The 134,637-nt window shown below is 28.7% G+C and overlaps 10 protein-coding genes across 12 annotated transcripts in view; 5 read left to right on the forward strand and 5 right to left on the reverse strand.

Moving 5' to 3' along the window:
* The window catches only part of LOC112687004, a 4,719-nt gene extending 1,851 nt beyond the window's left edge, over positions 1 to 2,868 (forward strand). Inside the window, exons 3-7 of the mRNA XM_025559509.1 lie at positions 299 to 389; positions 482 to 567; positions 644 to 712; positions 2,108 to 2,182; positions 2,628 to 2,868. Coding sequence (XP_025415294.1) covers positions 299 to 389; positions 482 to 567; positions 644 to 712; positions 2,108 to 2,182; positions 2,628 to 2,821 — 515 coding nt within the window. The 3' untranslated portion in view covers positions 2,822 to 2,868. The remainder of the gene's footprint in view (positions 1 to 298; positions 390 to 481; positions 568 to 643; positions 713 to 2,107; positions 2,183 to 2,627) is intronic.
* Positions 2,869 to 6,677: 3,809 nt separating this feature from the next.
* Positions 6,678 to 9,724, forward strand: LOC112686945 (exosome complex component MTR3). Its single transcript, XM_025559444.1, has 4 exons — positions 6,678 to 7,006; positions 7,077 to 7,330; positions 7,859 to 8,005; positions 9,371 to 9,724. Exons 1-4 carry the CDS (start codon positions 6,847 to 6,849, stop codon positions 9,650 to 9,652), a joined length of 843 nt encoding a protein of 280 aa, XP_025415229.1. The 5' UTR covers positions 6,678 to 6,846; the 3' UTR covers positions 9,653 to 9,724.
* A 332-nt stretch (positions 9,725 to 10,056) lies between these two features.
* Positions 10,057 to 13,519, reverse strand: LOC112686946 (splicing factor 3B subunit 5). The gene is made up of 2 exons (XM_025559445.1): positions 13,395 to 13,519; positions 10,057 to 10,388 (listed from the first exon to the last, which is right to left on the reverse strand). Exon 2 carries the CDS (start codon positions 10,380 to 10,382, stop codon positions 10,125 to 10,127), a length of 258 nt encoding a protein of 85 aa, XP_025415230.1. The 5' UTR covers positions 10,383 to 10,388; positions 13,395 to 13,519; the 3' UTR covers positions 10,057 to 10,124.
* On the reverse strand, positions 10,421 to 13,388 carry LOC112686943 (RNA polymerase II-associated protein 1). The gene has a single exon (XM_025559443.1). The coding sequence runs from the start codon at positions 13,298 to 13,300 to the stop codon at positions 10,451 to 10,453; it is 2,850 nt and encodes a 949-aa protein (XP_025415228.1). The 5' UTR covers positions 13,301 to 13,388; the 3' UTR covers positions 10,421 to 10,450.
* Positions 13,520 to 14,060: 541 nt separating the features above from the next.
* LOC112686942 (DNA-directed RNA polymerase II subunit RPB1-like) lies at positions 14,061 to 26,533 on the forward strand. Its single transcript, XM_025559442.1, has 27 exons — positions 14,061 to 14,138; positions 17,453 to 17,585; positions 17,674 to 17,810; positions 17,876 to 18,031; positions 18,103 to 18,396; positions 18,462 to 18,622; positions 18,980 to 19,201; positions 19,293 to 19,550; positions 19,615 to 19,825; positions 20,005 to 20,214; positions 20,685 to 20,853; positions 20,916 to 21,214; positions 21,315 to 21,537; positions 21,599 to 22,060; positions 22,130 to 22,335; positions 22,400 to 22,534; positions 22,612 to 22,903; positions 22,978 to 23,213; positions 23,298 to 23,501; positions 23,567 to 23,751; positions 23,832 to 23,950; positions 24,012 to 24,200; positions 24,266 to 24,653; positions 24,714 to 24,818; positions 24,962 to 25,045; positions 26,040 to 26,360; positions 26,419 to 26,533. Exons 1-27 carry the CDS (start codon positions 14,061 to 14,063, stop codon positions 26,531 to 26,533), a joined length of 5,592 nt encoding a protein of 1,863 aa, XP_025415227.1.
* A 1,673-nt stretch (positions 26,534 to 28,206) lies between these two features.
* On the reverse strand, positions 28,207 to 65,994 carry LOC112686915 (patched domain-containing protein 3). 2 transcript variants are annotated; one of them, XM_025559406.1, is made up of 11 exons: positions 65,696 to 65,994; positions 63,689 to 63,886; positions 52,065 to 52,343; positions 51,059 to 51,458; positions 48,770 to 49,113; positions 46,488 to 46,688; positions 46,243 to 46,374; positions 38,503 to 38,816; positions 37,408 to 37,620; positions 37,125 to 37,334; positions 28,207 to 29,706 (listed from the first exon to the last, which is right to left on the reverse strand). In XM_025559406.1, exons 3-11 carry the CDS (start codon positions 52,339 to 52,341, stop codon positions 28,708 to 28,710), a joined length of 3,090 nt encoding a protein of 1,029 aa, XP_025415191.1. In that variant the 5' UTR covers positions 52,342 to 52,343; positions 63,689 to 63,886; positions 65,696 to 65,994; the 3' UTR covers positions 28,207 to 28,707. The 2 variants fall into 2 exon arrangements, with proteins under 2 accessions (XP_025415191.1, XP_025415190.1); XM_025559405.1 differs by lacking the exon at positions 63,689 to 63,886.
* A 9,539-nt stretch (positions 65,995 to 75,533) lies between these two features.
* On the reverse strand, positions 75,534 to 93,778 carry LOC112686925 (putative sodium-coupled neutral amino acid transporter 11). The gene is made up of 9 exons (XM_025559420.1): positions 93,653 to 93,778; positions 89,055 to 89,142; positions 84,853 to 85,062; positions 79,147 to 79,399; positions 78,958 to 79,043; positions 77,731 to 77,892; positions 77,391 to 77,653; positions 76,354 to 76,437; positions 75,534 to 75,881 (listed from the first exon to the last, which is right to left on the reverse strand). Exons 1-9 carry the CDS (start codon positions 93,776 to 93,778, stop codon positions 75,690 to 75,692), a joined length of 1,464 nt encoding a protein of 487 aa, XP_025415205.1. The 3' UTR covers positions 75,534 to 75,689.
* A 12,792-nt stretch (positions 93,779 to 106,570) lies between these two features.
* LOC112687042 lies at positions 106,571 to 110,779 on the forward strand. 2 transcript variants are annotated; one of them, XM_025559569.1, is made up of 5 exons: positions 106,571 to 107,272; positions 108,248 to 108,782; positions 108,957 to 109,059; positions 110,018 to 110,178; positions 110,258 to 110,779. In XM_025559569.1, the coding sequence occupies exons 1-5, from the start codon at positions 107,071 to 107,073 to the stop codon at positions 110,391 to 110,393; spliced, it is 1,137 nt and encodes a 378-aa protein (XP_025415354.1). In that variant the 5' UTR covers positions 106,571 to 107,070; the 3' UTR covers positions 110,394 to 110,779. The 2 variants fall into 2 exon arrangements, with proteins under 2 accessions (XP_025415354.1, XP_025415353.1); XM_025559568.1 differs by having other exon boundaries at positions 106,573 to 107,272; positions 108,248 to 108,791.
* A 1,866-nt stretch (positions 110,780 to 112,645) lies between these two features.
* On the reverse strand, positions 112,646 to 113,742 carry LOC112687003 (programmed cell death protein 5). Its single transcript, XM_025559508.1, has 5 exons — positions 113,636 to 113,742; positions 113,394 to 113,506; positions 113,209 to 113,326; positions 112,968 to 113,140; positions 112,646 to 112,867 (listed from the first exon to the last, which is right to left on the reverse strand). Exons 1-5 carry the CDS (start codon positions 113,739 to 113,741, stop codon positions 112,817 to 112,819), a joined length of 561 nt encoding a protein of 186 aa, XP_025415293.1. The 5' UTR covers position 113,742; the 3' UTR covers positions 112,646 to 112,816.
* Positions 113,743 to 121,491: 7,749 nt separating this feature from the next.
* LOC112686975 lies at positions 121,492 to 122,141 on the forward strand. Its single transcript, XM_025559471.1, has 2 exons — positions 121,492 to 121,607; positions 121,850 to 122,141. Exons 1-2 carry the CDS (start codon positions 121,492 to 121,494, stop codon positions 122,139 to 122,141), a joined length of 408 nt encoding a protein of 135 aa, XP_025415256.1.
* The last annotated feature ends 12,496 nt before the right edge of the window (positions 122,142 to 134,637 follow it).

Genomic DNA, 134,637 nt, shown 5'->3' on the forward strand with positions numbered 1-134,637 from the left:
TTAACTATGATATTTTAAGTAGATATATAAATATTTATTAAATCGTAAAGTTCAAGTCAAAGATATGTACCGAAAACGTTCATACCTACTTTAAGTTTCATTTATAGTTTATTATGCTAAAATTAATGTTAAAATAATATATTGAATGTAAATGTGTTTATAACACTATAAATCGAATAACTTAAAATAAATTTAGAATAATATACATACATATATATCAATAAATTTTGGTGGATGTTAGTAAATGTAATTATTTAAAGTGTATTTACCTATATATTTATTTTTATTTTCTAAATAGATAATTTAAGTCCATGTGAGTGTATGTCAGCATATATTGTTACTCTTCAATCTTATGGATTTTTGGTATACACAAATGCATTTGACAACCAGTAAGACGTTTTTGATAATTTAAATAAGAATTATGACGAATGGCACAGCAATATTATAATAAATTATTTGTTTATCGTGTAACATTATTTAGATCTTCACTATTAACAATCGATATGGGAGGTATATCGCAATCGCAATCGGAGGATAGTTCTTTAATAAACGGGTTTACATATAGTCGTAAATACAACTTATTTAATTTAGAACTTAAAGCAAGATCAATTTTATAATTTTTTTTTTTAAATGTATGTTTTAGGAGTCATAGTGCAATTAAGCGCACTAAAAGGAAAATATTATGTTTCTGAAAAAGTTAGTGGAACAGAAAGTTAGTATACTATGTACTTCTGTTTAGTATAATGATAAATATTTTGGTTTTAATAGGAATTTAGTATAATAAGTAACACATGGGCTCAAAAGTACCGGACCTAAAACATAGATAAAATTGAGGAATTCACCTCATTTTCAGTTGGTAGGAACTTACAGAAAACAGCTGTTAAAATTTCATGACAATATGTTCATTAGTGTTTGAGTTATTATTTAAAGTGGCGGTACTTTTGATTTTTTCAAAATAATGGATCAAAAACAATTTCGTGTATTAAGTTTACATTACTTCTTGATGAGAAAAAATACCATTCAAGCGAAGAAATAGCTTGAAAAGTGTTATGGGGACACTGCTCCATCAGAAACTACAATAAAACGTTGGTATCCTGATTTTAAACGTGATCATAGAGACACTGATGATGCAGAACGCAGTGGGCGTTCAAATGAGGCGGTAACATCAGAAAATATTAAAAAAATCCACAAAATTGTTTTAAAAGATCGTAAAGTGAAGTTGCATGAGTAAGCTGACATACTAAAAATATCAAAAGAACGTATTGGTTTTATATTGCATGAGCATTTGTCCATGAGAAAGCTCTGGTCAAAGTGGGTGCCGTGTTTGCTCACTGTTGAGCAAAAACAACATCGTGTCGATGATTAAATAGTGTTTGGCCATGTTCAAATGTAACAAACCAGAATTTTTGCTTCGATATGTTACAATGGATGAAACATGGATCCATCATTTTACTCCAGAGTCAAAACGATCGTCATCTGAGCGTCATCAAAGCGCCCGAAATCACAATAATCAGATGGAAAATTGACTACATTGAGAAGGAAAATACTATCAATAGTGAATATTATATAGCGTTATTGAGCGTTTAAAGGCCAAAATCTCAATAAAACGACCGCATATGGTAAAGAAAAAAATTTTGTTTCATCAAAACAACGCACCGTGTCACAAGTCAAAAAAAAAAAAATGGCAAAACTACACGAATTAAAGATTGAATTACTTCTGCATCCACCGTATTCTCCAGATTTGGCTCCCAGCTACTACTGGCTATTCGCAAACCTCAAAAAAATGCTAGCTGGTAAGAAATTTCGCTTAAATTAAGAGGTTATCAGTGAAACTGAGGCCAAAAGATAAATCGTTCTACAAGAATGGTACCTATTAAAATGTTAGAACGGTGTTGGAACGATTGTGTTGCTCTTGATGAAGATTATGTTGATGAATAAAGTTAATTTTTAATGAAAAAACCGTGTTTTCTTTGTTAGGTCCGGGACTTTTCAGTCCATGTGTTACTTACTTCTGTTAAGTATAATGATTAATATTTTGGTTTTAATTTGATAACAATTGAATTTAAACTAAAAACATTAACTTATTGATAAAATGCCTATATTTTAGATTTTATGAATTTGGAATTAGAGATTATGGCCTTGAATGAGAAAAACTTTTACATGATCACTCAAGTTACATTAAGTGCGTAAGAATGTTTTTTATACATATTTTTAATTAAATTATACACTGTACACATTACAAAATTAATATAATATTGTTACAATGTATCTATTAAAAAATAAATGTAACTGTCAGATCGTAAAACTTTGTGGCTTAATGCAAGAATGGTCGATGTTAAAAAAGAACATTTTAAAATATTAAAATTGGCCAAAATAACGGTACCTAATCCGGCTTAATTAATTCAAGTAAAAATAGTCAATATTTATACTTAGTTGGTCGCACTAGTTCATATACACAGGCTATTTTTTTAACAAAAACATAATCGAAAAAAATAATGTTGGTTTACGAATCTCAATTTTATTATTATGATATTGGCCCTTCTTGGATTAAGCCTCGTTAGTAAATCAAATATTTTAAACATATTTGAAAATGTTAAAAATGATTTCATATCTTTGATTTTCAAAAGGCTCTGCAAGCGATCCATTAATAATTGTTTGGAGTCGTAAGAAAACGCCTGGCAAATATTCTACGTGGAAACAAATCTTAAATCAGCTATATGAACTTAATATAAATCCACATGATTTGAAATTTATTAATCAAATTGGTTGCAAGTATCCTTCACCAAATCAATACAACGAAATGTTCTTTTGTGTTAATTAGATGGTACATTTATTTAATATTTATTAATTATATAAAAAATGCGTTGATTTAATAATGTTAAACAAATTTTTATAATTAAACATATATTTTATTATATATCTAACTAGTAAAATAATATTTTGTTGTTTTTATACGTGTAAATCATTTATATAATAATAAGCCTCAAACAATTAGCGATTGTTGGTAAAATCATTGATTATTACTATTTGTAATAAATGGTAAAATGTATGCATGCATATGACAACGCAATACTTATTTTCTGGATTCGTTTTTTTATGAACTTTACTAAATAAAAAAAATAACTGTTTTGAAAATAAAAGACCGGTCAAAACGAATTTACGAATTTTTTTCATTATCTACTCATTAATATTCTGATAAAATACTTATTAATTAATTTTTAGTTTGTCAAAAATATTAAGTAATTTAAAACCAATGAATCATATCATATTTTTTCTTTTAAAACTGCCAATTTTTTAATTCATCTTGTTTATAGAAGTAATTTTTTTTTTAGAAAAACCAATTGACCAATTATTGAATTTTAAATTGCGATGTTTTAAAATGTTCAAGATTACTTAATTTGTAAAACGGTTATTATGAATTTATAGAAAATTAAAAATCAAAAGTTATTTTTCCAAGCCGATTAAAGAATAAAAATTCAATTTTGATACTAGGTACATTTTTTCAGTGCTTGAAGAGTTCTTTTAATAAAGCAACTAGTTTACTTTCATGTTAATTTTGTTACAAAGGAATTAAATCCTTTTCCGTTACTAACTTTAAGAAAAAAAACTAGTTCCTTACCTCAGTTTTCAAATAATGACGATTTTTTTGTTCGTCAATAATTTTAAAATGTAATTAATATAATTTATAATTAGGCCGTCGTAGCTGACCAAACATTTTATAAGCCTTTATATATATCACTTATATGAGCGCTCTGATTTAATTGATGTAATTCTCATGTGCATTAACTTAATCATCAATTTAATTGAACATGAACTCAATTAACTTAACTGAGTTAAAAAATATCATTAACTTGACCAGCCTTATATAATATATTTACTACAAAGCACCCCCATGGTGGTGACCTTAGACCACGTGATTAATCTACGACACTTAACTTTGTAGTCCACACAACTTATCAATATACTACAGTTAAATATTTAATATGAATAATTTTAACAAAATTTTCAAAATAATAAAAACAAGACGATAAATGCTAATGTAAATAAACTGAAGTCATGGCACAATAACGATAGTAAAAGTAATCACTCAAGTTCGTCTAACTCCGAACAATCATCTCCAAATATGTTTTAACACATAAATAAAAAATTATTCGCAACTCGATATTGATTCGAATTACTAAAACCAACTGAAGCACCAGACGAAACCTTTGTAAAAGAAAGTCAATCAACTGCTGATCAAGCTCTCATTTCTTCTAAACCACCCACTCCGATTTTTATGTGAGGCGTAAAATATTTCGCTGGTACTTGTGCAGCAATAGCCGAACTGATTGGTGTCGACAATTTTATTTGCAAATTGAAAGTGGACCATTTAAAAATACAAACCTCAAACCTCGAAGCTTATTGATTACTAGTTCACTAGGTACTTAAGAAATTAACAAGCACAATTCCACACTTTTCAACTAAAAGAGGATAAGCCAATGCGTATAGTTATTCGTAACATACACCCAACTACTTCAACTGAAATAATCAAAAATGAATTTCAAAACCACCTGTATGAAGTCAGACAACTCATACAAATTATACATAGAATTAGTAAAATCGCCCTGCCATTGTTTTTTGTCGACCTCGAGCCGACAGATCATTAAAATTAAATTTTTAAATTCGAATCATTGCTCCACATAAACCTAAAGTCATCAGTCAATGTCAAAACTGCTAGGCATATGATCATACCAAAGCCTACTGTGGGTATAATCTTCAGGGCCGTATTAAGGGGGGGGGGGGTAGAGGTGCCTACGCCCCGAGTGCAATTCCTGGGAGAACGCAAAAATGAAAAATTTGTAATTTAATTGTTATAAGTAATAACTTATTATTTATAAGTAAATATAATATTATGTATTTATGTATTTACTTATATAAATATAATTATATTATACCCAGTGACGGCAGTGGCGGATTAAGGGGTAGGCTAAAAGGCTATAGCCTAGGGCGGCTTTTTTGGGAGGGCGATTTTTTACTTATACCACTTATTTTAATATATATATTTTTATTTGTAGTATAAACAGGAATAAAAATAATTTTTAAAAGTTATAATGATATATGTACAATGTAGGATGCGTACCTATACATTTGTAAGAATGTAGTACTGTAGTAAGAATATTACAATATTATTATTACAATTTGAAAAATGTGTAATAAAATAATCACAATATTACTTAATAGTTATTATTAATAACTTATTAATATGTACATATCGGGAACACCTGACTACCCGAAATTAGAGAATATTTAGACCATTTAGCATATTTTAGAATATTTGATTTTTTTTTAATAGTTGGAGATTATACAAACTGTTATCTGCAAACTAACCAATATACCTGGTGAAACGAGTAACATAATAAAAATACTAAAGAGTCTCAAGTTAAAAAAATAAAGGTTACCAAATGTTAGCAAAAGTTGGGAACATTTTATGTGGAAACAATGAAGATCTCCCAGAATATTTTACACCTAATGTAGTTGTTGACTTGAAGTTAACACCTCTAATGTCTGTTGATGTTGAACGTTCATTTAGTCTCTATAAACAAATTTTAAGCGATAGATGAATTAACATGAGTACAGATAATATGTAAAATATATTATTGTTAAATCAAATCATATAATACAATTTAAATAGTATTTCAACTTTCTTTTTTATTCTTCAGAAAGTAAATATTTACCATTGTATGCACCAATGAAATATTGTTTTTTTATACATTTATATATATATATATATATATATATATATATATATATATATATATATATATACCTATATTATTTTATATCTTGTATTAAATTATTATTATTTAAGGATTACCTTTTGTTAACCAATTTTTTTTTTGTTTTATTATATTTTAATATATATATGATTATTTTTTATTTTTAATATTGTGACAATAGTGTTAATACAACATTAATTAAAATATACCAAAGGAATATTGTTTTTAAATTCTAAAACTGTAGATCAGGGATCGTCAATCAGTCGATCGTTGTAAAATTGTAATTTTTAATTTTACCACTATCGGTCAATCGCGTAAAATAATCAGATTAATTGGATAATGGGAATATTAGATTTAAAGATTAAAGACCTAAATTTTCCTGTATGTCAATCACTAGGGACTTAAATGTCAAATGTAGCTCACTTATTTGAAAACGTTGGCGACCCCTGCTATAGACTATACTGTAATATTTTTACTAAATTCCCACTCTTACTGAAGTACAATAGTATTCTATTATAATACGCAACTACATATATACCTCATGATTAGAAGAATGTAAAAAAAATTTTTTTTTAAACATGCATATTAAACCATATATTGATGTTTGTTGATTATTTTTGAATAATTTCGAATATTTTTACATATTTTTAAGATTTTTAAGAGAATATTAGCATCATATTTAAGGTATTTTGAAAGAATATAAATCCGGTCTTTAGTTATATGTATACGTCTAAAAAATAAAAATAATAAAAATAAAATACTGATATGACAAAATATATCATAAAAAGTGTAAAAAAAATGTATGAAATATTCCGTGCTTTTCCATCTACTCGTAATAAAATATAAATACGCATTCTGTAATTCAGTATTGGATTTAGATTTGTGAGTAATCAAATAAGTCAAAATATAAACTGTATGTAAATAAATCAATGATAAGATAATTGTGTGATAAGAAATTCATATATTTTCTCCATGCGGTCAATAGACATAAAATGGATTGATGGACCAAACTGTTGAAATTCAAATATCTTTAGACTGGTTTTAGTGTGTTAATAAGTGTTATTGTTAGTGTTTTCTTGTTCTGAAAAAAATGCCTACAAATCTATATAGATTTCAAGGGCCTGAAGGGACCATACCTTACCAACATTACTTGATTGACAAAAACAACACAAAACTTACCAAAATAGCCACAGCATTAATGAAGAATGAACGATGTGATGGTAGAGATATTTCAGCTCATAGAAATTTATGTAATATAAAAGTTTTTTCGATATTATAAGTATTGCATTTTTTTAAACCATACTTTTTTTGTCAATTTAGGTATCAAGACTGGAATTGTTACACAAGCCAAAGGATCAGCCTATGTTGAGAAAGGTCATACAAAACTATTGTGTTCTGTTTTTGACCCAAAAGAAGTTCCTAATAAAGTTGAGTATGCAAAAACAGGAGAACTTCAGTGTGAATTTAAATTTGCTACTTTTTCATGTCGACAACGACGTAATTATACCAGAGATTCTGAAGAACGGCAATTGTGCAATGAGTTCCGTAGAGCCATAGAACCTGCAGTTTGTAGAGTGAGTCTTTGATAAAATATAGATTTAAAATATAAAATCAATTAATTATTGTTTAATCCTTTAATTTTAAATTAAATTAGTATTTAATTATTTCTTATTTTTAAATATTACTCAAACTTAAATGACCAATTATATTTCTTAATAGCTCAAAATCATTTACTTACATTTTTAGATTGAGGTAATTAGTTTTTTAAATTTATTTAATTTACCAACGATCTAAAATAAAAAAATATAAGTATTTAAATTTTTGAATTCACTTCAAATAGAAAAAAATATTTTATATTTGTTATTAAAAATTATTTTCTTCCAAATATTAATGAAATTTATATAATACAAAAATAAGACCAAATATGTGAAGTCAAATTTGCCATTGCATCAATTTCTTTACTTCTATTTCTATAAAATATAGCTCTTTTAGTTTCAAATAAACTTTTAGCGTGAATTTGATTACATTTTAATTGATGCTATTATTTAATAATAATGTAATGTATCCAGATTGAAGTTTAATTAAGTATAATTATTTTATAGGGTGAATTTGCAAATTTTGAAATTCAGGTCAATGTTTTAGTGTTAGAAAATGATGGATCAGTGTTGTCTACTGCTATAACAGCTGCAGGACTTGCATTAATGGATGGATGTATTCCTATGTATGATATGATTGTCGCATCTTCATTGGTTTGTTAATTTTTATATATTCTATAAATGTGCGGTGGCTGTTTATCCAGTTGAGCAATTATTCATACAATAATTTTCAATATGAATAATTTATATGATTAGTATCAATATTTTTTAATTATTAATTTTAATATTATTCATGCTAATTAATCATGAATGTTTAAAAAATAATTCTCGTTATCTGATTAATGACGTCACTGCTATCATGTACACACTATGATTTTGTGTAACTCTAGGTATATATTTGAATTAGAACATAATGTTTAATAATATCATAAAGAAAAATTCAAAATACCACACAAGGTATCATTTGAGTATTCATGCTAAGCACAAATTCATGGGTATGTTTTACACATAATCTAATTGAGTAAATTGTACTATTTCCCTAATGACAATTTGACTGTCATGGTAAATTCTTAGTATCAATTGTTCACCTTCTATGATAACCACATTTTGGTTTGGGTCAGGGGCGAACGCAAAAAAAAGTTTTGGGGGGGTTTTTGAAAAAATTTAAAATATTCATAAATATTATATAATCATATTGTATACATTAATATATAAACCACGGAAAATTTTTAAATAACTAATAATTTTTTAAATTTGTTTGTTAATAATACATTTGTAGGTCAGATAATTTATTTTTTTTCCTGATATTTCCTTGGGGGGTTTCCCCTGCATTCGCCTCCGGTTTGGGTAATGGTATATTTTACTTGTCTATACTTTTCACATAACATGTAGGATACATGTATATTCATACAATTTAAATGTTTCAAGCTTTGATGTGTTTAATATTTTCAACTATTCTACTGAAGTAACATCTTAGCAAAAATTAAAAAAACTTCATAATTTATTTAAATACTAGATTCTTCTTAGATAGTTGGAATACTTAGTAAAATATTTGAATTTGTATGATATTATTAAATTAATTTAATGTAAGTTTATTATATTAAATAATTTTTTAACTGGTCACTTACATTTTAAGAATGTGATATTTGCCATTCTAAATACTTAAAAACACATTAATAATAAGATTGTTGTGTGTATATTTTATTTTGCTTTTATCGTTGATCTATTTTTGTGTACTTGTATATTTAAAATTAACGAAATTTGAAAAAAATTGTATTTATATTTAATAAGTTTATTTATAATTGATGTAAATTATCCTTTTTTTAAAACTAAAGTTAAATTTAATAAAAAATTCTTTAATTATGTGATATTATAATATTGATTTACATAGTTATTATTCAGTGTATTTTTAAAATTGAATAGTTACAAAAATTAATCATTTTATTTTTTAACATATAATTAAATTAATTTTATTATTGTTGAAATCATAAACATTATTATTTATTTTTTACTTTACAGGGAATATTTAAGAATACAATTTTAGTAGATCCAACATATGATGAAGAAACTTTATGTTTGTCCTGGACAGAGGACGAAGAGAATAGAGGCACAGTTATGTTGGCTTATATGGTCAGTTTGGAGCAAATCACTGAATTTTCTCAAAATGGATCAATGGATATCAATATGTTCCCAGAATATGTACAATTACTAATTGATCAAAATTGTAAAATAAACAAATTGGTTCAATCTGCAGCTATTACAGATGTAATTGGTCATTTTGAAAGTCAAACCACAGATTAAAGGAAAATGTTTTTTTTATGTACATATATTTTATAAAATGTCCTTACCTCAAATAAAAATATATAGATTATACGTAAATTTGTTGAGATTATTTTAATTTTTATTAAACCTGCTTAAAGTTGTAATTATGTTCGAGAACTTTTTTTTTTTTTTTATAAATATTTAGTTAATCAGAAATTGCAAGCAATATTTGTATTTTTGTTTGTAATTGTTATTATTGATAACTAACATAATATAAAACACAATTCGCATTTTATATTATATAATTTTTTTTCTAATCATAGGTTATTTATCGTAAAAAAAATTAATAATATGATTTTTTTTTTATTGTTTTTTATTTTAAAATATTTATTACAGAAAGAAAAATTAAAAATTAAATACTTATAAAATTCTTACATCATTATAATTTTTAAGTATAAAATTAATCACTAATTTAGTTAACTCTGATATTTATAATTCATATTTAAAATAATTATTCATCAGGCTTTTCGGGTGGAGGACCACAAGGTTGTAACATTTTTTCCATTAAATTAAACCGTACTCTTGCTTTAGCTTCGTTCTCAGCGATGGCAAACCAATTCAATAAATCATAATGACCAAGATATGAAGCACATGAGTCGCGGTGTTGGTTTACTTGCCATTCAAATTTGGTAGTGTCCGCATGACCTGTACCAATATATTTTGACTGAAGGTGCTCCAATTGACTGTGAATATTGTAGCGGTCACCCATAATGATCTTTGAAATAAAACAATTAGGTTAATAAAACAAAGTAAATATATAAAAATTAACAAAAAAAATTAAAGTTGTTTTAAATGTGATATAGCAATTTTGTACATAATTAATTTCCGTCTTAAACTCCAAGCTCTAGAATACATCTTAAGAAGTTCTTCATTAGTTTCAACAGGTTCTATGTAATTGTTTAGTGGTATTTTAATAAGATGTTCTTCATCAATATTTATTGTTTCTGGCAAATCTATTTCTGACCATACTAGTTTCCTTAGTTCAACACTGTGTTTTCTTTGTAAAGGTAGCAGTATATAAGCTCCAAAAACCGGGTCAGAATATGATACACTCACATAATGTTCACAAAGTGTTTTGTAAAAATCATAGAATGATTCAATCCCTTGTATAGGATCTTTAAAATTTAAATTTCTATTATGTGAAGCATATATATGCCAAATTTGATTTAATACTGATTTAACCTCGTGAAAAATAGTACCACGACGACCACACATAAACGTACAAGCAACACGACAATAACGGGCAGCTAAAGGAGTTTGTTCACTAATTTCTGGATAATGTGTTTCCATAAACAATATATTAGCTAATGCTTCTTTAAGAAGAGTTTCACCTTCTTTTGAACTTTTAAAATATTCAGTCTCGTGAATTCTTATAATAGGTATAAATAACCAATCTTTAGGTAAAACCGGATTTAATTCAGTAATTAATATACTAGCACAAGTGCTTTTGGCAATGGGTATTAACATTTCATAGAATGATTTTAAAATTTCAAAATTGCTTTTAAACTTAATACGTTCTATATAAGAACTACTAAAAAACAAGTTCAAATCATAACACAAATCTTCAGCCATGAATTTTGGTATAAAAGACATTAGTGTTATGACAATTTTATGAGTTGATTCTAGTTCAAAATTATTGTTCATCAAAGTTTTAAGGAAGTATATTAAAAATATTATTTCATATCTGCTATACCAATGTGATACTTCTATCGATGACTTCATTAGTTTATTTAAATATGTCCAAAATTGAATTGGGACATCAAAATGCTTAGGATTTTTGTACATGAATTTCATAATTCCAATTAAAATGAACAAAGGTTCACCTTCATTTAATGTTAAATTTATATATCCAAGATTGGGATAACATTTTGGACTATTGTTAATATAATTGTTCATTAACCATGAATTATCACATAATATTTCACACATTTTTCCAAAATGTTTATCTAAATATGCAACTACTTTCATAGTGAGATCATTAAATTTTAAGTTTATAGAACTTAAAACAGAGAAACAATTACCAATAAGTTTTGATACTTCAAAATTTGGTAATTTTGAATTGAGCAATAATTTGGACAAAATAACCTCTGTAAGTTGATAAATAGGATCAATATATACTTGACCAAAATTTCTTAAGGCTGATTCAATTAAGCTTAAGCTTGCTGACATCAGAGCCAAATCAGTTTTTGTTAAATCACTACTTAACCCTATTGAACGATCAACAAACTTTAATACCAGATTGGCTACTTCAGTAATTGTTTGATCAGCCAATTTGTATTCAAAAAAAGTCTGCCATAAGTATAAGCATTCTAATAATAATGGTGTTTTTGTTGGAGTATGTATATACTTAAATATAGAATATAGAATTTTTAATTCCAAAATCTTTTTAGCACATTTTACTGATTTACTACTAATTACTCGTGTGAGATAAATGAAGCTTTCTGATAAATCATTTGATTGTAAGCTTGTAAATACTAAACTATATAAATGTTTATATAAATTAGTCTCAACAATTATAAATGCATATTTTTCTCCTCGAGAAGCAATGCCAGTTAAAATTTCAGATATATCTACAAGACTTTTTAATCCTATATTCATATTGAAAACAATGTATTGCAATCTTATAATTAAATCAGTTCTCAATGCTCCTTGTACAAGATCTAATACAACTAAATCATAATCTGATGATTTATCCAATTCACTTTGATCAATTTCTGCATCTGAGACTATGTAAACAGGTAAAGCAATGTCACAATTACAACCTGATAAACCATTCAACATTTTGCGGTCTGACTGTCTAGAAAATAAACTTCCTATAGCTTGTATTGCATTTGTAATAATTGCAATGTTGGTGTCATCTAAAGCCATTCTGAATAAAATAAATACACCAGAATCCATAATAGAACATAGAAGAGGTTTAGTTAAAACAGTATCATATGTAGAAGCATTGTTGATTAGTTTAGCTAATATGTCTAAGGATAGTATTCTTTGAGGAGCATGATTTTTACGAAGAAATGAATATAGCTCATCTAGAGTATAACCAGGACGATGTTGTTCTTCGCCGTGATGATGTAAACCATCAACTGTAGTTTTATTTTTAACTGCATAAGGTAATAGTTTTCCATCAAGCCCGAAACGAGCAGAATAGATTTCTTGGTTCTGATTTTCAATGTTTACATCACCAGTCCATCCAAGTTTATCTTCTTCAATTACATCCATATTTAGACCATTGTTAACAAGATTTTTTATATGAGGTAAATTTTTCATTTTATTTTCTATGTTTTTATCTTGTAGCTGAACTTTATCAGTATCTGCTGATTTTATATCATACTTCCCATGATTAAAATTATTATTACGTCTTGATTTAAAAAATTCTATTACTTTGCCATCTATGCTATTCATTAGTTCATGTTTTGCTTTTAAAACTTCCTCAACACTCATACTAGAGAGTTTTTGTATGTTTTCCTTATGTATATCAGTGGCTTCAGGGCCACTCAGTAAAACACTAGCAGTTCCAAAAGGGCTTTCGTTGAATTCGGACTCAATAGACATGCTATTTTGTTGATTTCTTTGTCGTTTTTGCATTTTTAATGCAAAAAGACTTGGTTTTCGTGAATTGTCTGTCATTTTGACCTGTTTATAAGGATATTAAATATTTCAAAAAAATACGAGTGTTGAGAAAAATTATAAGGTTAATTATCACAAGTTTATAATACTTTACCTGTTTGATTATTAAAAAAAATTACAAAAAGTTTGAAACAATCCAGGGCAGATAGTTAATAAACGAATTGAGATTATTACTAAATATGTAGTGTGAACGCCACACAATAGTTCTGTGATAACATTATCTTGTTGTTTGCATCTTGTAGTAACAATTTAGTATGGAACAACATTAATGTGCTTCAACCATGGTATATAAGATGGAGGGAAATTAACGATCATGGTTTTCGAACACAAAACTATACGCCCACGGTTGTGGTAACACTGAATTTACGCGGCAAGTCGCCAGAAGCCGCCGCTGCGACGCTGCGGTTGTTTAGACTTCAGCTGCTCTCCCGATCACTCTTCTATATCATCTCGCAATCGCATTCAGCGTTTGACTGCGCCAGCTACGATTCTCCATTATTTCTTTAACGATTTACTTATTGTTCATGCGTTTTATAATATATGTCTTATCTTAATTTATATTAATATTTTGTATCGAAGTGTCAGTCGTCAGTGTAAGCCGACTTCTCAGTCGGTTCGGTATCACTATTGAATTAAATGTCCGTGAACATTCCCTGTTCCATCTTAGAATGTTTGATTACGGACCAGTATTATTTTGACAAATTTGATTAAATTTTTCTGTGGTTGAAATTTAACTAAGTGCCCTCTAAACTAATCAAGAATGGCTGCCAGTGACTCAAAGGCTCCAATTCGAAGTGTCAAGCGGGTACAATTTGGTATATTGTCCGCGGACGAATGCGTTAGTATATCAATGTATTTACCAACGCGTAACAAGCGACCGATGTTTGCTGCCGTGTCGCGTACAATATTTTGTTTTTTTATATTCATTGTTATTACCTACGACAAAACATTTGAACCTTTTATGATATGATTAATAAAAATTTTGCATTCATGTCCTTAAAATAATAACAATAAGAAATATTTTTACGTCATCTTAGTTATATACCATTAATTATAATATTGTATGTTCTCTTATTTATTTAAAAACATATCTATATCAAATCTTATATGTTTGATATTATTTAAGTGTAAGATATCTCAAATTAGTATTTTCTTACAAATTGTTTTGGTGTTTTCTGAACCAGTGGTAAAGTGCAACAGTTTATTGACTAAGCACTATGAATTATTTTTACAGTCCTTAAGCATCTTATAATTTCTCTTTTAGATTGTAATGTACCTCATTTACAACTATTACAACAGATGATTATTAAAATTTTTAGTAGTGCAATAACAAAATATTATCCCACAAATTTGTAGTAGGTAGATAAAACTAGATAAAAGTTAGAATTTATATGATTAATTTATTCTAAATTAGCGTAGCTTCAAAGTGTAAATTCATAAATTAAAGCAATTAATATTGTACATTTCTTGTATATTATTTAAAATTATTCTCAGAATTTTTTAAACATTTTATCCTAATAATTTTCCTTTTTAAATACCAAAATAAATAATCGTTAACATTTATGTATTTTAGTGTTAAAAAGAATCACTAATAATTAGTTTTTACTTTAACTTCAAATTAGCAAATTTGTTATTGTTTTTATTTTAAATTGTTTCGAAAATTCTTAAAAAGATTTTAAATTTTGAATTCATTATTCATAGAAATGTTTTAAATACATCTTTTATCTAGCTTGAAAAAACTATTATCACTTAATGCTTGTGATTTTGTTTCGTAAAACTATTTGTTTCTTTTTCTTTTAATATGATGAAATATGAATAGATACTACTAGTGGTGTTCCCAAAGGTTATACATTGCATTTACTCAACATTATTTTTATTTTTTTATTTTTTTTTTTTATTGACAAAATAACATTTTCAATTTGTACATAATAAAATACAATAAGCAAATATGTTTATAATTATAATAGTGACTTTGGATACATAAGAAGGGAGGCTATCCAGTGATAGGACCCTTTTGAGTTGCGTCGTTTAGGACATGGAGTGGTGTTTCAGTTTAGGAGGTTGCGACATCAACATCTTTTGAGGCGACGAGGGGAGTTACCTGGAATTGTGGCTGTGTGTTGATTTGGATGATGAAGTAATTTGTAATGAAACTTTTTGTAGTGGGTTTTAACTAAGTTCTCAACAGTTTCAATTGTTAAGTCTTTATGGAGGGTGTGGTTAGAAACAAACCAAGGAGCTGACGTTATTGTGCGGAGGGAAATGGACTGAAATGCTTCAATTGTTTTGATTTGGGTTGGTTTAGCACAACCCCATATTTGGGCTCCATAAGACCAGATTGGTCTTAACAATGATTTGTAAATTTGTATTTTATTATGGATTGGGAGTTTGGATTTTAGCATAGGACGTAGTAAGTGAGATCTTGAATTGAGAGACTTTCTTTTGGATTTAAGGTGAGGACCCCAAGTTAGTCTTTTGTCTAAAACTATTCCTAGGTATTTTACTTGAGCCAAGGAGGGGATGGGAACTCCCTGAAATAAAATAATAGGTGTGTTTTTTTTATTGAGGGTGAAAGAGACAAGAATGGATTTATCGGCATTGATTTTAATTTTCCAGTCGGAGGACCATTTATCAATAAGGTCAAGGTGGAGTTGAAGAGCATTGAATGCTTCTTCGGAGCTATTATTTGGGGATAAGATGGAGGTATCATCGGCGTAGGTGGCTAAGAGCGTGTTTTGAGTTGTGGGGATATCTGAAACGAAGATGTTGTATAGGTCAGGAGAAAGATCGCTACTTTGGGGGACTCCAGCTTGGATTGAAAAAAAAGAAGAAAGAGAGTTACTGTGACGAACTTTGAAGGTACGATGTTCAAGGAAGGATCGAATTAATAGGTATAGTGGCGCGGGAAGAAATTGTTTAATTTTATATAGCAGACCGGTGTGCCAGACCCTATCAAATGCTTGCGCCACGTCAAGGAATATTCCTGGGCAGTATTTTTTATTCTCAAAAGAGGAAGAGATTGTGTCAACTAGCCTATGAACTTGTTGAATTGTGGAGTGTTTCGCACGAAATCCAAATTGGGCATTGGGAATTATTTTTTGTGTTTCTGTGATTGGTCTTAGCCTTTTCAAAACAACTTTCTCAAATAATTTACCTAAAGTTGGAAGTAGGCTTATGGGTCTATACGAAGTTGGTACATTGGGGGGTTTACCTGGTTTGGGTATGAGAATTATAATGGATAGTTTCCAGATGGTAGGAAAATAAGACAATCTTAACATAGAGTTGAATATATATGTAAGCAAGACAATTGTTTTTCTGGGGAGGTGTTTTAGGATTTTATTTGTTATCAAGTCATGCCCAGGGGATTTGTTGGGCTTTAACCTTTGTATAATATTAGAAATTTCATTCGGAGAGACATGATTGATGGGACGAGACATAGGTAATGATATTATTCTTGGGGTATACTTGAGTAGATACTCTTTTAAAGGTAATTTAATTAATAATAAAAAATAAAATAAAAATTAAGTATTATTAAATGCTAACACTCATAAATTCATATATATATATATATAAATAAATAAATAATTTGCTTGGAGAATTTTATATTTATAAAGTATGACAGTTTTCAAATTAAAAATATATTGTCAGATATATGTTCGTACTTTACAAATATAATGATACTTTAGACTAAGCATTTATTTATTTATCTATTTTTATGTATAAACTATTTGTTTACTTATATATTAATTTATTTATATAATTATTATTTATAATATTGAAAGGAATAGAAAAAGTATGCATTTAAATTTTTTTTTTATTAGTTTCTATTCCCCTCCCAGCTACTATCACTGTACGAACCATTAAAATTACCATATAAATACATTCGTCAGTGTATTATATCTCAATAATATTGATAGAGAATTCAGTAGATACTACAGCACTTTCATATACCTTCATAAACTAAATATGTTTTATGTAAATATAGATTAAAAGTTTCTTAATATGTAACTCGTGTAAAAGATAATAAAAAGTAATTTCACTTACATATATTATGTTATTTATAAATATACTTGGAAAATGATATGTATGTTAATAAAAAACTTTGAATACCGTTTACTATCATATTTGATTGATTGGTGTTAAATGTCATAGCGTCGTATGTCAGTCACAGAAGGAGGAATTCGTTTTGCAGAGACAATGGAAGGTGGACGTCCCAAACTTGGGGGACTCATGGATCCCCGACAAGGTGTTATTGATCGTTTTTCAAGATGTCAAACATGTGCAGGTTAGAAGTATTATTGATTATATTTATCATTTATTATCATCAATTTGACTGTTCATTAATTTTCATAATATTTATTAATTATTTACAGGTAACATGACTGAGTGCTGTGGACATTTTGGCCATATTGAACTAGCTAAGCCTGTGTTTCAAATAGGTTTTATTACTAAAGTCATAAAGATTTTACGCTGTGTGTGTTTTTATTGTTCCAAATTATTAGTTAGCCCTGTAAGTATTTATTTAAATAAATTACATACTAACATGTAGTTATATGTAATATATTTTTGAAACAGACTCATCCAAAAATAAAAGAAATTGTGATGAAATCAAAAGGACAGCAAAGAAAACGTTTAGCATTTGTTTATGATTTATGTAAAGGTAAACATATTTGTGAAGGTGGTGATGAACTTGACATTAATAAAGATAACGTCAATGATCCTAATATGCCTGTAAGTAAAAAAGCATTCAGTGTTATGTTTATTTCATCAGGTTATATAAATAACTTATTTTCTTTTTGTAGCCCAAAAAACAAGGTCATGGTGGTTGTGGTCGATATCAACCTACTATACGGCGGACTGGTTTGGATTTAACTGCTGAATGGAAGCATGTGAATGAAGATTCTCAAGAAAAAAAAATACCTCTGACTGCTGAGCGTGTGCTTGAAATTTTAAAACACATTACCGATGAAGAAGTCGTAATTTTGGGTATGGATCCTAGATTTGCGCGTCCTGATTGGATGATATTAACAGTATTACCTGTTCCTCCTTTACCTGTTCGTCCAGCTATCGTTATGTTTGGATCAATGAGAAATCAAGTAAATAAATTAATATTTTGAATATAAAGTGGTTTTATTTATTTAATCAACTTTTTTTTTTTTAGGATGATTTGACTCATAAATTGTCAGACATAATTAAATGTAATAATGAATTAATCCGTAATGAACAATCTGGTGCTGCTACTCATATTATAGTTGAGAATATTAGAATGTTACAATATCATGTTGCTACTTTAGTAGATAATGATATGCCTGGTTTACCAAGGTGAGATCATTTTCTCTATTATATCTAATTTTTTTTTATGGCTTATTAATAATATGCACTAATATGGTAATAAAAATATTTCATTTTTATTGCATTTTGAATAAAAATGTATTTTCATAATAATGTTAAAAACATTTATTTGTTTAATATTGATTTTGTGCCAATTATGAATATATCATAAATTTTAAACATTCATATAAGTATAAAATAATAAAAAATAAAATTATAAAATGGTTAATACTTATAATTATTTGTCTCCAATTTTGCTCTATTATTTTTATAACTAGCTTTAAATAAAGGTTAAGTTAATTTATTTATTATAAAAATTGTTAAAGAAATTATTTTTTATATTTCTAGGGCAATGCAAAAATCTGGTAAGCCACTGAAATCAATTAAAGCCCGGTTGAAAGGTAAGGAAGGTAGAATACGAGGAAATTTAATGGGAAAGCGTGTTGATTTCTCTGCTCGAACTGTTATCACTCCTGATCCAAATTTACGAATTGATGAAGTTGGTGTACCTCGTACTATTGCACAAAACATGACATTTCCTGAAATTGTTACTCCATTTAACATTGATCAGTAAATATAACTAAATACTATATACTTGTATAAATTTAATTTATAACATTGATTAAATGCATTTTGTTATTTAAACCAATTTTTTTAATAGTATGTTGGAATTGGTTCGCCGTGGTAACTCCCAATATCCTGGGGCTAAATATATTATACGTGATAATGGTGAAAGAATAGATTTACGGTTTCACCCAAAACCATCAGATTTACATTTACAATGTGGTTATAAAGTTGAAAGACATATCAAAGATGGTGATTTAGTAGTTTTTAACAGACAGCCCACTTTACACAAAATGAGTATGATGGGTCATAGAGTAAGAGTTTTACCATGGTCTACATTTCGTATGAATTTGAGGTATTTTTTTTATATTTTTGCCTAAAATAGATAAAGAAGTATAAATATTTTTTATATTTATTAGTTGTACATCTCCTTATAATGCTGATTTTGATGGCGATGAAATGAATCTTCATGTTCCACAATCAATGGAAACAAGAGCTGAAGTAGAAAATATTCATATTACTCCTAGACAAATCATTACTCCTCAAGCTAATAAACCTGTAATGGGAATAGTTCAAGATACTTTGACAGCTATAAGAAAAATGACTAAAAGGGATGTTTTTCTTGAGAAGGTAATTTTTAATTAGAGGATGTATTTGGTAATTGGTATATGTAAAAAACCAATGTATATTTACCCTTAATCAATATAAAGCTTAAAATTGTTATCAATTATACAATATTTTTCTATATTTTTTAAAAATAAATTTAAAAATATATATTTTTACATTGTTTTGTTTAAAATTATTTTTAGGAACAAATGATGAACTTATTGATGCATTTGCCAATTTGGGATGGAAAAATGCCTACTCCGTGTATTCTTAAACCTAAGCCATTATGGACAGGAAAACAACTTTTTTCATTGATTATTCCTGGAAATGTCAATTTGATACGTACCCATTCCACTCATCCGGATGATGAAGATAATGGACCTTATAAATGGATATCTCCTGGTGATACAAAAGTACAATTTATTTATTTAACATTTTTTTAAAAATTCTGTGTATACCTCTACATTAATGAAGATAATTATTTTAAAATAATTGTAACTAATTAAGTAAAATATTATAAAAAAAAAAAGACTAGATATTAACAGATCGTGCTTAAAAAAATAAAACAATTAAGTAGTTATAAAATAAAATAAAATAAATTAAAGTAAATAAATAAGTATTGTGTAAATTATATATTAAGTACAATTTTTGAAATAGAAAAAATAGATACATGTTAAACAAATTTAACTACTGGGTAAAATATTAGGTATTTTTAAAATAAAACTAAATTTATTATTATTTGATTAATCAAATAATTTCCATCACCAATTATGACTATTTTTTTCTTAGAATTTTTACTTTAACTAGTCCTTAGATCAGTATTTCATCTTATTGATCATCAATAATGTTTACATTTATATTAATTCATTATATTTATTTTCAGGTTATGGTCGAGCATGGTGAATTAGTGATGGGTATATTATGTAAAAAAACCTTAGGTACATCAGCTGGGTCTTTGCTTCACATTTGTATGTTAGAATTAGGACATGAAGTATGTGGACGGTTCTATGGTAATATTCAAACTGTGGTTAATAATTGGCTTTTATATGAAGGTAATTAAATTTAAATCTATGTAAAAAATTAATTTTAATGGCATTTTTAATTATTATTTTAGGTCATTCTATTGGTATTGGTGATACTATTGCCGATCCCCAAACCTATTTAGAAATTCAAAAAGCTATTAAAAAAGCCAAAGAAGACGTTATAGAAGTAATACAAAAAGCTCATAATATGGATCTTGAGCCAACACCAGGTAATACTCTTCGTCAGACTTTTGAAAATCAAGTAAACAGAATATTAAACGATGCTCGTGATAAGACTGGAGGTTCTGCTAAAAAATCATTGACAGAATACAATAATCTCAAGGCTATGGTTGTTGCTGGATCTAAAGGTTCCAATATTAATATTTCTCAGGTATTTAAATTGATTTAATTTAAGGGCTATTAGTTATTATTAATGAAGTTATTAATTTGTTTTTAATTTTGGTAAACTTAAACAATTTTATTGGCTTTAGGTAATTGCTTGTGTGGGACAACAAAATGTAGAAGGCAAACGTATACCATTTGGATTTCGTAAACGTACTCTTCCACATTTCATTAAGGATGATTATGGTCCGGAATCGAGAGGTTTTGTTGAAAATTCATATCTTGCCGGATTAACACCTTCAGAATTTTACTTTCATGCCATGGGTGGGCGTGAAGGTCTTATTGATACTGCTGTAAAAACTGCTGAAACTGGTGAGTTAAAATTGATATATTTTAATTATATTAGTTATTAAATATTAATGTATTTTGCTAGGTTATATTCAAAGACGTTTAATCAAAGCTATGGAATCTGTTATGGTTCACTATGATGGGACTGTCCGTAACTCTGTTGGTCAATTGATTCAGTTACGTTATGGAGAAGATGGTTTATGTGGAGAGACAGTAGAATTCCAAAATATTGCTACTATAGAACCATCGCACAAGAAATTTGAGGATGAATTTAAATTTGATGTTTCAAATGAAAGACAAATGAGAAAAATATTTACTGAGGATGTTTTAAAAGACTTAATGGGCAGTAATGATACTGTTGCTGAATTGGAAAAGGAATGGGAACAATTAAATAATGATAGAGATACTTTAAGAGAAATATTTCCTTCTGGTGAAAGCAAAGTGGTGTTACCTTGTAATTTAAAACGTATGATTTGGAATGTACAAAAAATTTTTCACATAAACAAACGAGGACAAACAGATTTGAATCCTATAAAAGTTCTACGAGGTATGCTGTATAACATAATATATTTATGTATTGTATTTTAAATTCTTAATTGTTTATTACCTATTAAAGGAGTTCGAGATCTGTTGGGAAAGTGTATTATTGTAGCAGGAGAAGACCAGTTAAGCAAGAAAGCCAATCAAGATGCTACATTATTATTTCAATGTTTGGTACGATCTACTCTGTGCACTAAGCTTGTATCTGAAAGATTTCGTTTATCTTCTGAAGCATTTGAATGGTTAATTGGTGAAATTGAAAATAGATTTAAACAAGCCCAGGTAAATTTATTTTTGCTGATAATCCTAGTACTATTTTAAAATTTTTTCTGGTTTTTTTTTCCAGGCACAACCTGGTGAGATGGTTGGAGCATTGGCTGCTCAAAGTTTGGGAGAACCTGCTACTCAAATGACATTGAATACTTTCCATTTTGCTGGTGTATCTTCAAAGAATGTAACTCTTGGAGTGCCTAGATTAAAGGTAAATTTTACTTTTCTTTGTTTAAGATATTTTTTGTTAATTATAAATATTAAATTATATTATACCTTAATACTTAGGAAATCATCAATATAAGTAAAAATCCAAAAGCACCTTCACTGACTGTATTTTTGACTGGAACAGCTGCTAGAGATGCAGAAAAAGCTAAAAATGTACTTTGTCGACTCGAACACACAACATTGAGAAAAGTTACCGCTAACACTGCTATTTATTATGATCCTGATCCTCAAAATACAGTTATTAGAGAAGATCAAGAGTTTGTAAATGTATATTATGAAATGCCTGACTTTGATCCTTCAAGAATTTCACCATGGTTGTTGCGAATTGAGTTGGATAGAAAAAGAATGACTGGTAATTAAGTATTCATATAATTATTTTAAATTGTATTAAATATAATTTGTATTTTTAAATATGTTTTATATTAGATAAAAAATTGACTATGGAAGCAATATCTGAAAAGATCAATGCTGGTTTTGGTGATGATCTCAATTGCATATTTAATGATGATAATGCTGATAAATTAATTTTACGTATTCGTATAATGAATGGTGAAGATGGAAAAATGAATGGCGGTGATGATGAAGACACTGTTGATAAAATGGAAGATGACATGTTTCTTAGATGTATTGAAGCTAACATGTTGTCTGATATGACACTACAAGTGAGTGAAAAACTGACTCAATTTTATTATTTTTTACTTTTTTTATTTGATTAATTTACTTCTTAATATTTTTCTTATTTATAGGGAATAGAAGCTATAGCTAAAGTTTACATGCATTTGCCTCAAACTGATTCCAAAAAAAGAATAATAATCACTGATGTTGGGGAATTTAAAGCAATTGCTGATTGGTTATTAGAAACTGATGGTACAAGTCTAATGAAAGTGTTGAGTGAAAGAGATGTTGATCCTGTGAGAACATTTTCAAATGACATTTGTGAAATATTTTCGGTAAAGCTTGTAATTAAAATTACTTATAAATCGAACATTTTGTGAAGTATATATTTGGATTTCAGGTTTTGGGTATTGAAGCTGTTCGTAAGTCAGTTGAAAAAGAAATGAATACTGTGTTGCAGTTTTATGGTTTATATGTAAACTATCGGCATTTGGCATTGTTGTGTGATGTAATGACTGCTAAAGGTCATTTGATGGCTATTACTCGACATGGTATCAACAGACAAGATACTGGAGCATTAATGAGGTAAATTTGACAAATAATCTATATTGTGTAGATATTCTAAATCATCTAGATTATAAATTATTAAATGTGTATGTGTTTAGATGTTCATTTGAAGAAACAGTTGATGTATTATTAGATGCTGCTTCACATGCGGAAGTTGATCCAATGAGAGGTGTATCAGAAAACATAATTATGGGACAGTTACCTAGAATGGGAACAGGTAAATTTTACACTAATTTTTGTTTAATAATTAGAAATATTACAACTATGTGTTTTATTAGGTTGTTTTGATTTACTTTTGGATGCTGAAAAGGCTAAGGATGGTATAGAAATACCAATGGATAATGGTTACATGGGTGTAGGTGGTGGTGGTATGTTCATGGCAGCTGGCACACCATCAATGTCACCTGCTATGACTCCATGGGATCAAACATCTACCCCAGTTTATCAAAATAGTAGCTGGCAATCAAGTAAAATCTTTAAAATTTTATCCAGTGTATTTTTAATATTTTCTATTGTTTATTATTTTATATAGATGTGGACGCTGGCATGACTCCTGGTGGTCCTGGATTTTCTCCTGCTGGATCAAGTGAAGCTAGTGGAACATCTCCATTCTGGATGACGAGTGGAGGAACTCCAGGCAGTCCTGGATCGCCAGGCATGGCAACTAGTCCTTATGTGCCTAGTCCTAGTTCTATGTCACCAAGCTACAATTATCCATCTAGTCCACAGTTTGGTTCTATGTCTCCATCTATGACTCCCACTAATTATTCACCAACAAGTCCACAATACTCAGCTACGCAACAAAATACTCCAAAATACTCTTCTATGTCTCCTAACTTCAACTATTCACCAACTAGTCCATCATATTCACCAACTAGTCCTTCGTACTCTCATACTTCGTATTCACCAACAAGTCCTTCGTATGTATTTCATATTTATTAATACAATTTTTGATTATTAATTTTCAACTTTATTTTTAGGTATAGCCCAACATCTCCATCATACAGTCCTACATCACCTTCTTATAGTCCAACTTCTCCATCGTATAGTCCAACATCGCCATCATATAGCCCTACATCTCCTTCGTAAGTTTATTTAAACTATATTCATATTACTAAAACTAATGTATGACTTAACATTATAACAGTATATTCAATTATACATTGATTTTACAATTTTCAATATAATAGAATGTAGTAGCTTAAAAATTTTATTTTTTAAATTACAGATACAGCCCAACCAGTCCTTCATATAGCCCTACATCTCCTTCATATAGTCCAACTTCTCCATCGTACAGCCCAACGTCTCCATCGTAAGTATTATTTTTAAATTATATAAAACAGAGGTTCCCAAACTTTCTGAGATATGATTAATTTTTAAATTGTTGCTACCTACATAGGTGGAAACCAAAATATCTTAAGTTGATATTCTTCATCTTGTTTTTAGTTTAATTTTATTATTTTTATGGTTTATATTCTTAAATAATGTATGATAGTATTATATTGTAAATATAAAAATGTATTTATATGATAATAATTATAAATATAATTTATTATTCTTGATTTAGGAGCTGTGCTTAGGAAGCATTCAAATATTAGGCCGGGGGAAGAGAGATTTGAAAAATTTGACTGCCTAACACGGGGAAGGGGGGCTAAATTTCAAATCTGATGTTAAAATCATATCTATCCAAATTCAAATTAACGCTAGAAAAAAACAAAAGTCGATAAGTTACTGACATCATCGAAGACGTGCCATCTTTTTATTTTTATTATTATCTTTATTTTTATAAATGAAAAAATACATTTTATTAATAAGAATAAATTTTAAAGGAAGCCTAAAGATATTCTCTTTCTAATGTTTGCTGACATGGAGGGAGGAGGGTCAAAAATGTGTTGATGTATATTTGAATCCTCTTTTATTTTAAATTATTTCTTGCAACTGTTTTGATATCCTTATACATTTTATTCAAGATTAAGGAATTTGACTATTGGAATTAGTCTGAATTTAGTTTTTTTTTTTTACTGTTTTTTATTATAATAGTTGCCATCTAAAATGAATATTAAACATGATAGATATTGTTATAATTGGATATATTTAGATGAAAGTTTTTGTAAATTTGCTATTAAAACAATTTTTGAGGTTTATTGAAAATGTTCTCATGAGTAATTTTTAAGTTCACAAATGGGAACCACTAGACTGTAATAATATTATAATAATTAGTACTTACAATTGATACTTATTTAAAATAAAAATTAATTATTTAATGTATTAAATTAATTAAATAGACATTTTATTAATTAATTTAGGTATAGCCCTACTTCACCATCTTATAGTCCAACTTCACCATCTTATAGTCCGAGTTCTCCACAATATACTGCATCATCACCATCATATACACCTAGTGCTACATCAGGTGTCAGTAATTACAAATACTCGCCTACTTCACCCTCTTTAGCGGTCAGCCCAACATATTCCCCAACCAGTCCAATGTATTCACCATCAAATGCTTCATATTCTCCATCTTCTGTGCAACATACACCAAATGCTGGAAATACGCAATACAACCAATCTTATAGCCCTAGTTCACCGGTTTATTCACCTACTAACTTTTCATTAGCAAGTCCCAGGTATGATACATTCTTTTTTTAATTTTTTTTATGATATTTAAAAACAATATTATTATAGGTATTCTCCAACTTCACCAACTTATTCTCCTGGTGTTGGAAGCCCAAATTATTCTCCGTCGTCACCAAATTATTCGCCGACGTCTCCAAATCCAAGTGGACCTGATGAAAATTAAAATTAATCTGATTTTATATATTTAATAAAATACATAAGTATTTTATATTTTTTTTAAAGTAGTTACTAATTTATGAGACTGTACTTTATTTTTTTAATAAATTGCATTATGTATATAATATGAAATAAGAGTTTTTTATTTTCAACTTAAGATCTATGGATATAATTTATATTTTAAACAGTTATAGAAGAACTCTTAAACTTGTTTAGGATTAATTAATATCTTGGTTAATTTTAATAATAATTTTTTTAATAATCTAAATATTTGAAATTTCAGCAAATAATTTATTTTTACCAGTAGTGTTCTCATTGGGTACATTACCTATATACCGTACGAGGTTTGATCAATAAATACCCGGACTGTGTTAATAATATTTATATCAATTAAAATAATCTGATTCTTCGTTCTCGCCCAACCTAAAAAACTCGGATAACCGTAATAATTCGACTGAAATTGAACACGATGTTGTAGCCTTTATTTATACTAAGAATTCAACAATTTTTTTGCATAAGGATTACCTATGCAAACGCCTTGTAAGTCAATTACGTTTCATCTTATTTTACATTCCAGAAATCGTATCAGTTATAATACAATAATAAATCATTTAATGAAAACCGACATTAGTTTCCACAAATTCCTTCCTCGTCATCTTCGTCCAAACAGAATTGTAATTAAAAATTTTGGTCATTCTACTCTGTGCACGGATATTTCTGCTACTTTATTAGAATAAGGACATTTTGCAAAACAAGTAGTGAATATGAAAAACAAAATCAAATGTGCTTTCCCAATGTTTTTCTAATCCCCAAGTTTAACAATATTACAAGGTATACAAAGTTACGTCTATATTAAATAAACACCGTTGTCACCATCGAGAAACCTCGTCAAATCTGTCGAGACCCTCCAATATGTCATTAATGTCAAGTATAGGGTTACATAAGGAATCATTTCCGCCATCATCCAAGATGCGTTAAATGTGGCGAAGACTACTTCCGAGGAATGCACAAAAGACCGAAATAGCCCTGCTAAATTTGTTTTCTGTGCAGAGGAGCATACGGCCAATTTCAAAAGTTGTTTGCCTTCAAGTTGGTGTTAAACCGTCATCAAAACCAGCGTTTCTAAACTCGAGAATATAAATTTGCAAAATAATAATACTAGTGGAAATTTTATCAACAAACTTTCATCATTATCTATATTTCTGTCCGAGTTATCTTTACACTTCACTAATTAATCCCCTCTTCACTCTTCTGACAGTAGTTTTACAAAAATTTAACACACCGTAAATTATATTAAATTTTTAATTTTATTATGTTTATAAATCATTATCATAAATAACATTTAATATTAATTGGCTATCCAGTATACATGTACTCTATTTCGTGCAATTTTATTATTATACATTTACATTATATTCATCTCATTTTTTTTTCTTTCTTCAATATTTTATCATGCAGCATATGATTAACGTTATAATATAAAGTTAATATATATAGTTAATGGCTTATATATTATATAAGACATTAAATATCCTCGATATTTTTTTTTCATTACAATAATTGTGTTTATTTTTCTTATTTTGTTATGTTTTTATATATTAATTGTGAAATTCAACATTATTTTAACTGTTGAACTTTAATAGCTTTTATTAAAAGTTCTAATAAAAAAAAAAAATTGAATTCAGCTAACATGGGTTTATTTTGCTTGTTTTTACAAGCGTTAAATTATACAAACCTATGTTTATAAAATTAGTGTAACAATAAAAATATTATCAACTTAAATTAAATGTAGGTAACGTCGATATACATATGCTTAAAATTAGTTTTAACAATTAATTATATTCATAGCAATACTAATTCTACCATTCAGTATCAACTCGATAATTTTCAATGATTTTAAACATTTTACATTTGAGCAATTAAATAATAACAACAGTTATAGAGTTATGCTAGTTTTTAAAGACGTCATCACTTTTAGGTAGATATACTCTTAGGCTAACCTGTAGAATATAATAATATCATTTCTCTCTCGTGGACAAATGAAAATACTGGCAACGTAATATTTACACAAATGTTATGAAATTCGTGTTCGTACTTTCGTATCAACGTGTTGTCTTCTTAGGAAGTGCTAAACACGTTTGTAAAACCACATATGCCATACGGGTATACGTTTACAGGTTCTCAATGGTACCGTCCATCGTTTCTGTACGGCCACTGTTGGTGCAGCCCTTGCTGATAGTGTGGCCTGGTCGGCCGACCGTACTTGTCGGGCACTTGTACGCGACGCACCGCTGTGGCAGTCCTATCTTCGTCGCTGAAATAACCGTTGTTAGGGTAACCACTGCCGTGCGGCGACTGCGGCATCGAATGGCCCGTGGCCTTCCTCCAGCCATTCATGTACTTCCTCCGTTGCGCCTCGTCCTCGGCTGCCTCTTTCCTCCTGCGCTGTTGCGACTTAGATGAGCTGCTCTCGCTGGACTCCTCGGACGTGCCCAGACCCATGTCCTTGTCCGACTTGGAGCTGGCTTTGTTGGTGAACTTCTTGGGCACGCCGTGGTACGGTTTACCATAGTCCGGTTGTGCTACGGCACCGCGCTGTTGTTGGTGGTGATGCAGCAGCAGCGATGGGTGCGGTATACTGTACGGGTGAGGTAACGACTTGTCGGCGGATGGACGGCGCCGCTTCGATGAGCACGCGCCCGGCCCGAACAGCGACAGCAGCACTGGCAGCAAGAACATGCCGTGCAGCGCGCCGAACACGATCACCAAGAATATCATTTTGAAGAACACCATGAATATGTAGCTGCCGGCCAGGATGAGCGCGGAGACTCCTAGCACTGTGCTGATCGCGCCCTGGATGATGGGCAGCCCGAGCGCGTACAGGCTCTCGCGCACTCGTCCCTCCGGGCTGTCCGCCTTCGACGACATGTACGCGTAGCATATGTGCGCGGTGAAGTCCACGGAGAACCCGATGCACATGATCAGATTCACCATGGATATCGAGTCCAAGTTCACGCTCCACAGAGCCATGTAGCCGACTACACCCAGTTCGATGGACACTATGGAGAACGCGACCCACAGCGAGCACAGCACGTTCGGTATGAACAGGAACGAGATCAGCATCATCGTCGCGCCGCCTACCAGCATCGATTGGATGGACGTGGGTCGAACGAGTTCAAACTGCGAGTACGAGAACATGGTAAAACAAAAACAAACACATCTTTATATGGTAACAATGATTGCCTAGGGCCTCGCACTTAATATACATTTGGGAGCTCAACATTTGGTCAAGTTAGAATAGTTAGATGTATTTTGGTGTAAGGAAATTTTACTGCTCTTGCCACATGCAAAAGGTTGCGATGGTACTGATCACAGTCAACAAGTAGAAGCCTATGTTAAGGGGATTCGATACCATTCGTTATTTTGACGAAAACATGCCTAACTTTTGTCCATTCTATCGACAAAACTACTTGTGCGATAAAAAATCTGAAAAAATATTTAATTAAATTCGTTATGAAGTTTACTTGAGATCGGTCAGAGCATTTTTTTAAATTTTGACTTTTATATTTCAATTAAGTATGATTTTAAAACTAAACATTTTAGAATTATTAAACAATGAATATATTATATATATATAATATAATATAATATAATATATATATAAAAAAAATCCAAAAAGTGGGATGACCGATCTCAAGAAAACTTCATAGCCAATTCAAATCTGCTTTCAGATTTCTTATCGCATTAGTAGTTTAATCGGTATGATGGACAAAAAGTACATGCTTTTTACCAAAAAATAATCGTCGTTCGTGAACGGTGCCGCGCCCGATTACAGATTGGTGACATTCTCGTGCACGTGCGTGAGCGAGCTTCCCCCTCCTTGATAGAAACTACCCCGGTACGATTACAATGCATCGTTATCGGTAATTGTGGCTTTTTGTAGAAGGTACATGTATGTAAAGTACACTGGTGCCTAATTATTATTTATAATATCTATTATACTACTAAAGTACGTAACATAATAATAAATTAGTTATGTTACAGATATCTATTATTTTTATTTTATAAGTCAACTAGATATTTTGAAGATTTATAATATTGTATATTTAATTTACAATGTAGCGATTCAGTCTCTAAAAAAAATAAAAGAAAGTCCCCACAAGATAAATAAGAACTGGTATAATAATAGCTATCTTTATCATGAACGGTTTGCAAATTAATAATGTATGGTTATTTTTCTGTTCAGTGAGCTTTGAGCTAAGGTTTAAGTTTACTAATATTTAAAACTTAATTTTTTAATTCATTTTCACTAAAAAAACGATCAGCTCGTGCGCAAAAAAAAAATATAGATTGTCTAAATTAAGAAAAAAACAAAGGCAATATTGAGTCAATCAATAAATGGCATTTAATATGCATACACAACACAGTAAGTTAAAATAGCTATACATATTTTTTATTTTTTATATTTTCCTATGCTTTTATTTGAGGCTGTACGGGAAAATGCTGGTCCTTCCACATCGCAGTATCATCCGAATATAAATGACCATGTAGATCAGACTAATACTACAATGTTCGTACTAACATTTTTTTTTTTTTTAGATTTTTCAATAAAAAATTAATTTCAATCGTAAAATACTCAAATGAATGTATTTTTATGTATTTATTAGGATAAATGACGAAATTATGTCTATGGATTTTGATCCACTATCACCAGGAACTTTAAATAATGTAGTAGATACTGAACTATTTAGTCTACGTACGAGTTCGGAAAACGATTCAGCTACAAAGTAAGAACAATAATTATTACAATGATGATTAGCCATTAAATGTTAACATTTTCGTGATTAAATTAGAATTTTTTTAACAATTAAATATTAAAATGGTTATAAAAAATGTATGCCTATAAATTTTTGAGATTTTTCATCGAAGTAAGGCCAACAGACACAAAACTATCTAACAATTTTTAGTACGAGAACCAAGAAATAAAAATATATTTTAATAATTAAAACAGGTAAACAATTGAAAAAAAATCGAAGTTAGAAAGTACTATTATTATCAAAAATGTTATTAAAAAGTTTCGAAAATTATAATTTACCCAAAAATTACTAATAAGTAGGGAACAGATTTATATGTAACAAAAAAAGAGAAATATGTACATATATATATATATATATATATATATTAGTATAATTTATAAAATATGTGCTAAAAATAACCAAATATGTGAGGAAGAAATGTAATAAAAAAAAAAAAATTATAATTATTAAATTCAGTTCGTGTTGGGACGTCGTGGATACCACACGTCATTTACGCGCACCGTTTTTATAGCTCTCGTTAGCAAACGTCAATTTACGCAGCGCCGCCGCAATTCGGTATGTACAATAATATCATTATCTTATCGTACAAAGTCCACTAACATTGCCGCTTTGCCGGCAGAGGCCCCAAGACCATCCACTATCGCAGTTTACATACTGCTACAGAAATAATCGCGTCGATACCATTACCTAACAAAACAATTTCTCCTTTAATTATAAAAAAAAAGAAAAATGATAATTCTTCATGCAATCCTTTGCCAACCAATTCTAATTTTGATATCTGGGAAACTGTCCATTCAAACAATAAACACTTAAGATCTCCTAATGCAACATCACCTCCCCCAAAGAAAACCGATAATAACATTTTTATTTCTCCGAACCGTTACTCTCTAATCGCACCAAACGACGAAGCGGAGCCGATGGAAGATACAAATGAAAACATTCCGAATACAAACCCAACACCTAAGCCACCCCCAATCTTCATACAAGCAATGTTTAATTTCAATAATTTTTGTAATAAAATTAAAGAATTAACTGATTCCACGGAATTTGATTGCAAAAGTTCTACTAACAAACTTAAACTTCAAACATACAGCGCTGAGTCGTATAGATCAGTGATTAATTATCTTAAAGAAAACAATGTTTCATTTCATTCGTATCAGTCAAAAGAATTAAAAACATTTCGTGTAGTTATTAGAAATCTACATCCTACCACCAATTTGTCTTTTATCAAAAATGAACTCATAAACAGCGGATTTAAAATCAGAAATATAATGCCTGTCACTCATAAATTAACAAAAACTCCCCTTCCAATTTTCTTTATTAACTTGGAACCCGGTCCAACCAATGCTGATATCTTCAAAATTACATCGCTGTGCTACACAAAAGTTAAAATTAAACCTGCCCATCCTAAAAGAGATATCGCTCAATGCCACCGCTGTCAGGCTTATGGACACACTCGCAGGTACTGTTATCACACTCCTCGCTGTGTTAGATGTGGTTTAGGCCATGAATCAATGCATTATACTAAGGATCGCAGTTCCCCTGCTAATTATGCTCTATGTAACGGCAGCCAACTATAAAGGTTGTAAAACACATACTGACCTAAAAAAAACTAGTTCGATCTAAAAACAATACGTGGAATAATAAAAACCAAAAACACCAAACCCTAAATGTTTTTAACTCTAATAACGCTCCTCCAACGGACTCACGGAATTTCCCTCCTCTTAATAGTGAATCAAATTCTCACTCTCAAACCAATAACCCAAATCAGAATCTAGACCTCACAATCCAACTGTCTTCATTGATAGATAAATGATCTTAAAACATTAATAAATCCGCTCGTATCACTGCTCACTACTGTCATTGATAAACTTATTAAAAATGGCAACTAATATTTTAAAACCACTCACCATATTTTTATGGAACGCCAACGGTATTCTTCAACACCTAAATGAACTCCAAATCGTTCTCAATGAGAAAAAAAATTGAAATTGCGCTTATTTCCGAAACTCACCTCGTTAAATCTTCTACACTAAAAATTTCCGGATATGAAATAATAAGAGCAGATCACCCCGACGGAACAGCACATGGTGGAGCCGCTCTAATAATCTCCAATCAAATTGAATACTCACCTCTTCCGCCACTTAGGAGCGTCAATATTCAATCAGCTTGCACAACGTTGAAGATAAACTCGGTTCCTATCTCCATAGCCTCTTGTTATTTCTCTCCTGGAATTTCATTCCCTACACCGGAACTTATCACTTTTTTCCAATCTCTAAGCCATAGCTATATTATAGGCGCGGACTTCAATGCCAAACATCAAACCTGGAGCCATTTCACTAACAATAGGGGTCGTGCGTTACATAACCTCATAACACAAAAGCACCTCAAATTTTTATCAGGCCCTTCTCCGACTTATTGGCCGTCGCATCTCAACCGTCACCTAGATTCGTTAGACTTCTTCATTACCAACTTACCCAATCGCTTCACCGCAGTCGCCACAAATCTTAATGACCCAGCTTCAGATCATACTCCTGTTCTACTATATATTGAAGCACAACCTCTAATGAAACCCAATCGACCAACTATCACTTCTGGTTTTACAAACTGGAATAAATTCAGAGACATACTTTCCAAAAAAAACAATACTTAATATCAAGTTAAAATCCCCTTCTAACATTGATAGTGCAATAAATAAACTAACCAATGATATTTAAGCTGCAGCTAAAGACTCATCAACCATGAGACCAAGCAACAATACATCATCAATCTAACACCAAAGCTCAGGAAACTTCTAGCTGACAAGCGTAGAGCAAGATCGATTTGGCAACGAACTCGCTACCCTGACGACAAGTCAAGGTACAATATGTTTTCAAATAAACTTAAATCTCTTCTAAAAATACACAAAAACGACTCCTACAAAAATTACCTACAAAATCTCTCACTTAAAAATGGCTCACTTTGGCGCAAAACAAAATAAATTCTTCGATTAAAGGAAATTACACCGCCTCTTCAACGACCAAATAACACTTAAGCAGTTACCGACAGTGAAAAAGCTGACACACTAGCGAACGATCTATCAACAGTATTCATACTACACTCAATTTCACCATCACCTCTACATCTTGAAATGGTCGCAGAGTCACTCCTTTCCCCACTACCTATGGCCCTACCTGCTAAACCTACGTCACTAGCTGAAATAAGAGGGATAATAAAAAAAATGGCCAACAAGAAATCTCCTGGCCACGATCTTATAACCAACAAAGTAGTCAAAAACCTACCGGCTAGAACAATAATTCATCTTTCTCATATATATATAACAATACCCTTCGACTTTCCTATTTTCCAACCACTTGGAAATCCTCGGTTATTGTAACAATACTTAAACCTGGCAAACCACCGGAAAACCCATCCTCATACCGATCCATTAGTCTTCTACCGGTTCTCGGTAAAATCCTGGAAAAAATATTACTAAAGCGTCTCACATTCATAACCAATGAAAACCAAAACTTGCCCAACTTCCAATTTGGTTTTCGCACAAATCATTCCACAACCCACCAGCTTCATCGAGTCGCCGACACAATCTCAACTGCTTTGGAAACAAAAAAATACTGTGTTGGAGTATTTTTAGATGTAGCCAAAGCTTTCGATACCGTTTGGCATGAAGGACTACTCTTCAAATTAAAAACTTTATTTCCAGCCCCTTATTATTTCCTTTTAAAATCATACTTGGAAAACCGCACATTCAAGGTTTGCTACAAATTACAACATTCTAAACAATTCCCCATTGCTGCAGGGGTCTCGCAAGGCAGCGACTTAGCACCTTTTCTGTACATTATTTACACGTCTGATCTACCTACCTCTGTTGAAACAACCATTGGAATTTACGCAGACGATACTGCACTTTTATCCACAGCTGCTGATCATATCACTGCAAGCCTTCAATTACAATCACACATTGACACACTTTCTCAATGGTTCTCAAAGTGGAAAATTAAAATCAACGAATCAAAGTCTTCCTTCGTCACATGTGCACTTAGGCCCCATAACTGCCCTCCCATAATAATAAATAACACCGTTATCCCTCACTCCAACGAAGTGAAATACCTGGCTTAATATTCGACAGACGTCTAACATGGTAATCTCACCTCAAAGACAAACGCAAAAAGCTTAACTCAAGACTTCACTATCTAAGGCCACTCCTCCGCTCAGATCTTGCATTGCACTTCAAACTTATATTATATAAAACTCTTCTACAACCACTCTGGGTGTATGGGGTAGTAATTTGGGACTCCGCGAAAAAATCAAACAAGAGAACTATCTAAGCCTTCCAGAATATCTGTTGTCGTCTAATTACTGGAGCACCCTGGTATGTCTCCAACAATGCATTAAACTCTGACCTAAGAATCTGTTCTGTCAACGAAACTGCTACTATATACTACAAACGCTTCCATGCTAAGCTTCAATCCAACCCCAACCTGCTCATCAGGGACCTCGCCATACACACACTACCTGGAAATCCAACAAGAAGACTCAAGCGGAACTGATGCCGAGACCTAAAAATTGTATAAATTGTAAAAACAAATAATTGTAAATTTTAATTGTTAATGTAAAGCCACTAGGTGTCTCTATTGTGAGATTTCCTACCATGTTATCTTAGTTCATAGTTTTTCACGCATCACAAATATTACCCATTGTACACCTTTGTATAGATTGTAATTTCTCAACAAAGTCATATTCTTTTTAAAAAAAAAAAATTATTTAATTAAATTATCGAATGTTAAATGTCGCCTATTAAGTCTCAAAATATTTTTAAAACGGCTAAATGATCGTTCCACATAAACCGATGTAATTGAAGCATATTTGAAGCTTATATTAGAAGTCAACATTTTTAGAAGGGTGTCTGTCTGCTACTCATTATGTCATTGGTTGTTTTAAAATCAATATAGCCTGGATTTTAATAAAATTATGATTAAAAATGTCGGTGGGGGTAAATAGGTGAAAAGTATATATTCTCATACCTACCAAAAATACAAAAAAAGTCATTAAAATCGGTCGAGCCGTAATCTGAAATTATTCTTTTTGTTTGAGTACTCGGAATTTGTAGTCGTTAACGCTGGACCCCGCCAGACCCCACTACACCATCACTAACACTAATGATCATTTACTACATACACACATGCACAGCTCGCACGCACGCACTAATATTATTACCTATATTAAACTCCTTAGAAATGGACGGTATGCAATCCCCTTAACTATACGAGAACCGAAACTCATCGTTAACTTAGTGGTATATTATTATTATGTTCAAGATGTTGGGATATTTAACGAACGAAATGTGCTATTGGGATGATTTATCACCCTCGGGGAGCTATTTGTTCCGTTTCGTGGATAACTTTTTTCCTTTAATAAAATACATAGCGGAACAATAACATTTTATAATGAGAAATGATCTCGCGAAGCGAAGTCTTAGGTTACCGTAGAAATCACTAAACAACCTAAACCAGTATCAATATTACAACATTTTAAGTGAAGTAACTTTTATAAAAAGAAGTTTCAAATAATCTCCATGAAATAATATAATATCCCAAAAGAACATTTCGTTTCGTTTGAGATTTTTTTTTTTTATTTCGCTAATGATTTTAATAAAACTATTGAAAAAGATCGAAATTTCCCCAAAGATTATAAAGGCACAGAGGAACTAAAATAAAGGAATCTGAATAATATTTAAGAAGTACAAAAAATTATATAAATCTGTCAAATTTGAATTATTGTTACCTGATCGAAAAATACGAAATAGGGGTGGAAAACGCTAACGTTCAATGGTGAGTCGTGAGCAATTTTTCGTAGTTCTCTGACCATGTCTTTTTCCATATTTCCGTCGCTGATGTTCACTGCCTGTATCATGAAACGGGAAGCTATGATTTTGGTCCCATCGTCGTTAAACTTGACGTCCAACGAGAACGGATTCGGTTTGAACAACCACAACTATAAGAAACCGGAAAACAAAAAAAAAACTTCTTTAATGCGCGACAGTTGGTTGTGATGTTTTCGATCTTACGTCGTTCAGTGTTTGTAGAAAAGATTCTCTGGTATCTATGGTCACGTTGAGTTCTTCTTGGTTGCGATTCACGTAGTTCACAAATGACCTTACCCAAGACTCCGTGTACAACGGAGTGGATATGAACGGCGAGCTTTCAAACGTTTTAGTCAGATTTTCTATTTGATCCTGAACATTCACATTCCAATAATCTAACTCCCCGCTAATTATTACCTTCATACAAACAGTACATAAGCATTTTTAAGTTCGACGATTTATATTAAAACAACAAAAATTTTAAATTGTAATATTACCACCTGTATGCAATAGCGTTATAATTTGTATTATTTAGTGTGAGTTTTGTTAGTTTTCATTATTGATGAACTTCATATAACTTTATCACATTTTTTATAGTATACATATAAATAGGTGATTAGATGTAAATTTAAAATTTGAATATATTCATTAAAAAATATAGGCGTAAACAATTGACATAATTATTAAAATATATTTATTTACATTTTATTAACATAAAATAAAACCATAAAAACCCTAAATCTGCGCTAGAATACCGTTTTCGTTGATTATACATTATACATCGTTTTGTATATTACCTAATTATTTTTGAAAAACATAAATTATAAATTGTAAGAAAATTAATTTTTATAATTTTATAATTTCTATCTAAATCGCTAGATCATTAATACTGTTATTTTATTCACGATTTGGCCACAATAATAAATTCAATATTTACATGAATATTATATTCACATTGCGGGCGCACGTATGGTATCTAGTAATCCTGCAAACTTGTAAGTTAGAAAATTAAATTATAGAACTTAAAAGTTTGGATTTTTAATCCGAACACTTATACTTAATACCAATACTACTTTGATTTTTGGATAACATTAAATTGTTCTAAATAAGTTGATATAGATAATAACAGACTTTATAATTATTGTTACTGTTTATCATCCGTCTTGTATTCTACATCGATCGAAGCCTTGAATTAGTTCATTACATATAAGGTTGGATTACATCCAGCCATGTATTACATGATCATTGTTAGTAATTTAAGTGAAAGTGTCTTACATACAAATTTAATACGTATATTACCTGTATTCTGTAAGGGAATTCTCTGAAGTAAAAATCGTCTCGGTCGTAGAATTCAATGGAATACGAGTCGGGTTTGGACAGTTTTCTTCTCTGCAATCCTTCTTGGATGGTCGTCGTACCGTACATCGCGCCAGCCAGATATCCGGCAAATACTAATAGCACCATGATCTTTATGTACCACTGGTTCAGAGCCCAACCCAAGCTGTTCCTGCACCAAACCATGATCGCATTGTCCGGGTTGTCGCGAGGGTTTCCGGGATCCTTGGGGTTCACTCCTCCCGAACAGAACACTCGGTACAACCATGACTCTTTATCTGGAAGAAAATACAGTTTAAATGTTTTTAGTAAACATATATATAAGTATTGGGGACGGATTATATAAACGTTTGAATCCTATTTCATTTGTCTTATATACATCGATCGTATTTCGTACTATTATTATGTATATTATATACTATATATTAAGTACTATTACGTATGAACGAGCACCGCAGTCGTACACGTATAAATATTTTTCCCCCGAAAGTACATAGTAAAGACAGTTTACCGTGTATGTATATATTGTCTGCATGTTTATTTTTCTTTTATTATGTAACGCTTATTTATACGTTAAATTGACAGCAAGCTCGAACGGGTCGTTCATTTATTTATTATTTATGATGTTCATTACCTCGGTTGAAAGTTCTTTCAATATTTTTAATGGTTTCATAATCTTTTAATATAATGTCCAATATTACGTTTGACTCTTTTTATTAGATTTTTAAATTCTGTTTTCCGATGCCTCAAAAATTATTGTTAAAACTTAACATAGGTATGATAGGTATTGTGAGATTCCTTAATAATATTGTGTTACTGTCTAGAATATAATAAAAAATTGGCGTCGTATTAAACACGTAGTAGTCATAACAGTTACACTACGGTATCTAATAATAATAATTTGTTTTGATTTTTTTTTTTTTTTTTTTACTTGCAAAGTTGTGATATTATAATTGTGAAAATGCAGTGTGGAAAAAACGGGATATCGGACTACGATGAGAAGACTGTGGTAATTTAATAGTCGAAGTGATCATGTTGCGGTTTTGGACTTCACACATACACGTGGAAAAATTGTGTGTTCACGAACATCGGGGTTTTTTTTTATAAACACCTTTAAGAGGACGTCACACACGCATGTGTTATCTCCGTCTGACATAAGTACAACATAGCATTTGCGTTCAGTGATTCATGTGCAGTGAAGTTAGCTTTAATATTAGAGTAAACTAACCTATAATCAAACTATCAGAACCAGTGGCGTATTTACGGGGGGGGGATATGGGGGATAGATCCCCCCCCTTGACCTTTTTTTTTTTCCTAGGTAGCTATAAGTTGTCTCATTTTCTCTAATATTCTTAATATGATATTACTTTCAAGCATGTATGTTTTCTGTTTTCTAAATGTTCTAGTCGTGGTAATTGTACCGCTCTGATAGTCTGATATACTAATCGCCACTAATCGTTTATCGTTGGCGGCATGTACGACTATCAGGCAACAAAAACTATACCTATATTATGGTGTACTGTATTTTGTACGTTTCTGCGAATTATTTTTCATGCAAGAGTGTTTATAATAAACCCGATAAGCAATCGGTAAACAAAACAAAATGACCATGAAGACCGTGGATTAACCATAGGGCGGCCGGGCGGGTTTATTTTTAGAAAATTTGTTACTAGTAGATTTATGGCTAATGTATAGCTATATATATATATATTTTATCGTATGATATCGTGATTCGTTAAAAGTAGATATGTACGGTCGTTGGACGTTGACGGATAGCGACAACGCGCCATTCCGAGTACTGACTTACTGCCGAATTGACTATTGTTCGACTTTATTTTTTGCGTCTTGTAAGTTGTAACTGTGAAGTTTTAAGACAATATGAGTAATACTCAAAAACAAAAAAAAACTTTATTTTCTTATTTTAGTACAAATAAAAAAATTTGTTTGGAAAATGATGAGGTAATTTTAAAGATTAATTCTTATTTTGCCTTGATCCACACTAACCTCAATTGGTAACAAGTTAGGGGATTTTAAAAATGTATATTATGTACGAATTTATGGGTGTTAGGATGTATTATTATATATTTCATCCCCCCCCTAGCAAAATTCCTAAATACGCCACTGATCAGAACATTATCAGTGTTTTGATTGTCGGGGTTTTCCGATATTTTAATTTTTAAGCGTATTTATTATGAGTATGTAAAATATAACATTTTAAAAAACATCATAATTCGCTTAAAAATCAAAAAAAAGGGAGACAACACATGCCGGTGTGACGTCCTCTTAATTAAAGATATGTGATGCATAGCGGCGTGGTTATTATGTATTTTTGTGTGCTCATATCATACAGATATATACATATTATACCTAGTAGGTACTACGTGTTGCGTGCAAACGTTTAACGGTAAATAATCTAAGAGAATTTCAATATTCAAACGGAATCTTCAAACGTTAATTCCTATTCCTCTATAAATATTATTTTCTATAAACTAAACTACTCGTACTTCCAAAAGAATAGTGTATTACATTGTTTCAGTAACCCATATACCCTTTCTTGTTCAAATGTACGTATTGTTTTATTAAAAAAAAAAAGTAATAATAATGAATATAATAATAATTGTTATACTGAATTTAACATAAGTATTTTTTGTTTTCCTTCATATGGGAAAGAACCGCTAACAAAATTGAAAAACAGCCGTCTTTATCTAAAATATACATGAAATATTAATTGTAGACTTACTGTTTAAAAGCTTGATCTACACCACGGCTTAAGATATATAATAATAATAGGTATATCTACATTTATTTTAGAAATAGGTATAAATATATACATGGATATATCTTGAACTGTGATCTGCGCGGAACGAATACGATATCATAAAACCAAAAACTACCTACATCATACTTAAACTTCAATTTACATAGAATTCGAAATGTATTTATAATAATATATAGTAACAATACAGCTTGCGCACAATAAAATTATATACTTATAGCGAAGTGTATTAATATTTGTTTATTATTCACTATTAGAGTTCACTCTGAGATTGAAGTGTGAGATATAATACTGTCCGACATATTTAAGGATCAATAGATAATGCTTATATGTTGTCTAGACCACATGACGTGATAATACTGTATTCAAGCCTACGCGTTAGTCGCAATGACGATTGCTTGTTATTAACTTTCGAAAATGTCTCACTATTGCGGTCTACATCATTTTTATTTATCTATTGTTGTTACAAAATATCAATAGTATATATATTTATTTAAACACTATAATTAATTTATTCCAAATATCACGTTGTAGTATAATACTTATGTTTAAAAAGTTAAAAAAATTATAGTTACAACTCATAATTCATAATCGTCACCGTATGCGAACAACCGAAATAACTATTACTTACAAGATAATCAATGTCCGATCCCCGATTATATACTTGTTGTGAATCATTAGAATCATTATTAACAATTAGACGTTGGTTCTGAAGTTTAAAAATAACCATCATCAGTGGGGTATAAGTGTCGTATAGCAAACTGCGGTGCTTATACAGGAGCGCAAAATTATATATTTATTGGTAAAAAAAATCGAGAGTTTTTACACGTCAGTGGCTATCTCATTGATAAATTTAAAACTCTTAATATAAACGTATGAAATTAGAATTATGCATGACCATTCGCTTGGTTTTAAGCAATTCATTTTATAACGATCATATTATTTTTGTGAGATTTACAGTAATTTATACTTTTATATTTTTACTTCTCTATATATAAATATATGCGTGTACGTTTATCGAAGCAATTCGCTTCCTTTTAGTATAATTTTCCTGATTATTATTTTTATTATATATTATTATTATTATTATAGAAATTATTATTATATATTATTATTTTTCCTAATCACCTATAATAGTCAATCCATTCCCGAAATTAACAAATCGTTTTTGGCGAATTGTCTGCCAATTTTCGTTGAGATCAATAATTTGATTCGATCGACTTCACGTGGATTTTATTGCAGTAATATTATTCGTGTTTTTTCGGCCACCCCTGATGATCATTATTTTTATTTTTATTATTACAATTTCATTATTATTACGATAATCATCGCAACCCAATAATACCATAACACTCGTTATGTTCCAGTAATTCAAGAGAAAATCAAAAATAATCTTAGCAACAAAAATTAACACGTTTGCATTGCATTGTTGGTACATCGACCCTAGTACATCTTATGCACACGATGTTATTCACTCATAATTATTCAGAATCAAATTAATCATAAACAGGGCTTAGACTCTACACAGTATTGGCTAATTGTTATGGAATACTAATAAAAATAACTGAGTAAGCTAATATATATTTCTTTTACGTAACAAGGATTTAAAATTTAAAATTGTACATAGCATATTCTTGCATATTTTTAAAATTTTAATTTCAAAGTATTATTTATCCAGTTTTCGTGTTATTGTTCTGCTTGTATGCATTACATTTTAATTATTTTCTCTTTTTCATAAATAACATGACTCTAATTACAATTGTAGAAAAAAGTGTTGCAACAAGAACAAAAAATCCTTATTTTTCCGTTTTATTTTTATATGTTTATTCGTTTACTTGTAGAATCATCGACCTCATCCAGAGGTATTTTATTATATTATATTAGAGAAATTACTATTTTGATAAAAAAAAAAAAAAAAAAAAAAACTAGCACATAACCGTCTTATGTGCTAATTATATTTATTTTTATTTATTTATATTAAATTAATTCATATAGTCTTTAATTGGTAATTATTAAAAACAACAAATTAAACAAAATAATTTCCTAAATAACTATAAAGTGAAATGTATACAGCCAGTCCAGATCCAAAAAATATGTTAAACTATACGTGTGATTTTTAATAAAAACTTACTTAGTGCACCTTTACATAGTAGGTAAATTCTATTAACATTTCAAATGGATCGATATGATAGTTTTGGTTGTATGTTGATCAGTCAGGGAGTGCATGGTATTTGAATTTGATACACTTATATAAACAAAAAATTATTTAATAAAAAAACATAAATTGTTTTAGCCATTTACAAATAGAAGAAAAAATTAAATACATTTTTTCGTGTCTATTTTTCATGTCTCGGGGCATATTTTTTAACTTAAAAAAAAAAAAAAGGTCATAAGATAGCGCATACTATTCGGTATTCTTATATTATAAATTCTGAGCCTTTATTATTATAATTTAATATAATTTTAAGACTATCCGATAATTGTTTGTTCATCATAAAGCGTTGTGGAAACAATTTTTTTATTATATTAATATTTTTTTTTCACTTTACGTAATCGCTTCATCGATAGAATCGGTCAGTACAGTTAATCCGCGCGCGATCCGTACATCGACTTTCTTCGGTCATCGCACTACGACAACACGACGATTGCCCCTTCCAAGGTCAACTATATGCGCACACGATGTAGATAATAATATGCATTGATACCGATTAAATACGGATTATTCGTTGGAGGTATTTAGCATTACACCTACGTTTTTTGCCGAAATTATGATAGTAATTTTAATCGGCTTCACCAGATCGTTGTATATGTGTGCGTATCCAATGCCCACCCTATCTAATTACCACGTATTAGATGGGTTTTATTTAACATGAAAATTCGCCTTTCGTAGTCGTTTTCAATATTTTTGAATGGGGGTTAGAGGGTTAGGGGGATATGAAAATGTAATGATAAATAAGCCGTGGTGACTAATGTCATATTTTATAATATATATATTATGTAAATGATATACGGTTCCGTATGGATCTATTTAGTCTAATTGGAACAAGCGGAGCTTTGATTATTCAGACACGTAATTTTGATTCGTCGACTCTCGTGTTATTAACACCATTGATTATGCATTAACAGCCAACGTTATTACACATATTAATAAATATTTATCTGCATTGATATTGGGTTTTTATAGAAACTTGAAAATATTAATTTATAAAACTATAAGAGCAGTGATCTAAGGTTAGTTAATGTACAATAGTTTTTAACATGTACAGGTACAATGTTCGTTTTAAAATGTAACAAGTAAACATATGGTTACTTCGATGGCTCGGACGTACTTCTGCAACCACACGAATTAGTGGCCTGGTCATATTTTAAGGATATCGGTTTAATCAGTGGCGTAGATACAATTTTTTTCTAAGGGGATGTTTAAGAGTCAATTCATAATATTCTTAGTATATCTTTATACGAGGTCCTATATAATAATATTACTTTTAAAATGGTATTATTACGAAAATTATTTTGTTACTTAATTTTTAATATATACCTAATCATAGTAAAATGAAAATAAAATTTTATTATAATATGTTAATATTAATAAATAATAATTAAATATCATCAAAAAAAAATCTGGAGGGAAACCCCTTACTCCCCTGGAACTACGTCACTTGGGTTTAATTTATTCATTTTCATAATTTGCATTGTATTTAATAAGCAGCTTTATATATTTTTAATATTTATATTTAATTTAAACGTAAATTATTGAATAATAGTATGTTTATACTCGTATGTTTGAAATATTTTAACGGATTTAGTTCATTTTGTTCTATTTATTTTCCAAAGCGAATAAAATATTAACGTGAATTTGATATTCTCTAATTTATTGAATCATCAAAACCAGTTAAGTATAGTTATAATAAGTTAGTGCACCTGAATCCGGGTTAAACTGTAAAAAATGAATCTTGTTTACGGAAAGAAGGTCAAAGTACACAAACATTTTTCCCAATTGCTAGGTAATCATTTACCATTTAAAATAAATTTAAACCAACCATGATTTCTGCAGAAACTAACTTTGTAATGGTTAATATAAAAGTTTTAATTTTAAGAACCACGACTGAAATATTTATTACTTGGTATGTTACTGTTTATACTATTGTATTAAAGATGTATTATAGTTTATATACAAATCATGTACTATAAAAAACATTAATTTAAATCTTACAAATGTAGAATTTATATTGATTCATTTTCTATAAAATAACGACCAGGTCTTCTGACATATTATGTTACATTTTTTTTTTTTTTGTTCACAGCACTTTTAAATAAAACCATTATTTATCCCAGCTCCAAGCCCATAAACATTTTTTTAATAAAGTTAAAAAGATTCGTATAATCATAAGTTTGGCTTCAGATGAGTTATTAAATCATTAGTTTTATATGTTAAATAATTAGTAGATTTTAGGCAAAAGACATAAATATAAATTATAGGGTGGAAAACGAAATGTGAATATTGGTATAATATAAAGAGAAAGGAGTTTTAAAATTCAAATTACAAGTAAAAGGAAAAGGCAAAAGAATCTTGATACATATGAGTGTATTAAAAACCATAACTTATAAAAAAAACCAAAAATGAACTCTAGAAACTATTGTTTTTAAATTTTAAATAATTAAATATTAATATAAAAATAAATAAATTGTTATTGTACTTTTCATTTAATAATTCATCTAATAATAATAATGCAAGTATTGTTTATCTAGCATTATTTGACGACTCGCTTGAACTATTAAAACATGTATTTAAACTTACAATTTAATTTTATGAAATTCGAATCTATTTTTAGTAAAATATTTTTGGATACTCAAGTATCCATCGAGAATCACAACCATGTACTCCCTTAATATTTATTTGTTATATTAAAATATTGGCGTTTAATTACCTGACATCGACACGGGTTTAACTTTAACGCATGTGATCGAATGACGGTTGTTGTGTTCTGCGTATCCAGCGAGAGCCATGCATGCGGAAAAGAACGTTAGGTGCCACACAAATATGAAACATACGGCGAATCCTAAAAAAAAAATTAAAAAAATGTTACGATGAACACATGCCGAGGATAAAAAAATTGTGGGATTTATTATTTAATCATAACTCATTTGATAGTGATGAATTATTGTCTCGTACCCGAATACAAGCAGAATATTTGTATGGCCGGAAACGGACTGAATTTCCCGATACAGAAGCTCACTATATCCGTGACCGAAGTAATCGTAATTGATACGGCAGCGTCGGATAGCGTTCTGGCCAATCGTTCCGGGACGTCCATGGTAACAGGCGTTCTTCTCCACGCAGCTAACATGACAAACGTATCGTCGATGCCTATGCCTAAAAAGTATACCAATCGATAAATTGCACGTAAGTAAGTAGGTTTAATACAGAAAAATCGTAAAGCAAAGTGTCAGCTACAAGTTATATAATGTTAGTACGATTTTGTTATCATATTTCGACGTCGGTCCGATAGGCGATTTTACTCTAATTATAAATTCAGTCACACGAGGAGATTTTAACTAATAGTTGTATAATATGGATTGAGATATTATTACGTGTGCACCCCGCTATTCTATATCAACTGCAGTTTTTTTTCAATGTTATTATAATTTACGAACACTTTGTAACGAAATTTTTTATTAAATGCGGTGTAGAACAAGTAATGCAACTAGAGGATTTTTGATGGAAAAGTGCGTGAATTGAGACGAAAACGCATAATATTTATTAAGATTATTTGGTTTAACTATAAACTGAATACCGTATAATCAAAGTTCTTTAATGTAAATAAATATTGGCTAATATTCATTCTGTAAAAAGTGAAAATTTTCTATCATCGTATGTACGTGAATGTCAGCGTATGTGTGTCAAATAAAATAGTGTCGCGAACGACAACGGAATGACTAATAATCGTCTATAGGATGGATTATTCCCAGTTATGTGTTTCTTTTTATTTTTATTTTTATTTATTTTATTTTTTTTGTTGGTTTTATATTGTTATAGGACCCAACAATTATTTCTATCGTTTATATAGTATTAAAATAGGACAATTGGTTATACGGATGTACATTACAATTTCGTGTGGGTAATAATGATTTTATTTTAATATTTGTTTGAAATGTATAGTATTTTTGTTTAATTATATTTTCACTTTCAAATAAATATATTCATATTTACTTTTTAGCTGTATCTACGTCTGATGAACACATAAAACCATAAAAACATGGATATTTTTCATATTTTATTAGGTTTTAACGGCTTATGTGTTTCTATAGCATACTATTATTTGATTATTTTCAGCTTACAATGTGTCCTTCAAAATATTTTAGGAACGAAATAGATATTTGGATAGTATCGGATAAATTATTAACATCTTATATATACAGCAATTAATATTTAATATAAATTATACAATATGTGACTTTGCGAGTAACAAAAGATTTCGTTGTACCAAAGTTAATCTTACTTTGAAAATACTTTCATCACTAAATCGTAAATAAGCCTATTTAGTTTCTTCACGTTAGAGAAGTATACCTAAAACAAATTATGAAGACTATTAAAATGCAAATAGAAATATTTAATTGCATTGCTAGCGATTATAAAATAAACATATATTAATTATGATGTGTTCCGTTATTTGAACTAAATGTTTTTAGGCGGCTGATAAATTCATTCAGTTGGTAAGTACTTATAATGAATGTAAATGTTCTAATTTAATAATATGGTTAAATACACTGTTTTAAATTCTATATAAAAAAAAAAATTAAAAATTTCATTGAAATAGCTTCATAACATATTTTTTTAATTATCTACTTCTGCTATAAAATATTTATGAATAATTATTTTTTGTGTGTAAATATGTATACGTATGAAAAAAAGTTTTATTCTTGTGTGTATCTATACGTTTACTATGAAGAATTGTGCTAAATCACTTAGACATAATTGAATATTTGAATATCTGGTTTTGGTTTACGTCTAAAAAAACTGGTAGAATTTCTATTTTTGTATAATTTCTCATCCCGGTTATATCGGTATTCTGGTATGTACAGTACCTACATTTTGTGAAAATACGTGCTGACCATATGAAGTGTGCTAGTTTTATAAAGGGGGTTTACATTTGCAAAAACCTTTTTTTGAAAAGAGTAAGTGCAAGAGTAAGTCTCGTCTTCATATATATAAATATACAACATGGTAAAGAGATTTTCGAATTATCGAAACAATATATGCTAGGGCTTTTTTTTTTTCATCGGTGTTCTATACAATAACAGTGAACCCATCTAACATAATTTACATAGATAATAGGTATTCTAATCATATCGCCGTGATATTTAAACGTAAGAAAAAAAAAATCGTTTTTTTTCAGCGATATATTGTGTTCAGATTTATTATATAAATAATATAATTAACGTTTTGATACTAACTGCACATGAGGAACGGTGACACAAAATTGATGCCGATGAATGGTATACCCATGTAAATGGCGAAACCGAAAGCAGCGACCGTGGCCATTGCGGCGGACACATTGCCCATGAGTCCGAGCATAGGTTTGCTGCGCACCCAGTCGGTCATCATACACGTGACTATGGAGAAAACGGCCATCAAGATAAATGCAGACGAGAAATACGGCACTACGGTTCTGGTGTTGTTCTCCAGCTCGATGTCCAGCGTCCTGGATCCGAAACGAGCTGTGGATATGTGCTGGAACCTTCCCGAGTCCTCAGCCTTGCCAACTGCGTTCAAAAACGCCTCTTCCCAAACCGAGCCCCTGTCACGCAATACATATATTAGATACTTGCTGATCAACAGGAATAATTTTGTTATATTATTATTGGTATCAATTCTAATACGAATAATATTTATATTTCATATCAATCAGCCATTTCGCGTCTTCAAGATAAACCATTTTTTTTCAACCATTTGTTTTTGTAAAGACCTTAGAAAAATGTTGGAAGGGGTTAAAATCCTCAAACCCCACCACTAGTTGCGCCACTGATTCTATGTCTAACTAATCTCATTGGATTGCTGTAATGTTTATGACAAAGATAAATTAAATAAAAAAAAAAAAAAACTTTTTAATTTAAGTATTTAAATACCTATTTGAAATACTTTTTAAAAGTATTTTTAACAACATTGGTACATTTCATATATGCATTATTATAAACTTTAATGCATCTAGTCTTTTTTTAGGATTTTTAGTTCAATGCTTAATCAGTCCTAGCAATAAATAATATCTAATTTTTAAGTAAATTTTTCGTTCGGTTTCATGTTTCTTTAGTCGTTAACCAGTATTTATAATAAGTTGTTTGTTGCATGTGGGAAACTTGTTTAAATCAGCATTCGTGTAGCAAGTACGTTTATTGTCAAGAATTTTCGTCTTTAAAAATCGCTAAACGGTAAATATCGTTAGTGTAACTATCGTTATATTCATCTGAAAAGTGTTATAACTGCCTCTCGGAAAAAAAGATTTGTATTACATTGTAATACGGATATAAAAAGAGTTTCCAAATACTTGTCACGGAGTCGTGGTGGATTTTAAGAAAATTCACATGTAAACTGCTCATTATTGTATTTAATTCGTCCAGACGATAGCAAAATAAATTATATTCAAACATTTATATATTTTAGCTGTATGTTATTTTTGAATTTAAAATGTACGGAAAACTAAGAGTATCAATGACTATTATTTAAATGTATAATTATTATATTTGATAGATCATGATGGATGTATATTAATATATAATATGTTTTTGTTTAATAATTTATATTACATTTTGTAATACATTTTCTGATAAAAAATTGCAAGTTTACAATTCGTATGGATCTTGGTTTGATAAAGTGTACTTTATAATTTTAAATAAATTAGAAAACATATATTTTTAAAATCATCAGATAAAATGCGAATGTAAAAATGTTGTAGGTAATTATACTTGCAGCAAGAGTTTTATACTTTTTATTTAGTAAAGATAATACCAAACTATTTTATTCGACAATCTGTCTAACAGATTTAAAGAATACCCTACTACAATATCTTTTATAATCTAACATTTTCTATGTATTCATTATTTTAAGGAAGTCTATTAAATGTCCATTAGTGAATAAAATAACATCACTGACAATTTTAAAAACTAAATAAATTAGAGGTTTAATATGTATATATTATAACAAATATTATAATACTATTGCTTATAAACGAATTTGAATTAAGCATTAATTTGCTTTTATTTTTTATTTTAAATTTAATCACCAAACATATTTGAAAAAAGTTAATAGAAAACATTCTATTTCAAGTGTAGTAAAATTAAATGATTTTATGGTTGTTAGATTGTAATAAATGTGAATGTTTTGTTAAATAAGAATATTTTCTCACAAACTAATGAAAATATGTAATTAAATTCACTCCATTATCTTTCAGTTATAATTAGATTTTGTGTTATTCAGATTTTTTTAAGCGTTAAAATTAATTTGATATTTTGTTATCCGAAAAAAAAAAAGTAATAAAACCAATAGTTTTCTCGTTCTGCTCATAATCAAAAATATGAAGATGTACACGTTTTGAAAGTTAGAATTTGCACATGTACTCTAGAATAATAAATTTAATCTAAATAATTCGAGAAACAGAAATACCATAAATATACTTTATTTTTAAATTTATTATTCTTATTTATTACTATGTTTATATTATTGATTCAATATAAAATTATTTATTTTACCTTTGATCTTGAGCTTTTGTGTCGGCTGTGACAAAGTAAACGAGTTGTAATGCGGGTACTCTTGTAATTAATCCATCCTCGTCTATTTCGGTTCCCCCGAAGTACACTGGAAACGTATGCGCGTCCCATGTTACTGGGTTGAACATGATGGGGAACGTGAGCTTTAAGGTGCCATTAGCCACATCTTCCATTACGTAATCAAGATTTAATATGTCATTTGGGAAACACTGATCTATCCACCGAGCGCATATATCGTCGTACTTGTATATAGTGTTCTCTGGACCCCAAGTGATGGTTGCGTTCCTGATGATATCGTCTAGTACTCGCAATTCTTTCCATATTTCCACGGATAACATTGTTCGACTATGTTTAGGTATAACGATAACTCGACCGAATCGACCTTAAATTAAAGTATTAAAATGATAAAAATCACTAAAGTTGTATTTCAATAAAAATTTAAATTATTTCAATAAAATTAACTTAATTTTGCATTATTTTTATAAATAAACAATACTACTATTACTGATCTAAAAATTTAATTGAGTATGATTGTATATAATAATGTTAGGATATTTTTATATACGTTTCAGATGCGGTAATTCAGATTATATTTGAGGTACTTTCTGAGATATTTTATTGTTTTAATATTAATTTGTTTTAAGCTCAATGTTGTTTTACTCTTTCGTCGTGTTTTCATAATTAAACTGTGATTATAATAAATGTGTGGTAAAACATAAATAATATATAAATATAGGCTGTTTTTGAAAAAAAATGACTAATAATATTTCCAATAGTAGCTTTAAGTTTGATAAATTATTTTATCAAACTAATTTGAAGGAAAAAATGAAATAATAATTTTTAGAAATTTTTTTTTAATAAATATACAATATCTTATGTATCTAAAATTAACGGTTATAATTATATAGTTCAATATTAAATTTACGAGATACCATTTGTTGAACTTTATAAACTAATTTATACCACAAATAATATTTTATTTTTGCACCTGGTCTAGTGATCCGGGTAGGGTTGAAAAGTGATGAATAGTTCATCTTAAAATGGCTTTCGACAATTGCTCGCTCAGTCTTTCCAGGTCCATGTTCAGGACTAAATAGATATTCAGGATCGATTTCGAATTGCACTCTTTGGAATCCGGTGATACAGATAATCGTCAAAAATACGGGTACTATGAGAAAATACCCAGGATGTTTGGCTACTACATGGCCAAGTCTATAAAAGGCTTTTGTCAGCCATTTATCGATGCATTCTATTCCGCAAGTCATGTCTGAAAAAAAAAACGATATTTTAATAAATCGTTATAACGAATAACTTGTGTAAGAAGTTCTTAATAATTTATTTTGTTTCATAGATAAAATGTAAAACATGATCACTGTATATATATACGAGTACTTATACGTAGCAACTAATTTAAAGCCATGATTTACTCGCGCAAAAAATAGCGGGAACCGGACATCGGTGTACACCTTTCTGACGTAGTGATGTCATTCCGCACGTTGCCGAACAACTGTTTAAACCGTTACATTGAACTGGTAATATGTGCACTTTAATCGCCGTCATTAAAACATAATGTTTATATGTTGTACTATTTTGTCGATAACATCGTACATAACACTAGGATTGAATCCATAAAGACATATAAATTTAATTTTAAAATTGTTAATCGTAGAATCTAGGTTTCGGAAACGAATGTAAGGATTTTTCTTTTGGAAATAACACTTAAAAGTAAAAATCTAGAAAAAAAATTATAATTATGCTGTAAATAATTGAAGTTAACCTGTAAGACGTAATCAATTGTTTATTAATTATAATACGTTACATTGTAATAAATATACATTTATATTGTTACAAAATAATTACGTATAGATGTAAATTTGTGAATTTCATAAATAAATTTACCAATATTTTACATTTTCGGTATATGGAGTTTATTAAAATCATTTGATTCTTTAACAAAAGTTAAATCTTATAAAAGTAAAATATGAAGATATTAATGTTAAATTAGGTAAAGTTTTGAAATGAAAAGAAAATCACAATCATTAGTATTTCTTTTTTTAATGTCATTGAATCAGAGACTACTGTTTTTTTTCTTTTTTTTTTTTTTAATATATTACCTTCAAGTTAAATGAAAGTTGATAGTTTTGTTCTTAATTTTTAAGTGTAGTAAATACAAAGGGAAATCACCTTTAAGGTTTGAAAATTGAATTTTAATGAATATAACTAATAAAAGCAAATATTCTAAGAAGAATTTTACAAAACTTCATTAGATTGAAATTAAATATGAGTAAATAAAAAAAAAAAGGAACAAACAACACTCAAGTAAATGATCACGTTATTTGCATTTTGTCTTTTTCTACCAGTATTAATGATAATTGAAGGTAAACTTTGATATAAATAATACGTATTTAACATAACATTTATAACAAAAACAATATCGATATAAGCACCACTGTTTAATAAAATGTTAACTAACCAAATTTAGCTTAAAAAGTATTTTTAAAAAACGAATAAGATAGTAAGTAAATATAACTAATCTTGTTATTTATATTTAAAATTAAGTCTTAGAATCAATGACTCAAAGTATTTCCAACTTATCACTAATAAAAATACTGCCATTTTATGACTATTAAAATACTGTTATATTAACTTGTATTTTAATATTATTTCTATTTCTTTTATGAATTCAATAATTTAATAATTTTTTTATAAATTTAATTATCATCTATAACATTTAACATATTATTGTGGTGTAATTTAAGAAATTTAGGTTTTACTGTTTTGAAATGTATTATTTACAAATTGCATTTAAATGTAACCTATACTTCGGAAATTTCATAAAAAATTATTAAAGGTATACATTTTAAATGTAAATGTAATAAATAATAAAATTAATATTATTTAAAATACCATAGTAGTTTCATCTATTTTTAAAATTATTTTTTATCTAATTTATTACTATCAAAATTGTTATTAGTATGGTTACATAAATACGTTTCTGTTTTTAGTCAACTTTAGACATTAATTGCAATTGTTTGTGGAGCGTGTGAAAAATCATAACATAACGTAAATTAAGAATAATTATGAGAATTATTCCAAGTGGATAGGTTTTGTATAAATGTTTTATGATTACTCCGATTAAGCTAGAAAAATAACTTAGGGAAAATGTGATACAATCATTATTTAAAAAAAAATTTCACGTAACATATTATGTATATAGTATGTACCTTTCCTTGATACGTGATATAAATAATATTATGATGACTAAGTAAATAATATAATTTTTAATGTCAAAATAATAATCTAATGCATGTTTGATGTTATGATAATTATTTAAAAGATTTTATCGTTTTATCTCTATAAAACTGATAAAACAATATTATATCATTGCAAAAGTATGTACCTATTATAAATAAATAGTGTTATAGGTTTATGACGTAATTAATCATTAATCGAAAATTGAGAAAATTAAATGAAAAAAAGAAGTATGTATAAAACATATACGTTCAACCGTATTTCCTTACATTATTATTAGTACCGGTCATTGTATACAAGTTACTGACGGATATATCGCTTCTCTGATATCTTATACCATTATATGATATTATATGTGTGGTGCTACATAAGATTCGTGGTACCTATCCACTGCGTACTTAGTTTGTATTGTTTTCGATCTCTGAATCTATGCCAGACACTCGGGAAAAAAGTATACCTACGTACCTGCACAATGTCTACTTATTTGTATTTTCGCCAATGGCCACCATGGGACGCAACTATTATAAGAGATTTTAATTGAATAATTATTATTGATACATCTGTTTAATTTATAATGTGACTTTGGGTCACCGATCTAATTTTTACAGCCGTGGGGAAGATGTCGAAAACCTATTACACAGTCGGAAACGGATTTCGCTGGGGACAAATGCTATGTGCGATAACACGCCTATATATATATACTTATTTACTTACCTACCTGCTGTACATAATGTGGTGCGTGCTGAGCGTTATTACATGCATTGTCTCTGCAGACGGGAGAATAATAATAATAATAAAAAAAAAAACTAAAACGTATGTACAAACTATATAAAATATAATAGGTAAGTCAAGTAATTTGTCTCGGTCTACATTCGTCGTCGTTTGTTGTGTACATCGTCTAGTGGACTAGTTGATTAATATTTTCGCAGACAATATATCGGGTGCGCGTGTAAAATTGTTCGACCACAGTTGAGCCCATACTATAATTGTGTGCGCAGACTTGTATTTCAGGGGGTGCTTACAATATTTTTGGGCCCTATCTTAATAAAACATTTAATAAATTATAAAGTATAAATAATTAAATAAACATAAAATAAATTTTATATTTAACATCGTGGTATATTAGTTCTAATGAATATGTTTTTCTAGAATCTTGTATATTTTTCTTAGATAGGTTTAATAATTTTTAATTTGTACTGTTTTAGTCAATTGTAGTTGTTATATTATCATAAAAAGTTTTTGCACGAAACTTTAAAAAATTTAGTTTTTTTACTATTATGAAATATAATTTATTTTTTATCAAATATTTTAGAATAAATAACATTTAATTTGAGAAACATTAGTTAAAAAATACGGGTCCTTTACTCGTAGATTTAAATTGTAAGGCCCCGTTTACAACATTTCTGGGGGTGCCTAGGGGTGTCTATGAGTATAACAATTATAATCTAAATAATTATTATGTAGATATTTGATATAATAGATCATATATTAAATGCATTATATTGTAATTAATATATTTATTATTTTATACATTTGTATAATTTTTTTCGGTTACGAAATGTTTAAAGTTAAAGTGGATGATTAATAGCAATTCAATATATTGGTCGGATGAAATAGTTTGGTTGTGTTGAATTATAACGGTATATTTATTTTTTATATTTGGTGACATACAATCAAAAAAAAATATTTTTAAATAGCAATAAGAGTATTGATTAGACACTTTATGTATTGGATGGATTAGATAGTGTAAAATTTATACTTTTAATACGATGAGATAGAAATGTACAAGTATTCACTGATAAAGTAATCACGGTGAGTATATTGAATATATCTTTAAAAATCGATATCTATAGATACGAAAAATGCTCGTCGTTATCACTGAAGAAGACAATGAGATATAAAAAAGTTTAGTTCCGCAAACTGTAGGGAGTGAATCAATAATAACATACAAAATGTAACAAGATATTTTTAAACTGAAGTTAGTCACTCTAGACTTCAATCGAACCTCGACAACTGATCCTGCTTGTATTTAACTTGCACCGATGCCATTGATTGGTAGGATGGACCTTTTCGAAGTTAATTGTAATCTATTGGCCAATTTTTTTGATATAAAATTTATCTTAGAGCCACTGTCTAACACAATGTGACAACTTTTAATCTACTTCCCGATTATCCTTAATTAATATAGAGGCTGTCGATAAAAACACATATCCGTTATTCACCTTTACTAAAATAGATATTTTCGAACCCTCATCAATTTCAGCCAATTTATCATTTTCCAAGTTTGTTGTTGCTAAAGTAATTGTTTTCTCGAAATGAAGCAATGAATTATGTCTTTTTTTACACTTGAAACAATTGTACTTAGAATTACATTTAACTGCCATACGCGCTGGTGAAAAACAAAGCATAATCTAGTATTTCGAATTACATCCACTCGATCGGAAATGGACAGTTTTTTAAATAATTCACAATAATAAATCTTATGTTAACCTGAGCAATGAGCACAACATTCGCGCTTATCATGTTCAAATATCAATGTTATCTTCTTCTGATCCGTGACCGCTAAGGTTACTTTTTTAGACAAGAAATTAGAATTATTAGGATTATTTTTTCTTTTGGTTTCACCCTTGCTAGTAGACCAAGATTCTGAAAACTTAAATGATGTACATCTACTCCCCAAGAACGACTTAAGTTCTTCATATTTTGGTAGCCTTGTATTCTTTTGACGTAGTTACCACTCATGCCCGGTTTCTTGATCTAACGTTCTTAAAATTTCAAAACAAAGTGTAACTTTCATGTGTAAACACGGAAGTAGCAAACGCGTTTCGTGACGACATTGAGGACGTTTGAAAGCACGTTAGAAAACCCGCACAAAACCTATGGTGTAACAAATTATATATGCACCGTTACTCCTAAACACGTGCATACCTATCGCTTGCAGTAATACTGTACTGGATACATGGTTTAAACATTTCATTCATGCCGGAGTCGACTACACACGTGAAATAAAACAATAACATATTATTATTTTGCGTACACGGTGATAATATGATGATGATGTAAATCTATTTCGATATTATTTACGTGCAGCGAGTACATTATGTGTATGTGACGTGTGTGCAGTTGTCGCGGCAGAAGGCAAGCGATAAGTAGAAGATTTGTAATTACGACAATGTACTTATAGAGCGTTTAGTATTATTTTTCATAATCATTTAATCAAACCGTTTTCGGCTGGTATATTATACGACTGTGATTTAAAACCTGACAGTGTACGCAAACTCGTGTGGTATGAATATTTGATGAAAAAACGATAAATGTATCTATATATAGACTTATACTGTTATAGTATTGTTTGAGAAGCAATTAATCAAAAACACAATTTAATGTCCAGTGATGTTTCAAATATGACTATCGATATTCAAAAAATATACTACCCACTGGCTTCAATATGAATGGAATATAAACTATACCAACGCAATTCTTTATACTCGTATACCTAAATTATTTTCATTTCATTATCATACTTATTATTATTACAATTCTTTCAACATTTGTTACCAATATAACTCCTGTGTATCCACACGAGTTACCACTCAGTGAGGCCCAGCAATTTTTTTTTGATGTAAAAAATAAAAATAAAAGTAAAATATTTATAAAATTGCTTCTGAATTTTTTGTAGGTAGATGGTTCGTTGATATTACAGCTAATATATTTTATTAATCAGCTACCTAAACTAAATTCAAATTTTTTGTAGTATAAAAATATGTGTATAACGTATAACCTCATTAATTAAGGAATTTATTATTCTACGTCATGAAATAGTACAATAGTCTATACTTTATATTATTCTAAAATTCTTCAAAACTATAGATAGGAGTTTTGGTCGACAGGTTGGTGGTTTAAATGTCAGTTGCCTCTCAGTAATTTTAAACTCAAAACGATATTGAGGATTAATAAAAACTTACTATAAATGTAACCGCATTTAACTTTTATAGAGAGAACCGTTCGCGTACGTGCCTCTATATTATTTTTTGTAGCGTAAAACTGTACACGTTCACAGTACGTACGTGTAGTAGGTTTACGACAAACACGCGATTTCGGAGACTTTAATGCATCTCTAGAAGTGTACATCTAAATTTGACCGGTCGCACTACTGTTTAGGTGACGAGGCTTTGACCTCAACACATAATATTAATTTTTTTCTTTTTTACGCAGCGGTGATACTATTATACTCGTATTATTTAAGGACTTTCGGCGCTTTCGTACATGATGTCCCCTTTCTCCCCCTCAGAGTAATATTATAATAACTGCTTCGTCTTGCAAGCGTGCGTTTTTCCCTCCGTGTACAAATATGATATCATACAGTATATATGTTTATGATTTAATGCATACCCCGTATTTATGTGTTTATAATACGCGCTCACACATTCAAACAGGTATGCAGATGATAATGACCGCATGACGGCGGCAATGATAAGCTTATTATCGGCCGCAGTGCTCGTCGGCTGACCTCCGTGGAAGAGCTGGTTAGAGGTGGTTTGCGTATGCACCTAGAGATACGACCTAAATAATTTGACGCGAGACCAGTTCTCGTCAAAGACCCGGCATCGTGTAGCTAGGCGACAGCGGTATACTATAATATAGAGGTATTACACTATACCACGTTGGTACAGAGAACTTAAGAGTATATGTACGTGTAAATATTATAATGGGAGACGACGACAGCGTGGCCGGTCGATAATTTATCATGATTATTATAGCTATATACACGCGTTATATTATGCATAATCTTGCGCGTTAAATTCTATTCACAATATTACCACAATCCGGTTTTCGCGCACTGATCGAAAAAATCATTCCACTCATTCCTAACGGAATTATGTACGTGTACGTCGCGCAGGAAATCGTATAACAATTATTTTACCTACTTCTATGTACCTACCTACTTATGTACATATTTTTATGAACGGAGATTCACGTTATATGTGGTGATTATATGAGACGTTATATGTATCAATTTCGAAAAATCGCATTATTAAATCGCATGTTACTTTGACTTTTGTACCAGTTCCTGTTTATTTGTTTTATTTATCATTCACACTCAGTTTCAGGTTAGAGGGAGGAGAAAAGGGGGCAGCTGCCTCGGGCGGAAAAATTTTAGGGGTGGACATTTTTTAACGGCGTCAACAAAAGTTTTGAAATTTTCTAATGTATATACTAGTTTTTAGGAAAAATTATTAATTTACTATTGAAAAATATTAATAACAATAATATAATATTATAATATTATAATATAATATATATATATTATAATTACAATAGTTATTTTACATTATATTAAACCGCTAAGTTATTTCGCCTGTGGACGTTAGGCATATATAAAGGGTAAAACCATATTATTATTTAGCGCTCGGACCTATGCATTTTTATTTTTGTTATACTGACATAAAATTGTGTTTATTGTATTTCTTATATATCTCTATGTGTGTACTATAATTTATAACCATCAGATTATTAAATTTGATATTAATAGTTTCAAATAATTTATTTACACACTACAAAGCAATTGTTTTTGTTCTCTTTCTCTCTCTCTCTCTCTTTCGAGTCTCGTGGTCATATTTGTCGTCGTTGTTGAGTTCGATTCACGAATCACGATTGACTGGAAAACAAACATGCCTAATATTTTATTTTCAATCAATATGAGTGGAAAGCGCATACAAATGCATATATTGAAATAAATGAGTTGTTTGGGTTTTTTTTAAATGTGGAAGGAATTGACGATGATATTTTACGAGAAAAATCAAAGCAATTAGTAAATATTTATAGTGTTTATAACAAGAACTTGAATATCAGATTATACAATTTAAAACAATAATGAAGTATTTTTCAGAAGATGAAAAATTATCTATGCACAGTTTTCTTGAAGTATTAACAGTATCAAAGTTAAACGATTAATTTCCTATTGTGGAAATAGCTTTACAACTTTTTATATTTATACCATGATCAAATGCTAGCGGAAAAATATCCTTTTCAGTTTTAAAAACAGTCAAGAACTACCAGAAAACACAATTATCTAATAAAAATATGTCATAGTTGTCTCTAATATCTATTGTAAATATTTTCCTAAAAAAATAGGTTGGAATGATATTATTAAAGAGTTTGCTGCACAGAAAGCTAAAAAATAGTTGTAAATGTCTTATATTGAATAAATTTGTATTAAAATGTTTATATTTAGTACCTAATAAGGTCTATAAATTTATAAATTACCGGTGTTACAATATATTTATAAATATAAATTAATTAAACAATTTTAACTATATTGTTACTTGTTGTATAGATATATAAATATATACATGTATTATACATATATATATATATATATATATATAATTTTTTGTTTGTGGAGGAGGTTGAAGGGCGGAATTTTAAAATCTGCCCCCATGCGGTAAATTGTTAATCCGGCTAATAATCATACACGCTTAATCACACTGTCACATATTGCTGACAATCTCATTTCGCTGTGTATATACTCCAAGAGTTGGTATATGATCAAAGTGGTGTGTACACCGTATAACTGTCGTCGACGCGTATTTGCTACACAGATCTTCATTATATTATGCACATAATTATGTCGGGATAAATATTTGTCATAATATGTCGATCGGCTGTTATTAAACTCATTACGTTTGTCGCGGAAATTATAACAATTAAATAAATGAAAACCATGATTCTTTAAATACCTACGTCATGTCTCAATATTGAAATACAAAAAAAAAAAAACACTTGTTGATAATGTTGAGTATATGTTCTAAGGGATGCATAAGTGATATATATATTATATATATATATCACTTATGCATCCCTTATATAAAGTAAATATCATAAATCTTATTCTTATGTATGAGTTCCTATATCCATATGTGGGTACCACAATTAAACATAATTATATCATTAAAACGTAAAAATTGAAATTGACATTAAAAGTCTGACTTAAACCCAAATACTACAAAGTTAGTAATAACAGAAATACTAAAATATATAATACATTAAATAATACGGAATATATATGCTTGTATTGGAAATCGACACAATTTTCTTACATCAGATGATAAATTTTCTAATATTTTTTTTGAGAAAATTAAGAAAAACAGTGAAATATCCGTGAAGAAATGAAAGTAAACAACCGGTTAGAATAACGTCCCCACCGCTTTTGAAAATTAAACCGAACTCCGTTCAGAATCGTTTTTCATATGGGTTAATAACTATCAAGATTAAATTTAAAATAATAATATATTTACCACTGTCTTGCGTGCACTCGTATGTGAGCAAGTTTATACCAATGTCTTCTACAAAATTCTTTCAAGTTCACTTTTTGAATAATGTTCTTGTATTTTTAAAATATATTATGAAAATTATAATTATTTCTAATTGCATTAATGTTTCAAAATACTATTTAGATGAACAGATATATTACTTAGTATTGCGTCGTTTATTTGATCAAACCCAAAAATTGAACTTATATATGAAGCTCCTGTATTTTTAAATATTTTATATGTATCTTGTATATTAAAAGTAAATATGATTTCAGAAATAATTGATTGGCCAGTGGATATATTTCTGTGTATAAAATCAAAATCGACCGTATGGATTTTCTGTCAATCAAACTTTACATGATAATTATACAAATTATATTTATACAAGCTATTGAAAACGTCAAAGTTGTTTAAATCTAACATATGTATAACCATAGAAAATTTACATAACCTTATGACCTGTAAAGTATAAGTAATTTGACTATAATATGATTTATGTAGTAATTATTACAATGTTAAAATAGAAACAGGTGTTCGTAAAATTCACATAAATAATTTGCATTCGTGAATAATCGAATAGAATATAATTTTAACGAGACTCGATTGCGGATCATAAGTTTTTTTCACATTCAAAAGTGAAATAGAAAAAAAATCAAATAATTGGTATGCAGACGGCTGGTTGAGTTATGTATTTTTTTTCCCCTGAATAAACCGTTCAGAGCTCTCACGATTACTGAATGCGGAGCGACGAATTTTTCTTCTTTTTTTTTTTAAATCTACTGACCACTGCGCGTGGTGGGCTACCTGATGACAATATCTCGAGTCCGTCCCGTCGCTGTGTGATAAAAATCATGACGTAAAATACGACGGACGTCAAGGAGATCGACGAAAAAAACGGATATCATATAATTGTATTATTATCGCAATTAATATTTAGTAGGTCATTTAATACGCGAACACTGGCCGTGTGTCACGAATCTGCATCGGTGGCGTATTTGAACAACACGACCTAGACATACTGCAGTTTCTGTTTTTCACATGTGTCAAACGATATTATCATGAATGTTTTTATTACATTTGCATGCACGCGTTCCTTAGAAGGTCAAAACAACGCGGTGACGACGATTCGGATGATCATGTGGCGACCGTGTGAAAATATGTGAGATTTTAGATTATAGATTACCTACGATGAGCGAAGAATAATCGAGCATGCGTACCCATGTTATAAAGCGATCACCATCATCATTATCATTGTGAAACGCATTGGTCAGATTTTCGACAAAAATAATGATCGAAATAATGTATACGACGCAGTAACTCGAATACAATATTACATGTTTGTATTGATGCACGCGCTTGGCTTTCATCACACCAAAAGACGAAAGCCATACACGCAGAATGCAATAAAAATTACTATAATAATACATAGTAGACGGATCGGGGCTATGGACCTCTTGTCGATCTCAACGTAGGTATACCTGGATATTATATATTATGAGTTTATGATGAATTCAGATTTCCAGCACGCGGCGGTTAATCGCCACAGTCGTTTTTACGGTCGATTTGGGTCGCCGCAGCCGTCAAGAGGTATTTTATTATATTGTAGTACTTGTTACCTGCACGCATAATACATATCTTGTGCACCACGCGATATAATATAATATTAATAGCAAAATAATAATACCGATTCGTATTTATTCACATCATTGACGGGCACGGAATCAACAACAAAAGTTATACATGTATATATACTATCCAATATTTTTATAATTCGTCTGTAATTGTGATTTATTATTATTAATTACTGTATATTGTATAGTAGCCGTTTTTATTTACATTCGCATGTCATGTCAGTCCACACAATGCATCTTAATTATCGATTGTAATAATCATCTCTGTCTCATAACCATTGCGCAATGCAGTGCTTAGGTTACTTAAAACACTGGCACCGACGAAAAACGTATCACAGTAAAAATGATACATATCAATTTTAAAAATACCTACTTATGAAATATGTCGAAATCCGATTATATTTTATATTACATACCCGTCGTCTTGGAATAAATTGTATTTTATTATTTTGTTTCCGTTTTCAAAAGTGAAATATTACACTGCTCCGGGCGAAAGTTTGCATTGATTGATTGAGATGACTGGGTTTTTTTTTTTGTATAATTCCGTTTATGTACATCCATAGATTATATTATACGTCATATATTCTTTTTCGTTGAGTACGAAAACAACATATCTTATTCCATTAAAAAAAAAAACGTGCGTTAAAATTACTTAGCATATTAAATATTTTAATGTCAATTTGAAAAATTATACAACATTTTAGCGAGAAATTAATTTATATTATCATCTAGTTTTAGTAGTTAATGTCAGCCCACAAAATGTTAGTTTATCAGTTATTGCAGTATACAAAAAGTACATAAAAGTTAGATATATTAATGTATAAAAAACTAAAACCTGCATATTTTATTAATATTAGGTAGTTAGATATTTATTGAAGGATCTATATTTTTTTATATTTATTTAAAACAATGTAAGTATACAGTGGTGTACATATGAATGGCGGGGGGGGGGGGGGGGTACGGGTTCAAACCCCCTCCCAGGGCCAAAAAAAAAGAAAATTGTTTTATTATTGATGACATGTAATATATTCCTGGTTTCATTATTATTCATTATACTAAGTAACGTACAGGTACAAATAGGTTCATCACTATAGTTAAATATAATTAGTGTTTAAGTTTCTAGTTTGATTTTAAATTAAAACAATTTTTCTAGTTTATTTTGTATTATATATTCTTTATTTAGAGATCTTATTCTATAGTAGAGATAAATTAAATTTAAGGATACGAGTGTTTCGGTAGTGAGCACCTATTTTTCCACTTCAGAAACTAAAAAAGTAAACAATAATAATATGAATCAATAGCTCAATAGGTGTTTTTTTTTTTAATTTAATTTTTGGTGACTGACAATATACTGTACAAGGTTAAAACAAAAAATGACATAGAATTTTTAAAAACTTCCTTAGTAAATTACTAAAAAAATACTCCCTGTAGGTAAGTTATTTGTACTACTTCCGAGTTATCAAAATTCCTACTCGTGCTATTTTGGTAAGTATTTATTAAATAAATCTTATTATGATTAAATTTAATAAAAATAGAATTCTCACTGTATGAAGAATATTAAAAAGAATTTGTTATTGTTAATCAAATGAAAAAAATATTAGAAAACAGCAAATGTAGAGGTGCGAGATAAGAGACAATAAGTTAATACCTATGGAATTGTGGTAGGGAAAATTCAAATCAAAATAAGCATTGATCAGGCTAGACGCCATTTGAAGGAGGCAAGATGGAGTATATAATCCACCTTAGAAAAACAAACTAATTATTAAGATACTATATTTTCATGAAAGAGTTATGTTATATAAACTGTCAAAATATCATTATATTTTTTGAAAGCAAAAATATATTGTTTACTCGACTAGATTTTATGTATTAGAATATTAGATGCCCATTGTTCGGCTTCTATTAGTATTTAGTTTATGGTAAAGGTTTAAGTATGTATACATGGATAGGAATACACCGATTTACTAATTACAAAATATATTGTACGGAAAAATATTAAAATGCAACCTATAGAGAATTTATGGTCAGTCTTAATAAGTTTAAATTAGAGATGAAAATATTTGGCAGGCAATACTATAGGTGGTAGTATGTAGGTAGTATAACTAGTATAATTTCGTTTAGATTTGAGATAATATTCAAAACAAACGTAAAGAAATTTGCCATTGAAATTGTCCGAGAAGAAATAACGGTTAAAAATATATCTTTGGGTCAAGTAAACACTGAAGTTCGTCACCGAATTGATCGTTTAAACACGAATAAACGTTTACTTTGGGTGTTCAAAGTTGAAACGAATAATTAGTTTAAAAAACTATCGCGTCGTGTTTCGACGTCTACATTATAAATACCGTCTGAGTTTATTACTACAGAAGTTATATATATATACTATAGAGTTTATTACTATAGAAAAAAAATGCTTTACATACTTCAAAAACGTGTCGTTAGTATCTTAATGTAGTGTGTATGTGATGTTGTCGCGATTTATATATGAATTTCGATTTTTAAGAGAATGCGTGGTCCGTATAACCTTTAATCGTATTTTACACGGCACGTTTTGTCCGACGGTTTTCTTGTGCTTCTAGTGCGACGATTTCGATCAGTTTTCGAAAAAAAAAAAACGCGTACCGGAAGAGAACTCGATTGTCGATTTACCACGGAAACGTCCGATGGTTTCGCACGTGTATACGACTGACGTGTTGAACTGACTGACCAAACGGTGCGCGCGCGACCGGCCAAGCGCATTCACGCGACATGTAACGGGTTTTCTCTTCCACCAACTTGCGTGTCGCACGCCGGTACGTGTTCGACGTCTAAACTTGTTGCTTTTACACTGGGCGAATCATGCATCTAAAATAGAAATAATATACACAAGGCACCAGTAAAACGACTATCGCAGGGCTTAAGATTTTTCAATTCCTTGAATTGCCTACTATAAATTTTTTTTCAATAAATGTTTGTCTCTTGGTGTAGTCCTTGCCGTACCTCTGCAATTAAAGATTGCTCTTGAGATTGAGTTTTGCAGTTGAAGATCCTAGTATATATCTTTTCAATCGATTTAAATACATCGGAGAATTGATGTAGATTTGTCCGTGCGCGTATAGTATAGACCAGCGGTCAACCAACTTTTTGAAACTCACGGACCACTAAATACATATTCTAAATTCTAAAGACCACTTTTAGCTTAAAATAGCTTTTTACATAAATACCGTTAAATAAATCGATGAGGTATTTTTTTTCGGTCATATTTAACTTGTTATTTTCATTGTTTACTGCAATGGATCTATTATCCACATAATACCATGTCTACGGTCTTATTTTTTTGGGAAATAACGACAAAAATATTCTGTAAGTACCTAACGTTCAAATTTTTCTGCGGACCATTTAAATTTTTTCGTGAACCACCGGTTGGCGATCGCTGGTATAGGCAATGGTCTACGATATTTGTTCACATGAGTACCTAATAGTTTTTGTGATCCCAACGAATACAAAGATTTGTTAACACATTTTTGAGTTTTGTTTAGTACACACTTTACTCATTGCATCACATTTTAAATGCATCGAATTACACTCGATTTTAGACCTTGGTCTCACGGCGGGTTGTAATTCAAAATCCGAAAATTTGTATTATCCTCTCAAAGCAGTATTCGATTACTGATCTCTCGCTTCGTAATAATTCGAGAAGACCACATCATCTTGTAGTATGTTGATGCATACATATCCTATGTTTTTGCATCACTCATAGACCGATGCTCAACACGGTTTTCGAATCTACCTGGGCAATCGCAGTACACTTGTTGGTAGATGAGTGGATAGTAATAAGCCATATTTTTTATGCTTTGTAAACTTTTTGAGATTATTTCATATTTTTATACTTATTTTTATTGATTGTTGCGGTCGATAAAAGTAAAAACAGAATACACATTATACGAAAACATTGTTGAAATAAACTGAAATGTGAAATTGGTTTAATTAGTTATAATATAATAGTTATCCCAGTATAACAGTGATTTATAATTAGGCACATGCGTATTATAATTTTAAGAAAACATTTTATTATTTTACACGATTCAACTAATATAAAATGTATTTCGTAAAAACCGAGAATTATAATATATCATGCAATATGTTTTATCCATAAATATTTAAATGTTGAATATACAAACTTAAAATCTATAAAAATTGTAAGTCAATGCTGTTTATATTTAATGTACGAGAAAAGTATAAACATTTAAGAAAAACACCCCAAAATTAAACATGATCAACTTGGTAACAACAGCATCAGGATACCTTGGGGGCTCTAACCGGTTTGAAGAAATGCGGGTGGTATATCATGGTAGGTCATCAAGACATCAGGAGAGGTCATAATGATGTTGGTCGTGTATTAAACGACCAGCCGATAGCTAAGACTTGTTCTACAAAGTAAACGACTTCAATAGATTGTAGGTACATATTTATACTCAGCTCACATAGCAACGCGTCACTAAATTATGGCATCATGAAAACAGGTTGTGAATAGGATATTTTAAGAAGTGTAGTCTTCAAATTAATATATCTATATTATTTTTGTTTTTACTGTTAGTTGAATTCGTATTTAAAAATTTCAGCCATACTCAATTTTTAACAATATTAACCTTTAAAAATCTCATTCATTATAATTTAATAAGTATGGCAGCAAAAATAATCAATTTCAAAATGATAACTTACATATTATTAACTAGAAAATACAATTTTAATTTAGAATTTGTTAGTAAATAATATATTTCTGACTTGAACAATCTATTCTAGAGAATGATTTTTTTTCATTATAAATGTATGTATTTAATTTGAGGTTTTACGTGTTTTATATAATTATTTTTAAATTTTTAATTTTCAATTTAAAAAGCGTTCCAATTTTTGTTTTCAGATTTTTTCATGTTTTAATTTATGTTTTTAATGTTTTTTTTTATCTTGATTTATATAAATTCGAATAAAGTTTAATTAAGTATAAAAATATAGTGCATGCTTCTTTTTTCTAAGATAACCTAAATATTATTATGATAATATAAGTCGTAATTATATCAGAATAAAATACATCAAGCTTCTCGTATGTTTAAATTACATAATAAGTAAAAGTAAGAATCGTGTTTGTAATTTTAAACCTTAAAATCGTTTTGATTATTTTAATACATAAGATAAGAATTCACTGGGACATCAGTGATGATGATATTTTTTGCAGAACGGAAGTGAAATAACCAAATATTCTCATTCTGTTTTGATACCGACATAATGCTGGTGACCAAGAAATTTAAAAGGTAATTTTTTCGGAAAAGCTTACACAATGTTTATTGTGCTGAATGGATGTACGTGTGGGACACAGAAGAGTTTAACGTTTCCAGAATAATCTTAAGCCTTTCCTACCGTAGAAATGAATACATAAGGCAATTAAAACATATTTTATATGTACCTATGCACATTTTTTTTTTTTTTTTATAGTCAGTCGGCTAAATGAACTTGGTTGCTCTACTATAAAAATTACTTCTCTATATCCCTGGTCCAACGAGATGTATGCAATGGATGGAAGACGAAACCTCCACATTCTTATTGATCTTTAGCCTTTTGGATTCAACCTCTATGCATTTGAATGATCTTATTTACTTTTACGGTCTATCGTGATTTCCTAGTGTGGTATAACCATATGACGTGTAAATACGTATATATCGCGACGGATGACGAGTGTTCGAACATAGCGTTCGAGATTAGACAATTTCCGAGGAAAATCTGTCGTTTTCCATTGCGCTTCGCAGGTAAAAAGCAAAAGAACGGGTTAAGAAACGTATATTAAACGTGGACGCGAAGAAATTTTTTTATCGAAATGAGTCTTAACATCTAACTTTTATTGAAATGTAAAATTAGAAATAAAAAATTTAGAAATTATTTTCTAAGTCGGTTAAGGAATTAAAATAAGAATATAGTATTACATTTTTCGTTATTCATTGTACGTTTGTGTATGCAAAATTAAATTTTATAAATATGATTATGAATTTTTGTTTCACTTTTTTTTACCTCTGAATGCAGATCATCGATTTGCAAACACACTAACCTTTAGTTGATGATAAAGATCAATGAATAAAAATTAACAGTTAATATTGATGTTGGTACGTGCTTGTAAAAAATGGTGGAATCGATTTTTTGCTCAAAAAATACTAGAAAAAAATCATGTTTTTTTTAGAAATTGCAAATATTATAAAAAAGTAATCTTATATACAAATCTGTATATCTATGATAGTTTGCATTTTTTTAAGATTTAAAACTATGTGTGAGAGTGATGAACTTTTAACGACAAAATACGAATAAAGAAATGTAATTTTATCAATAATTTGATTTAATATAAATCGCAGTGAATAATAATAATAGTACAACGTTTTGATGAGTATTTCAACTCATTGTCGAAATATTGCACGCAAATAAAGTAGTAAATTCCTAGCTTTCTAATTACGATTCCAGGTAAAATCTCGGCACTGGGTAACTCTTACGCCCACAAAATTACTAACTACAAAAAATATTATCTCAACGGAACAATAGCTAAACTAGTTTTTGAGGAGTAGAGGAGGTATAAGACGCTTATGACAACGGTTTTTCGTTCAAATGTTCGTGTAGTAGCGGTAGAAGTTATAATAGTAATTATTAGGGTACTCGTTACTGTATTCACGTGATGTAACACAAACGAACATGGCATGTCCACTGGACCATCCAACCAAATATTATATATATAGTTAAATTTATGTTAAAAAATATATTGAGACCGAAGTTCAATATATTTTACCTTCCAAAGACGACTTGATGTACGTTGGTTGATCCTCAAAATTATTTCGAGACATTTTATTTTTTTATGTTAATAAATCACAATAAAGTAAAAGATAATATAATGGAGAAATATGAATTCTGAGAAAATATATTTTTTTGTAGCGTATTGATTTCATGGTTAAAATTAAGATTAAAAGAAATCATTCGAATTAATTATCATTACACAGTTGCAGACATATAAGTACAATATATTATACAAAACCAATAAATTAAAAGTATAATAATAGCACTTGGCAAGATTAATTCTGTAATTAGTGCAACGCCGTGTCCACACATTGACGCCAATGTCGGTGCCAATCAAGGGCGCAACTAGAGCCCAAACATTGGGTGTGCTGAAATTTCTGAAAATGAAATAAAATGGTATTAAACTGTAATTACTATAGATTATATAGATCAGAAAAAAAAACAGAAGTGCTACTTTTGAACTCAGGAGTGTTAAAACCCTATTTCGCCCCCCCCTAATTGCACCTATGGTACCAATAGTGTTCGTTCAGTATGTGGATCGATCAAATAGTATTGTAGCCAATATTGGCAACAATGTTGAAACATATCAGTCCGCAAATAATCAGTTTATTTTCAGTTTTTTCAACTAAGAAGTGTACAATATTTTTATACTTAGAGAACACTGATTACGTTTATACGAATAAATTCTAAATAACGCGATAAATAAAAATGCTAAAAAAACAATTATATTTATCATTCTAGATACTCGATAATTCGTTAAAAAGTATAATTTACAACTCGTTTGGAATAAAAGTAGGTATACATAATTGATTTTATACCAATTCCTGAAACAATTACATTATTTTCCCACGTACGAGTACATGTACGTATCTAATGCAATCTTAACTTGCATCTAAATTCAATTGAAATAAACACTGTTTTATTTCGGTAAATAAACATTTTCAGCTATATTTTGCAGATTTTAATCCATCCTCACAATGAATCATTCGTCATACCCTATATATCTTTTTGAGTTTAACCCTAATAGTCTCTAAAATAAATCTATGTGTAAACTGTTAATTTATACCTATTCAAATTATACTTTTCAATAACAAGTTGGTAACTTATATTATTATTATACTTTAACAAGTAAAACAATGACGTATTTATGAATTATCGTTCAACTGACAAAATGAATATGAACTTTTGTAATTTTTTTTATTTTATTAAAAAAGACTTACAATCTGTATTTGAAAAAAAAAACACAATAATTAAATAAGAAATTTATACAATATTATTACATAACGGAATAGCTTGATGAGGGAGGCTATCCATTGATAGAACCCTTCGGAGCGTGATTTAAATTAATTTAAGAGGTCACGCCATCAACGTCTTTTCAGACGGCGATGAGGGTTTTCGGGTAGTGAGCGCATAGTGTTATAGTTTTGAATGAAATTTTGTATAGTATTTTTTGGCTAGTTGGTCTACTGTATATATTTTTTAGTCTTTATATAGTGCTTTATTAGTTATGTACCAAGGGGCTGAGGCAATAAAACGAAGTGAGATTGATTGGAAGGATTGAATGGATTGGGTATAGGTTGGTTGGCGCAGCCTCAGATTTGCATACCGTAAGCCCAAATAGATCTTAATAGAAATTTGTATAAAATTGTTTTAGTGTGGATTGATAATTTGGATTTAAATATGGGGCGAAGTATATGTAGACGGTTATTTAGTGTTTTGCGTTTTGCTTTTAAGTGGGGGCCTTTCTTATTTTAAACGTAATACATTATTAATTAATGTTTTTCAAAACCACTTATTATATTGAAATATTGCGTAGTGTTTACTATGTAACAAAAACATATTGTTATTCGATTAAAACATAACACGTTTGATTAATATTTGTATTCATATTGAGCATTTAAAAATTATGAAATTATATTAATTGTTGGCAAACAGTCAATTGGGTTAAAACGAAAAAATTGGTTGAGAATACAAATTTTTATATAGAGACTTAGTTATGATTTCTAAATTTTTGCAATAGTTAAATAATAATGTAGCATTTCGAACTTCGTATACTATGAAGTATTATTCAAAATCGCAATCTTACATTTTCTTGATTTTTTCATGTTTGGTGTATTTTTTGTAAATATTTTTTGACCACGGGATTTTATATAAGGTGTTTTTTCAATGAATAAAGAAACTAGTAAAAGCATAACAAGTGCAGTTATAGGTCTAATGGCAACATTTCGCAGATGAAAAAAACCTTTAAAAAATGTTGCAATTAAGTCCATCACTACACTTGTTACACTTTTACTAGTTTCTTTATTCATTTAAGAAACACTCTAAATAAAGTACACAGTGTAATAATTGTTAGTATATTAGTAAATCAAAAATTAAAACTATTTCTTATTTCAGAAAATATCATTTGTATTTTGCTCATCGAAAGACAAAAGATTAAAACATTTGAAAATTTTACAAAATTTAGTTTTTAGTAAGCATTTACCAATCAATACGAATAAATTCTAAGGTAAATTATAATATTAATTATTACCAAGGTTCACGCACTACCTCAACATAATAAAACCAAATTATGTTGAATACATGTATAAATTTACATATTTTAATATATATATAACATACCTTTAATTTTTGAATTAATATGATAATATGAAAATCAATGAAGTGTTTTTTAAGTACTTAATTTATTTATTTGTAAGGAAAAAAATATTATTATGATTTAAAATTACTAAAACCAATTATACTCGTATTATATTAATTTTCTTAAGTATTACATTTTTAATTTATTATTTAGTTAATACAAATTAACTAGAGGGTTGGAACACCGCTTACTTCCAATCAATTGTGACTTTAATTTCTCGATTTAATATCAAAATAATCAAAAATAACATTTTATTTTTGTGTTGCTTTTTAAAAATGTTCTTGCCACCTCTGAAATTTTATCACTCCTCTCAAGAGGAGTGTGCCCAAAGGTTGAAAACCGCTACTTCAAAGGATATGACGTATATTTTACCAATTTTCTTCAATGTATTTTTTAATTTATTTTTTTTATATTCAGTCACAAATTTTTTGGCTTAGTGAATTATTTGATGATGAACTTTTGATAAAAAAAAAAATTGTAAACTGCGATTTGTTAAAAAAATTATTTCGGAAACCTATTCTTGAATCATTTAGGTAATGAAAATAATAATAACAATGATGAAAACAATTTAAATAAATACAAGAACTGCATATCATTATCAGTATTGGGACTCATCTCGATAAATTCATCTAGATAAATTATCTAGATAGATTTTTTGCTATCTTTTATCTAATCTAGATAAATAATGCTAATTTATCTAATTACTTATCTAAGATAAAATTTTTACTTATCTAGATAAATTTCTGTATTCTTGTCAAGATTAGAGTTATTTTTATTCTTGTACGGAGACGAATCCAACAAATCAGAGATCATCAAAATTGGTCAAAATTGAATTAAAAATTCTGTAAATAACCTGACTTTCTTTTATACATATAGATTTTGTATTCATAATCATAACTCGTACATTGTTAATAAGTAATTATTATTTCTTGTTATGACATTTTTTTGTATTTTCACGTCGGGAAAATATTTTTGGTATTTTTAAACTTACTTTCTTATTTTTCCATGGAAGTTCCAAATATAGTAGGTATTTGATTTTAATATACACATGTAACTCATACGCTGAATAGTCATTATTTCACTCTTGGAACCCGTGAAGTCTTAACTACTTATAGAATAATGAAAATCATCAAATTAATATTATATGGAAAACAATATTATTAACTTAAAATCATTTTTTATGAATTCGATATTCATCCTGATATGTACAGAGCAATTTTTTTTTTTTTTTGTGTAACATTTTAATGACTAACTATCATTAAATATTGTATATTATATATAAATACTGCTTAATGGTACTCTACATTACTACAATAAACATTAAACACCTAGGTAACTATTGATAATAATGACTTTAATCGAGTCTTCATAGATATTATTAGAATATGAAATATTGACCAAAAAATAACATTTTTTGAAAATATATTTTTTTTTATCTAGATAAAAACGAAATTATCTATTATCTTTATTTAGATATTTTAATTTTTTTTTATCTTTTATCTTTATCTAGTTAAATTTTGCATTATCTATTCCCAACACTGATCATTATAGAACTGTAAAATAATTCTACCTGTTGTTATACACTGCTTATAAAACATATTCTTTATGGTAAAATTTACAGCATATTAATTTTGGCTTACACATTTTTACTTACTATGCTAAATACAAGTAAAATAATTTTCCCTAAAGATTTAATTATAAATATTATAAGATTATCCTTTTTATTTTTATATGTTGCATGTGAGAAATCATTCTCTATACTAAAATTTATTAAGACAATATTGAAAAGCACATCATCCGATTCATATGTAGATGTTATACTAATAGAGAAAAAGTAAAAGAAAAATTTATAAATTATATTTACAAAGAAAGAATTATTGGTAATTCAAAAAATAAAAGTGCATTACGCAATAAAGTACTTTCATATTAAATTGTCTTGTTGTATTATTAATGTGCCAATTTTATTTTAATTAATATAAAAGTTAGTTGATAATATTGTAATTTTTATAATTTTATATGGTATGCGGGAAAGGGTGAACCCATTAACTTAAAAAATCAACAATTATAATTATTTTTATAAATAATATTAAATATTATAATAAAGAGGGTAGGTCTAAATAATTTTCCCAAATCAAAAAATAATACCAATCCGTCCCTATACACAGCTCTCTGTTCACAAAATGTGATGCGTTTAATTATTATTGAAGTGTAGATATAATATTTCTAATATTGATAATATTAGTGTATAATATTAGAAATATTAAATCTACATAATATCGAATATTGTTGAACATAAAAGCGGTATTAAAATTCTAGTTTAAAAATTAAATACGATAAAATAAAATAAGAATTTCGTATTATATGGTAAACACTTTAGAAAGTTATAATATTATCAATAATTATTTTTGTACAAAATTTTTATTTTATTTTATCGTATTTAATTTTTAAACTAGAATTTTAATACCGCTTTTATGTTCAACAATATTCGATATTATTTTGGATAATAGGTATTAGTTTTTGAAATAAGTATTTGTGGGTTTTAACAATGAACCCAAAGATAAAGTGTCCATTTCGAATTTAAAATTGGGATTATTCCTTTTACAATACGAAGTTCAAGTTACCATTAAACTATAAAAAATATAATTAAACGTTTGCATCATATCTTTAAATTTGCAATATACATAGTTTTAAATATTAATATTTTAAATACATAATAATTGCATTATAATTGTTGTTAACAATTTGTCAATGCAGACTGTTGCCAAAACTAATTAGGTAATAAATACACTATACATTATTATATTGGAATCATAAACAAATTTGTATTTTGCATGTTCAATATTTTATATAATTTATATCAATTATTTATGTTATTGTATAGTTTTTTCTGTTGACACTAAAAATATGTCGACAAATACTATAGAGATCTTAAATATATAATAAAATAATTTAAAAGTTATTCATGTTTTTAGCTTTTAAATTAAATTGTAACTTAATGATGTCACAGGTTGAAAATTATGATGTGTTTCATTTATGTTGCAGTGGTCCATCATGCTGTCATTTTCACAAGAATCTGTGGTAGTCGAAGTTAATATCTCAATCGTAACCAATGTTAGGCCAGAAACTGCTATAATCATTCCAAACAAGGCCAAAAAAAATGCAGGTATCTAAAATTAACATAAATGTAACATATTAAACGTATTTTATCATTAAAATAAGAGTTATTTATACTAAAAACAGAAGTATATATTTCTCAATGTTAAAAATAATAATCGATATTCATACATATTTAAATCTATCTAATATATTGTAAATGTAATTTATTTTTATTTTTGAAATATCATAGCTAAATAAGAAAAAATATTATAGATGTTGTTATTAAATGAAAAACCATTTTTGTGAATGTTTAAGAAAATTAAACAATAATTATTATCCTATGTGTATAATCAAATTTAAAAAACTGTATAGTAGATTAATATTAACATATTGACAAACAGTTACAAAAAAACTGTGCTAAGTTAAAATGTTGTTAAAATTTTTATTTTAATTAACTATTGAAGAAATTAAAAATGGATTGCAAAAATAAGTATATCTATTAAATAATTAGCTCATTGAATTTATAAAAACACCATTTATTACCTTTTTTTTCCATGAATCATTGGAGATTTTAATATAAATAGCGGCTGGTAAAACAAATGCTAGTGGAATTGCTGCCATTACTCCCTAAAATATATAATATTCATTATTACAATATAATAACGTGGACGTTTATAACTATTATATATGTGTTTGATAAAACAACAGCATTAACAATTATGCAGCTTAATTAAATACAAATATTTATTTAATCTATAGAAGTAGCCAGTAATATATATCTTAAATAGAATATGTATATATTCTGTAATATATAATACATGGTTAGCTAAAAACAGAAAGGAACGAAGACCTCAAATCTGACTGCAAAACCAACCATAAGGATGAATACAAGAAGATATATATATTTAAATATATTTAACTTACTTATTAACTAATTCATGTAACTATAATAACAATTGATGAAATCTATAAGTATGATGACAAAACACTAAACTTATTTATTGCTGTGTTACAAGTTTCAACTTCTAACTTACAAATCATCCTTATTTACAAAAAAATGATAACAATTATTTGATTAATTTAATTATAGTGGGTTATAGTTGTAGCCAATTTATTATAAGTAACAAAGATAAATATTTATATTAATATAGAGTTTTTAATAACTTTCATTAAGATTAAAATAGGGAAAAAAAATATTCAATTATAATCCCACTTCATCTTTAACCTCACAAACTTCATTGTAAAAAATACTGTAGTACCAATAACATTCTTTAACTAGAGATTATTTAAAGGATTGAGGGAAAAAAATGAGATAGATTACATTTTCCTTCTTCTCTCCTTCTTCTTATAATAGGTTGTAGGTATATCAAATGTGAGTTTTAACAAAAATAAACATTTTTTAATTAATTACAAATTGAACTAACTTAAGGAAAATTAACAAAAAAAATTCAATATTAAATTGTAACATTAAATGATTACATTCATTAAAATATTCAGAAATGATTAAAATTAACTATAAATTACTTATTATGAGATTTATACGTAAATTATATATCAAATATTATTCAATAGGTACTTACATTTATTTCTAAGGCGATACCAAGACATCTAGTGGATATAGATATTAAGTAAGTTGCTACTAGGATCGATATAGTTATGATAGCATGTCTTTTTTTTGACATCGGATTGAGTATAGGGTTAGTGTCACCCCTGAGGGTCTGATCGACAACAGCTTTAATTACCATACACTCCAATGGAAATGTAAGCAATGTTATTAATGAGAACAGTAACCTTGATATGTTAATCAAATCGTCATTCCAGCAATAATTTTCCAATAAATCACCTAAGTTCAAAAATTATAAAATGTCATTATCAATAGGTTATTAGTAAATATTCCACAAAAAAAAAAACCATATTTGCCTTGAGTAAGATCACCAAATGTAGCATATCCGACTAGTCCAAAAGCAACCATTAGTAAAAATGATATAGTAACTGCAAAATGAGTTACATAGTTCCAAATAGTTTGACTAGCTCCTTCAATAGAATCATACAATAGAAACACGTTGTGATGACACATAAAACCTAAATAAATAAAATTATAAAATTAATTTTACTGATATTTTTTAAAATAGAATAAGAATATGCTAAAACATAAAATACAATTATTAATTGTAGACAAATAAATACATACTTACTAAATAATAAGTATTTATATTGATAAAATAAATATGTTGTCTATAATTTATAGAATAATTAATTTTTAATATACAAAATATGTTATATGAATTAAGTTGTAGATTCTGAGAATTTATGGCATCACAAACATTTTTAATATAGTATTTTATTCTGTCTTCACTTTTTTTAAACTTTAATTCTTTATTACTATCATTGATTAAATATACATGTTTATTATTAAATCAATGTTACTACCAAATTTATACAAATAATCCAATTGTACGTAACAGTAATAATAATATTGTACGTATAGTAAATGTAATCATGTGATCGATCATTTACTCAAATTTCAAATCAGATTCTGTACCCAACACATATATTTACCACTATTCAATTCAAAAATCAAAGCAACCAATTTTTTAAGGTACTGAGTAAAAACTAATACTAACATTAACACCAACTTTCAATAGTAATATTTATAATTAATTAGTATTTTAAATTAATAATTGAATTACACATGTTAACTATAAAACTCACGCTCTTCAGTTAGTATACATATATTCATTAGATTCATAAAATTTATTATAATTGAAATTCCAAAAAAAATTTCTTTGAATATCTTAAGGCTCATTAATTAAGAGGATTTTGAATACCATCTATAGTATATTTATACAATATTTGAAAACGACATTCTAGATACGTATATCACTCATTTTTTTTTTATATATAATAAGTTCGTCATCGTAAAAATAAATGGTCATATTTCATAACTTAGGTTTCAAGCATGTATAGATTTACAATGATTTTTTTTTCTTTCATTACTTTTTTGAACAAAATAACTATACAAATAATTGTATGCTGTTCCCATTGCCCATTATTTTTAACATTGTTTTCATAATCAGTCGATAACTTTGACTGTTAAATACTATTAATAACGGTTTTCGGTTAATGATAAAAACAAGAAAATTTTACCAAATGACATTATTCCAATAGCTTGAATCATACCAGGACGAGCAAAATCCCAGGTGTGTATGTCTCCAACTTCGGATGCTGTGGACCTGGGAAAATTGTAAGACAAAGCAAAAGATTTTTGAAATTTAATAACAATGTACATGTATTTGGTAAGTGTACCTACTGATAAAAGTTATTGTGTCTGCTTACATGGCATCGTGTAGAGATTTATATCTGACGACAATTGCTACAAAAATCACCAGTACCATGATAAATGACACTACAGATGCTTTGGCTAGTCTTGCAACGTTCCTTAACATGCATAAAGGGGTTGTAATAAAAATTGTAGCCATTGCTATGACAAAATACCGCTGGGCAAATATAGAGTCATGAGGCAACGAAAACAAACTAATTAAGACTTTGGTTGCAGTGTCCCCAACGATTATATTATAACTTATCATCGCTGAAAAAAAAAATGTTAAAAAAATTAATCGTATGTAAATATATGTATTGATGATAAATCAATAAATTCATACGTTAAATAGTAAACACTTTTATTCATTAATTAAATAATTATATTATGTTATAATTATTTTATACCAAATAAAATAATTCAAAATATTTCAATTAAAGTACAAACTGTTAAATAATAATTATTTTACACGCAAACAACAACCATAATATGTGTACTAAAATATTATCAAAATCCCGTTTAGTCGCCGTATTATATAATAGTTTATTTGAAGAAATTATACACTCATTTTATAAGAATGATCCAAATATTTTTTTAAAATATAAAATATTTTTCAATGTTGTCTTCTTAAAAAGACTAGATTATTTAAATATGGAGTATATTATAAAATCCGAAATTCGTCAAAACTAGTTTTAATAAATCATTAATAGTTTTCACAAATCAACTTCGTCAAAACTGATACTAACTAGTTAGAACTTTCAGTGTTGATATCACAGTTAAAAACTTAATTACATCAAAGCTAGTTAGGTTAGAATATAAGAATTAGGCTCTAAAGTTGATCAGAACATCAAAACTGATACTAATTTTAAAATACTCGTACAATTTTGTAACAAAAGTAAATTTGAAAGAAGTATAATTTTTTTTTGTATTGATAAAGCAAACTATGGTGGCATTTGGAGTTACATAAAACATTTTTTTTTACCTAGGATTGTCCCATATTACTTTTTCAAGTCCACTTTATAAAACCTTGTCTTAATCCCGTCGAAGCTTTAGGTGCGACTGCGTGACGAGTAATATTGCCTGAAACCTGACCGGTAGTAATAAAACAACTCTGTGCAACAATTAAATTTAGACCTGAATAATTTTATTGATTACTGCCGATTTCCTTATTCTACATTATTTATTGGAAGAAAAAGTGAAAATAGACGATTCAGCAATAAATAAGTGTATTAAAAATTCATTCTTCAAGTCAACATCTTGAAAACGAATCAGAATGTTAACACATAGATATGTACAACAGTCGGAAATTCTTTGTCCGATCGAATCGTCATGTAAATTTCCTGTTTTTTCAAATTTCCACGAGCTTCTATTCTAATTTAATTTATGTTTGGATTGACTGAAAGAGATTAAATATTCATACCTGAAAAGTATTTAAAAACATTTTTAATAACAAAGTATTATTAAATGTATGAAATAATTTAATAAAAAAATAAAAAAAATAAAGATCATATCTACCTGTAGTTTTCTGAGCAATCATCACTTTACACCCAATAATCGTAAGTTATCAAAATCATCCTCAATTTTAATCTTATCAATGACGTAATCGGACAGATTTGATGTTGTGACACAACTCTTGGGTTAACACCAAACATGGTTTTATAAAAAGTCATATTTATTTCTGCATGGTGTGCTCTCTTCTTTAAAAATTTGATAAACTTTAAGCCAATGGACCAATTACTTGATTTTTTTTATCCGTCAATCTTGAGTTGAGCATTCGTTCCACATCTTGGTGCGTTCTACTGAGCCTTGGCTTTGCGAATGCTATGGTTTTCCGTGCACTATTCTTAACTCTGTCCAAAGTGTTTTCAGATCAATGATCACGCTGTAAACATCTGTTAACTGTTCTATCGTAGTCTGAATGTGAAATAATCGATATATCAAAGGTCAGAAAATGTCTAGTTTGGCTTGCAACTTCTTGTGCAGGCTTAGTCTGCAAAAGGTGAAACTGAACGAATTTTATCATGTTATCTTGATAATTTATTACAAACTTATATTATTTAATATATTGCAGTTGCATTCCTATGAGATTGATTTGACATATACTGTTGAATTCATAGTGCAAAATACTTATATTAGACAATGCATTCAATAGGAGGCCTTTCATCAATACAAACTTAAAAATAATTTACAGTTCATTACCTACAGCTCATGTTCCTGTTATAATGATAACATATTATAATGTTAGACAAATAATTTATATTTTCAAAAATACATGAATGTATCTATATGTAAATGTCCCCCTCGTTCCCCCCTCAAATACGCTCTTGGTTCTGGTTAAAACTAGTTTTGACAAATTTCGAGTTTTAAATGTTATATATTATGTACATATTTTTTTTTTACAGACTAATCTAAACTTTAAATGATGCAATTATGTAAGTTATTTAGGTACAGCTGGGTTTAGGTATACTTATGTTATGATTGATCAAGTGATCATTGAGATGTTAAATTAAAATTTTTATTTATGGTTTTTTAGAAATATTATATAAAAAAAGGTAAAAAGTTATTTTTTGAAATGAGTTCAGCATCATTAATTATTATCATTTATTGGTTTTTATAACTTTATCAACTACAGTTCTTTGAAAAAAATATTTCATGTATTTTACAACAATAAAGTTACATTTGTACAAACATACAACTACAAAACCATACATACTATTTGAATTTTAAAAGTACGAAATTTGCAATATTTACACAGGTTTTACTCAAAGTTGTTAAACATTGACAGATCTGAGTAGTACATTGAAATATTGAATAATATCATATAGGAGCAAACGCAGAAAAAAATTTCCGGGGAGTTTTGAAAAAATATAAAATATAAATTATTAATAAATATCATACTTTATTATTCATTATATAATATATATATATTTTATTTGCGTAATCTCCTGGGAAACATTGAAATAACAATTCATTTTATAGGTTCAATTTTTTTTTTTTTTTTTGGAGGGGATTTAAATTCCTTTCGCCTGCGTTGGCGTCTGATATCAGATCTTCGAGTTCTTGACCATTGGAAAAATAATTCGTATGTATATAATTATTTGTTCAATCAATATTAATACATACACAAATACTTATTCTGATATAATAAAACTGTTTTAAGAGTATTATTGATGAGTGTTTTTTCTCCGTGAGGAAAAATTGCGGAGAAGTCACTCGCTAATAATCTGTGGGTTCCCATACATATTCGTTATAATACATCACTTATACTTATTGCTTTTACCTAATTTTTACAAATCGTATAATTAAAAAAAAATGCATATAGTTGTTGACAACAAAAATGTCAAAACTTAACAGATACAAAATAATATAATATAATAATATTGTATGAATATTTAATATACATATTAATAAATAGTACAGTGAATATCAATTAATAGTTGTATTACTGTTTCGACAAACAAAATATTTATTAGTAATTATCGATAAGTTTAAATTATTATATAATTATTATCTAAAGGTTTTGACACTGATTTTTTCGTTGTTCAATATTATATTTTTTTTAATTATTACTATTATTATTATCTCCACAGTTATACCTATTAAATAAAAGACTATTATAATTTATGGCAGTTACGGAAAAATTTCGCGTTGCACAGCTGAATTTATCGGACGCCAAATTGTTTCCTTTGACCTACCTATCAAAAGACAAATACGGCAAAAAAATGTTTTAAGAGACGTCTGATATTTTAATGTTACATTTTTAAATATGTATATGACTGCATATGTGTAAGTACAAGTGCTCTACATGCTCTACATTATTGAATCTTCGACTTGGTCCAGTTCAATAATTTTTAGGAGTAGTTCGGTCCAGTCCTCAAATCAAATGCATTATTTTCAGTCGGCCCGGTTTCAAAAAAAAAAAAAAATGAAAATCAGTGGGAACCGATGTCAGTCCAGTCCCAATCATGGTATTTAAAATCTAAATACAGATATTGTTATGTAAACAAGTAAAACGAAAAAAACCTACAACTTTGGTAAATATTTATTTATTAAGTCGGGTAGTACGGTCCAGTGTAATACTAAACGCATCATATGATACGGTCTGGGCTAATACAGACTGAACCTTACGGACCGGTCCATAAACAGTCCAAAATGTTTTAAGATCGGACCGACAGTCTGGTTTACGGTCTACTTTATAGAATGTTATTTAATTATTGGTTTGGTCCAATTTTGGTCTTTAATTAACATTTAATTGTGGTCCGGTCCGACTTCGGTCCCTTGGCAAAATTTGAAGTCCGGTCTGATCCTTAAAATAACGGACCTTGCCGAGCACTAGTAAGAACATATTATATAAGTAAAAACTTATTAGTTCTAACTTAATGGCACACAAACATGGACTGTAATGTAAATGTTAATTATCTTTAGATTTCATCTAACAAATTTTTCGTTAAAAAACTTATCTTATTGTTTTAATGATTGGTGCGACTCATTAAGAAATAAGGTGTGAATGATTTTAGGAAAGAAATGTATAGTGTTCATATTACGAGTATGCATAATATTATTTTCATACAGATACATAAATCAAATTGATTAAACCTGAACAATTAGCGTACCGTTATTTAGTAAACCTGGATATTAGACAAATATCCCCAAATCAGAACTGCCAAAGTGAAACCTACATTATGGATGACAATGAGATTTATATTTTACAAAGGGAATTTGGTACCTAGAACAATGGTTCCCAAAATTGTTTGGTTCATGCATCCCAAAATAAAAAAAAAAATTAATCGTGCCTCCCATGAATAAAAATAAAACAACATTTTTTTACAATTTTAATAAAAGTAAATTACTATCAATTTAAACATAAATATATGATAATGTAATATGCAATATTTGCCTTGCGTCACCGCCAATAAATACTTATGCCTCTCTAGGAAGACGCGCGCCTCACAGTTTGGGAACCACTGTAGTATAGTAGGTATATTTAATCTTATTTATGAAGTACTCAGACTATGGACTTAATGAACCTAAATTAAGTGGAGAAAAAGTAAGTACTTTGAGAGAAGAGAGTAAACTACTAAATAGTGAATATCTTTTAAGTAAAACTAAATAAAATACGAGAGTTACAAATAGTTGTTTTTTCGAAGTATTATTTCATTGTAAACTTCGATAATTTAATTTTTTTGAACTTAATTGACTAACATAAGTAACTTTTGGACTTAAGATACGTCAATAAATATAATAAGAATTATGGTAATAATCTATCAGACGATAACAGATTATTTCATTAGTATAATTTAAATGACTAAAAACAAATTATTAATCTAGTAAAAATAACAATTTAACAATTATTTGAAAAGAACTTCAATATAATAACTAATTACAATAGTTTTAAATGTTGTATCTAAATATAAGATTAAACATTCATATGAAAATATAAATTACATTTTTAAATTGTACTCTGTCTTTGATTATAAATATAGTTTAAATATCTATATTGATAGTTTTTTATATTAATAAAACGTATGTATAATATCATTATTTGTATTAGATTAAATATTAATTTATTTCTGGAATTTTATGAGTCTATATATATTAAATTATTGGCTACTTTTATTTATCACACGACACAATTCATTAAGTAATTTTATAATTAAATTAATTTTTTTAATATTGTATAAATAGAAACTTTATTTTATCTAGGTATACATTTTTTAACTTACCTATAAAAGGATAAATAAACTGTAGAAAGGATAATACAACAAACCCAGGTCTGCCAAAAGCTGATTTCATTAGAGATTGGTATGAAAAAGAGCCACTTATGTGTGCACTTCTTAACATGAGAACCAAAGAATAATCGGTAATAATAGCAACTAATGCCAATAATATTACTCCCATTCCAACGCCGGATAAATTAAACGCATATGGTATACCTGAAACAGAATAATATGACTCATATAATAATCTTACATTATTAGCAGGGGCGATTTTATGGGTGGAGGCCGAGGGGAGCCCGGGTCCTCTCCGAAATGAAAAACACCATTATTAAAGATTGTTACTTTTAATATGAATATATCTTAATGCTGGAGGTTCCCGAAAATTTGTCACGACACTCAGAATGATGCTTATGCGATAATTTAAAATTTTATATTTTTAAAATATGCTTATTCTTTTAATAGAATATGTAGTGAATTTTAAGTGACTCTAATAAAAAATTTGTTTATTACAATGTAGTTTTTATACTTTTAAAAAATAATAAATCATTAAAAAAAATTGAGTTTCTTATTTCTCTGATGGTGTAAAGACAGTCGAGAAGTCTTATATTGTTAAAGTAATTTTTTCGTAATAGTGTGCTTCTTCCTTCCCTTCCACCCAAAAATCAAATACATAATCGGCCCCCTTTGGAATCAAAACCTATATACGTCACTGGTTATTAGACTAGTCAAAATTTAAAGTAAACAGTATTCTACTCAAGGACACACGTGTAATAATATAAAATATAATTTATAAGTAAGCTGATTCAATTTGATTTTTTTAATTTAATCAATAATACTTCTAAATACATTATATAATATATTTATTATCAAATATAATGTATTGCTCATACTTTTATTTATAATTATATTTATTTATTTGTTACGATTAGTATGTCACAGGGGCGTAATTTGTCTTACTTCTAGGGGGAGGGACTCAAATTTTTTCTTTAATTCATACTTAATATTTACAAGTAAAATTTTTGGTAATATTTAAATCAAGTGAATCTTTAATATTTGTAGTTTTTTTTTTCAATCTAATTCCGGTGTGACCGGGATTATTTACCCCCGTGAAATTTTACCGGGGGAGTAAACTTTCACTAGTGAATTTTTACCGGGGGAGTAAAGTTTCACTAGTGAATTTTTACCAGAGGAGTAAAATTTCTCTAGTGAATTTTTATCGGGAGAGTAAAATTTTATGCGGTAAAAATTCTTAATATTTCCTAATATATTATCCCTAATGAAATTTTTTTACTCCCCAGTAATTATTATCTGGTGAAATGTTACCCCTAGGTAAAATATTTACGGCTAAAATTTCACTAGAGAATACTTACTGGGGAGGAAAAGGGAGCAAAATTTCGCGATGGTATTTTCTATTTTTTTCTAATTGTTTTAATAATAATAATAAAAATACGTCCAGTCGTCAAGGTTAAGATAACATAGCAATAACTTTTTAAAATTTATTTTATATACGACTCCAATATACATAATATAAAGAATAATAGGTAATTTAAATTAAAAATAAAATTGCTGTTAAAAAAAAGTTTACGAAGAAATTCGTTATTATAAGTATCGATGTGATAACATCCAAGTTCTCATTTTCTATAACTGTTTATAAATTATCTAGAAATAAATTAAATTTTAATTAAATGTGATAATTAATAATTCATTGTTAAGAAATTATTTAAAATGTAATTCTTTGTATCGATGCATTTAAATTACTTTGATTGGTTGAGGTTTGAAAAACTATATTTACCAACATTTTGCAAACTTGACGTATATATTTTTCTCATACTCATATATAATTGTGATGATTAAGAGGCACTTGAATTAATTTTCCTCAGGCCCTAAAAATCCTTTTACATAAGTCGAATTATATACATTTGATTTTTAATATTATACATAAATAATCATTTATTATTATATATCTAATGTTAATTTGAGCATATTTTACAAGTTTTATGGGAATATTTAGGGCATATTTTGAGAGTTTTTTTAATGAATATATTAAACTTTAAAGAACTTAAGAATCCGCTGTATATAACAATAACTGAACAATTTACCTAACATATATTTTATTGTAACTTGTTTACACTATGATCATACTGTTAAAAACAGAAAACAAAAACTTTTCGTACAATCATTAGATACTGTTGTCCAAGTGATCATCAGTTTTATAAGACTATGTGTTGATGTATAGTAGGGATGGGCAAAATTTTTTAAACATCGATATTCGATATATCGCTACATCGATTTTTAAAATATCAATGTGTTCGATGTATCGGTGAAAAACTATCGATGTTTAAAAACATCGAAAAAAATGTTTTCCCTCTAGAGTTTCTGTTGCACACCTTATTATCTGTTCAGTGTACTATTTTCTTGATTAAATAATAAATTTAATAGTTAAAATACTATTGTTTAACACATATCTTTTAAAAACATATTAAATACTTATAATCAATACTTATAATGTCACATAGACATTAGAACTCGTAAGTTCATGCATTTACATGTTTTCTTTGCTACATCGGAAAATATGGTAATTGAGATAAAAATCCGTTCCATAACAATAGTAATAAAAATCTTAAGTTTAATAGAGCATGTTATTATAGCACATATTATTTTATGTAAATTTAGCGAAATCATTTTTTGTGGAAGTCAAAAAAAAATTAGATCAATAAATGTTTGAATTCATTCTTATTTACTTTTCCGAATTTGTTTATAAAATCTTAGTATTTCATCAATAATTTTATTTTTTAATGACATTAAATTTTATAAATTAAAAGGAGTAACACGAAAACAATGTTATTGCGCACCAATACCACTCTCCTCCTATTGCAATCTATCTATTTTCGTAACAAAGTGTGTTCATTAATTATGATTTTAATAAAATGTAACCGAAGAAAAAATATAACTTTTAAAAATAAAAATGGATAATTCTTATTATTTTAAAAAATCCTTTTAACGTTTTTAACGTTTTTTTTTTTTTATGCATAGTTAAGGATTTTTAATGCATATTTGATCAAATGTTAGTGAATTATCCTATTGCATGCTTATTTATGCATTTTTAAGTGCATGAACTTACGAGCCCTGATTATAACTGTATAGTGTATACTGTATAACGATTTTTGTATATTACTTACTAAAATAATACAAACAAAAAAAAAGATTCGAACATTACAAACATCGATGTTTAATAGATTAATCGAAAATAAATCATCGATGTTGAAACATTGATATATCGATCTAAACATCGATGTTTTTTTGCCCATCCTTAATGTATGGAGTGCTCGAGTATCGGGTACGGAGAGGGTTCCTACGAATACGGACTGTATACGTATTAAATACATATTATCTATATGAACACTTGGGTATGATCTGTTTGTAAGTAGACACAGTATCTGTTAAATTAACCTACGATTACGAGAATATTTTATACTTATTTTTTACATATCACAATACATTATATAATTACAAATATTTTTTCTTTGAATTTTCAACTTTTTTTCCACTTATTCAAATGTAATAATTAATAATACATATCACATATTTCTACTTGAACCACTATATATACTTAGATGTTTTGAGTATAAAATCGAAAAGAACACATTATTTGATAGCCTTCCTAACTCTATAAATGACCCAAAAATATTTCTTTAACCTTACTAGTTACCTTACCGAATAATGAATTGTATTATAATATACATTAATTATAGTTAATATATATTATAAACAATTATTGGAAATAATTGAAGCCAATTGGGATAAGATGGCTGTGTTTAAACGCACAGTCACAGATTTAAACTCGGTCACCGGTGGTTCGTTTTTCAGAAGTGATGAATAAAAGACCTTCTCAAAACAAATAACCTTCTCCACACCCTTCATTCAACTCAATGCATTAACATGCTTTGTGTTCAACCACCCAATTATTATTATTATATTATAAATTTTTATGTAGTTGAATAATAAATAATTTTCCTAGTGTTTGAAAATAACACAAAATGCTCGCGAATAATATCATGATAAATTTAAATGAATAAAAATAAAAATAAAATTTAGGTACAATTGTACTTAAGTAATGATTCAAAAAAAAAAAAAAAATTATAATATCTTTATATTATAAGATAAATGAAGAAACAAAATACAATAGTTTTTTTAAATATCAAACTTACCAATGACACCACTGCCAATAATTGAATTTATGTAATTGAAACTGGCAAACTTTGGACAGTTTTTGAGGTTGTCGACTCCATTCATTGCCTAGTAACAAAATATAAACACAATTATTAGAAAAACATATTCTAAAAAAACATTAAAATATAGATATATGAAAACGAACAATTATTTTATTTTTAATAATTTCAATTCAAATAAATAAAAATTAGTACAAACAAATTCAATTATTCATTCATATATTCTCGAATTGATAATAATCAAAAATTATTATGATAATCAAGTGTTCATTTATTTATTTCAACCAGAAGGCTTGTTATGATCATCAAAAAAATGAATGATTTTTTTATAGAAATGTTCGTCTAGTTGATACTTTCCATAGTCATTTTCTGAATTTTTCAAGTACGAGTATGTTCCTTATAATTGAAAAACACTAACGAAAAATTACAAATATCGGCCACACTTAAAAAATTCCTGATTTCGACAAAATATAATTTTTTCCCCGTCATAGTTAAAAAAAAAATAATCTTAGAAACTTGACATTTTTGAAATTAACTTATTTTCTTAAATGTCTTCTACTATTTATACTTTAAATTTTTTTCAATATTAAATTTTAAATTGATTATAGTTCGAAATAATTTCTTATTTTTGGTTTTAATATTCGAAAATAATATACATCACTCCGCAAGTTGGTCTTATTTCATTACAAATCTGTTGAAAGTTCTTAATTACCATTTTACTTATAAGCAAGTACAAAAAAAATTTTAGAACTATAATTCTAATATTTCCCTTAGGTACCTACATAAATAGTATTATTTATGAAATATTCCATCAACTTTTAATATAATATAAAGTTTTGATTATTATTTTAACTATGATATATAAATAATAATTTCTCCTTGTTTTTTTTAGTCTACACTGATGGTTCGTTTTCCCTCTTTTTACTGGCCATTGGGGCACATATGAAGGTGCAAGAAAGTTCTTAGCACCCTCATGTTCTAAATTAGTACCCCCAGTTTATTTTGAGGTAAAAATATTGTTTAAAGAGGATTATTTTGCGTTTGTAAGAATGAATAAACTCCAGTTTGCATTAGTAATGCACTAATGCCACGAACATTCAATATACATACATACGTTATGCATGTATGGATGCATTAGGAAGTATTTGTGTTTATGTTACCTATGCATGTGATACAGTAATGATGGTCAAGTTTATTCCTAGGATACCATTTAAAATTTTGAATCTGTTTACCGTCTACAAGTTTTATCACTTATTGATAAAAAATAGTGATGTGTGTAATAATATTTAATTATAATATAGAAAATTGCTACATTTATAATTAAATGGTATAACTAAAAAATGTTGTGCCAAGTATTTATAGGGGGCTTATGGGGAGCATTGTTCCCACGAATCACCTTGACGTGGATAATTTTAACACTCCCAAGTTTTATACTAAATGTGCGTCTATACTGCTGGCTATTCATTTATTATCCCTAATTTATATATTTCTTATTCTAGCAATCCTCCCTTTATATCCATACCTTTTTCTGCCAAGTGATATATCATAGTTGAAGCTCACACCAATTTCGACCCTCCCTCTAACAGTTTTCTAATCGTCTCCTACTCTACTGTCATGTATTCAGTCATTAATCAGTAATCCTTTAAATTTCTGTCTTTCTTCTCTTATACTCCGTATAAAAAGAATCTCTTTTCTTTTTCATCGAGCTGTCTTTATCATCAAATTCCTTTAGACTCCTAGTCATTCGGCAATTAAATCTCTGACAATCTGGCGAGATATACCTCAACCATTTCATTTCATTACCTTTCCCTTATAAAATGCCCTTTTCTGACTTCCCCCTAATCTTGCGTCAATATATCAATCGTCTCTGGTTCTCTTATTAGGACAAAATTCCGGCCAACTTTGCTACAAAATATTAAAATATCGATCCTGACATATTAAAAAAAAAACGTTGGTCAAAAATCTAAATTTATCTAGAATATGAATAATTAGAATAAATAGAACATGAATAATTCAGTTTAATCACTTTCGAGCGAGTCATTGTTTATTCCCTTCTCATTCCTATACACTTTCCTTAAATGATTCTCCTTTATATCCTAACATTCAGAAGAAACGACAAGTAGACTTTTTAATATTATTTTCACCTGTCTTTTCTTGTCCTCCAATCGTTCACTCCTCTTTAATTTTTTAAAATCTCATAATATACCTTTATATCTTCCTTCTATTTTTAATCCGAAACTATCATTAGCCAAATACTATAATTTATCCTTGAAACTGGTCTGACTATTTAAATCAATTTTAATTTTTCCTATCTAAAATTTTTATATATCTTAAATCTTAAAATTGTAAAACTAACTGTTGAAATAAATTGTAAAACTATAAAGTTGAAATAAATTATAGAACTATAAAGTTTAGGTAAAAAAAAAAAAAACCATTTTTTTTTTCATAATAAAATTCAGCACTGATTACTTTTTTCACTTTTTTTCTTTTAAAACAATTATATTCAATTCTATAAATTATTGTTGCTTAGAATACGAGCTAAAATGATTGAATAATTTTACATAATATTCGTTTACAACATAAAACGCGAGTACCGCACAACGCACTTTGCTATAGAACAATAAAAGTAAATAAACCAAATAGCACTAAATTAAGTCAATAGTTTTGTAAATACTTCAAAAGGCATTAATAATATTATATGGACTTAGTTTCAGAAGATTTAAAATTAAAATGAATCACTTTAAAAAATTAAATTAACATAATACAACTATTGTTATATTATTTAATCATAAGTTATTTCATTTTTAAAGAAGATAGGACTACTTTAATTATTTTTTTATATATTTAAGCATAAGCTATGAATTTATTTGAATACAATTGTAATTAGAAATATTTAAATTGTAATACTTATTGACGACAGTTGTTAATCACTAATATGAATTAAAAATTACAAATGCATGATTAAAACTAATTCTAACTTAATTTAATTTAATATTCAAATAAAAAGAGTAGAAAATTTAAGATTAGAACATTTATAATTAAATATTCTCAATTACAGAATACAGTTTCAATGATCATTGAACATATTCAAAACCCCATACCAAATTTCTAATAATAACAGTCATTTGTTGTATTTTCTTATTTACGCTCACTTTATCTACTATTAGAGATCCGCAACTCTATTAACTTATCGTTCTATGTATCAACTACTCTTAATATCAGCGAACTGTATTTTTCCTCGATTTTCTTCTTGAGTCATTTTATAAATGGTACCATTTCTAGTTACCTCTCATGTCCTCATGCTTTATTTTATCATTTATAGTTTCTCCAGCATCTACACATTATTATATTCTTATCTCCACTATAATTCATCGTGAATTCCGTTTTTATCAATTTCTGGACCCATTAAACCAACGTTAAAATAAATTAAACGCTGATGTAGAAAAACAACCGTCGTCGTGAGATGACTGATTCTTTTTTTACCTATTCTGAGGATAGCATTGTTGAAAAAAGTTTAGAACTTGTGCATTAAACCATACAGCATTACCGCCCTCACTACAGTCTTATACAATTAACCTTTAAATTGTATTGGAATCTTCATACCTCATAATAAATTATAAATGAAGAAAAAATATATGACTACAATAGTTTTTTTTATTTTTGCGAGAACAAAATTTAATATATAATATAATATTAAAAAATAATATGTAATTTAATATATATTATTAATATGCATACATTTATAGGCAATGATTCCATTTAAAAAACGATTCTGATCGAAGGTCAGCTTAATATAAATGTATACATTATATATCTTATCTTATAACTGTAAGCTAAACGAGAAATGTATCACGTAATAAAGGCGTTTTATGTACTTATATTAAAACTATGTCTTAAAAATAAAATTAGTTACTTATTTTATCTTAAAGTTAGTAAAATCTACACTCAAAAGATTAAAAAATATTATTTTAATAATTTTAAGAATACGTAAAAGTGAGATAAATTTTGCCTTATTTCAAACACCACACATTAATAAAATAAAAATTGACCAAATCAAGTTTTTAGTAATATATAAGATGGTGTGCATAGCATTTAAAGCCATAAAACATGAATCAACTTAATTGAATAAAAAAAATAATAAAAATGCTTGCTGAACACAATAAACTAATTTTTAGGAACGAAATAGAACCATTATTTGGTGAATTATACACATTACTTCAAATTAACGCATACGAGTACGAATGATTAATCCAAAGAGGTAACCTTATAAACCGGTAAACCGAATTCTCGAGTGATAATATAACAAATAAATAAAAATATTGTTATAAGTCGTTCATAAAATTAAAAGTTTTGTTAACATGTCTTGGATCTCATATGAATTACACAAATCAATACACCGTGACTTGTTAAGTGTCATCAGGGTAGGGAAATTTTACTAACGGCGAAACCTGCGCAATAACTTTAGCCTAGAACAAGTTTTCTAGACGCACTATGACTAGGATTCGTGTTGGTAACGTTATTTAAACGTTTTCTTTTAATATTAATTAATCGACGAATGGAAAACAGAACAATCGTACCTGTTGCTGTTGCTGTAGCTGCTGCTGGTGTTGCTGCTGGAGTATGTAGCTCCTCTCGTCCATGCCATTCATGGACGGTTTCACTAGGTACTCTTGGCTGGAGGTCGTCCGGTCGGTCGAGCACATGGTGCCAGCTGTTGCCCACCGTCTTGGAAAACTTCATAAATGACGCGCAACACCCGCTGGGCGATACTTCCACGAGACAGTGACTTGACGGCGACGATGACAACGACGACGACGACTACGAAGACAGCGAACGTGTGCAGAAGGATGTGCTTTGCTAACGTCGCCGGAGCTGCTGCCGAGGTGTACCGTGTGAGGAGTATTTTTCGTATGTACGTACGTCGTACTGCCGTTGCGTGCCACTCGGATACTGCGCGCGATTCCCGTTCGAACGTCGAACAGCGTGCGCATGATAATGTTCGGTGGGAGGGGGTACATTTGGTACGTACGGACGCACGTCGTTATTAATGTTATTATTATTGTTATTACCGTTTTGTTATCGTCTCCTGGTGATAATTATGTTTTATAATTATAATATATTACGCTGTAATGGTGTGTACCCGCTGTCGTGCACCTCGCTAAATGCTCATCGAACAACGCCCCGAGACTGCCGCGGAAGTTCCATTGTTGTTCGCAGTATAATTCTTTGTCTCGTTCGGGGCACTCGTTTCACGTGACACAGTGATGAACACCGCAGATGAAAATTTCTATCATCAACCGTGGTGACCAAGGTCGTAACCAAAGGGGGATTTAGGTTCAATCCCTCCTGAAATTTTTTCTTAAACTGGAATTTAACGATTTTAAAAGCAAATTACATTTATCATTTTAATATTTGCTACTCAAGAACCATGTTTATACTCTAAACCTCCACTCAAAAAATCATTTGCTGGCTATGGCCTTGGTGGTGATGGCAGTGCGGACAAGGATCCGGTTTATGGTCGCGGCCACCGTGGCCGTCGACACGGTGTATTATGACACTACGATGCTATTCGGTACACGCACTTCCATGACGTATACGACAATCGCGACAGGGTAAACATTTAACGGAACGGAAAAAGTTCATTTTCCTTTTCACATAAGCGGTACACAACACACGTATCAAATATTTATATTATGTTGTAACACGCGTCATGTGCACGCTCAAGCGTATAATATATTAGTTATACGACACTGCGTTTCTAATACACAATCTCGTTAGTAATTGTTTACTGTCATTTCACAATTTATGCTCATTGTTATTGTGATATGTATATAAATTAGGTTTTGTTATTATATGTTTTGTTAACCTTTTTAATTTGAACATTATTTTAAATTTCTGTGTTATTCAGATTATCTGTTTGTATGTCAGCGACAATTCAAAAGTCAGAATATATTTGAATTCTCAAAAACTCCACGTTAAAATTTAATATATAATATGCAGTATTATAATATAATCAGTATAGGATAAAATTCATTATGAAATATAAAGAAAATACCTACTTTATTCATAAGTGTGTTTGTCTTGTTATTGAATCATTGTATAATATTAATAAGATATGTTATAAACTAATCAAAAGGAAAAAAAACGTATAATTTTAATTTAATTTTTTTATTTGTATAAATCTTGAAATTTATAAAATTATAGATTTTCCGTTATACTAAAGATATTAAATACAATAGCTTAATTATAATCTTTGTCGTGCGTTAATCATATCTAATACAGTAATATGTTTCAAGAGTTCCTAAATACTCTCTTAAAATTCCTATAAAATTCCATTTTTCGTTCATAGCTGATACCTAAGCAGTTTCGTCACTAAAATAAACACAATTTAATACTTAAAATTGATTGTGATCTTCATATTTTTTATTCAAATGAAGGGACTAACTAGTTTAATAGTGAATGATAGTATTGATTATAGAATAAACTAGTCTATTTATGGGTGTCACTAAAGTCCACATTTTAGATTGGCAAAGTTTATTTTTAGAAAGTAAAAAAATAATTTTTGCATAGGTTTAATATAACAACTGGCTAACCCAGAGATTCCCAACCTTTTTACTTAACGGCACACTTGATGATTTTAAACATTTTCACGGCACACATAAATAAATAAATAATCATGAATATAAGTTCACCGACGCCGCTCCTACGAATATGGCGGTTGGCGGCGACAACTCGTGAGGTGCTGGGATTAAGTTGGCCAGTCGTAATTTTATATAATAAAATAAATAAGTCCTTGTTGTTGTTAAATGACAGGCCAAATAGCATCGCCTTACTATTAATGAGCAATTAAATAATACAAAAAAAGATAGGGGCGGACGCCCAAAGAGGGGAAAATATTAATAATAATAATAATAATGGTAATACAAAATATATAACTATAACAACAAAACGGGTACCGTATGGGCAATAATACAATTATGAATAATAATTAATACCAAAGTGCAATATTGGCAATAATACACATAATCGTATTATAATATAATAAAAGGCACGACCTGATCGGTTGACTACGACAAGACACCCGAGTTAACGTTGCCCTGTGGATCGACCTGACCACGACAGGCACCTGAGCTGAAGTTGCCTTCTAGATTACTCGAACTACAACGGAAACGTGCGCGCACGGCGAAAAAAAATGTCCACTCCGACAAACACGGCACTACGCAGTCACTTTTTCATGTGCCCACTGCGATTCCAGCGTATCGATCATAAATTAATTTCCGTTACCAAAAAACAGGAAAAATTCGTACAAAACTATGGCATGACAGCCGCAAGCCGGTCCTCTCTCCGCGATCACGCGCCTTTTTACGACAGCGGCATAAAACGCCCGCACAAAAACCAATTGCGACGCCGCAACGATCGAAAGCAGACAACCGGGCTGACTTCACCAACGGCCTTTGTTTGCCGTTGCTTTAGGCCGTATGTGACAGAGAGGGGAAAGCTGAACCGCTAGACAGTGTCTCCAGTTGAGCGGGTTATTATGAGTTGTCTCGGGCGATTCCGACGGGAACTTGACCGTGTTCGAACAATATACATAATTTCATAATAATATATTACCAGTGTTGGGAAAGATAACCAATAGTTTTATCTAGATTAAAGATAAAAATAATGACTGAAGGTTTATCTAAGATAAAGATAAAAGATAATCTTTCAGTTATCTAGATGAAATAAAAGGATAAAAGATAAAAGAGAATTATTTAAAATAACATTTAAGGTCTGACTCTTGGCTATATTTTTAAAATAACTCTTTTATTTAATGCCTTAAAGTTTTATGGAATATTCTTATTATTCTTAAAAGTAAATAGGTTAATAAATGATTAACAGATGTAGATTAATTTAAATTATTATTTATTATACCTACCTATATTTTAATATCTGTACAAGTAGTGATTACTAAGTGGCCTTACATTATTCATAATTTTTTAAGTAAATTTAATTTGGTTATATAGGTTAACATAAAAAAAAAAGTTTTATGAAGATAATATACTAGTATATAAGAATGTAACATTTGGTTGTACTAGAATTTGTATTAAAATATTTTTTAATGTAATATAATAAATACAAATAATAATAATTAAAATAACATAGTAATTAAAATTTTAAAATACATATAAATGTCATAGTTCACATATTTCAATTATTATTGTATGACAAATTATAAAAAAAGGCTAAATAAAATAATAAAATATTATTTTAATAAAAAAAAAGAACCACTGCTTGATTTAACATCTATTATTTGTAATGATGTGCATCATTTGACTGTAAAAGACTGCACAAATATTTTATTATGTATACTTTTTATATGTCGTTATTTTTAAACCTTTTCAAATAAATAAATAACGGTATCTTCGATACCCGCGCGAATGACACGGGTCGAACAATAAATACTATTGACATCCCTACATTCAAAGGACAGGCCCAAGGTCCATGCCACCACATGTGCCTATATAACAGGGACATACACCACCCTTCACAGAGCTCTTGATCTTAGGTCGTCAGTGCATGCGCACCGATCATAAGATCAACGACGAGCTTATACATGCGATTTGTTTTGACTTATTTAAGTTTAATTTAAATAAAAAAGTATTAAATTATTTTAATTCGTTCGACTTGTGTTCTTGGTACGATTGTTGAAGAGTATCCGGTTCTAGTGCTATTAAATTCTGCATTTGTCCTTTCTTTTTCAACCTCGCGTCGATATCAGAAGGTCTACGGCAAAACAAGTAAGTGCTGCTTTATTTGGTTTGGCAGACTGCATAATTGTGCTGATCGGCTCTCGAACCCTCTCAACCCTAAGATCCCTCCCTTAAACAAGGAGGAAGGTAACAAACCATTAATACCTCTCCCCCATCCCACTCTTCCCATTCTCAAGTTACTTCTCCTATTTTATTTTATTTTTTGTATTTTTAGGTTATTACATATCTATCGACAGAAAAAACGCAAAAAGATAATTAAAGATAAGATAAAGATCTAGATTAAAGATGAAAGATAATTTGGACGTTATCTAGATTATATTTTGGATAATTTTATCTAGATAATCTCAACACTGTATATTACATATTTTTTTTTAAATTACACACATTTAATGTGATATTTGGGACTGGTGTTTTTACATAATTCCTTTCGGTGTGAAACAGTTGAAACAACAATACACAAATCTGGTTTAATATTTTTCTAACGATTTCTACTACTTGTTTTTATATTGTTCAAAGCCGAAAATGCCTGTTCACAAAGATATGATATAGTATCGCTTTGTGAGAAATAGCTATTCTGAAGCTAAGCTTAACCTAAAGGACTCTATGTTATTTTTTTTTACTATTGTATAATATTCGAATTGTAGAACTGGAACTCAAATCAATGAATTCATTATTTTCTTCATTAGTAAGATCAAGTTCATTTACATTGTCTGTGAAATAAAATGGCAACACGACCCAATCTGCAGATGTTGTCAACGCTGGAAAATAATGTTTAATTTTTTCTTCGAGTAATATAAGATGTTCAATTATAAGTTTTTGTAATTAAATAATATTAGATTTTCCCATCGTTAATTTTGAAAATGTTGGAAAATTTAAAAAATCCCCTTTAATTATTGAAGATTTCTAAAATACAATTTTGTTTTTAAACCCTCTGCTTTTATTTGTAGAAGAAATTATTGTTTCCTGACTTCCTTACATTGACGCGTTATGACAAATTAGTTTTTTGAATAAATCAGCCAAGTTGCCAAAGTATCACACCAGTTTTCATTTCGAAAAAATCTTTGAATATTGGAAGATTTTATTGTTCAAAAAATAATTGTAATTATTCTTTCAATTCAATAACTTAATTAAACACTTGACCTCGTGATAACTACCTCACTTCTGTGTTTAACAATAAGTGTACATGATCCAAACTCATTTTCTTATAGATAGTTTCGAAAATCTTTGTTTTCAATGGCCGAGATTTAATGTAGTTTACAATTGTAATAACATAATTTATGGCTTTTAACATTTTTTCTCCTAATGTTTTTGCAACCAGTGCTTCTCGATGAATAAGACAGGGTGTAATAATCATAGCTGGATTTTTAATCTTAGCAAGAGTAAAAAAACCTTTATATTTCCCGATCATAGATGGAGCTCCATTGGTGCACGCACCACAGCAATAATTCCACAACAATCCAAATTTTTCAAAAAAATTATTCACGACGTCAAATATATCTTTCCCTATTGTTGTTGACTTTAATTTTTTGCAAAGTAGAAACTGCACAACAGTATTAGAATTATCAACAAATTTTCCAAAATCTAATAATGAGTCTTATCGGTACTCCCGTCTATTTGTAATGAAAATAATTTTTGATTTTTAATATTTTCTAAAACAAAATCATTAATATCATCAGCCATTTCATTTATTCGGTGGCTAATAGTATTATTAGAAAGTGGGACTTTAGATATAATATCTTTAGATTCTTTACCGCAAGGGCGTAATTAAAGGGGGGTGAAGGGGTCATTCGCTCCCCCCCCCTCATGGCTCGTATTTTTTTTTTATATAATTCATTGATTTATTTAAAAAATATAATGTATAAATAATTAAGAATATAAATTACTAGTCTATCATTATAATATGATAATAAATTCAATAACATGTCAATTTGATCACGGGTATCAATTTTTATTTATCTTCTTATATCATAACATTTTTGATTGTCGAACAAATATTATCTTCTACGGTTATAGACATTTAAAACCATAACCGAGATATTTAGCAGCTAATATAAAGTAATTTAAAGTAACACTTTTTTTACCGCATATTTACTAGTGAGTCATATATTGGTGCATTTATGCATATTGTATATTTTTGTATTTATTAGAGCTATATAAATCCTTAATAATTTTACTGGCCTATTTTTCTTTTACAACATAATATCTAGTATTTTTTGTTGTGCATAGGTATTTAGTCATTTTTTTTGTGCACAAATGCATGCATATTTATGTATTTTTTAGAGTTAGAACCTTAACTAACCCAAATAATAATCATAATAACTGAAAATATTTGTTTCCATATTCAGAATATGATATTCTTTAACTTGCAAATATTGGCCAAAAATATATTTTTGTAAATTGAAAACATGTTTAAGATCAAAAATAGGCCAGCATAGACTAACAGGTTTGGCTTTGCTGCATGTGCATAAAAATATTATTGTATCCATTAATGAAACAATCAACAAATTTACCAAAATGAAAAAAAGAAATTTGGAATTTGTTATTTGACTAATTACCAACCTTATATTTTCTCCTTAAATATTTGTTAAATTAAGTTACCTATCTTAATTGTTTTTTAAAGTTTTAAAAAAATAATCAATAGGTACTATTAATACTATAATAATTTGTTGATTTTCATACAGGATTCAGACTGAAGGTACAATTTTAATATAAAAAGTATTTGTGTTTTTATTATTAATTTTATGTGCAGTAGGTTTTAAATATATTTATTAAATAAATATTTAATTCAATTTAGTATTTGTATTTTTATTTATTCACTCGAATAAACAACAGGAACATGAGCTGTAGACAATGAACCAGAGGCGTACCCGGGAAATTTTTAGGAGGGGGTCCAACATTTTTATTTTATCTGTTTTCTAATTATAATTATAGTTTAATTCAATACCAACAAATTACTGTTAATAACTATAGTAATAGTCACAATTTTTATATACACATCACACATATTCTTCACAAAGGTTTACTATAATAGGTAGGTAATATAATTTGAAATAAATTTTTATTTGGTAGTAAAATGTTATAAAAAAAAATACATTATTTAATTAACAATAATAAATAATATTAAAAAAGCAGTATAAATTAAACATGGTTTATGCATTATAGGTATATTATATAATCTATAAACTTTATAAATTGAAGATAATGGGAAATTAAAATTCACTACTAAACCATTGAGTATGTAAAAATTTCAATGAGGTGTCCGAACCCGAAAACCCCCCTTGGTACGCCCCTGTAATGAACTGTAAATTATTTTTAAGTTTGTATTGAAGAAAAATTAATTTCGCCTTCCCATGGCTTCAACTCAAATACGCCCTTGCTTTACCGAACATTGTTTAAACTATAGCTTAACAGGCAGGTCCTATTAATTTTTTGCCAATAATGTAAGAATTCATATTTTTAGTAATCAATTCTGCAACTTTAAATGATATTTTAAGAGATTTGTCAGATATAGTCATACTTTTTATCATACTAGATGCAGCTTTTTTATTTGAATTTAAGTGGAGTTCAAAGTATGGACGTGTTTTTAATGACTTACCCGGATGTTTCGTTGTTAAATGCCTTTTAAATTTACTGGGTACTATTGCTTCATAACTTAAATTTTCACCACAAACGATACAAACAGGTAAAAGACATTCAATATCACCATTCCACGTAAATCCAAAACATAAACAATCATAAGTAAATTTACGTTTTACTTTTAAATTTAAACTTTTATCACTTGTTGAAGCTGATTGTTTAATATTAATTTCAATATTTAAATTGTTGTCATTAATATTTTTCATCATCCTCACCCGTTAATTTAAGCTTCTTATAAATCTATCCATTTTTAAATTTAAGTACAATATTTCTTGATCAAAATTATACAGGTAACAATTATACGTGCACGATTATCACTATACTGAATAAAAGTTACTCAATGACCGCTTGAAATACCCGTATAGGATTCTATATTTATAGTTATAGATATGCCATTACATGTGAAAATGTTATTAATTTTTATTTTCAAGGGATTTCTAAGTCAATATTTTTATAGATATAAATTATAATTTTGATTACAATATTTAGCATACATAATAAAACAAAACTTACACGGCACACCCAAATAATTTCGCAGGACACTTGTACTGCTGCACAGTGGTTGGGAATCTCTGGGCTAACCTCTTCTACCTAAATCTTGGTATGACATATAGCAGTAGCGTTATTTTAGTTTTTGATAGGGGGGGGGGCCTTTTTGACAGACCATACTACCGGGGGGAATATGGAGTTTCGCTCACACGTTTTAACTTAAGGCACATATTTTATATATTATATTGTTATACAACTTAAATTTTTGCAAAATATAATTTTGTATTTTATAAATATTACCTAAACAAAGTTAATTTAATCCTAAATTAACTTTATCTAACTTAATCCTAAATTAATCCAAGCTGTAAGCGGATATCTTCTATTTTTAATTTTTGAATATACATCCACTGCATAATCTAAACTGATTTTTGCAGCAATATCACTTTCAACAACTATAACCAACAAATCACTCTGCCGATAATTTCCCATTGTCAAGCGTAGATAGGTTTTAATTAATTTAAGGGAAGAAAAAAAACGTTCATTGGAAGCAGTTATTACAGGCAAAGTTAAAAGAATATTTACAATTTTAAGAATTTCAGTAAAAGCTTTAGGAAGTTCATTTAAAATTTTAGAAATAGAAAAAATATCATGAATTCCATCATCTCATTCTTTATTAGAATAATTTAAGTTCATTAAGTTAATAAAATTAAAGTTTTTCGCAACCAATTGGAAGATAAAAACTAACGAATCGAAGTCTTCATTTGTCACTTTTGCACTTCGACCTCATAGCTGCCCAGCTATATCAATAAACATCATCAACATTCCTCACTCGACCGAAGTTAAATACCTTGGCCTCATACTTGACAGGCAATTAACTTGGTCTCTTCATTTAAAGAATAAGCGTCAAAAGCTTAATTCCGGACTTTATCTTTTAAGGCCACTCCTTCGTTCTAACATAACTATATCTATCAAAATCATCCCATTTAAAACTCTTCTTCAACCAATCTGGAGATATGGCATAGCAATTTGAGGCTCTGCAAAGAACTCAAATAAAAGAACAATTCAAGCTTTCTAAAACATCTGTCAATGCGTAATCACTGGTGCACCCTGGTTCGTCTCAAATGAGTCACTAAATTCCGATCTCAAATTATCATCCATCAATGAAACTGCTGCTATCTTTTACAAGTACTTCCACTCCAAACTGCGAGACAATCTTAAACAACTAAACAACGAATTAGCTTCACTTACACTCATTGGCAACCCAACTAAACGCCTCATAAGGAACTGGTGCCGCAACTTAATATAGTATCTTTTATAAAAGATTAAGTACTTAATAATATTCAGGGGTGACACAAATGTGCGATTTCCTTCTCGTGTGTATAATATAACCTGTGAATTATCTTTAAAATATTTATATTACTTATTGTACTTGATGTATAGATTATAATTGTTCATAATTATGTCAAACATATTTCCAAAAAAAAAAAAAGTTTTTTCAGTTTGAAATATTAAATTATCAATTTTAAAATGACTATAGTGATTAAGGAAAAAAAAATAAATAGGGACTTTTGAAATTAAAATAATTAGAATTGGAAGATAAGAAAATATTACAAGTAAAAATGATTTCATTGCTAGAATTGTTGAAACGATGGTTAAGTTCATTAAAAAATCTAATAGTCTTGTAAAATGATCATATGTCTATTTATAGTTTATACCAATTGGCAATTATCAAATATTGTGGCAATAAATAATTATCTAGTACGCAGTATTTTCAAAATTATAAAAATATGCTTGATTTTTCACAAAAAACGGTTTATGGTTAAACGACAACGACCGGCCCTTTGGGATGCTTTTAATCAGACAGGGGCATATGCCCAGCTTGCCTCTACCCCCCCACCCATTGACGCCATTGACGTATAGTGTATACACTATCTTTTCGTTCGTATTGGATTTATCACAAAATATAATTATTTTGGATACAATCACAATAATAGATAGTCTATGTTCGTAAACACTTGAATAATAAACATCGAATATATTTTTAAAATCTATAACTTTTTTGTGGTAGTATAAAGATACCCTTGCTATCCCACAAAAATTTCTGGAGTAGCAAAAAAACCCCTCGATACCCCTTAGTGACGCATAAACTGTTTATTCATATATTATATACCTAATCAATTGTGATAATTATAAACAACTTTTTTTTAGATTTTTTTTTTAAGGAATGAATCCTACCAATATGATATTTACAATTTATACATTTTAAAATTTTCAAAAAAATATTTTAAGCCATGCAATAAAAATATACGTATTTTTTACGAATACACATGATAATGGAGGAATACTAAGATAGGAATCCTTAAAATACGTCACCAATTATATTTTAAAAAATAATGACCAATATCTCGACTATCTTCCAAGACTTAATTTTATCAATTAATTATATCTATAACGTCCATGAAAATTATATACTGTATTTGAAACTATTTGGTTAATATTTACTTAATTATGATTATTATTTGTATTTCATATTATTATAATTACTATCAATAATTAGTTATTGCGTTATAAATATTACTCATTATAACTTATTATAATCATACTATTTAATTCATATACCAGTATATAGTGCGATTAAATAGAATTATTGTCAGCGATGATATCCATATATTGATGTCATAATTAGTACGTTTGTCATTAGACATTAGGCATTGCCAAGATATTACGGTGGATCTACTACGCTCTCTAAACTAAATTGATAATACAAACATTTATATGTATTAGGTGTTTTTTTTTTGCTTTATACCAGCGGTTTTTAACCTGTGGTCCGCGGCTCTCTAGGGGTTCACAATACTCATTTCTGGGGTCCGCGACAGCCCTAACACATTAAATAAGTCAATACGTGACATGAGTGCATTATTATAATATTATTGGATTATTATTATTATTAATTTCTTTTTCATATACTTTTTACTATACAATAGATAGATCTTATTTGCATACGATGTTCAAAAACTTGTATCTTAAGAATAACACCAACCATCAAATTAAGTTGATAAAAATTCAATTTTAAGAATAATAAAAATAATTATAAATATGTATGTTTTGTTATGTCTACTAATATAATTTATTATATAAAATCATTATTATAATTTTATTATAATTTATCATTATTATATTTTTAACATGAGATGTTTTGTAAAAAAATAATGTATTAGAAAAAAATTGGTATGAGGGTCCGCAATTTCAAAAAATTTACCATCAGGGGTCCGTAATTTACAATAGGTTAAGGACCGCTGCTTTATGCCATTTTACAATGTTTTACATGTAAGATTTAGACCGTAAAACAAATTATATTAATTAAATATATTATATTCTTATTAATTATTCTTTCTTATTTAAAATCAACAACTAGATGTTATCAGTGAGTAGTTAATTTACAAAATAATAGTAACAGATAGCATAATAAAATGTTTAGGTCGTCAATTAGGCATTTTTGAAACAAAATTCGGTTAGATAGGTACAAACTCGAATTAAGATAATTTTGGACTCGAGGCCAAACAACTTTAGGAGCCGCCGAACAATTTACTTTAGATATGATGTAAATATAATTGAATAACAACATAGAAATTAAGAAAATAAAATAATAGTTTTTTCATTGAAAAGTTTCAAAACATCTAACATATTATAATCTTTTGTATAATTATATGACAATGCCCAATATTTTTAAATTGCTGTTATTATATTTATTATAGTATGATCAACATCTTTTTTGTACAACAAAACAAAGCTTTCAAGACTTAACTAACTTTACTAAAATAAACAATAACAAATAATAAATCCATGTACTAATATAGTATTATTAAAAACATATTAATCGATAAGGAACTACATTTTTTAATGTTCTTAATAGGATCAATTTCATAGCCCCTTCTAAGACCCGGTCTGCTTTAGTTAAATTCATATATATATATATATATGAAATATTTCGTGCATATGAAAGATATACTATAAATTTAGGCTCAAGAGACTTTTTTATCTGGCCCGTGCTATATTTTCAAATTACATCATACAATTTTAAAGTTTATCGTCTGTACTCGAAATAATAATTGTTATCTAAATATTGTCTAAATGCTATATGTATGTATACGTATAGCTTTCAACCATATCTGTTTATACCGAACTATTTAACTATATCAGTTTCTTCGTATCATTCGTGTCGAGCTGTCGTATGTGTTGAATTTATTATTTCGGTGTATACAAATACTATTTAAAATTCATATTTTGAATTACATTTTTTTTTTTTTTGTATGTTCTGGCCCGCTATATTTTAATTTTCTAAAAATAGGCCCTCTAATAACTTTGAGTTGCCCATCCCTGCTATAGACCATTGTTGTTTGTTCCGTGATTTGAATATAGTGAAATTGTAAAATTTAATTCCCAAAAAATCATCCAACAGCATAGTAAAGCTACTGACTGGTAGAATATTTTTATCTAAGTGAAATATAAAAAATTGTACAACATGCTTCTATACAGTGCTTGACTTTTAAGGGGACGCAGGGGGGCGAAGTACCCCTTCTAATTTTTAGAAATCTTAGCGTCCCCCTATTATTAATACGTTATAATTATAACGCTTAACAAGTTTCGGGGACGCAATTTTTTTTTAAGCAAACCGAGTCCCCCTTCTTAAATTTGGCAAATCAAGCACTGTTTCTATGTCCAAAAGCCAAGCGTAAATTAGCTTTTAAATGGATACGTGATTTTATAGCTAAAACAATATACACCAGGATGTTTCTAATCAAAAATAATAATTTAACACTGTATGTTAGGGAACACTGGATTTCTTATCAGTATAACCCCTACTCTTTAATTTTGTTCATTCACATTTGTTGCTATTGCATTTGCAATTTTTTATTTAAAAAAAATTCGATTTAACATTTACCACTTGCTAATTTTATTAGCCTAGCCGTACATTGTTTTACTTGTCTTCTAGATTTCAAATTTTGATATAATTAATTCGCTTGCCTACACATCAAGTGCCATGTGGAGACAATTTTTCGTCTGTTAATAAAAATTATTATTGAGTTTTATTCGTATTTATATGACATCTTTACACAATGTCCGAGGAAGAAGACAAATATACAATAAACGACGTTGATAATGTTGACACTAATCGATCGATCAATGAAGGTGATGGTGATGGTCAATCAGATAGTTTGTTAGTCAACGGTAATGAGAACACTCCTCCATGTCAGTTGGATATCGGACTAGGTACTCACACGGATAGTATACGTGATGACAACAACTCAAATGTCAGCGGTTAGTGTTCATACTTTATACACAATTACATTTAGGTAGTTAGATTATTTAAGAAATGAAAACTATAATTTTTTTATTTTTATAATATTTATTCAAAATCAATTTTGTCAATACATTTTCAATAAATTAAAATTTTCTAGAATTAAAAATGTATTTATATTCATTTTATCATTCATTATTTTCCAATTATTTTTAACCCATAATGTAATTGAAGATATATAAATAACTATGATAATAGTAATTAATGAAGTTGTTTATCAGTAATATATTATGTTCATTTTTTAATTGGTTGAAGTATAACATGCTAAATACTAGGTAGAAATATAGGACCTACTTAGAATATTATGTGTTAATAAAAATGCATAATTATTGGAATGTTGAAGTATGATATTGCTTTCTTTGATCCTTTCTCCTTTCACTAAATTTAAATGTTAGAATGACACAATTTATCACTGCTGTATATTGCATACTAATAAAAAGAAGCTTAAAATATTTTACAATACAATTAGATGGTTAATTTACTTCTTATATTTTTATTATTAAGTATTGGATTTGAATTTAAATTTTTTTTTTGTTAATTTTTTATAATTATACTTTCATCTACTTTCATTTTTAAATTCTTTAAAAGTTTTGATAAGAATTTCAATATTTTTAATATAAAAGTATAATTAAAAAGTTTGAAATAAATTATTTATCTCTAATCAAACTTAATTTGATTAGATAGTTGTTTAGTAAATATTTTTAATTTTGTCTTCAAAACAAATGATTATAAATTTATATGTTAACTGATATTAAAACTATCATTTAAATAACCATTTTATTGTTTAATTTTTACTTAAATTTCAAAATTATTTTGAAACCGACTACCAATCAATTCTTTTAAATAAATATGAAAACAATATTTGCACTTACATGGTTTTATTTATTTTTTTATAATTTTTAGAATATATTAAAAATATATATACTTTTTAACAGATTCTGGAGAAGCTACTGCTTGCAGTATAAAGCGTGAAGATAATCTTTTATCATTTAGACACTTTTTATGCAACAATAGTCCCAATCAAACATCAAAACCTAAAGTTGAAGTAGTGCCTAGTGTATCACAGCCTGTAAGGCCAGTCACTGAAACATCTACTTTACCAGATTTTGTCCAAGATCATCTGACCACAGATCAACCTTATGATAATAATGATCTTGATTCTCGGACAAATAGTATTGATTTAACGCGTGGAATAAATCGACCATCCATGTTTGGCCAACGTAGTAACCGTACACCTCAACAATGTGTGGTTATGCCATTAGATCTTCCATTCACCAATTCAACAACACAACCTCGTGCAACTACTCCAACAACTACCAACAGTTTACCAGACTTTTTGTCTGATGGCCCAATTGGTGTACCGGTTGTTCACCCAGTCACCAGGAATGAACAACTTACAGATCGAAACCGTATCAGCATTACTATCAATCCACAACGTGGTGCTAGACCTACAAATCAGAATTTTACTAGGTTTCAAAGGTTCCTTTAATTAAATTATTTGGGTATCGATTACCTTAGTTTCATTTGATCTGTGATTTATATAATATCAATTTACTATACATATATTGATCTTATATTTTTAATCACACAGATTTAATAATTATAAATTGATAACATTTTTTTTTATTAAATATTATTTTATAGGCACAGTCAAGTAGTTGAAGCTCGAGTGGCTCGATTAGAAGCAACAGAGCAAGATTTAAGAACAACTGTATTGAATTTAAATAATATGTTGCAACAAGCACTAGTAAGTTATACATATATGAATTTAAATTAAATCATATACTTTAAAATATGTCTTGTAATAATTTATTTTCCATAAACTGTATTTAAAAAGGTCAACTTTATTTGTGGTAATTTTAAATTTAAGCATTCATTGGTTTGATTCATAGTACATTATTATAAAAAAAGTGTGAAATCATAAAGCCACTAATAGCTGTACCAATGCATTTATATGATTTCATATTGAAACCTAATCTATGAGGAAAGTAGTCTGTATATGTTTTACCTTAAAGAAAAGTGGATTTATTTCATGCGTGCATTGGCGCAACCTGGATTGGTTTTCGGGGAGTTTGTGAATGTGGAAAAAATAAGCATTTTCTACAGGTGTTTGGTGATGATAAAGAAGTATGATTGAGTTTGGTTTATAAGTATTATTTAAATTACAAATTAAACTGTTTAAATCCTATTTCATATTGTGATAGCACAAAAAAGAGTATTATAAAATCAACTATCAAGAAATCCTAGTAGCAAGGTTATTGATGTTTTAAAGTTGAACGGAACATTACAAAATATTCTATACTGTCATGTCATTATTGTTATCAATTATAATACAAATAATATTCATATTTCATATCAATCTGCCATTTCGCGTATTAAAGATAAACCATTTTTTTTTCCTATGTAGAATTTGTAAAAACCTCAAATATTACGGGAGGAGAAGGGGATTACAACCCCCAATCCTCACTTCTAGTTTCGCCACTGCATGCGTGTAGTAATATATATAAAGATAAATAGATATCATTACTACTCATTTGTGATAATCATTGACCTTGAGCTACTCCTCAATAAATACAATTAGAAGAACATTTTTATATTCATAAATGGATTTACCTTTAATACCAATCCATTTAATAATGTTTGTAACTAAACTAACATTGTACTAAATACATGTAAAAATTAATTTTTATATTTATTATGTTTAGATAAGAGCTCAAAGAGCTGAGGACGAAGTGAGAACTTTGAGAACTTTGTTGAGGGCTAGAGAACAATCCTTTAATCCTGATAATTTATCCATGATTCCATCAACAATTTCAACCGCTGAACAAATACGTCATGGTACACGAAATGCAGAGCTTCTGCTTAAGTGAGTTTTTGTTGTAAACCACTGCAAAATATTCTTATTTATCAAATTAATAAATGATTTTTATGAAATGTCTATACAGTTTGATGAGGGATAATTTTCAAGACTTGAATAACGTAGCAGCTCGTCTTGAGCAACAGGAAACTATTCAGACTTCTAATCACCAATTATCAATTGATCCAAGTGATACAACTACAACTGATGATAATATTACATAACATTCCTGTTATTCAATTATATTAGTTCTACACGTATGATAAGGATTCATTATGTTTTATAAGTATTTGTTTACATTTTGTGCAGATTTATTGCCAAGACTGGACCTCAATTGTTTTGTTTTCTATGTAATAATTATTATTAGTATTATATATATTGCCATCCAATGCTTAAGATTGTATTTTCAAAGTAGAACTCAAGTATAAAGCAATAGTTTTTTTTGTAAATTGTATATTAGAACAGATTATTTTTAATGTAAAATCTAAAATGTAATATCAACATCTTTTTCTATAAAATAATATTGCATCAGACTGTACGTTTCAACGAAACTATAGACTATTAAGGGACACAAGTATATTGATTCAAAAATAAAATCTACTAACCATATTTCACAATTGTTAAGTACAGTTAACCAAGTACATTAATTTTACCTATATAGAACTTCAAATGTTATCACAGTGAAATTTTAGTTGTAGATATGACTAACGAAATAAAATATATTTTATTCATAAAATAGTTTGATTTTCATTGCCTTTTAGTACATTTAATATGAAAATCATAACTCATCAGTAAAAAACTGACATTTATCAAGATCTAAAAAATAACTACACATTCGTCATTTAATGAACATCATACAGAATTAACACAAAAGCAATTTCAAGTTTATGATAAACCAAAAAAAAATAGAATTTATATTATTTTAATTATGTTAGTTGAATCAACAAATTATTGAAAAAAATTAATTGCCTAGGTTTGTTGATATATTTCTAATTTAATTATAATTATGATCATATTTAATCTTTCAAGGTGGAGTTAAATTACATGTGTGTACTTTACATCTACATTTAAATAATTTATCTTAAACTTCCAAAATCTTCTTGACCTGAAGAAAATATAAAACTTTATGATTTTCAAGTTTTGATATGATATATATTAAAAAAATGAGTAAGGCTGTAAATATTACCTTAATATTATATGCTTAGGTAGTGAAGTGTGATTTGTTTGTTAAAAACTTTGAAAAAATATTCATTAAAATTTTTGTTAGAATTTTATCAAAATTAGCTTATTCACACATTGAAATATACTAAATACAATTTCATGTTTAAAATGGTAATAACTATAGCTTCAATCAAATTAAATAATAGTATTGAATGAAAATTCCAATTGTGTGAAATAATTCATATCTTAGTCTTGATTTCAGGTTTCAAACAAAAAATGATTATTTTAAACTCATCACTTTTGTGACAAAGCACTAAAATTATTGTTGGTTAAATATTTCCTATTAAAAAATGTCATGAAAAACCTACACAAAAAGTAAACTTATTAATATTGAAAATATTTAATAGAAAAAATAATTGAATAAATCAACAAGAGTAAAGAATTAAAAATTTCATGAAATTAAAAATAGAGAAAATTGGTTGTTATCAATTAAGTTTCAAAAAGATTCAAACAAGTCAAACCTACATTGTAATGTACTGCAAACAAAATTTTGACAGTAACTAAATATATTATAGCTATTTTACTACATTGTTACAAAATATGGAAATAAATACTACTCGTATAATCAATAGTTTTACTGGTTCATATATATATATAAAAAAGTAAAAGTTAAACTATAATCATAAATTTAAATTTGTATACATTAAACCTAATAAGTTTTTTACTTATTAAATAAAGTAGTATATATTAAATACACTAAACTTAAATATTTATTTAATTTTTTTTAACTCAAATACTGGAACAAATTTAAAAATATTTTATTCGTATTTCAAATATAAAATGAATATTTAACTCAAGAAAAAACAGTAATTAATTTGTTTAAAATAAATTATTAGATCCCCATCTATACTATATAATACTTATTGTGAACAATTTTCACAGCATAACATTTTATAAAGCAACAATATAACTGAAGTTATCAATGATCATTGTATTTTAGAATTTATCAATAATAATAAGAGTATTATAAAACTAAATATATATATGACACAATATCTTTATAATTCAATTTGAATATTGGATATGATTTAGAGTTAATATTATCAGAATAATAGAGATTGGTAGGAAATAAAATATTGTTTCTTTCAGGTATTAAATAAAATCTGTAGGGTTTTACCATTGGGTATCCTTCCTAATCCCATGAATCATGTTATCGGTTTTTTATTTTTACTGTCACTTATCAAACCTTCTTATTATACAAAAAATTATATGTATAGATTGTAGATTTCTACAATAAAATAAAAAAAAAACAAAATAAAATCTCAAGTTATTTTATTATGATTATTTTTTTATTTTTTGACAGGAAATATAATTTGTTAAAAATTCATTACTTCATAATAGCTACTTAATGTATTAGTAAAAAATTATATTTATATATTTATTTATATTATGTTATAAAATATTTTTAAGATGAAATAATTTAATATTAGTAATCTTCAGAATCAGAATCATCAAGAGCTGCTCTCCTTCGATCAAACTAAAAAAAAAAAAAAAATTAGCAATATATCTAACCAAAAATCAACTGTTTAAACAGTATAAATAAATCATTGAAAGAAAAAATGTCAAGTGGGATTTACCTTAACTGTAGTTTTACGCTCTTGTGATTGCATCTGGCTGTTAACTTGTTCTAATAAACCAATAAGTTCATCTTCTCCTAATTTATTGACAATTTGTCCAGATTGTGCCATCCTAAGTAACATATTTTCTACCATACGTCCTTTTTCTGGCTTACCAATCATCAAAGTATTCACTATAAATACAAAATTCAAAATAATGGTTAATATTAATATCTCTAAGTATTCATAGTATAAATTATACGTCTTGCTCGAGCAGCTTGGTTCAATACTTGAGTAAGTATTGAGTGTTTCATATCCTCAACAGCTTGACGCTGTTGTTCAGCTTGTTTTTGTTTTTCAGCAGTATTTTCTCCTTGCAACTAAGCAAACATACATTTTATCATGATACATGATAGAGAAAAATAATATCTCAAATATAGCACTTACTCCTCCTCCGAGTTCCGACTGCATCTGCGACATTCTTTTCGCACGGAGGTTTTCTAACTCTGTGTCTTCCATCTTAGATGTTGGTGACAAACGGTAACTTTTACGTTTAACACCTGAGCACAGATGCGGTTAGATTTTACCTTATCGTAGTTAACTGATTTGATAGGAAAAATTGAAACTGTGCTGGATAGAGAACAAGCATTGGCACAATAATTATTCAATGCGATAAACTGGAAACGTACCAAAACTATGTGTATGGAGTAATTGCAAACGTTTAGTCGTCCAGGATTTCGAGGTTTGAAAGACGGAATACGATATGTAAACACGAGGAACGATAACAGATATCATAGCAAGAATAGTGTTGCCAACACATTATTTACCAGTTAAACCACAGAATTTACTGATAGTCGAATGTTTTATACATAGAGTAATACTACTATATGTATATTTATGTAATAGCAATATTATTCTATCCGGTGATGCCCACACACTGTACCTAGTGTGGCTTAAGCCACACTTATTTTCTGAGTGGCTGCCTGGTAGTATTGGGAAGTAGGAACACTATAATCTGTAGACTTAATAAGTTGTAATATAAATATGTAATAATGTAACATTGTAATTAGTTTAAAGTATAACTAATAACTAACTGTTTATTTGTAATATGAATGAATATAAATACAGCAAGACGTGAACAAGATATAAATGATATAATAATATATTAAATACCACAGATATCTATATTATACTAGATGACGAACTTCCGATATCTCTTGAAGCACCCATTGATTATGTTATCATTTGTCCGCCATGTTTTGGGTTGGCAAAATATTGTATCAACATTATTCCCCACACCTCACAATATTAATTATACACTATTTAGTAACTAATATTTATTAAATATGCCTGTTTCTTATGTTGCATACGGTTGTTCAAATCGCTTTAAAAGTAATTCCTCGATTCACTTTTTTCGGTACGTATGAAGTATAGATAATATGATTTAAAAACACCTCAACATTTACATTTTTAATTGCAACGTATATTCTGTACATTCTCTGTATCTGTATATTCTCAAATAGCTGAAACATTCCAGCCTCATTCGTGCACCGATCCCGAAAACGATACAATTATTGAAATTCAACAATTTCTATCAGCTTCGCTACCTATGTCGCTACCTGCAAAACCCATCTTTCCTGGTGAAATGCAGTATATAATTAAAAAATTACCTCCCGGTAAGGCACCTGGAAATGACCTCATTACAAACAAAATTCTGAAAAATCTGTCTCTCAAAACTATATCATTGCTCACCCACATATATAATTCTATGCTAAGATTTTCCCACTTCTCTAAAATCTGGAAATTTGCAGTCATTATACTTGTACACAAACCAAATAAACCTAACACTTATCTTCGTCATACCGTCCCATAAGTTTACTTCCAGTCCTTGGTAAACTTTTCGAAAAGGCCCTCCTGAAAAGATTACGTCCCATCCTTCAAAACAACCATATCATACCGAATAATTAGTTTGGTTTTTGAAACAGGCACTCAACAATCCATCAAGTTCATCGTCTTACTGATGAAATCTCAACTGCTCTCGAAAAAAAAGAATACAGTTCTGGACTTTTTTTAGATATTGCTCAAGCATTCGATAAAGTCTGGCACGATGGCTTACTATACAAATTAAAACTTTTCATGCCAGCTCCCTACTATCTTATTATCAAATCTTACCTACAAAATCGTTCGTTTGTCGTACGACAGGGGAACGATATTTCATCTACCCACCCAATATATGCTAAAGTTCCACAGGGTAGTGATCTATCCCCTGATATATATAATGTATTCACAGCAGACATCCCTCAATCTAGTAACACCCTTCTAGCAACATACGCTGATGACATAGCTATTCTTTTCTCCAGTCCAAATCCTATTTTAGCTTCAGCTGAACTCCAGGATCATGCTAATAAAATTGAAGAATGGGCTAAAAAATGGAAAATAAAAATTAATACGGAAAAGTCTGTACAAATTACTTTTACGTTAAAACATTCTCCCTGTGAATGCCCTCAATTAATTATGAACAACGCCCCCATCCCTGTCCAAACCAAAATTAAGTACTTAGGCATAACGCTTGATAAAAGACTAACTTGGAGCCCCCCCCCAAAAAGAAAATCATCGAACAACAGACTTCACCTCCTCCGACCACTTCTAAACTCCAAAATAACACTCCAAAACAAACTTATTACATATAAGTCAATCATAAGACCAATCTGGGGTCCAGCAAATCCCTCGAACATCAGGCCAATTCAGGCTTTTCAATCAATTGCGCTAAGGTTAGTAACCAAACTTGGAAAACAAACCCTACTACAGTATATCAGTACATAAACATTTATTTTATATATTTTAATTAATATATATATATATAATAGTTAAAACTAAATATAGTAAGTATAGTGATATGGTTTTGTGTATTTAAATAAGTCATTTTATTTATTGTATACACATTGATTACGAGTATAATATAATCAATATATATTATACACATTATGTAAATAATCAATAGTGCAATTTTAAATTAATATTCTCAATTCTATAATGAAATTTAATTTTGATTAAACGTAATGAAAAATGTTTAATTTAATAATTTAGTGTGTTCAACTATTTTATATAGTGTAAAGTAATATTGTTTTGCCAACCGAAAACATGGCGGACGTATGATAATCTTGCGTCCCCGGGCTTCACTTCTCTCAATGGAAAACATCGGTAGTTCGTTATCTAGTATAATATAGATATCTGTGTTAAATACATATAGATATCTATACATCTAGTGATAATTTATTTTTAGATATTAGACAACGACTGATTAACTATTTTCCCTCACTCTATAACACTCATTTTTATGATTTTGGTTTGGAGGTGGAGGTTGAATATCGACTATTATAAAGATGATAAGACTGTATTGAATGTTATTTTTAAAAACTTTCTGGAATTTAGGAATAATTATATTCTCGTAATATTATTTGCTATCAGCCAACCAGACGTCCAGCGGCACTAAGCCTGAGTGCAGACTAATTTGTATTGATTGACTTATTGTCCATCATTACGATGATTAAATGTGTGCACTGTGCCGTGTGCTTTAAGTTTTTAACTTTGTGATTTGAAAGTTTAAAAGTAAAAGCAATTTCTACGAAGAACTAGAATACGAACATTCAATTTTGAATTTTCTATGTTATTTAAACGTCGGCCGGTTAGTAAAAGTTATTAATAATTATTTATTAAAAATTAATCAAATGTATTAATCAAAATGTTAAATATTTTATATTAATGGTTTGTTTCCTAATTTCATTATTTTAAAGTTTATTTGTAGACAATGACAATTTGCGAAATTTGTGGACGCGAAAGAGGAGATATGAACCCCTACAAATTGGAACAGACATGTGAAAAGCTGTAGATTAAAAGCACCTATACCACATAAACCAAAAAGAAATTTAAATAATGCTTCAATAAAATAATTTTTCACCTAGGAAAGAAAATTATAAAGAATTGGTAAGCTTGACATAATTATGATGTTCTTAATATATTATAATTTATAGGTAGTATTTTATAGTTAAATTTGGAATATCATTAATCAATTAAAATGGTGTGTAAAAATTAAAAGATTTATCTAAAAACTCCAAAAATACTTTAAGCAACTATAAAATGCCCTTAAAAATTAAAAATTGTCAAAAAAGCCAAATAAGTTTTCTTATTCTCATTCAAAAGTACATACATGAAATTAATTTGTGAACCATTAGTTAGCTTCAGAAAACAATATAAAGTGCATCAAAATCTCAGATAGACATACTTATATGGTAAAGCCATTAAAAAAAATTATTTGCATTTATTAATGACAGTTAATTTTTTCAATGTGTTTGACATTCAACATTGGCACATTGTTGGTTAGTTAACTAAATAGTACCTAACTATGTAAAAGGCAACATACTATTAGAGTTTAAAACTTTTATTATTTCAATGATACTTATGATGGCTTGTGAAAACTATTAACTATTAATTAATTGGTAGGCACCTTTTTTAAATAAATATATATAATGACAAATATAAGTATTTTAACTATAATAAATTAACAATATGTAGGTTATATTATTATAAGAATACTGACATCAAAAAATATTTTTTGAATCAAAATTCAATTAGGTAATTAACTAATATCAAGATAATATATTTATACATGTACCACGTAATATACTCAATTATTTTCCTTCAAATGGTTTTAAATTTCAAACACCCATTTTTTAATTTTTTTTGTTGTTTTCATTAGATACTAATAGTAATGATAATACTGAAAATGTAGAAAATAATCAACCTTGTTCTCCTATTCTAAATATAATAAACGATCAAAATGAACAATCTACATCAACTGGTAAGATAATCATAGAATTATATTAATACATTTTTGTAATTTAAATCTGAATATTTTTATTTAGGTTCTACGGGTAGTAATGACAATACTGAAAATGTAGAAAATAGTTAACCTTGTTCTCCTATTCTAAATATAATAAATGATCAAAATGAACAATCTACATCAACTGATAAGATAATCATATAATTATATGTATTTATTATATTAGTATATTTATATGATATTATTTTATATGTATTAAATAAAAACTGACATAATTTGTATCGCGTATTGTTAAAATTATTGAGTATTACCATTGATTATAGAATAGATAGATAGTCAACGCAATGTTAATATTTGGCAACTACTCGTAAGATGCAACCGCTATGGAGCGCTGACGTCGCTGTGATGCAAGGAAGTGGTACCTCTCTCATAGGTAGATGAACGACGAACGCGTTGGGAGCTAGATGCAAGGTGGTGGTACCTCTATCATAGTCATGAAGACGGGAAGGCAATCACGTGGGTCGGCGAAAAATACCGTCTTTCTATTTATAGAATTATTTTTCATGTATAATGAAAAATTGAAGTACCATTATGTTTATTCCCATTATAATCGATAAAATTAGTGATTATTATTTTATTATCATTATTTCGTCAATATTTTACGATTTACTCTGTGAACATTATTACAACATTATTAGTAACTTATTTTGTTATTTGTATATTATTTATCAAACACATATAAACTGATTTTTTGTTTTGGAGTTTTGGTGTAGGTACCTATAATGAACAATATAGGTAAATCTATATAAAAAAACTATATCACTAAGTTCATGTTAAGTACTAATTAATTAATAATAAAAAACAAATAATACCTATTTAAAATTTTGTTTTAAATATTTTTATAAAAGTATTTTAATAATGCTTTAATACATAACAAAAAAAGTATTATTTATTACACTGGAGTAATAATAGTTGGATACTTTATTTTTTCTTTCTTGCTTAATTATCAAAACATTGTATAATTAGTATGGTCATTACACCAATAAATTTCCTTAATACCTATGTATGATTATTTTCAAACAATTGTTATATTTGGTTTATCTCTACGTCTACAGAAAACTCAAGTTTGTTCTCAATTGAACAGGAAAACCTTCACAATAGGTGCATTTGTCAAGAGCATTTCCCCCCCGAGAGCTTTACAAATATATTTAATAAAATCCGTTTAGTAAGCACTGCTATTCCATATAAATATAAATTTGAGCAAAAACAACAACCATCTACATTATTAGGTTTTAACCAAAATGATGCATCTGAACAAGAATGTCTTACAATTTCAACTCCAGTAAATACTTATACACACACAAAATCAGACATGGTAGAGTTAGTTTTTTCTAGCCCCTCTTCATCGTTATCTACTCCTAATAAAACTAAAATTACAGATATAATACAAATGCCAGACTCAAATTTAAAAAGGAAATGTGATTTGTTAGAAAAAGATACTCCTAGAAAATTAATTTTAAAACAAAAATTAAAACAAAAAAATAAAATTATTCATAATAAATTCACACATATTTCAAAATTAAAAAAAGAGGTAGATGTTTTAATCGCTATAATAATTTAAAAAATTCAATAAATTTACATAAATTTTCATCAATTAACTCCAAAGCAATTGTGACTATGCAATTAAAAGATAGACAACGTCCATGGACATTAAATGAAAAAAATTTGGCTTTAAATTTATATTATAAATCACCCAGTACATATACATTTTTACGTTCCCAAAAAGTAAATTTACCAGGACTTTCAACAATTCGTCTTTGAATAGGTCAATCAAAATTCTTACCAGGTTTTAATCAAATATTTTTCAGTCATCTTAAAAAAAAAAATTGAATCAACTGATTATAAAGAAAAAGTATGCACTGTTTGTTTCGATGAGATGTATATAAAAGAATTTATAGAATATTCCAAAGAATTTGATTTCATTGAAGGTTTTGAAGACTAGGTCAATATGGCAGGACAAATAAAAGTGCTAACTGTGTTCTGGTGTTTATAGCTCGAGGTATTTATTCACCGTGGAAATTTCCAGTCGCCTTTTTTCTTTCTCTTTCTGGTGTTGACAAAATCAATTTAAAAAATTTAATAATTGACGTCCTTAAAAATTTATTTGAAGTAGGATTGTGTCCAAAAGTTGTTGTTTGCGATCAAGGCACAAATAATCAAAGTACTTTAAAATCATTAAATATTTCAGAAGATAGCCCATATTTTTATGTTGATAATAATAAAATATTTTCTATATTTGACGTTCCACATTTAATTAAAAGTGTAAGAAATAATTTAATTGAAGCCTGTTTTATTAAAGGTGATATTATAATCTCATTTGATGACATAAAAAAATCTTATGAGTGAGACATAAAAAAATCATAAAAGTAGGTCTCTCATTAAAATAACAGATGCTCATATTTATCCAAATTCTTTTCAAAAAATGCGTGTTAAATTAGCCACACAATTACTAAGCAATTCAATGTCAGCAACAATCCGAACTTGCATACAAACAGGACAACTTCTAAATAGCACTGCTTCAAACACGGCAGATTTTATTAAGTTCATTAATAATTTATTTGATTGTTTAAATAGCCGGTCTTTATATAGCCATAATCTATTCGTATATCTCTGCGCATTAACTGATTCAGGTACTGTAAAACATTTTTTATTAGAAGCTTCGCAATACTTCACAGATTTACATAAATTAAAAAACTGAAAATTAACACAACCCTGTTTTAAAGGTTTTAAGCAGACCATGGTGTATTGCAATTTTTTGAAGAAGAAAAATCTAATGATATAGTATTTTTAATGACCAACCGTTTGAATCAGGATGTATTAGAAAATCTTTTTAGTATTTTTCGACAAAAGGGTGGTTATAACAAGAATCCAACAGCCAGAGCGATTAGGATTTCGATAAGAAGTAATTGTATTTTTTCTTTATGCACATCTACTAGAACAAATTGTGAGAAACTGTTGAAAAACTGAGTAATTTCGGTAAAATCTGTAAAATTCCGCCGTAAACGGATTTAATCATATCATTTAAAATAGTAAATCATTAGGTACGAGTGCTAGGAATTAAATATCAATAAAATGTATAAATAACTCTGACCACAATGGCGCAATGCAATACTGAGTTATGAGCACCCGTGGCCCGTCCCGCCCAGTACGGCAGCGCTCGACACTCGTTCTGTATTTATCTATACAGATTATAAAATAATTATTTTTTCTATTATACAACGCATTCTATCGGCAGCTAGAACAAACATAATTTTAGTAGCCTAATATCTCTATACCATGGACTATCTATCTATTCTATAATCAATGGTATTACGAATAGTTTTTAACTTATGTCTACATTAATACACTATAATTATCATACAATTAATATTCAGTTTCTTGCTTATTAATTTAAAACATAATATTTTTTTGATTTCAGAAAATTTTACTTTTCCAGAAACATTATGTATTTCAACTTCAACCCAATCAAATTTGATTTATGTAAATGATCCGGCTAAATTTCATTCATTTTTTAATATTACATCAGAATTTACTGATATGATAGTACGAAAAGAGCCTTGTCAACCTACCAATAATATTTTTAAGTATCCAACAAATGAGGAGCACAGGAGTTTTCAAGAGTCGTGGTTTACAAAACATTAAATGATGGGGCTTTGGTTAATAGAGATTGGTTATCATATTCTATTTCCACAGATAAAATGTTTTGTTTTCATTGTCAGATATTTGGTAGAACAAAAAGAGACAACTGGATCATTAATGGTGTAAGTAAATGGAAAAATGCATTACATAAAATTTTAATTCATGAAACATCATCAAATCATATATGAAATATATGATATATATATATGATCATATATGATCTATATATAGATGCATCTTTAAAATTTAAATTGAAAAATCAAATATTACCTATTATTCCATCACTGACCGAAAAAAGAAAATTTGAAGTCTTCTGTAACCGTGAAATAGTAAAAGAACTTATCGACATCACATTGTTTTTAAGCCACCATTCTTTAGCTTTTCGTGGTCATTGTGAAAAATGGTCAGATTCATTGAGAGGAAATTTCAAAGATTTAGTAGAACTTGTTTCAAACTATTCCCCTACAATGGCACCATACATTTCAAATTTAAAAAATAAAAATAATAAACCCCAGTGGTCTTTCATATCATGGTGGAGACAAAATGAACTCATAGAATGTATATCAGATGAAATTTTCGGAATCATATTTAAAAGTATGAAGGATTCTCCTTTCTTTAGTGTTTCATTTGATACAACATTTGATGTATTTCGATAAGAACAATTGTCATTTATTGTTTGCTACATCGATCAAAACTCTGGTAGTATTTATAAACGCCTAATAGCTGTCCTAGAAACACCCATAACAACAGGTTGTGAATTAATGAATATCTTTAAACAAACTTATGATTCACTGAACTTAGATTAGAAAAATCATTTTGTTGGTCAATCTTATGATGGTGCTACCAATATGAGGGGTAATTATAATGGACTTCAAAGTTTAATCAAAGAAATTAATCCTCACGTTATTTATGTTGGGCACACCGATTAAACTTGGTAATTACTGATGTCATAAGTTCAGGAGTAAATGCAATGAATATATTTGGAAATTTAGAAAAATTATATGATCTAATTAATTATAGTAAAATTAGAGTTATGTATTTTGAACATTTTTAAAGAGAAAGGTATAATAAGAAACAAATTCGTCGAAGGTTAGGTTAGGTTAAATTAGGTCTTTGGAGTAATTCTGTAAGTACCGAGTCATATTTACCTAACAATTCGATTATCGCTAAAAATTTACTTTTGCTTTTTGTCTCATTATTTTCTCTGTGGCCACGAAATGGAATATCTTCAGTTGTGAGTGTCAACGTTGTAGTTATAATTCTATCCAATACCAGTTTCCAATAATTTGCTTCATCTCTGATTTGCTTTTCTTGATTTTCGTTGATTGTGTTATGATTTTGAAATGAATAAAAAGCCATGCATGCCATTTTATGAGGTATAGATTTTTCATGTTTTTCAATTCCTCGTGATGTATGGGCCCAATCGTTAAATCCTTGTATTCATTCTTGGTGCTTAATATTATTGTCTCCAAAAAGCCAACAAGGTTGGCAATAACATTTTTGGAGCTCCAGTGAATAACAAAATTACGATCGTGAAATATGCAGTCCAGCTTTTGATACGGTGAAATAAAATGATTCGTCAAAACATCGTCCACCCGCGTTACGACTGAAAGGACCACTTGGTCTACAAGGACCATGTTCAACAATAAATTTTTTGTCTTATATTATTTGTTTTAATATAATAACAATAAATAATAATTTATCATCAAGTTGCACCACTGTTTCCTTCTCTGTACACTCCATTTAGAAGAAAAAAATCTGTATTCTATGTAATATTCTCTTTGGTTGTCCTTCCCTAGCTACCAAACGCAATATCCTTATAAGTCTCTCAATAACCCATTTAATACTTTTTTAAATTTGAATTGAATTCTAAATTTCAAAATCTGTTCTCATTCTAATTATTTCCTTTATTCACAAGGCTAGGTTTTGTATATAATCTTTTATTATTTTAGTATTTTTATATGATATATTTTATGTATTGTATTTTTATTAATTAATCGATGTATTTGATTATAATTGTCGAGTTTAATAGTATTTCCAAAAGCTTTTTAAATAAAAAAAATAACTTTATAGATAGAATAAACCATGTAGACAACAACTTATCATTCTAAACCAGTATAATGTATTTATGAATTAAATTTATTCGATCGCACAAAAAATTACTTACGTATTTAAATATTTGCTGATGAAAAATAATTAGGTACCTTTGCAACTTCTGTGTTCATGAACTATGATGTGAACACTATCATAGACGGGTTCAAAATAAAATCGTACAATTCAAACGTACAAGCCGATGTTCGTTTATGTTATTAATGTTATTAAATTAATTATATCAAGTAATAATAATAATAGAATATAAATGGTATATTATTGGTAATTTATCATCTCCCGATTTCGGGGCAAAAATAAATACTAATACTAAAAAATAAACTATCAACACCGTCGATCAAGACAATGTTAATGATGTCAACTACGCGTCGATACCATGGCGTTAAACGTGTTAAATATTTGGAGTTAAATAATATAGTTAACTTTTAGTAATATTACTTAGATTATGAAAAAGCTTTTGGCGCTCGGTGCACACGTATCTCTTGCACCCCCCTAGGCACGGCCCTGCTTATATATTGAGCCCGGATCCATTTGTAGCGGCTGACGAAATATAAATGTGAAACAACTCATCGAATTCTATTGACTTAATATTATATTATAGTAATATACTATAATATAACAAACGTAGATAAACATAGGTGCCAAGTACATGGGTGCTCGGGTGCTCAAGCACCCATTGAAAATATTCATTCGTAAGTCGAAATTAGAAAAAAAAATTTTTTTACTTTTGTTGGATGCACTGTATTTTTAATAAAATTTAGTATAGGAAGTGAGAGGAAAAGCCCTCACTAATACTTGACGTCAGTTGGACACAGGATTTTTTTCGGGGAGAGGGGTGTTATTCTATTAATAATTTACTATAAAGATAAATATTGTATAGCCCTAACATTATACTAGACCTCGAAGAAATTTCGAGGGGGGGGTGAAACCCCTTACCCCCTACAACCCTGCGTGCACCACTGCTTGACTTTAGTAAGAGCACCCAATACATTTTTGAAAACCTGGCGCCTATAATTACATTAGATGTTTTCTGCTTCTAAAAATATTATAAAGCATATTGTATATGACTTATAGTAGGTACCAGAATCATTTTTATTCTACATACCAATTTTTTTAGTAACAATATTATAATTGTTATCTTATTCCTATTTAATAATAATATTCCTATTAAATGTCCATTTAATAGGAATATTGATTCGTTTTGAATTAATTAATTATCCGCTTAAGTAAATTGTTGACAATTATTATCATCTTTCCAAAGATCAATAACATAAAACTATTAGTTTAAAATTAAACATAAAGAGTTGTACAATGTCCAAAGTTTATAAGTAAGTTTAGTTGTTGTAATAAATGGTATATATAATATTAGACTAATTTTTATTTATTTTGCAATATAAACTTATATAATGTTGACTAAATACACCATGACTTATCATAAAGCTCTATTTGCTGTCAATATTTATGCTACATTTTAATCAAAATTATATTGAATAAAAATAATTCAAGGATATGGTCCAATTTGACCAACAACATAATCATCATTGTGATGGCCAGTTCTTCTCTAGAATGTAAAAATGTCATGATCTCTATTGAGCTGCTGAACATTTTCTTTGATAACTTTGGTTAGGTTTTCTCTTCCTGCTCTTAATTGCATATCTATGACCAATCGGATTAAATAAATGATTTAATTAATAAATGAAAAGCCATACACATTTTAAGAACATTACTTGGAAGTTTCTTTGTTTTTGTCTAAATTATACAAAAAACTGATTTTCAATAATAGCCATTAATTCTGTAAATAATAAATATAAACACATTACCTACATTAGTATTTGATAACAAATTGCAAATTATAGAAAAAGGTTTCACAGAAACACATTAACACATTAAGCAGATGTTACGGACGTACATAGATGTAGGGTAGTATAAGTATACCTTATAAGTATCATTGTTTGCGGGACTACATACCGTATAATTAATATTAGAATTACTCTTATATAATTATTATAAATAGGCACCAGCAGTACGGTTACAATAGCTATAGGATTATGGGCGTTTTTCAAATAATAATACGTAAATACAAATCACACGATAAAATATAAAACATGTGAAAAGTGGTTATGCAAAATGCAGAATTCACGAGGTCAACCAATTATATAATAAGTAATCTAGGGTTGGACGCACAGTAATAATAACTTGGATTTCAGAAAATTGTCTGGCATATTGTGCGATGACATTGTATCCATCTAATACACAAACAATGTATGTCTTGAGGTATTGCTGGCTTTCTGAGAGAGCTTCTCATCTGACAGCTTGTATATAAGTGTAATTACAAGAGGCCTCTGTGCATTTTAGAACAACATAAATCAAGATTTAAATTATTATTTGTTTGTATAAAGCATGTATGTCTAAATTTAATGTATAAGTACAAATAATTATAGACATTAAATAGTTAATGAAATACAACTTACTGGATAATTGTATTGTTGTGAATAGTTCTTACAGATGTATTGGTTGAATCAAGTCAGATTACTAATTGCTTCTCTCAATTATGGTACATGTAAGTCTATATTGTCGGCCCGATGGTTATTAGGATTAAGAAGTGAAATTCTGTTGTCCATATTATCCCTACTTATTGATGCACTGACAGTTGACAGATATTTTCAATAATATAAATATAATACATTTTCACTAAAATTAAACCCCTTTTAAAACACAAAAAATACATGTTGTAGTAATAATTTATTTACTACGAATACTAATACTTGTTTTTATCTACCTATGCAAAAACATAACAAATGTACTTGTGTTAATTTTATCCAATATCACCTTTCGTAAAATATAAATTTATTTTATAATCAATAACACGACGTACCATGAAAACCATTCAAATCATTTATATTTGAATTACTTGAATATATATATATATATATATATATATATATATAAAGTTTATTAAGATTTATGATTACATACTAGAGCAGTGGTAGGAAGTTTTCTTAATATAACGTATACAGAAAATATTTTCGAGAGGGGCTACTATGGACAGAGTTAAACTACCATTGCTATCTAAGAATTACTAACAAGACACAGTAAGTACTTATCTACATTTCATTTACAGAATGACCCAAAATGCCAAAATGATTTGACATTGGACGCAAATTCTAAATAAGCATAAAGCACCATTAAAATATAACATACGTTTAAAATAATTTTTAAGTTTTTTAAAACATTTGAGAGGGATGGCTGTAGCCCACTATGCCCCCCCCCACTATATATACCACTGTAACGTACCAAAAATTACCTGTTTTTTTTCTTCCTGCATACTATTATTTTAAGAAAAATATTATTTATGTATAAAAATTATTTTTTAATTTAAATATATTTATTGTATTTATTAAGAATTAAAAATGATAATTCAATTTATACAAATAACATTACTTAAGTATTTATTAGGTAATTTTCTTGACAGGTATGATTATAATTTTTGTACATTGATGCTAATTAATTTATATTCAGTTTTTATAATTGTAATTTTTAATTTAATACAATGCATTCATACGCGTTCTTCAATTTCATAATTCAGATATATTAAAACTAATTTACGAAAAGAGTGATTCGTGAGTATATTAGTTTGTTAAAGAAAAATGTATAAAACTGACAATCTATTTAAAGTGGTTCAATGTGGCCGTACTCATTATGATTAAAAATTAGACGTTATTTAAAAATATTTAAATACTTTGCGTGTCATGGATTTTTCATCATTTTATTATAGTACAATAAATATATAATAGTATTAGAATAGGTATACTATACTTTTTATAACATAATATTTCTAATAAATAATGACGAACTGGTCACTTCCGGTTAAATGCGCTCTGTGTTCTAGTGATCACACAGCCTCATACAAATGATGCCCAATTCGCAAGAAATTGGTACTATCAAATAAAAAAAAACAAAAATGCCAGATACTCAAAGGCAAGAAGCTCGTACTCGTCATCATGGCAACAACACCAAAGTGGGTCCAACGTATACCAACATATCTTCAGAGCAACCAACACACACTATTTCTGATACTATATCTACATTTCTGATTGAAATAAAAATCTTATTAAACCCTCTACTTTCCCTTCTCACCGTCCTAATAAACAAACTCACAACGAATTCCCCATAAATTATCACAACCAATTACCAACAATTGCATTCAACCTATTTATGTAATCTATACGCCCTTATCTTTATATTAACCTTATTAATATTATTATATTTTTGGTTTTTTTTTTCTATTCTGTATACTTATTCAATATTATGATACAATATCTTATTGTTAATTTAATTACGTTGTAGATAATATAATTGTTGAGCTGTAATAGTTAATACTAAAAGCTAAATAAAAAAAAAAAAAAAATGACGAACTGGATAATTAATTGTTTAAATATAATAGAATATTTATTCATTTGGATTATTGTCAAATGGGAATTTTTTTTTATTTTACGGCTATGCGTAATTAGTGGTAGTCCATAAATAGCATATTAAAATACAGGTATGTGTGAAAGACCAAACCTCAACGGTAAATTCTAAAAACCAAATTTGATATAAAGGTTATAAAGGTATAGCAATTACAAGTACATGTCTTTACGTGTTTCTTGAAAAGTATAAAACATCTCCATAGAAATAAAACAATATAATTTAGACAGTAAGCCATATTGTTACTAGACAACAATAATTGTTTATAAAGTAGCTTACAGATATTAGTTGTAAAATTTTTCAGGAATTTTTAAACTAGTATATACATTTTAATAACTTTTTAAAATATCTGAAAAAAAGTTTTAAATTTATTTATAGAATTTCAAAGTTACAAGTATAATTGCTAAAATGGGTTCAATATTTTCCAAATTGAGGACATTTCGAGGAGCATCCAGTGATGGACAGGACACAATTGAGTCTAAAAGTGAAACCGTAAGTTCCTGTACACTTATTTTCAATTTAAATTTTCGAAAAATAAATATCATTTAGACGTAATTAACAAAACATTTACAGAGCTGTTTAAAATCGATGAAGTTATGGTTCAGGAGACTTAAGAATCGAACAATGTCCCGTATGCACTGGTTCACCAATCGTTCCTCAGTACGTGTTCGCAAAGACACGGATCTACTGAGTTGTGATTCTCCGAATTTAACAACTGTGAATCAAGTCAGTATCTTTGAATATCTTAGAATACCGCTAAATTTTTCAAATTAAACGTTAAATCTCTGTCACTGGCATCACAACTCCAGAGTTTTTGCCGCCACCGATACCTCTCTCTCTTCCTGATTTTGTACTTTTTCTTCCCAATTTGATATCTCTAGTTTCTCTAAGTCCTGCTTTATTCCATCTATCTATCGTTTCTTTGGACGTCTTCTTGGTCTCTTCTCTGTGGGGCTTCACTCTACCGCCATTTTAAGGTACTCTGAGTCTGACCTCATCTCATCACATGCCCAAACAATTTGATTCTTGCGCTTTCACAAAGTTGGTTACCCTTAGAACTCCTGCCAATTCTCTAATCTCTTTGTTAACATTAAATAATAAACAAAATAATAGAAAATAACTGATTCAATCATGGATTATAATCAGACCCGGCTCAAGTGTTTAGACAAACATAGGCGAAATTTAGTTTTTACCGCCCCTTACGTGTAAATATTTTATCAAATATTTTTTTTATACATAAAAATTGTCCAGGAAAATGCCGCCCTATGCGTGGGCCTATATCGCCTACTCCTTGAACCGAGCCTGATTATAATATTTAAACAATTGTAAGAAATTTGAAAAAACTTGTGAAAATAACGAGTAAAAATTATTATTGTTTCGAATAAATGATAAATTACAGTTATCAGCGATCGTTCAACATGAACAGATGTTTATTTTTGTTCGTCCGTTTTCATATTTTATACTTTACTAATGGGTTTTATTATATTATTGTAAATCCAAATTTAGAAATCCTTGGAATACTTATGTTGCTTAAGTAGGATGGCCAACGTGATATGTTTCGGTATAGAACACGAGCTGTCTCCGCGTATCGGTATCGTCGGTAATTTAGATGCAATTGTGGGTAACGTCATAAGCTCGATGGATCGATTGTACCTGTCCGAACGCGATTGCATCTTCGCGGTGACTACGTGAGACGCCTGACACTCGTCCGAATTTATTTCCAAAATTTTGCAGTTAAACTCACTTCTCGTGAGTCGTAATTTATTTGCTAAATTGTGATTGATAAAGTTATCCTGAGACACGGAATTCAGTAACGCTCGCGCTAACACTGACTCGTTCGATTTATTGACAATTTTCAATATCGCCGTAAATAACAAAATCTTGTAACCCGGTGCGTTTGTATACGCACTCGTTGACGTTTACTGTAATAACTTAGCGTCTTCAAAAGGGAGGTTCTCGTGTATCAGCGAATTGTGCTTTTCTCCACACTTTCGGCAGCCTTTCAACTTGCAGCCTTTATTTTCCTTGTGTTTAGATAAACAATTATTACATAGTTTTAATTTCGCAACGACTTCTTGTCGGTCTTTAACAGTAAATGTTAGACATTTGTTGCACTTATAAATAATATGAGGTTCTTCTCAAAAATTACATTTAATTTTTACCGTAGCCGTGTAAGTGAATAACGTTCTAATTTTTCATTGAAATCTGTCTCTTGTTACCCTTTCCACCGGTGTCTGTATTCGCTCCTATTCGGACTTATCAAACTGTCACGCGTTTTCGATTGATTCCAACATTTGAAATGTTATTAATTCGTTAACTTCGGAGACTTCTGTTTTCGGGGATTGGGTTTCTTACTCTCGCAACGTAGCATTATCAAGTTTCGTTGAGATAATATGTAATAATATCGAGCCCCAAGACAAATGGTTATAAATAATTACTTTCAACGCCTTTATATGCCCTAATAGACTGTCTTTATATCGTCGCAATTTCGTCGATGATTCTTCCATGATCCCCCCCCCCTCTAATTCGGAAATCGCCTTCGTATGTGATTGTACTGTTACTCGTTTGTTGTATAATTTGTTCAAACAATCCCACGCGACTTCGTAATTGTTTGCAATAGTTTTGAAACATTTTACGACTTCCATGGCGTCTCCCGACAGTGCCACCTTTAAATTGATCATCTTCTGGACCTTGATTCGAGCTTCGTTTGAGTGGATCTAGGCACCGAATACGTCCATGAACGTTGCCCACTCGTTGTAACTGCCACTGAACTCTGGCACCTTCAGCGCTACCAATTTTACCACCGATGCTTGATAACTGTTTGTTGAACTTTTTGGTATTTTATAACTATTGAAATTTTGGTTTTCCTTGTTATCGGCCTCCGTTAACATTTTATCGCATTCTGTCATCACTTCAAAATATAAATCCTCGAATTCGGCCCTATACTTTTCTTCAGATGCAGGTTCTCCGGTTTGGCGTTCTATGGCGTATTGTATATCTTGAAATTCGTTCCATTTGGTTTCGAATTTTTCCTTTTTCAATCGAATTTTGATGAATGGCCGTCGACGGGAAATTATCGTACGAAATTGATAATCAGAGTGATTTGACCCTTTACCACATCTCTACGTGATTTTAAAGTGACTATATCTGTTGCCATTATGATGACACTCAATTTAATTGAGGATAACGGATGCAAGGATAGACTAAGTATAGGTAAACGTAGCTCTCTTACCTGTACGTTAACTGTACTGCACCCTCCGTGGTAGCTCGTCTACCCGCTTGCTTTCCGCTATCTGACTCGAAGGACCAAATGTTGGCACTAGAGCATTTATAGGTAGATTAATAAATTAAACTTCAGATCATGTATAGACCGCTTTTATTAAAATATTAATCAGTACTGCCAAGAAGACCAAAACCCACCGTCTCGTCGATTCGGCCTATCTAACAATTAATAATAATTCATATACCGGTTTCCATATAATACCGATAGTAATAACATAATAAAATAAGGCCGTATTTTTGGCGATACGCAACATATTCTTTACCTCCAAAATCCAATGTCAAAAAAGAAGCAAAGTGTCACACCCAATTGAGGCCTCTCTCGCCAAGGAAACTGCAAATTATCAGGAAGTATTTACCACTCCATCGGCTCCACCCATCGCAAAATCATCTCAATAGACAAACATAAAACTCATCTACGTGGATCCTCACCAAGGGAATTTGTATAGCATCTTCCTTTTATCTAAATAAAGGTTACGAATTTTCCACTCTCAAAAAAGCATTACTTGATCTTGTCAATTCATCGGTCATATATTTTAAAAATACTTCAAAACACTTGATGGCGTAACTATTTACAATTTAGTTTTTAAGTACTTAATCGATAATGATAAGATCGAATCCCATTGAAGCAAAGCCCCCATATGCGAAGCTGAAAATATTACAATGGTAATTCTTAAAAACCACAACAATTTCAAAATTGTATATGCCTTTAGTGTTTATTTATGATCGTGAAATTGTGAATTCGCCATTTCCAGTACACATAATATGTGATGTGATTTTTAAATATTTAATTTACTTTGATATCCAACAGCCCTATGCAATAATACCGATTATGCACGTCCAAAAAATCCATTTACTATAAATATTTTTAGTAAAGTTTATTATTAAAAATTCTGTGTATGTGAACTGTACAAGTTTTGGTAATATGATTTTTATTGTAATAAATAAAAACTTAATTTTAAATATCCACTCTATGTTACTTTTCTTACATTTCTAATAACTCATCTGAAGTATTAAAAAAAAATAAAAAATATTAAAGTGCATTATTCATACATTATTATACATCTTTATTTGCATCGTTTACATTCAGTGTCACACATATTATGTCGTTTACCGGGATATTTATAATGTATATTACATACATATATAATATTATAATTGATTAGTTTATTATTTTAATTGGAACGTAAACGGTATTACGCCTCATAAATTATAAATTCAGGCAGTCCTAAATTAACACTATAGTTATAGCCATGATTTCGGAATCACTCCTAACCCAAAACAAAAGTATAAAAATTCTTGGTTATATTGCCTATCAAAGCAATCCTGATAATACAGCACATGCTAGATCGATAATAATTGTTAAAACTAGTTTATTTCACTCGCCAGTCCCCGAAACCAGCGAAACATATCTCCATAACTTTAAATAGTCACACTAAACTGACCTTATAATCTGCCTATTGTCATCTTAAAATTAACACAATTAATTCCAAAAACTTTTTAGAATCAGTATGTAATTACTTCATTGTCGCCGATTATCTCAATGCCAAAAATTCTTCATCGGTATGTTTCACAACAAACACCAGAAGCAGAACTCTCCATAACTTAATTGAAAATACCAATATAAAAATACTTTTACCACTTTGCCGAACCTACTGACCTTACCAGAATAGACTCCCTGATATTCTTGATTTATTCATTGCTAAAGTTCCAAAAAATTGCAATATCAATGTGAGTAACATAAGTGATCTATCATCCAACAACTCAAGTATACTCGACTTCGAAATACTGTCTTCAAATACTCCTAAAAATCCATAAGCTTCCAAAAAAATTAGTTGGCTTATCTTTTAAAATCTTTTAGAAACTCGCATTCAGTTCAACTCCCCTTAAAATTATTCGACGACATCGACAATATCATTCAAAAATTCACAACCGATATACAAGAATGCAAATACCTGGCTATAACTCTACTAAATATCTCTTTCCGGACTATATCAAACATCTAATTCGCAAGGACGTCCACAAGAATTTTTCGAAGGGGAGGAGGGGGGCAATGTATTTGAACTTTTTAATTTTTGTTTTATTATCTAATTAATGATAAAGTACCTAATTGTTTTTGACGTGTTTTCTATCATATAGGTAGGGAACGTAAAAAATTTAATTATTAATTATGTGTATAGTTAGAACATTAGAACTTAATCTTACAGTATTAATTTTAATTAATTAATGTGCAACTTTAAATCAACAAATGCATGTTTTTTTATATAAAAAAATAAAACCATTGATTTGATAATTTTAGGTTACTTATAAAATTAAATTTTTCTAGCTTCTATAAAATAAATAAAAAACTACCAATCACCAAACCATTTAGGAATAACTTATTTATTTTTTTACTTAAAAACAAACATAGCTTATACTGCTTAGAGCTATTTTATAATAGTATAGTAAATAACCTTGATTAAAATAAATTATTAAAAAAATATGTATTCTTATATATTAAACTATAAAAATAATAAAAATTTTAAATTTTAATAATCTAAAATAAAATATACATACGCTATAGCCTATAAGCCTATAACATAATGAAATAAAAAAGAAACATCATAAAGATTAATATTTATATACGTATTACCTCATATGACTTCGGATTCTCGGAAAAAAAATAATATACAAATATTAACAAATAATTTTAAATACCTAATAGCTATTCAATCATTGAATAATAGTTCCATTCTGCGTGGTAGTAGACCAAATCAATTTATAATTTTTTCAATTAATTCTAATTTTTGATTTTTGACAAACTCTTTATGGACAGATATTATGCATAAACCATTGAGTCAATTATCACTAATAGTATGTCTTGTCCAATTTTTTACTCTACGCAGTGTACTAAAAGTTCTTTCTACTGAACAAGTAGTAACTGGTAGCAGTGGCGTATATATGGGGAGGGTTTCCGGGTTCAAACGCGCCCCAGGGCCAAAAAAAAAAAAGAAAATTATTTTATTATTGATGACGTGTAATATATTCGTAGTTTCATTATTACGCTTTGAACTAAAAATATACAACTATACAAATATTATGATAAATAAATAATTACATTGATAGGTGTTTGAAAAGTTTTGTTAACTATGCTGTTTTTATATTCCAATAGCTATTAATTTACTGTAATGTAAAAGTAAACTGTAAATTGGTAAAAAAGTTGTATAAAATAATATCTATTTATAGCAGTTATTTATCTTATTTATCTGTGCAACAAAAAAAAAAAAAGATTACGATTATTTTTGTTAACCCCCCCCC

This window comes from Sipha flava, unplaced genomic scaffold (assembly GCF_003268045.1).
Source record: "Sipha flava isolate LNK unplaced genomic scaffold, YSA_version1 32_pilon_pilon, whole genome shotgun sequence".
NCBI classification, from domain to species: Eukaryota; Metazoa; Arthropoda; class Insecta; order Hemiptera; family Aphididae; genus Sipha; species Sipha flava.

Excerpts from the sequence above, each read along its gene's own strand:
- LOC112686945 (XM_025559444.1), top strand. The coding sequence starts at position 6,847 with ATGCCTACAAATCTATATAGATTTCAAGGGCCTGAAGGGACCATACCT. Across the intron at positions 7,007-7,076 it reads TTCAGCTCATAGAAATTTAT|GTATCAAGACTGGAATTGTT; the intron begins GTAATATAAAAG and ends TTGTCAATTTAG. Across the intron at positions 7,331-7,858 it reads TAGAACCTGCAGTTTGTAGA|GGTGAATTTGCAAATTTTGA; the intron begins GTGAGTCTTTGA and ends ATTATTTTATAG.
- LOC112686946 (XM_025559445.1), bottom strand. The coding sequence starts at position 10,382 with ATGGGTGACCGCTACAATATTCACAGTCAATTGGAGCACCTTCAGTCA.
- LOC112686943 (XM_025559443.1), bottom strand. The coding sequence starts at position 13,300 with ATGACAGACAATTCACGAAAACCAAGTCTTTTTGCATTAAAAATGCAA.
- LOC112686942 (XM_025559442.1), top strand. The coding sequence starts at position 14,061 with ATGGCTGCCAGTGACTCAAAGGCTCCAATTCGAAGTGTCAAGCGGGTA. Across the intron at positions 19,826-20,004 it reads GGGATGTTTTTCTTGAGAAG|GAACAAATGATGAACTTATT; the intron begins GTAATTTTTAAT and ends AATTATTTTTAG. Across the intron at positions 22,061-22,129 it reads TCCTATAAAAGTTCTACGAG|GAGTTCGAGATCTGTTGGGA; the intron begins GTATGCTGTATA and ends TACCTATTAAAG.
- LOC112686915 (XM_025559405.1), bottom strand. The coding sequence starts at position 52,341 with ATGACTTGCGGAATAGAATGCATCGATAAATGGCTGACAAAAGCCTTT. Across the intron at positions 38,817-46,242 it reads TAAACCCGTGTCGATGTCAG|ATAAAGAGTCATGGTTGTAC; the intron begins GTAATTAAACGC and ends ATTTTCTTCCAG. Across the intron at positions 29,707-37,124 it reads ATTTCGTATTTTTCGATCAG|TTTGAACTCGTTCGACCCAC; the intron begins GTAACAATAATT and ends TCGTACTCGCAG.
- LOC112686925 (XM_025559420.1), bottom strand. The coding sequence starts at position 93,778 with ATGTGCTCGACCGACCGGACGACCTCCAGCCAAGAGTACCTAGTGAAA. Across the intron at positions 79,044-79,146 it reads AAATCTCTACACGATGCCAT|GTCCACAGCATCCGAAGTTG; the intron begins GTAAGCAGACAC and ends CAATTTTCCCAG. Across the intron at positions 77,893-78,957 it reads TATTGGAATAATGTCATTTG|GTTTTATGTGTCATCACAAC; the intron begins GTAAAATTTTCT and ends TTATTTATTTAG.
- LOC112687042 (XM_025559568.1), top strand. The coding sequence starts at position 107,071 with ATGTCCGAGGAAGAAGACAAATATACAATAAACGACGTTGATAATGTT. Across the intron at positions 108,792-108,956 it reads AATTTTACTAGGTTTCAAAG|GCACAGTCAAGTAGTTGAAG; the intron begins GTTCCTTTAATT and ends ATTATTTTATAG. Across the intron at positions 109,060-110,017 it reads ATATGTTGCAACAAGCACTA|ATAAGAGCTCAAAGAGCTGA; the intron begins GTAAGTTATACA and ends TATTATGTTTAG.
- LOC112687003 (XM_025559508.1), bottom strand. The coding sequence starts at position 113,741 with ATGATATCTGTTATCGTTCCTCGTGTTTACATATCGTATTCCGTCTTT. Across the intron at positions 113,507-113,635 it reads ACTCCATACACATAGTTTTG|GTGTTAAACGTAAAAGTTAC; the intron begins GTACGTTTCCAG and ends ATCTGTGCTCAG. Across the intron at positions 113,327-113,393 it reads AGTCGGAACTCGGAGGAGGA|TTGCAAGGAGAAAATACTGC; the intron begins GTAAGTGCTATA and ends ATGTTTGCTTAG.
- LOC112686975 (XM_025559471.1), top strand. The coding sequence starts at position 121,492 with ATGGGGCTTTGGTTAATAGAGATTGGTTATCATATTCTATTTCCACAG. Across the intron at positions 121,608-121,849 it reads ACAACTGGATCATTAATGGT|CCACCATTCTTTAGCTTTTC; the intron begins GTAAGTAAATGG and ends ATTGTTTTTAAG.